Source organism: Telopea speciosissima, chromosome 4 (genome assembly GCF_018873765.1).
Source record: "Telopea speciosissima isolate NSW1024214 ecotype Mountain lineage chromosome 4, Tspe_v1, whole genome shotgun sequence".
Taxonomy (NCBI): domain Eukaryota; kingdom Viridiplantae; phylum Streptophyta; class Magnoliopsida; order Proteales; family Proteaceae; genus Telopea; species Telopea speciosissima.
The window spans coordinates 20,581,129-20,699,972 of NC_057919.1; the positions used below are offsets into that span (position 1 = coordinate 20,581,129).

At 41.1% G+C, this 118,844-nt stretch overlaps 2 protein-coding genes across 3 annotated transcripts; both read right to left on the bottom strand.

Moving 5' to 3' along the window:
• Positions 1 to 5,410: 5,410 nt before the first annotated feature.
• Positions 5,411 to 12,322, bottom strand: LOC122658632 (O-fucosyltransferase 31-like). 2 transcript variants are annotated; one of them, XM_043853673.1, is made up of 11 exons: positions 12,273 to 12,322; positions 11,997 to 12,166; positions 11,003 to 11,065; positions 10,798 to 10,879; positions 10,590 to 10,660; positions 10,383 to 10,471; positions 10,092 to 10,295; positions 8,623 to 8,893; positions 7,055 to 7,282; positions 6,773 to 6,970; positions 5,411 to 5,892 (listed from the first exon to the last, which is right to left on the bottom strand). In XM_043853673.1, the coding sequence occupies exons 1-11, from the start codon at positions 12,295 to 12,297 to the stop codon at positions 5,683 to 5,685; spliced, it is 1,611 nt and encodes a 536-aa protein (XP_043709608.1). In that variant the 5' UTR covers positions 12,298 to 12,322; the 3' UTR covers positions 5,411 to 5,682. The 2 variants fall into 2 exon arrangements, with proteins under 2 accessions (XP_043709608.1, XP_043709607.1); XM_043853672.1 differs by lacking the exon at positions 12,273 to 12,322 and having other exon boundaries at positions 11,997 to 12,243.
• A 7,970-nt stretch (positions 12,323 to 20,292) lies between these two features.
• On the bottom strand, positions 20,293 to 108,326 carry LOC122660185 (probable ubiquitin-like-specific protease 2B). The gene is made up of 17 exons (XM_043855385.1): positions 108,185 to 108,326; positions 108,114 to 108,146; positions 107,617 to 107,835; positions 98,028 to 98,077; positions 97,433 to 97,473; positions 92,530 to 92,724; positions 92,334 to 92,409; positions 84,283 to 84,391; positions 76,505 to 76,564; positions 63,268 to 63,399; positions 56,031 to 56,231; positions 55,874 to 55,929; positions 55,704 to 55,797; positions 32,448 to 32,538; positions 26,506 to 26,625; positions 25,266 to 25,697; positions 20,293 to 21,186 (listed from the first exon to the last, which is right to left on the bottom strand). Exons 3-17 carry the CDS (start codon positions 107,796 to 107,798, stop codon positions 20,455 to 20,457), a joined length of 2,571 nt encoding a protein of 856 aa, XP_043711320.1. The 5' UTR covers positions 107,799 to 107,835; positions 108,114 to 108,146; positions 108,185 to 108,326; the 3' UTR covers positions 20,293 to 20,454.
• Between the last annotated feature and the right edge of the window lie 10,518 nt (positions 108,327 to 118,844).

Here is a 118,844-nt window from a genome sequence, read left to right on the forward strand (position 1 = left end):
GAAGGGAAGAGAACTCTGATCCCCCTTCTCGTTAGATTAAGAAATACCCATCCAGCTTAGGCCTAGTGACTAATGTCAGCCTGTTGTGGTTAGGGATGTAAATGGAATGCATTTGAAGCAGATGACTAGAGTTCGAATTTGTATCTGATTAGCATATTTGCTATTCAAATTCAATTGGATATTGATGGAGATATCATTTGTATGTTCGAGTTTGCATTCACTCACTATTGGTATTGCCGGGGCATTCTTCTCATGGAAGGAAATGGGGTTTTAAGTCTTGAGACGGTTCCTTGCCTTCGATCTTTGCACTTTCTCAAATCATCTTTGCCATGTTGCCGTCTCTCTTTACCTGATACCATTTTCTTTGTGATTTTTGTCGACTTAAGGGAGCTGTCACTTTATCACCAATCCTTCTCTTGGTCGCTTAGTTGGTTTCTCCTTAATCATCTTTAATTTTTCTTCTGTTGATGTTGCTGCCATTTTCTGTGTACAAGTTTTAGGACTTGGGTGCCCTGACCCCGAGTACTGCAACCCTTTTGTGGTATGCTGGTGGTGTTTGTTCCTTCTAGGCTATGGATTGTACTCAACTCTACCTCGGTAGGGTTTTGCACTTGTGATTAGGTGTGACAACAGTTGTTGCTTCGGTCTCTGCATCTTCACCTGAAGGTCGAGGTCGCCACCATAGGCATTTTAGGACTCCAATTCCTTAAACTCATGGCTCTCGTCCGTCAGGTCAGATGGTACAAACTCCACCCACGATGGGTTTGGACTAGGGTCTCTCGATTATTGGAGTGGAGCGTCGAAATGCTTCCCTGTCAACCGGTAGAAGGTGATGGAACTTTGCTGCTAGGAGCTCTGCTAAGTTTAGTCCTGGTTCTCTGAAGTTGTGGGATCCTTTGGAAGCGTTTGGTTCGGTTGTTTTGAAGAATTAGATTCGGATTCTGGATCAGGTTCTCTAAAATCAGGTTCTGTGGATTCGTAACTTGGAAATTTTAACTGACCCTGATTCTGTAACATGATTCTTTCTGAAAGACTGTTTGGTTACCTTGAGTCTGTCAGGTGGATTCTTCTGAATCTATATGAATAACCGTTTGGTTACCCTGAGTTTGTGACTTGGATTTATCCAGAATCTATCTAAATAACTGTTTGGCTACCCTGTGTCTTGTAGTTAGATTCATCCTAAATCAACCATGTGTATGTTGATCATGTGAAAAAAGATATTGGTCACATTATTAATTGTCAAGCAATAAAAAAGACAAATCTCCTTCTCTCGGTGGTCTCAGATGACCAAGTAAAAGAATAATAGTGTTTGCTATAATTTGTTGAATACAAAATAATCTCCATCTCCTGCCGCAGTGCCCTTTCCCCTCTCCTTCTAGATCGAGTTCGTTCGCGAGATCGTGAATTTAGAATTAGGTTTCAAGAATCACCAAAAAAGTCTCCTATTTATATCAGGTACCCCAAATGATAGATTCTTGTTGGAATTCACCTAATGAGGTGAATTCTTGCCCGAGTCAATTTTACGTTGAAATGAAGAATCATTGATTTTCGTAGAATCCAGTTCACATTCAACCAAACGCTATATTTTAGTAAGAATCATGAGTCCGTAGACTCAAATTCTGAAGACTTAGCGAACCAAACGCTTCTGCGGAGAACCTAAGCTTCTAGGGCTCCCTTTGGAAATGTTTTCTCTGAGGATGTTCGGTTGGTGTCGTCTTGTTATTGTGTCGGCTGGCCAAGAAGACCTCCAGCCAAACTTTGGTCTTTTCTTGTGGATGCTTGGTCACCTAAGGAGGCGGCGGTTTTAGTGATTATATCCGCTAGTTCGTCATTTGATGTTTGCTTCACCTGCTTTGAGGCTCGTGATGCAATTATTAATGCATCACCTTGGTGGTGTAATGCTCATCTTCTCCATGTGTTCCCTTTTTCTTCTAAGAAATCGATGCCAATGCATCCCAACACGGATTATGTTACTCTTTGGGTCCAGATTTTGTCCCTTCTAACTATTTATCTGAAGAAACGTATTTTGTAAAGGGTTTTGATCCTCCGTACACCAAATATTCTGTTTTCAGAGGATGTTCCAAGATATTGCATCTAATGATAAAGTTGATGTTGATTTTGAAGCAACTTGCAAGGATTCAAAAGTTCTGCTTGAGGAGACGTCTGCTTCCTCTTCTGGCTTCAATTTAAATTCTAACCCATTATGCAAGAGACTTGTAAATCCTCCCCTACAGAGGAGGTGGCGCTGGAGGCAATTATTTCAACTGCTTTTTGTGCAGATGCCGTTGTTAATGTTCGTTTGCTAGAGGTGATGTTGCCTGAATCACCGGTTTTTGTTAGACAATTCCTTATCCCCGAAGTGCCATTACTTGGTTTCCTTAAGGTGGATCAAGGTTGATGGTCGAGCCATCCCGTTGGACTGGAGGTTGGAGATGGTACCCAAATTGGGGAATTGCAATTTTCTCATGCTAATGTGGCCGGTTCTTATGGGAAAGGTTGTCATTTAATTTAACTTCGACTTTGGTGGTGCATAACTACAATTACCATTACTCTAGATTTCCCTCTTTAGGGTTTCCCCAAAATTTGTCTCATCTATATTCCTTTTTAGCGTCTGCTACCTCACACTCTGCGGTGCATGCGAATATTCCTGTTGTGTTTGCGGGAGGCAAATCCATTTCCATTTCTCCATGTAACATGTCTCCATTTAAAAAAATGGATTGGTAAAAATGATGCCAATTCTAAGTAAGTACGGGCTTTAAGAAGAGGGAACGATCTTCTTGTGATGTCTTTAAATGAGGCAGATGAAATTGAGGCTTTCAAGCATTTTCCATGGAGGAGTTAGCTCAGTCCAAAGACACATCTGAAGTTTCTACCAAAATGAAATTCCCTATTTGTTAATTAGTGTCGGAGAATGATTCTTGCTAGTCTACGTTGAAAAAGAAGACCATTCGTACTTCTAATGGCTTGGGCTATAGTGCAAGGGAGAAGGGGTCCCCTCCTTCCAACACTCGAGTATCTTCTGCCTTTGTTATTCTCTTTCTTTGGAATGGTTTTCTGGTCCTCACTATTGTCTTTCTTGCAATCTCCTCTCAATTAACTACGCTTAACCACAAGGCTTTTCTGCGTTTTTTTAGGTTAATTCATTTTGTTTATTTGTTGCCATCTGGCTGGTTTGTTCTCCTTATGTTAGGAGATTTCTTTTATTTCTTGATTATCTGATGAAGGAGATACATGAAACAATAGCGGTGAGAGGATATCAAAGGAGGATAATGTTTTGGTTACAGGTGGCCAGGGTAGAGACATGAGGATTTTGGTAAGTATAAGGGTCGCTCCAAGTCGAAATGTTATAAAATAGCTCATTATTATTATTATGACAAGGAAGGTCATTTAAAGAGGGCATTGTCCAAAGTGTAAGTAAGATAAAAACTTAAATAGGAGGACAAAAGGATGGATGAAGATAAATCAACCAATGTTATTATCGTGTAGGGGTCTTGGAGTGATGAAGATGTCTATATCTCTTCTTCACCAGATACTAAACTTCATATTAGATTTTAGAATCTGGTTGTTAATTTCATGTGTTCTATCAGCGATCAATTTGTTATATATCATGCATATGATAATGGTATGATCACAATGACAAAACAATACTGAAACCAAGATTGTTGGGATTGCAACTATATGGATTTGCATGTTTGATGGGATTGTGTAACCTTTGATTGGAGTTAGGCATGTACCAGATCATAAGAGAAATCTGATTTCACTGGAAGCACTGGATTCGAGAGGCTTTAGATGCTTATCTGAAAGTAGAGTTCTCAGGGTTTCAAAAGAGGCCATGACTGTGATGCAGAGATAGATGATTGGGAATATGCATTGACTTACAAGGAGTGTTAAAACAGGTAGAGCTACTATTGCAAATCAGGCAAAACATACAGATGAACGAAGAAGACTGTAGATAATTCAAACTATGAATAATGCAAGTCTAGAAACAATGAGTGAAAGCAATTTCTCCAATTGAATTGTAGCAATAGGAGGGGTGGAGTCTCATCACATCATGCAACAACGAGTGTCGGGTGTGGGTGTGGGCCATGTCAGTTTGGGTATTGGAAAATAAGTAGAGACAATGGTGGAGTTTGCAGAATTGACATCAACATCATTCTTTTTCAGGGTGGTTTGCAGAATCCAAGCTAAGGTGGAAATTTGTTGGGTTTTTTGTCTTGTATTATGTAGTGGCACACAAAGTTATTATTGGACTTTGTATATGTTTAAGGTGAATTTTTGGTAAAATTAAACTTGTGGGATAAGGGTTTCTAAGATGCTTATTTTTTCCTCATGTTTGTGTATTTGTCCCAACACCAGATTTTTCACATGGCAAGGCAAAAGGGGTTGAAATTTTATGGACTATGTATAGTCCCCACTCACATGCCAAATTTTAGACCAATCTAAGTTTGCCAAATCCCAAAACTAGCAATCAAAAAATCTGGGAATATTAAGGGGTTGCATGGGACTACAGAAGTGGTGCATAGACATACATAGGAGGAGCATATGACATTAGATGGGAGGACAAATGATTGAATTTAAGGTTAAAATTTGACATAACCTATTCAGACTACCACCCTAGATATCCATCTAACAGTCATCACATCACTTTTTTACGTTGCAAACCACTTTGTACCTTGTACTTGTTAAGAAGTGTTGCATAAAAAAATCACCATGGATTATCTCCTCGCACTGTAGCCTGCATAAGAGAACAGAATGAACACAAGAGAGTCTGTTTATTCCGATAGGGGACTTTTCGATGCTTAAGTCACATCCCTCTTAACAACAGTTATGAATAATCAAGATGATCATGTGAGAGGTTACTAAATCTCCTATTTTGAGATTTAATCGCATAATTGAAAGATGTACTGTCGAATTGGACATTTTTGTTGGTCTGGCTAGGCATAATATTATACACTTCTCACTTTAATGGTGAGTCATGTTAAGTTGGCGGTCGTAGTGTTCACAATGGAGGGAGGGTCTCCATGCGATCAAATAGAGATCTCTTCCTTTATCTTATATTCCTTGTTAGATAGTTTCCTATTTTATCATAGGCAAAAGTTTTCATGAACGGCCAGAGTATATGCACAACCAACATTAACTGCAGGTAAAATGACATAAAAACCCCTACACCTTTTGTTTAATGGAGTTGATGACAGAATCTCTAGTGTACAAGTATCTTCCCCTTTATCTTATATTACTTGTTAGGTAGTTTCCTATTGTGTCCCTTTGTACTTACTAGGCCTTTTGCTGATTGTTGTTGTATATCTAATGGTTTTCAAGCCAAACGCGTCGAAGATTAGGGGTATATTTCAACCCTTTGGTCCGATAAGAACTGCAACACCTGATTCAAGTACATGGTTTTCATGGACACTGAATGAGTACGATATCAGTAAAATTTGATTGACATTCTCATAATTGATTATTAAACCATCAATATGGCCTTATTTGTGAAAATCCAAACAAAACATAAAACCCCCCCAAAACAGATGATGCATACAGTGATGATACGTGTATAAAAAAACAAAGGGAATAATTCTATATAAATGGGAGAAGTAGATTCTTCCTTGTTAGCAGCTGTGCAAGCCACAAACAATGGGAGCGCAAATATTGCACACAGACATGGATCCTTGGGAATAAATTGTGCTAAGCTTGACACATACAGTGAGGAGCAGGGTACGTGTATATGGATTGTTTGTCTTTCTTCAATCTAATCTGCCCTTGTCTATTTTTGTGCCCTTCCAGAACTGCAAGTTGAAACTCCGACCATCCCATACTCTTATTCAGGAAGAGCTGACCCACCAAAGCCATATTAGGCCTTATTGTCTTCAAATTCTCATACGTTCGGTGTCCGACCTGGTCATAGAGAAATAAATCCGATTCAGTTAGCATGGTTGCAATAATTTTAAATCCTCTACTCCATTACTCACCTTTCTTATCCAATTTCTTTATTTTTTTCTCTTCATTCCTCTTACTTTCCTTACACTTTGTGAGGACCTCAGTTTTCTCTACTTTATTTTGAATGGTTTCATGTAGCCAACCTCATTTATTTGGGATAAGGCTTGAGTTGTTACTCCAAATGCCAAACCTATGGCCTACTTTAGATCTTTATATTAAAGGTACATCATGCATATACAACCACAGGGCAGTCCATGAGGCCAGGCCAGGGGGTTCTAAAATCCAGACGGTGTTTCAGTCTAAAATCCCAGAGCTAGATCTGCTTTAAAACATGACTGAGCATTTGCATCATCTTTAAATCGGTGAATAAGGCCGACTGAACCACTTATTCGGAACCAGAATTACATCTATATTTTTGTTTTGTACTTGAGCTTCCACAGATCAACATTGGACTGATCCACTCCTGTATATGTTTCAAATTGGATTCACTGTTTTTTTATTCACTCATTTGACATCATAGTTGTCACGGCGTCTAGGCAATCCAAGGCGTTGAAGGGCGCCTGGACGCAAGACGACACCAACAAATCAACCAGCACGATAAAGGCACCTGCTTAGGTGACCGAGACGACTTAGTTGTCAAGACGCCTGGACACCAAGGCAGCTGCCTAGGCGACGCCTTGACAACTATGTTTGACATACAAATTCATGAAGTAGCACCTAATCAAATAATTGGCCTCCCAAGTCACTTCGCTGATTTTGTTAAATGCTACTGGTGAACCACTACTAAACCCTTTTTAAAACAGGGAGACAAGATCAGAAAGAAAGAAAGAATATTTACCAAGGCATTGTGCATGTTGCCAGGAGATGCAGAGATAAAAATGTCACTGTGCATGCTCACATAATAATCCACTGCAGCTAATAAAGAAGCCTTTCCTTCAATCTTGGCACGTTCCTCAACCGAAGCAAGACTCTTTTTATCTTCCATCAATGGAAACAGCATACGCAAAGCTGCAATCCTAGCTTCCCCACCATAGACCTGGAAACATCAAATGTTGTTCAGGATCAAGCTCTAGAAAACATGCAAAAAAATTTCCATTTACAGGAAAGGTACACAATGAACCTTGTGGGAGGCAAGATAGAGGCGGGTAGTATTGTCAAAGCCCAAAGCTGCCAGCAGCAATCCAATCTCTTCTGGGGTCAGCGGGCAGCGGCCCTGATTTCTTAACTCCTCATCGGTAAACTGAGAGTTTAAGACTCTTCCTTGCCAAATCACTTGTCTGTACTTCGCCAGAGCAAGTTTTTCTGATTTGCCACCACCAAAATCACAGGCTGAATGAGCAGCCATATCCTGGATAATGAATATATTAGTGAAAAGCACATAAACTACTGACTGCTTAACATAACATCCCTCCCTCTCCCAGCCCAGAACACTGTAAAATAAATAAAATGATCTCAAATGATAAAAAAACACAAGGATATCAAATGTAGCCAACCCATTTCATTGGGGAAAAGCTTAGTTGAGCTGAAGAGATAAGAGGTAAAATTAAAGGAGACCTCTTTCGGGCTACCAATTGAGTATTGGCCGGTCCAAGTTGGGAGCATGGTCATCCAGTGAACCAAATAGAGACCAGATTGGATGACTGCAAGGTTACTTATTTTTCAACATTCAGGTATTATCAGAAAAATGGCTGGAAAACAAAGTGCATATGGAATTGTTACAGTCATCTATTGATATGGGATCATTACAAACATCCTGGGTCAATATCTGCATTAGATATCCTAAGCAAAACCACCAGATGGAATGGCCCTCCTCTAGCAGACTGTCCTCGTACCACAGCTAACGATAATTACACTTCAAATTTCTTAATAATAGTAAAGATTACACATCAAAAACAGTTAATTTTAATAGTTTTCATTGTAATGGACTATAATAGAGCCCCAAAATTTACTGCAAGGGGGATACACAAATTTAACTTCTTGAGTTTAAATCTTTCCCTAGTAGCATTAGGAGTTTGAAAGTCTGATTGGTACATCGGTGCTAGTTTCACATGGATTTTGGAGTTTTAATTTTTGTCACTTTAGGAGTTTAGTTATACTCTTTTCAGTCTATTATTGGTCAAATAAATAGTTACGTTGTATTAGAATTAGCCAAGTTCTAGTTATAGTAGGAGTCAGATTTTAAGAGTTTTAGAAAAGCATATACACCCCTGCCTTTGACCATATGAGTTGAATGAAATAGATTTTGGTTTTCTTCAGTGGTTTTGATTGCTTATGCCATGCTAGATGGGGTTAAAAGTATCGATCTGGAATTTATTTTCTTCTACCTATTCTTTCTATCTTTCTCTGAATTCTGCTATTCTTTCTCTCCTTCAATCATTCATATTATGCTCTCTAGTTACAGTTCACAGGTACTGTACACCCATAATGGTATCTTTTTCTTATTCTTTCCCTATTTTCTTCTATTATTATAAGCCCTATTCAATCCTACACAATTCATCACCGTATTCCCTTGTAGTGCAGCATCAAAAAGTGTTATTGCTACAAGACCGCAAGAATCAATCATTGTGCAGGTTATATACCCAACATATATGCCAAAGTTATTAAGTCCTGAATATAGTCCATTAAATCCAAGAAAATCAAAAACCAGTGAATCATATATAAATGACATGGAAGAGGAACAAAAGATACCTTATCAAACCGAAGATGTAGCACAACAAACTTCCCAGCTCCCTCTTTATCTTTCTCACCTGTTGTCTGCCGCAGGAATTCACTTCCTAATTTTGCAGTTTTATTTGGTGAATACCGAAGGCGACTAATAAGGGCATCACCCAATGCTCTGATATGCGAAACATATATCAATGCTTGAAAATTTACTTTACAACGTAGTCGTTGAATGTCCATGTGCAAGTTGTCAAAAGCCAAACGGTGTGAAAATGGGGCGATGGCAGCAATTCCATAGCTGGCACAACCAGAATACAGCTCCAAATTATAACTCTTACCAGGAAATAAATTTACTGACTGGAAATACAAAAGCAAATTAAAGATTATTTGGCATAGAATATCTTTTCATATACCCATAGGAGAAGTTTCAGACAACCCCTAACTGAAAGAAAATATTTCCTGACATGCATTAGGCATAGAAAGTGTACAGCATGATTCCATGAATAAGAAACCAACTAAAAATAAATTGCAAGTTTTAATCTCAGATACCCTCATGGACTCAATGCCAGAAATATCCTTAGATACACCAAGGTTTAATTTTCAGACAGTCATTGCGTCAGTCCCATCAGAATGAAAGCATGTAATGGAATGTATGGCTGCGCAGAATCTTTTACCAAAAATATCATGACTTCAGAAATGCTACAAAAATCATGGACATTTGCATTGACATTTCAGACAATGACAAAATCAGAAAATCAGTACCATGAAATGCTGCAGAATGAAGAAAGATCATTTCATCAGGTGAGGCAGAAGTAGGTGGACTGAAGGAGAAAGCTGATTTGAATACTGGAAAATCCAATGAAAAGTTATATCTATCATCAGGGCCACAGCAATTCATTTTTGGAAATCACAATTGTATCCAACCTTTCCTCCTCAAAAGGCCACTAACATAATGTAATGGGTGTAAAATGGAACTGACATATAATTATTATTAGAGCAGCGGATCTACATTCAGGAAACAGCCTCTCCGCAAAGCAGGGGTAAGGCTGCGTACATTATGACCCTCCCCAGACCCTGCAGTGGCGGCAGCCTTATGCACTGGGTACACCCTTTTTTAGGGCAGGGGATCTACATGCTGCCAGTGTGGGATGAAATCTCCCATGCCAGGCCAATCAATGGGAACACAGGAGGGGCGCCTCACGATTCGTATCTAGGGGGCCCACATGTAATGAAATGCGTTCAGCACTACAGAAGGGTCCCATGACTCCATTGAATTCATAACTATAAGATTGATTAGTGCACTGAGCATACTTCAGGTAATTTTAGTTGCGGTAACTCAGGGGACAGATACATATGATCTCAGTTTTCTTTTTGGCAGGTGGTGGTTGTGTCGGACTGATTCTCAGAGAGCTCTTCTATTTATTTCTTATTTTTCGAGGGGGGACCCCAGATGGAAATTATCCGAAGCAAGAATGGATTCAATAAACAGTACCAACCTCTGCAATACAGGCGAGACATTCTCTAGATACCAATTAGCCGAAGCATGAACTGGTGCTGTTTTGATTCTTGTAGCTCGAATTGCTGTCGCATAGTATTCTCTTGTGCTCCATGAGAAATCTTCAGGTAGCTCTTTAACTATAGAAATTTCATCCTTCAGGACTTCAATAAAGTGATCCACATCAAATATTTCTGTAAATGTACTGCAGAAGTAAAAGCAACATCACCATCTTCAACAAGTTAAAGGTAAGAGAATTGGATTACAAATTAGACTGCAACAAACAAAGTACCTTGAATCTTTCCAAACAGGATTTACTTCAAGGTGTGGAATCACAAGTGTTGCATTCAAAATTTTAGCAACAGCAACTGCATCACAAATCTAGAGAAGGAAAACAATAAGTTAAGATAATAAAATGAATAATTAAATTTTTAAGACAAAAAAGGCTGCCAAATTATTAAAAGACGAGACCACAGGCATTTAAACATAAATTACCTACCCCCATTCTCTGTTGGTTCAATCCTCCATCCAGAAATACTTGGATATATCCCTCAGATCTTCTTGGTAAAGCTACCCAAAAAAATAAAAGGGAAATGAAGAAGTATCAGTCAGGGAACAATATATTACCTTATGCAACCTAGAAGTTGAAATACAAATTTGGGCATTTGGCATATAAACTATAATGTTAATAGCTTTTTTCCACTCACCAGGAGGTTCTATAGATTCAACACAAGGTTTCCATCCTTGATCAGCCAAGGGAGACCAGAGATCGAACTGCTGTACATTTGACTGAATAAGAATGGCAAAAGTTTTTTAGGGCAGGGAATACTAATTTAAAAAAAACAGAACTCTTTATGCAGAATTTGGCATAATAATTCTTGAAAATCAATTAACCATCTAACATGTACTCACAGTTTGCCTTTGTAAAGCGCCTTTTAAAAGTGGCATGTGCCTAGGTTTAGGAGCATTCCATTCCTGCATAGAGGGGCAATCAAACTAAAAATAAATTTATGCTGACATCATCAATCTATTGTTGGTGACAATAGGACATGTGCTGCTTCTATACAGTATACAATTTCAGTAACTAAGCATGCTAGCCAGACATATGGATTGAATGCACTTCTATTAATAATGAGAACTAAAATCTACTAACTGACAAAACATCCAATTTAAAAGCTACTTGAGTGTCTATAAAATTTGGATATGAGTCCAGTAAATAACCATCAAAAGATAGCAACTTCAAGAACCAGGAAACAGAAGTTAAACAAAGAAATATATTTCTTTACATCAATAAAAAAGTTTAACTGTCGAAAAAAAAGTTTAGAATCAAGTAAGACGGGCATCAATATGAAAAAAAAAAAAAAAAAAGGAATCTAGTTTCCAGACAGATAATGGCATAGAAGAACCATATGAATCGTTCCTGTGCTGGTCAGTAAACTAGCTCTACTACATAAACAATGACTGCGCCCAGATCCATTAATTAGGCGAGTCAGAATCAACTAGGTCATCTGTTCCGGATAACACGAAGATAACATAGTCCAAAGTACTGAACTGAACTGCCAAATATTTTTCAGCCAAAAAAAAACAAAAAAGCGAGAAAGGCTCTCTCAGCTAAGACAAGCTGATCTCTAGTTAGCAAATCCTGCATTTCCTTTGGATTCCATGGTTTGAAACTAATTAGTTCTGCAAAAGTGCATCACGATGAGTGCGAGCGTAGCAAAAGCTCGGAAGCTGACCATTTCAGAACTAAAACACAAACCTAAATTTCTGGTAGTTCGTCTCGCCGTAAAAATCATGAACATTAAAGATAAAAAAGAAAGTTCAATCATTCATAAACTTAAATATCACAAAAATTATACAAACAAACTCGAAGCAGAACTAGAATATCGCAGAAAATCTTACGTACCGAGAAGACTGAAGGAGAGGCGTGGCCTAATGGAGTGAAGAGAGAAGGGAAGAAAACCGGGAGCAACAGCACCAAGAGACCAGCAAAGGCACCTCTCTGATACTGATAACTGTAGTAAGATTTCGTCATCTTTGAAGCTTCCACGGATCTGGAAAACGATTTACTGCTTGAAGAAACCCTAGTTCTACCAGAGTAAGCGTTCATCCAGAAGCAGAGTAAGACCCTTAAAGACTTAAGAATGAGTGAGTAGTGAGAGACAAAGAGAAAGCACTTCCACCTCCATTTTCCATTCCTTTCTCATCTCTTACAAAGAAGACATCTGTACGACAACATTGATTGCCTACAACAGCAAGCGCGTCTTTTTCTAGGGCCCAACAGAACCAATAAAATAATAATAAATGCTTTGTGACACCGAGTACGAGCGAATGGTATCACTCATTGTCTCGCCATTTTTTTTGTCCCTTTTGGAGGGACCTTGATGGTAGGAAAGGAAAACGGAAAACCCCAAAAGCAATTACAGAGAATGTAAATAAAGTGGCTGATAAAGGAAAAGGGTGTGGAAGATTGGAGGTGATGAGAGAAAACAAGCATTGAATTGAAGAATCAAAGAGAGTGGAAGTGGTTGCTTTTCTTCTTTCTCTTTCTTTCTTTGTATCCATTGGTATCCTAAGCTTCCTCTCGTGATTCCACTTCCACACAGTTCACCAGCACCACAGTAATGAAGGGAATCGGTGACATCAGATTACTTCGGCACTTTGAGGTACTGTGCTTTGGTTAATGGGGAATCAAATAAAATCTAAAATGAAAATCTGCTTCAAAAAGATTAAAAACAAACCATGGCAAAGCCAGAGATATCTATAAAAGGTGATTACGGAATCGGAATTTTATATCTGGAAGTTTATCACTACGTGCTTCGTAGAAATAGCCAAATATGGGCCACTGGGCCTGACTCCTGAGTCCTTTGTTGAAATCTCTCTCTCTCCTCACTTTATGAAGGTTTTGGAGACCAGCAAGTCTGTTGAGAATCTGCAGCCAAGATTCTCAATGCCAAAGGGACTTTTGGGTAGGAAAACATTTTTTTTTTTCGGGTAGAACACAAAGAAAGATGTTACATGTGGAAGGAAGGTTGATGCGCTGATTTAACTAAGAAATGATCTCCATTGATACACGTCAAATTTCAAACTTAAATTCAATTATTTTTGTAGTAATTGACATTTATGCCTAGACATAAGAAGAGTGAAATGACTGTCCTATCCCATGAAATAAAAAATCATTTAAATGTTGATATAAGGGCCATGCAGCTTGGAAAGGATACCCCTCCTTTATGTTATATATCCTTCCATATAATATCTATCATAAATCCTTTTGGTGTTCTTGAATTTTTTAATGTTAGCTGGGACTAATTTATAATATTAGGGTCTAAATTACGGGGTGATATGAATTTTTAAAAAAAATTAAAAAATAATCTGAATTTCGTTTAAAAATCAGAAGATGACATGTAATTCACCCAAGAAAACATCTTTCCAAAAAATATAAAAAAATCCAGGCCTTTCTATTTGTAGGGCAAAGGAATAGAACAAGGTATGACATTGGTTTGACACTGACGAATGGCGAGGGAATTATATATATATATGATATGAAAGATCTATAATTCATATGGTCTCAATTCATTAACCATCGACATGGTAGGACATAGTCCCATGTGGCCTTGCCACTAAAGCCTGGTTCATTATGCATAATTAGTTTAAATTCATAAAAAATAAAAAGGAAATTATTTGGGCCTAGAAAAAAAAAAAAATCCAGTTTCACGTATATGAGAGCAACGTTTTCATAGACCAGTAGACTCAACTGACTTATTTCTAAGTTATGCCGGTTGACTGTCAAAGAAGTATATATAACTTTGTGCATAAGCACGTCCCATGGGCTCCTCTGTAACGTGATACGGTGTGCAGTGCATAGTTAATGATCCTGTGTGTTTAGGCATGCAACCCAATACATAAGCATTGGATTGCTTACCCGAACACACAGGGCCGTCGGATAATGTGCTACACACTGTATCGTGCTACTGAGGACCCGAATCCATCCCATAAGACTTACCATTGGATGAACGTGGGACTTTTTTGTGAATTGGAGAGCTTTAATTTCCGGGGAGGGGCGGGGATGAACTTGAGATCTATTGTAATTGTACATGAAGAGTGCATCATCTCAAAACATGGACGGAATCGGGATTGAATCTGTTTCTGCCGGTTTCGATCTGGATCGGATTAGAAGCGTAAAATACACAAGGTAGAACACCTGTCCCAAAATCGTGTCGGGTCTCCTGATGCCGCTGTCCAATTCCAATGATCCATTTATTGCTCCGGCAGATTTCTCCATTTATCCGATAAGGGTCAACAAGGAAGGTAATCTGGATTTTGACTACACAGAGTAGATGGGTATCATGTGCATGTACTATGTAGTAATTCAAACCAGAACCCTCTTCCCTATTATCTCTCTCACAGACATCCATTGCCCATCATGGCAGCTACCTGTTTGAATTGAATTGGGTAACAACCACCGTTCAACATTTACCTTCATGCTGATGTGACAATTTGGTCCACATCAGCCGATACTAAAAACTCCGATTCTAGGTTTCTTGGCATGAATCAACCATGTCAAATTGGTTGAAATCGGGATCAAACATGGTCAATTCCAATCCAAATCAACCGATTTATTGATCCAATTTTTGATTTTTTATATTGTGGAGCAATTTGGATTCTCTACTGCTGAGCTGCCCGATAGGACTGTACTATTCGAACACAATGAGATATGCAATGACCACCTTACCCGAATGGGGATTAACACAATCATTGCACATCTCACCGTGTTTAGATAGTACGGTTCTGCCGAACAGCTCGACAGTAGAGGATCTGAATATGTGGATAGTGGTGTCCTCAAAAGCAGAACGCTCAAAAACAAACACACAAGATCCTGACGAGATGGTGGGTCCACACTCATATGCTACCGGTTGTGAGTCCACAGATCATATAGATGGGTGTCAACAGTTGGATTTGATGTAAACTGATTGATTACCGATCATATATAGCAGTATTTGCATTCACATTGATTATTTTTTAAAGGATTCAAATAGTTTCCTCGATTTTTTAATATGGATTTCCCTCAGTGGATGAACATGAATCTGATGTGGATTTTCAACTATCTAGTTACATACTTAACTCTCTGCTTTGAATGGAGGAGAATTGGAGTAGACGAAAACTCAACTAGGATTGATGTTAAAGGGTCGTATATGAAATTACGTAGATATCCTCGTGAATTTATTTTATTTTATTTGATTTATTGTTAATCTAATAAGGGTATTTTAGTGTTATAAATTGTTATTTAATTATATTTTTATAATCAAACCAGATAATATTGCCATCCGAATGGATTCGGATAGTTCCCGAATATCGATTTTTTGAATACATATTCCCCTAAATGGATACAAATACAAATCGAAATCAGATTTTTGACTATCCATTTACATTCTTAATCTAAAGAGCATCTTCGTAGCATGATAAGCTAACTACCATCACCTTTAGGTGAGCTAACTAACTCAATCTAATCATGTAACACAAAAAGGTATCTAAAAGGACTTATGTAAATATATAAATTGATAAGTAGGTCTGCAACAGGGTCAGGTGGGCCGGGCTTTTTAAAATCCTATCCCAACCCTGAGTCCCCTTAGCTGGGCCAAGACCCGGCCCGACCTTGACTCAGGGCCTAGAAATCCAATCCTACCTGTATTCAAGGTCGGGCCGGACTGACCTTGATTGGCCCTGATCATGGAGTTAGGGAAGGGAGAGATGCATGGATTGGACTGAGTTCGACTGGATCGGGGAGAGAATTATCAATTTTACATATGTAACACTAGGAAAAAAGAACTATGTCCGGTAGTGTGGCCTACGCCAGCACTCCCATGAGTCTATCTCTCTCCTCTTTATGTGAAAAGACACATTTGCCCCCTTGTTTTAAGGAGGAGAGAGTTAGACACATGAGAGTGCTGGCGTAGGCCATACTCCCAGATAGAAAACTACCTCCCATAACACTATAATAAAATATAGGGATAAGATTGGGTATGCTAGCGGTATACCATATGCTAACACCCTATGTGTCTATCTCTTTCTTCTATGGGTGTCAATCCAAGCCCGCTCCGGTAGACTCGACTGAGCCCACTTGGTTAAAGACCGGCCTGGCCCACATTGATTATTAAACGTGTTGGGCTTAAGCCCGACACATTTAATAATTGGGCGGTCCCAATGTGGGGTCGTAGCCCATCGGGCGCCCGACTAGACCTACCAATATCAAGCCTGACCAATTCCATGTTAACATGGTTTTCAAACAATTTTCCTGTGAGGGCCTATCTCTTATGAGGAACAAACCATTGATCTTCATCTCTTCTACTCCTCTAGATTATACTATTGCCTCTTCATTTTCTTTAGGGTAAATTACATGTCACCCTTGGTTTTCAAACGAAACTCAAATCACCCCTTGATTTTTGAAAATACTCAAATCAACCCCTGTATTAGACCCCAATATGACAAATTAGTCCCTACCGTTAGTTTTATACTTTTAAGTGATGATGTTAGCCAATTAAATAAATTTAAATTCCTAAACTACCCTTGACATCAAAACATAGATTTTGAAGGTTAGTATTGTAAATTTAATTCTAATGTTTTAGTACAAGGGTAAAATAGTCCTTTCACACCAATAACTAATAGCAAACTAACAATGTTACTGTAGAGGGGGACGGATGAGTATTTTAAACAATCAGGGGGTGATTTGACGTTTGAAAACCAGTGGTGACGTGTAATTTACCATTTTCTTTATCTTAATTTCTTCAAATAGTTACAAATCTACAAATTTAAGTTGATTTTATTCATTTAGAACAGGCCGATGTAATAGGAGTTTAATTGGTTAAAAACGTCAACTAAAGAGAATCAAAGCAGAAAATTTAAAAAAGACACAAAGTTTCTAACTTTTCACCATAAATGGATCCCATCTGAGCCCCTCTTTTTTCTCAAGTTAAACTTTGAAAATGAGCTATTTTCTGCTCAATTTGTTCAAGTAGAAATGATCGAGGAGGAAGGTTGTGGATTTCTAAAAGAGATTCAAACTACCAAAATGCAACCTTTCTTGTCTCTCTTTACTCAATCATATAAGTTGTGTAATATATGATGTAATAGGCTATATAATATGGTTATTGATTATATTATATGAGGATAAAAAAAGAGTGGTTCATAGGCCTGCACCGTTTAGAGCCCGTTTAAATACCGTCCAGAGTTAAAAAGATCCATATCCTGATTAAGGCCCGATTCTAATAGGCTGATTGTAGGCCGAGACCAACAAAGTTCGACTGAGCCCATTCAAGCCTGGCCCGATTAGGTAAACGGGAGGTCACGATGCAAGGCTTTAGATTGGTGAAGCCCGGTTAGGCCTGACCGAGCCCAACCGGTTGACACCCCTACTCTCTTCCTCCCCTTTGAGGGTAAGGAAGTCATTTCAAAGGGGGAAAGGAGAGATAGACACATAGGGTGCTAGCATACGATATACCGCTAGCATACCCATTCCTCTCCCTAAAATATATTATCATTTATTATCTTCATATATAATATATTATAAAATAAAATGTGTAACATTTAAAGTTTATAATATATATAGTATATTTTATAGTCTAACTTAAAACAGGGTTGGGCTAGGTCGGGCCGGGGCTCAACTCGAGGCCTCAACCCTGGCCCGACCCAACCCTGACTCAGGGCCAACCCTGACTCAGGGCCAGATATATCAACCCAGGCCCTATTCTGGCTCAGGGCGGGCCAGGGTGGGTTCGAGCTGACATGGCCAAACTTACACCCCAATTGATAACCATAATTACTAAAAGGGAGAAGGTTGGGCATGCTGTCAGCTTTCAGTAAGTTAGCGGCATACACCTATCACATGGTTGGGCACAGGACGGTAAGGGGTCTTTTCCAAAAGGGGAGGAGAAAGGATAACACATGTTGGGCACCATGGCAGCATGCCCAGCCTTTTTCCTTACTAAAGTATCCCTATATGCCTTATCAGCTCTTTTCGTTGGGTTACCCCTTTTCAGTTTGAAATCAATCAGGCAAATATGCAAGGTATTACCATGGGGGGTAAAAGAAAAGAATAAGGTATCTTATACTAGCAGGACAAGTAAAAAAAAGTTGACATATCTGGAACCTGAAGTCATCAGCAAAGTGCGAAGTCTCGAACATGCGAATCAGTTGTGATTGATGGTGAAAGAAGTTTGGTGTACCAACACGGGATTCCAGGCTTTCTTCGCGCTCCAACTCAAATAGCATGGCTGTGTCCTCTTGTCTCTCGGATCTTGGTGCAAGGATTTCTTTCTGTGTAAACTAGGACTCGTTTTTATTGGGTTTAGTTACTAACATTGCTAATCTGGCCTTGGAGAAAAAGTTTCTTTTGGTTTTTAGGAGAACAATGTAAATATATTTTCCAAAAAAAATCTGTAATCTATAGTTCTATACACTTATTTATGCCTCATGGAAAGATAATGCGGTAATTTGATGATTGAATTTTTAGGAAATGGTTTAAATTCACTTGTAAAATTACAGTCTCAAATCCATAACATACCTTTTGATAAATTAGCATTTTCGATTGTGTTTTTTTGCTTTCATTTCTTTTCAATAAGTTTGATTTCTCCTTTGAATTTTATCACTTGGCTTAAGTCTATTTGGGTTGAAACTTTATATGAGCATCAGACTGCATCCAACTTTAAAATTACAGCTGCATCCAAACATGTCACATGGCAAATATCTCAAAAAATAGAAAAAATAACCTCAAAAAGGAACGTGAATCCTACGTCCAAACATAGAGGACCGTGAAATGACCAACCCATTCCCCATGAAAAGCGAAAATCCCAGCCCACTTGATGTTTTTGCGTAAGCTCTTGACTACCGTGTTGACATAGGACCACGCTGCTTTTCAGGTAACTCTTTCCCCTAAAGATAATAATAAGTGGTCAAATCCAAAAGTGTTTGTCGATCACAACCCTACCCATCGCAAAAGGGAAAATTATCTCCTCTAGTTCCATGCCTGGCCCAATTCCCCAGTTCCTCTAATAGGGATGTAGTTGACCCCTTCAGGCAGAGGTAGGGTGGTCATTCCAAACCCCCTTGTTAGAGGAACTGAGAAATTGGGAAAAACAGGGACTGGAGGAGATAAAGATCCAAAAGGCACAAAGGGAATCCCAACCGTTCACGGTTGTTGGTTCAGTTCAATTGACATTCAAAGACTCAAAGGTAAGCTACATGATTGGACAGTATAAAAAAAGGTATTCTTAATTGATTTTAGGGAATACCTACGTTTCCCCTCAGCCACGGTGAATGGGATGTGCATGTCCAGCATGGTAGAGAACATACTAAAACCCTACAAGGGTTTGTGAACCCTAAAATAGTATGGTGAACTTCACCTCGTGTAGAAAAAAGCTCTCCAAAAACTATTTATCGATTTGAATACTAATATTTAAAAGGAGAGCCGTTTATTGCAGCCAGGCAAGTCAATTTTGCCGATTATGTGTGTGTGGGGCCCAAATGGTTCCATCTCCCCCCCCCCCCCGGCGAGCAAGGGTCCCTGCCTAAAATGGGGTAATAAACGAGCGTGCTGCAGCGCCAAAGTTCAATAGGTTCCGAACTTGGAGCTGATTATCCTAACAATGACATAGGATTCGACCAGAAACCTTGGACCTGCTGATATCCAGACCGTTAAATTGGAACCTTTGGTCTTGGGAACTAGAAATCTGACAATAATACAAATATAAGAAAGTGCCATAATAGGAATCTGCATCTCACAATGTGGGTTTAGAAATCTACAATACTCGGCATCCACTTCAACCTATGTCTGATCCAACAACTGGTCCATCTCAAATCTTGACCTGTGTTTGGTGTGCATCTAAGAATAGATTCTAGATCTAAAGCGCATTCTGGGGCTCAAGAGGCCCAAGGTGTCAATTAAACTAAACAATAAAGTGCAATCAGGAATATGAAAAAATATGGGAAAAAGAACCCTTAAAGGCCGAGTGGCCCTTGCATCCAGATGCTGAGGGCTGTGAAATGATCATCTCCCCCATGAAAGGCACAAATCCCACCCCTGTTGATGTTACCACGCATGCTCCCATTGGCCTCGCGCTGGTGCAGCCTGCAGGGGCCATGCTGCCTAACCCTCTCCCATGAAATATTTACAGAAACTTTCAGGAGCACTACATGTGACAACTTTTTACAAGAAACGGTACCAGGAAAGGACCTGGTGAATCCATCACCCATCTTTCAATCTATTGGTTCCTTGATCAACTCCCCAACCCAGGTAAGATGAAAAATCCCTATGATAAGCTAGGGAACAAAACTTGAATCAAATTCCTATCCTCCAATAAGATTCTGGATTCTCAAATTCCTTCTTTGAGAGAAGACATAAGCCTTGGGCGTTTTGCAGCTGGCTGTTTCAATGGTTCTGGGACAACATCATTGCTAAATTGTAAATCATTGATTTCAACTTCCATGTCTTTTCTGAAGTCAGCATCTTGATGGGAAGAGGTAGTAACATTTTCTGGGCAGCAGGAAAGAGGATCACCATGCTCATTGCCATCAACCAGTATATCCACCTCCAGTGAATCTTCAACAATATGACTTTCTAAATTCCCACCATCCACCTCTTGTGAATCTTCAACAACATGGCTATCTAAATTCCCACCATCCACCTCTTGTGAATCTTCAACAACATGGCTATCTAAATTCCCATCATCCACCTCTTCTGAATCTTCAATAACATGGCTTTGTAAATTTCCACTGGCAAGCAAAGCAGGGCATTCACATCCAATTTTTTGTGGTGATACTGGCCTCAGCTTCAGGGAATTGTGTTGATTTGGGCCCTTCACATCCTCATCGGCCCCTCTTTCTGATGAACTGGGTGAACCACAGCTTGATGGGTTAGTTGATGAGTACCCCACCCTGTGTTCCTCCTGTCGCATGGAGATTCTTAGGTTCAGAAGTGTCTCAAAAGGTTCACAATCTTTGGAGGAAGATGAAGAAGTTCTACAAGCTTCCTTTGTTAATCTAGCCAGTTGCTGACAATCTGCTGATGGAGAATATATATACTGCTCGCCAGTTTCTGAATCCTCCTGTTACCAAACCATAAGGGAAGAAAAAGCAACAATTCAGACAAGATAGTATCCCATGAATTCATCAAAATATTGTACAAATATTCTGGGCTACCTTCACATTTTTTAATGAAAGAAGATCCCCTTCATAATGTAAAAAATTATGTACAAGTAACCCAGTACTCTAATTTACCAGAGAAATAGAACCTTAACAAGCTTGTGCAAAGAACAAGACAAGATATACGAGTGATCTGAAACCCAACTGAATTAGTAAAACCTCCAAGAGATTCAGTCTAGATATACTCGGTCATTGTCAATGGGTATTCTGACTTGTGAACTTCTTTTACATGGTTTTCATTCCAATTCAAAATTTATTACAGGCTCCCTCGTAAAAAATTCGCAAAGTTAATTATCTCTTTCAATAAGCAGTGTACAACATACATCTGACATGGTACTGTCCATATCCATGGCTGTTAAAATATTTGAACATCGAATTAGATATCGTATATTTTATTAAAAATAAAAAAGGGTAGGAAAATTTTAAATTCATACTTATGTTAGGGTATTGCTCAACTTATGATAACTAAACATATATACATATTTTATATAAATTATATAGTTTCCACATAAAATTTTATAATTTTTACATATTAAACATGATGGATACTCCACATATGTAATCTATACAGAGTAGAGAATGGTATATATATGTTTTTAAAGCATATCATGGCCTACTGTAGTATGGTGTAGGGTGTACCGTGAACAAGGTTCTAAATCTCGGTTTTGAGGCCGGTTTCAACCCTGGCCGAAACCGAGATTCCCCAGGTTTTGGTCAAAACCTGGCATTTTTTGCGCAAAACTTGACATGTCATGGGCTGGACAAAACTGGTCGAAACTGGGCTGGTTGAAATTGGTGAAAATTGGTCAAAACTTAGTATTTTTTGGTCGAAACTGGTCGAAATTTCCAAAATATTGTTAAAATATGTCAAAACTTGGTCCATAGAGCACATATGGGTTTCGTCTCGGAAACTTGGGAAACCAAGATCTTGAATCATGCAGTGGGATAGTATTTGAGTTCTAACTAGAATAGGTCGTAGTTAGTTGTTATTTCCCTTTCTAGTTCTATTTCATTATTGTAATTAGACTTAGCATCTTAGTAGGATTCCTACCTAGCATCTTAGTATTAGAGTTGTAATTACACTCTTCAGGTAAATTAGAGATGTTCTGTCCCTCTTAAATGGGTGCTTACGAAGAAGTGTGGTGCGATGTCATCCGTATAAAGTTGACAGATACACTGCTTGGGCGACCGTAAATGTATATGACAATGATGTTCTGGTTGGAGGAAAGAAAAACCATGCACCTTCACTTTTAAAGGGACACAGATTGGCATTAACCCTATAAATATTCCAGCAGAGAAGGTGCAACAAAACAAACATACCAACAAGAAGCCGGTGGGAAAACAAACAAAGAAGTTAGAAAAAGGAGAATTGAGTGGAACCAAACTGCTAATGCTTCCTTAATGAGAGTTTATCAATACTAGCAGAGAGTGACCCCAAGTCACTACAGAACTCACTCCCCCCACCCGAGACTAATATTCCCAAACCTATTCGGCACTTACTTTCTGATTTTGCAGATCTTGTGCCAAAGGAGCTTCTAGACAAAGTGCCCCCGATACAGGATATCCAGCACGTCATCAACTTAGTGCTTGGGTTGGTGCTTCCTAATAATCTACCCGCTTATCGTCTCAGCCCTACTGAACATGCCAAGTTGAAACACCAAGTAGATAAGTTGCTGAAAAAGGATGTCCTTCAGGAGAGCATGAGTCTGTGCGCAGTGCCAGCCTTGTTGACACCAAAGAAGGATGGGTTGTGGAGTATTGCATCGGCAGTCGAGCAATTAACAAAATCATTGTGAAGTACAGATTCCCAATTACTTGACTTGATGATACGCTTGACATATTGACTGGTGCTATGATATTTGCAAAGATTGATCTCGGAGGCGGGTACCACCAAATCAGTATCCATAAAAAACGAGTGGAAGATGGCTTGTACGAGTGAAACTTCTTGCCATTCGGACTCCCCAATGTCCCTAGCACATTCATGCGAGTCATAACACAAGTATTAAGCCCTTTCATTGGTAAATTCTTGGTCATTTATTTTGATGATATATTAATATATAGTCACAAAGACCTGTGATCCTGTTATGTGAGTGAGGATTGGTAACCAGCCGAAAGGGTAGTCCTACTCCATTAGATAGTCGGGGTAATTCAGTTCACTATTCTGTCAGGTCAGTCAGAGTCAATACAACAACTACTAAATCAAATAACTAATTTCCAAGATAAATCATTAATATAATAATCTGAATAATTGAGATTGATGAGGTGGAATAGAGGAGAGGGAAAAGGTGGTTGCTGGTAGCAAAAATTGAGAGGAATAGAGAATATTGAGTTGAAATTTGGGAGAGAGAAAATAGGAGAGAAGTTGCAATGAGATCTGTTATGAACAGTAATTTAATGTTGTCCTAGGTTTGAATGATCAAACTAGGAGCCAAATAAGCAGGATATGCTATAAACAGTAATTCGGGTAGGCCAAAAGTAGGTGTTTTGGTCAAATTAGGGTTAGGTTTAATGGAACCTAGGATTTGATGGTAGGGTTAGGGCAAGTTGGTGTTGGGGAGTCTTCCAGTGAAGGTTACTTTAAGTTCTAATGAAGGGAAGTGTACTGGAATGAATTGGAAGCAAGGTGTAGGAGACCAACTAGGAGCTAGTAAAAAAGGATCTGCTATGAACTGGTAAGCCGATTGGGGCAGAAAATGGTTTTAGGTCAAAATTAGGATTAGGGTTTGAAGTGTTGGTTATGCTAGGCAGGTGTGGGGGAGTCCGTCAGTGAAGGTCCTGAGATGGTTGAAGAGCGGAAGTGTGTAAACTAGAATGGCAGCAGGTTAGGGTTTTGGGTTTTTGAGAAGTGTAAAGTGAGGGGATCTAGGGTTTAGAGGGGGAATTTGGGCAGAACTTCAGGTCGAGTTCTCCAAGTGTATAGAGGGTCACTCAGCTAGGGTTTGATGGTGCTGGAAGATGCTGGACAGATTAATGGAGGTTTTGGTTTTTGAAGGGAGAGGTGGATATTAGGACTTGGATGATAGGTTAGGGCTGCAAAGAGGATCGAGTGTACCAATGGGGCAGAGGAGCACTCGATCAAAATTTGGGCAGTAATGGATGGGTGGATTGGTCTGTGAGTGATTTAGGTTATGGGAATTTGAAAGAAAACAAAGGGGAAAATTAGGGTTGGGCTGTAGAGGGTTTAGAAGAAGAATTATGGGGATGGAGATGCTGTCACACTTACTTGCAGTGGCAGAGATCAATCGGCAGTATCAGAAACTTGAATAAAAATTGCAGCTTGGAAAGAAAACTTGAAAGAGTGCTTGTACGAACCACCCGGGCTTCACACCGCAAGGTGTCCATTGGATCACACACCAATCCCACCTGCTTTGATCAGACACAAAACAACCTTCACAGTGGAAGAGAAGCAACAGCAGCTTGCACAAGCAGTTTAATTTCAAAAGTGGAGGATAATGAGCTACACGATTCTATTGGGTTAAATAGTGGCTTATAGCCTTACACCTATTCAGCCTAGGAGTCTAAATTACCCCTAGCCGACTTAAACTAATCCACACTCCTCTCTAAATCGTGGGAGTGTGATGTGGACCCAAAAAAAAGAAAATTACATAATAAAAAAAGGGAGTGACTCAAGTCACTTAAATTGAACCATTGGTTCACCCAGGTTGGGACGGTTCAATTAAAAAACATAAAAACTCTTAAAAAAAAAACTAAGTATAGAACCACTACTACTATCACCAATACTTCTACTTGGGCAGCAGCTGTTCTTCTTCTTGTGGATGTAGTGCTTCAGCTCTGCATCACTTTCAGCAAGACAAAACTGAGCCAAAGTAGCAAGCTAACTCAAACTACAAAGTTGGAGCCTTTTTCATGCCATAACATCAAATAATAACCATGCTTACATTCCAAAATACCACATGTGATATTTCACAACTATATAGGTAATATCTGCTTATTACTGGAAACATGATGAAACAGTATATACCTCTATTGGTGACACAGCAGACTTGAATTTTTGAAAAGATTCCATCCTATCAAAAGGTCTGGAGTGTCCTTCCGAAGACAATCCTGCAGAGGTTCCAGGAGTGAGCAACTCCCTATAAACCAATCCTGAATCCCTGCTGCATTGGAAAGGCCCTCGAGGTGACATAGGCAAAAGTTTGATTTCTATTCCTTGTTCAGCAGTAGAAGAAGAGTTATTCTGAAAAATCTTTTTGGGGCAACACTCCTTTGAAAAAAATTCTACTCCATTTTTGTGCTCATTATTATCTTCTTGAAAATCAAAGGAACATTGTTTGTCACCAGAAGCAGGTTGAGGAACTTTCTCAGAATATTCATCGAGGATTTTATAAATTAACTTCTTGATAAGTGAACGCTTGGAAGATGCCTCAGCAGGTGGAAACCAATCCATGGTAAGCTGAATAGAAAGAGCAACAGATCAATTGAAATTTTACATTTAAAAAATGGAAAAAAAATAAAGAAAATAAAGAAAATCCACAAAGAAATAAAACTTTCAATAAACTTAAAATGAAAGCAATAAATTGGTCTGTACCAAGCATTGAATTGCATGCAGGAATTCCTGTCCAGTCTCTATCTTTGTTGGCAAATATCAAACATGAATATAATTCTTCTAGGAGAGTAATCCACTTTTATGCAAAAATACATAAAAGCCAACACCGAGATATTTCTTTTGATAAAATGATAACTATGGACAAGTCAGGAAGGTTTTATTGAAGGCCCATTATGCCTTACAAGGTCCCAAATCAGAGGCTATGCAAAAAAGTCAACCGACTGGGAAAACTCTCAACAGACAGATTCCCAAAGGATAATCTTCTCTTCACCCTTGTAGCAACTACATGCTAGTTCAGTGTGATTTTGAAATGCATAATGCATTAGTGGTCCAAAGTCCAGAATATTGACTTACATCAGGCAGTTACCTGGATGCAAAGGTTTCACATCTTGCCAAATTCTTTCAACATGAAATACAGTTTGCATAAAGATAAAAAAAAAAAAATCATAAAGTCAAGCACATACCATAGGCAAAGATGTTCCTCAATTTTAGAAATAGATAAAAGAAAATAAAAGACATGAAACACAATCAATTTAAAGTGTCAATAGGAAATAGTTATCACACCCTACAATTTCTGCATGCAATCGCTACTATCATACAATGATGATAAAAATTTGGGAAGTTAATGAGCACAGTATAAAAAGAGGAAACTTACGAAATAGGAGAACTTTGTGATCTTGAAAGGGCTAAAGCTAACCGGAGCATCTTCCAAAAACAAATCCACATAATGTAGCAAGAACAGGCCACAATCAAATGAATTTTCCTGCTGTGGCAGCTGAAGAACATGAAGAAATTTTTTTTTGAGAAAGGTAAAAAGATATGCTCCTCATTAAAAAAAAAAAAAAAAAAAAAAGAAAAAGAAGAAGAGAAATAATGTTCCCACAACTAGAACTAGTTTTAACTTTTAACCAATATCAACAAGAATCAGTTGGAACATTATGCACCATAAATTAAGACTAAAATATAGAAAACATAAGAATAGTGGAGCACCCACTTCATTTGACGCTGTGGTACACCCAACTGATTCAACCAAATAATGGTGCACAAGCTGATATGCTTTGATCAAGAACAGGGCGCAGCCAGACTCCTTAATGGACATGGCAATTGATCTATAGATCAATTTTCACCTTTTCCGGCTTCCTCTCCACATCTCTATGCGTCCAAAGCACATCCATATAGAGTGGTTTAACATTTTCATCAATAGCACCTAACCTGTGATATTATTGGTAGACAGTTCTCAACTCCACTGAATTCATGTGGTTAGGTTCCAGAGTGGCCAGAGGCTAGAGCAAATTCCGTATACAATATTTAGGACAACCACTCTACTAACCTCAACTAAGCCTTATCCCAACTACTAGGGTCGGATAGTCTTTTGGGTTTGAAATCATAGCTGCTGTTAACCAGGAATAATTTGTTCCTTCTCACCTCTTCAACTTCGGTCATATATGGCCCTCCCCTTGTCCTTCGACCACCTGCAAATTTTACAATCTCACTCCTTACAGGTGCATTCACTGATCTTCCATGTTCCATCCCACACATTTGAACTATCTCAATCAATCATCCCTCATTTTCTCACCGGTTTATAAAACTCCGAGAATCCCATAATTATCCATCCCACCTTTAGCCTTCCTAGTCTCGCCAATCATATATCTTAAACACCCTCATTGCAGCTATGCTTATTTTCTGTTTTTGTTGTTTCTTCCAGCATTTAGCAACATACAGCATTGCTGGTTCTATAGCCATCATACAAAATTTACTTCCGTTCCAACGAGATGCATCAAATTACGTAAAATTTTCTTCACTGCATCCACCCCATTCTAGTTCTCCCGACATTATTTTCTTTAATCTCTCCTTTATGATTGCAAAATGATTCTATTTCTAAAGCATTTGCTTTTATGTTTATTCCTATAATCCAGCTACCATTGTAATATTTCATTTGTTTTCTATTTAAGCATTCACATTTCTTTCTTCATAGTTGTCAAGGTGTCGCCTAGGTGACACCTAGGCATTCAGGTGCCTTGTTGGTGTCACCTTGCGTCCAAGCCCCCTCCAATGTCTTGGGTCGCCTAGATGCTGTGAGTCAGTGACAACTATACTCTACAATAACATCTGTGCATAAAGGCTGTTTATTTTTCCATTTATTTTACCATTCATACTTCCAATGGATAAAAAAGCTAGAGGGATGGCCGTGGTAATCTTAAGGGGGAGGAAGAGTCAGGAAAAAATGATTCTGTTAATTATCAAATCAAAACATGTAAGCTATCAACAGATTTCAGATTTAAAAAAAAGGATTAATAATTCTATGAGGAAACAATAGAAATGTAGTGACAAGCTTAATACCTCAGAAGGATTACATCAACATTTGAAAATTTTAGTTATTAAAATAGAATTAAATGTAATGTATCAAGTATCAATATGTATCAGCCAATCGAACTGAAACATATTGGCAATCAGCCTTACAGATATGGCACTTCACGAAACAATACAAGAAAATTATTTTAAAAAAAATGTCTTGGGTTGTATTGACACATATCAGTCAAAACAGGCTGGTACGCTCAGCAGCAGCAGCATCTGTCACCCCCACCGCCCAACAGCAGCAGTCACAGCCAGCAGTGACTGCCACCACTCAGCTGTAGCAGCAGCAGAGGAAGGAAGAGGAAACAAGTAAGAAGAAGAACTCACCGATCACAAATGGAGCTGATAGACGGACCATGAACAGTGTACAACGGAAGGAGGGAGGAAGGAACCCTTGCCAAGGCCCATGAAGATGAAGAGATAAATTGGGGTTTGGGGAATTAATGAATCACCGACCACAAATGGGATGGGATAATTGTTTGACGGCTTTACTCCATAGTTGGCAAGGCAGCGCAAAGCGTAGGCACCGCCTAGGTGGAATTTTAGGCCAATGAGACAAAATGCCTTACTTGAAGAAGGAAAGGCGACCGCCTTGGTCACCTGAGCATTGTCTTGGAAGCCTTGGCCTGCTCTCTGTCCTGGGTATGCACCTTAGTGTATAGTTGGTATGAACAATGGTGGTTTACGATATGCCCAATATTGTTCAACTGCATCACATAGAATTCTTGAGTATATAGATAGTTAACTCTATTATTGTTCAACTGCCCATTTCCTGGTGTTATTGTGTATGCCAATTCACAGAGGAACATATAATGAATATGCCTAAATTATGAGCTTGTTGACGCTTCATGTTGATTAATGTTTATTGGCTTGTTTTTTTTGTGAATATGCTTATATTGTATCCTATGCTTGGTTTATTATATGTTATTTATCTCATATTAGGTCTTATTAGCATAATTATATCATATTACATTGATATGGCTTCCATGCTAATACTAGCATAATATATATAATTACGGTAATCTTTCATGTCACTATAGCCAGTGAAGCAATTCACTTCACTGTGACATTTTTACCCTAAAAAATACTTTAGTTGAGTTAGAAGGAAAGGGTTGCTACTTGTAAATTCACTCTTGACGAAATATGGTGTATTTGCTACTTTTCTGCATTTCTGTCCATGACGTGCATGATGCAGATAAATCACTTAGAGGCCTTATTTTAGTGGAAATAAGCCTTGGGATGGGTTATGTATGTATTGGGCCTTTGATTCTATGTGTTACTTTGTAATTGGCCAATTTAATAAGCCTAAAATATGGGTAGAAAGTAGGAAAACGGAATTTACTTCATTTGTTTAGTTAGAGTCCTATTTTGAGTCTTTTCTTTATTATTTCAATTTCATAGTCAATTAATACCTAATTAGTTAAGGATTGGGTAGGCCTTTCCTTTTTAGTGTCGTAAGTCTATTTTTTAGTCTTCTATATAAGTTTGTAAGGGAGGCCAGCATTGTACACAAATTTGAATAATAGAAAAGTTTGCTTATGCAATGTTGAAATCCTGAGATAGGATAGGTGAGAAGCCTAGGGTGAGATGCCCATTCCATTCCCCCATCCCCTTCCATCGGTTCTTGATTCCAAACCCTAGTTCAATCAAATCGAGTTCAAGAGTGCTACAAGCTGCTGGGATTTCTTTTCAACAGATTGTTCTCATCGATTTCTGAAGATTCCAGCTTCACATTCATGGCGGCCAGAGCACATCTTCAACAGCCGAACCTGCAAGAACAGACCCATCATCGATCCAAAAAAATCTACGATTTCCAAAACCCTAAGGACTGATCGATCTCCTCTTTCTTCTTGTTCTGATCGTGTCTTCTATTTGGGATTCATCTACATGCAAGAAGAGTATCCAATCCATTGGCAAGAGAAGTATTCAACCCATTTGCTACTTCAGCAGGCAATTGTTCCCTCTTTTGAGTTCCCATTGTTCTCTTTCTTTGGCGGTTACCAATTTGAGATCATCTCATTCTCCTCCAACCAATTTGTGATCCCATTGTTCTCTGGAGGTTTTCTATTTGATCCTGCCTGGGATTAGACCTATTCTAGTTCTAGTCTTGCATTAGTCTCCCCTCTGTCTACTCCTGCTGGTGCAACCTTCCCTCTTCCCTTGTCCGGACACCACCCACCCACCTCAACAGGATTGAAAGGTCAGCGCTCACCACCATTCCTTCAGCTGCAGTGGAATCCTAGAGACATGTTTTGATCAGAAGCAGGTCGATTCCCAAGCATGTACATAGTAGCGGCAGGGAACCGTTGACGCTGAGCCTCAGCATGTGCATCCCAGGAAAGGTTCTCAATTTCCTCAACAAATCCTCCATCACAATTGGGGCAAACAATGGTATCTTGAACCCAAACCCTGACTAAACAACTGCATCTGTGGCACCAGTAAGAAGACCTACTGAGGCCATCTGTGATTTTGTCTACAAAGCCCCACAGTTCTAGTGGAACCTCAAGAACGCTACCTTTCGTTAGAAACCTCACTGATGGATCTGATAAAAGACACCAAGTAATCCCTGACTTGGCTCAACAACCTCACCCAACAAATAATGATATGAAACTGAAAGTTCAAAATCAACATCTCCTGTTCAAGAAGAGAAACCTTAGTTCCTTCTTACCGATCTAGTAGACAACTCCCTGAATTGAATCCAATTTCTTCAAGGCCATGAAATGGATCATTCTGATTCCTAAGTAAGGAGAGAGAACAGAAAACCATGAGTCGCCAATAGATTTACAGATCCGAGAGTAAAGAGAGCAGGGGAGGGAGAGGAGACAGATAAGGGCAGATAGCCAGAGAGAGGCTGGTGAGTTGGAGACAGCGGGGTCGACAGAGAGAAAGGGGGCAGAGGCTACCGGGAGAAAGCAGGGGAGAGAGAGCTAGAGGGAAGTGTAGAGTTCTTCCTACAATATTCTTTTAGGGGTGAATTTACAAATTCTGCCGTTCATCTTAATTCACCAGAATGATTCAAGAGGGTAGAGAAATTTAATGAAGTGAAGTACTTCACTCTTCATAGTGACATGTAGGAGGACCCATATATATATATATGAAAAACATATATATAATACCCTCCAGCGGGCGCCTTGTCACTTAGGTGCCCCTTCACTGCCTTGGGTCGCCTAGGCGCCTTGACAACTATGCTTTACTCTTTAACCATTTTGTCCTTTGTTTCTTTTTGTTTTCCATCATCCTATATGTAATATTTGAGATGAGGACAAAATAGGAATAGCACAATCTGTAAAAATTATTAAAAAACCTCTGAAAATCGACTCATTGTATTCAACACAGAGCCACATAGAAATATGATTTGGAAAATCCAACTGTCGAATAGGATGGGCATGGTCTAGATTGAACACATGTCAATTTGCACAGCAAAACTCAAATCATTTTACCACCCATGTATTGGCATCATTCCATTGTGTTTTTAGCCATCCCCTTGTTTTTCAAAACGTAATGAATCTTCAAAGATTTATACTGCCACATGGCCAACTCAGATTGAGCAAAATTGACAGGTAATCAGGGTATCATAGGACATACTAATAAACAAGGCCCTAACTGATCAGCCAGGTGGAGGATATTGGGTCTGACCATCTAACGTCCTATGGTTGGACCAAATTTCTGCTTTATTTATGGTGTAATATGCTCCAAAACAGTATTTATGGTTGGACCTACAAAGATGTATTGGTGTAACTACTAAATATTTTTTGGGAAGGGGTTTGCTGCCACGCTGCAAGGCCCCTGGCGCCAGTGCAGAGCCAGTGGGAGCGCACACACGGGGATCCAAGGGGAGGGGCAGGGTGGTTATTTCACTGCCCCATGTGAGAGGGCGCAGGGGGCGCTGCCAGGCAGCGTTCTTTCTCCAAAATTTTTCACCTTTCGAATGCTCTCCCCTACTAGGGTCCCATTACCAATTTTGAATTGGATGCTACAACAAACAAAATGCAAGCGAAATAATACTAAAATATTCAACAGAACTCGATCTTTCACTACAATTTACCCAGACCAGCCATTTGCATTATTCTCCTGTTCCCAAAAGAAAGGGGGCGCGAGGAGGAAGATTGGGTGCTATCAATGAAGAGTAAAAGCTAAAGGAAAGAAAAAGGAACAGATTTTTTCAGTTGTATGCATATGATTGTCTCTACAAAAAGCCAAAAGAAATTATGACAAAAGGAGTATAAAGAAGTAATTAGATACCGCAAGGGGTACAAAGCGCAAATTAAAGAATTTTGCTGAAACATCTTCGGGTGTCTCTTTCTGCCTTTCTTTCCACTCTTCCCATAGGTAACTGTCCTTCCAAGGTAAAAAAGTGATGAGTCGTCAGAAAATAAAAATCTTAAACACATAGAATGGTGCATCTTATTTTAATATATTTGGATCCTCTTTCTTTTGGCCAGTTTACATGAAAAAATAAAGGTACGCTCTTTTATAAGATGTAATCACTAAAACAAGCTAGAATCCATAATTAACACAACATATCAGGGCCCAAAAATGGAAACCCCTAAAAGCTTGACACAGACATGTCCATATGGATATGCAATTAGTAGAGAGAGAGAGAGAGAGAGAGAGAGAGAGACCACTCTTATTGTGTCTCAGAAACTCCAAAAAAAATGAAATGCCTAATAATATGGACACAAGTATAAGTGACCAATACATGGGTACAGCCAGAAAATGAAAATGGGCGAGTCATTGTTACACTGTCCAAAACCAGAACACAATAAGAACAGAGTTAGTGAATTGTGATAATCGACAAACAGTTTTCGAACCAAACCAGCCATTAAACCATCAAAGCAAGCCTTCTTGTCAACTTGCTCAGAGGCTGGACAGAAGTAAATAGATCTTATACCAATCTATGTTAAAATCCATCAAAGAACAAGCTGTGACCAATGGAAAACGTAAAATTTTATCACCAAGTAAGCTGTGATCAATGGTAAAGCACAGTTAGTTTATACTTTAAATCCTTAACTAGAGGTAAGGGGTTCACATGTTGAGCAGACCCTCAGGGAAGGGGTCATTAGAGGAAGAGGAGGGGGGCTGGAAAATCTCTGTAGATTAGGCAACTGCCTCAGACTTATAGCTCCAACACTGTGGAGAAGAAAGCCATCTCTTGCAATAAGCATGGGGATGCAATTGACATTAGAACGAGCCTTCAAAGACCAGTGGAAGTAGGCATTATTAGAGTTGCCTAGCTCTAACCATTTGATTCTAGAATTTTGCCTCAAAAAATTCTCCTCTTGGGCATAGTTGTCATGGCGTCCTGGCGCTGGAGAGGGCTGCATGGCGACCTACGCCATGGCGACCCTCTTTGATTTCTTCTTCCTGACTCTCTTTCCCTCTTCGATTTCTTCTTCCCTCTTCGATTTCTTCTTTCCCTCTTCAATTTCTTTCGATTTCTTCTTCGATTTCTTCTTCCTGTCTTCTTTCCCTCTTCGATTTCTTCTTCCTGTCTTCTTTCCCTCTTCGATTTCTTTCGATTTCTTCTTTCCCTCTTCGATTTCTTCTTCGATTTCTGAATTTTCTTCTTAAAACTTGAGAAACAATAGAGAAAAAATAAAACATGGCTTGAGTATACATCTATTAACACATTAAAAATAGAGAAAATAAAAAATAAAACATGGTCGACATGCTCGCCATGGCAACGCCATGGCGGGCGACATGTCGATATATCGACGTGACACCCCTCCACCGACTTGGATCGCCGTGACGCCGTGACAACTATGCTCTTGGGGAACCAGGGAGATGAGCTCCAAAGAGGTCACTTTTCCTCATCAGCGAGGGAAGTGTTATGGATGTCAGATTGAAGCCTTAACTAGACTGCCTACTTGTCTCTGCAAATAGTGACCAAAGAGGAGATGTTCCCAAAGGAGGATTAGTTCCAACTTTTGAGGGCACTTTTGATATTCTGAAGTGTTGAATAATGTAAACCAGAATACCGTGGGGGTATTCTGGTCTTTTTGGGGTTTTGCTGTAGGTTTTGTGTATTGCTTAGCTAAGTCGGCTAAGCTAGGGGTTTTTTGGTCATTAGGATGTACTTCTTAACGCTATTAATATATGGCTTGCTTGATCACATAGATCATTCAAGTATTCTCCCAATTTTCTATTTTGTTAACATGGCATCAGAGCCAACTTCTCTGATCTAGGTTTTCAAAACCCCATCCGCTCCATTGTTTTTTTCTTTTCCACCCTCTTCCACTTGATCTTCTCCTTTTCTCTTCCTTTTTCTTTTTCTTTGGTTCTCTTCCATCACCAGGGCAGCACTAATGAGGTGATCATACGATCTAGATGCTGCCCTCAATCTCACCTCTTCAACAGTTGATTTAATCACATATCAAGTTCGATAGCTGCTGCCTGTGTCTCTGCGATTTTTTGGAATTCTCTCCTTCTTGAAGATCAAGCTCTTTTTCCTATTGGAAGCTGATTTTCCCTATTGGAGATCCACCATAGCAGTATTGGACAGCAACTATCACAGATTTTTCAAGTTATTTGAAGCCCATACCAATTATCGATCTCTCTTCAGGGTTTTGAAAAACCCTGACTCTTATCGATTTTTGGTTTTTCTCTTCTCTGCTTGGCTGATCTTTGGAGATCTTATTCACACTACTTCAAGGATCAATCGACACTGTTGGTGCTCCCTTCTACTTAAGTTTTTTCAGATTTCCAGCCTTCCACAACCTTGGATCGAATTCTGCCTAGATTGATCAGGTTTTGCTGGTTTTTTTGGGTCTCGGCTGGTGCATTGTTTATGATATATGGCTGCTATGCATGGGTCTGATATTACATCTGCTACTTCTGATGTTGAAGGACATAATAAGCCTGAATATCTTCCTTATGCTTCAGCTATTAAGCTTTATGGGACAAATTATCTGATGTGGTCACATTCTACTTACTTAACTATTGCTGGCCGTGGCCTTAATGGGCATCTCCTTGGCACTTCTGCTGCACCCTCTGAACCTGGTCCTCTTCTTGCTCGATGGATGTCTAATGATGCTATGATTATAGCATATTTGATACACTCTATGCAGCCTGACCTCTCCAACAATTATCTGTTATTGGACACTGCCCATCATATATGGAATCTGCCAAAGAGACCTATGGACAGGTAGGGAACGATGCTCAAGTGTATGAAATTCAAAAGAAAATTCATGACACTACACAGAAGGAGCTACCTGTCTCTAAATACTATGCTGCCCTTAAAGGTCTTTGGTAGCAACTGGATCACTATTCTGCTTTTCAGCCTTCCATTCCTATAGATATTGCAGCCTATAAGAAACATGAGGACAAAATTCGGGTCTATGACTTTCTGGCGGGTCTGAACATTGAGTATGATCCCATTCGTCAGCAAGTTCTTAGTAGGGTTCCCTTCCCTACCCTGGAGCAATCTTTCGCCTTGGTTCATACTGAGGAATCTCGTAGAGCTGCCATGCTTCATCGGTCTCCTGTTGATAGGTCTGCCCTACAGGCTGGTTCTGCCCCTGCTACTCCTAATGATGCTTCCCCCACTGCTACTACTTCCACCAAGGAACCTGTTAAGTGCGAGCATTGCAATAAACTTTATCACACTAAGGCTACTTGCTGGAAATTACATGGGAAGCCGGCTGATTTTGAGGTCAAACGTGGTTGTGCTAAAACTAAAAATAAAGCTAATCACACTGAAAGTGTAGCTCCAGCCCCCACTGCTGACAATGGTCTTTCCAGGAGGAATTACAGACTTTCAGGCGTATGTTACAGACTTACAGTCTTCCGCTGCCTCTACTACATCTCTTCCTGCCAGTTACTCTTCTCCATCAGGTTCCCACTTTGCCCGTTCAGGTATTTTCTTTGTTGGTCATTGTGCATCGGTTGTCTCTACTCCATGGATCATAGACTCCGGTGCCACTGACCACATGACAGGTTCCTCTAGCCTTTTCCATACTTATTCCCCTACTTCTGCCAAGGATAAGGTGAAAGTGGCTGATGGTTCCCTCTCATCTGTTTATGGGAAAGGATCCATTAGTTGCTCCCCTTCTCTTACCTTGTCTTCCGTTTTGCATATACCAAATTTCACTACTAATCTTCTTTCTATTAGTAGTCTTACCAAATATTTGAATTGCAAAGTGATTTTTTTTCCCACTCATTGTGTTTTTCAGGAACTGGACTCGGGGAAGACGATTGGATCGGGTAAAGTACATGATGGATTGTACCTGCTTGATGATGGCCAGCTTCCTCCACGGGCATTGTCTTCCAAGTTATGTCAGCCTTCATCTTTCTCTTCTGAACTCCACCAGTGGCATTCTAGATTAGGACACCCCCCTTTAAGAACTTTATCCCATTTATTTCCAACTTTGGTCAACAGTTGTAATAAGGTAGATTTTTTTTTGTGAGGCTTCAGGCTTGTGTCTTGGCCAAATAGACACATTCAAACTATCCTATTACTAATAAAAGATGTTTTTCCCAATTTCAATTGGTTCATTCTGATGTGTGGGGTCCTAGTCGTAAAGTGTCTCTTTCTGGTCATCGGTGGTTTGTTACATTCATTAATTGTTATTCTCGATCCACTTGGGTCTACCTGATGCATACAAAGAATGAAGTATTTTCCTGTTTTCAGCATTTTCAAAAAATGGTTCAGACTCAATTTAATGCCACTCTCAAAATCTTGAGAAGTGACAATGGGAGAGAGTTTACGGAAGGTCAGTTCCAAAAATACCTAGTTGCCCATGGAATCTTACATCAGACCAGCTGTGTTGATACTCCAGCCCAGAATGGTGTGGCTGAGAGAAAAAATCGCCATCTCTTGGAGGTGGCTAGAGCATTTATGTTTGCTCGCAATGTTCCCTCATTTTATTGGAGTGATGCTGTCCTTAGTGCAGCCTATTTAATTAATAGGCTGCCTTCCCGGGTTCTTGACTCCAAGTCTCGTATTGAGCTCTTACACGGCTCTACTACTTACATTGTTCCCCTTAAGGTTTTTGGCTTTGTTTGTTATGCTAGGGATACTAGATCCCCTAGTAAACTTGAGCCCCGTGGTCTGTGCTGCATTTTTTTTGGATACTTTGACACCCAAAAGGGGTACAAGTGTTGTTATCCTCTTGCCCGTCGTACCCTGGTCAGTATGAATGTTGTCTTTCATGAGAATCTCTCATATTATTCGTCCCCACCTCTTCAGGGGGAGAGTATTAGTGAAGATGTGTTGACCATAGAACCTTCCCTTTCATATAATCACAATGAGTCTGTTCCTATCCTGTTCCTCCTACTCCTAACTCTACCTCAGGGGGAGAGGTTCTTATACAGGGGGAGACCATTACAGATAATGTTGACATTCCTATTCAGGGGGAGGTAACTCCAGTCCAGAAAACCATTAGTGAATTTCATAAGAGGATTAATGATTCTAATGTGCAAACTTATACAAGGAAACATAAGCAGCTTCAATCCACTACAATACCAGTACCTATCCAGTTGCCGAACCTGGATCCAGAACCTACTTCTCCACCTAGTAATACTTCTTCTCTTGATCTACCTATTGCTGTTCGCAAAAGTGTCAGGGCTTGCACTAAGCACCCTATATCCCATGTTGTTTCCTATGACTCCCTTTCTCCATCTTTTGTTTCTTCCCTTTCTTTTGTCTGTATTCTTAACAATTGGCAGGAAGCTTTATCAAATGGAAAGTGGAAGGCAGCAATGATGGAAGAAATGGAAGCCCTGAAAAAAATTGACACTTGGGATCTTGTGATTCTTCCACCAGGGAAAAAGACTGTTGGATGCAAGTGGGTGTTTGTGGTGAAACAGAAGGTGGACGGCACTGTGGATAGATATAAGGCACGACTCGTGGCAAAAGGAGTTACTCAGACATATGGGATTGATTACCAAGAGACCTTTGCCCCTGTTACAAAGCTGAATACTGTCTGAGTTTTGCTATCTTGTGTAGTCAATCTTGGATGGGATTTACAACAGTTGGATGTGAAGAATGCTTTTCTCAATAGAGAACTTGATGAGGAGGTATACATGGATATTCCACCAAGGTTCTCTTATGACAAAAACCAAGGCAAAGTGTGTAAGTTGAAGCGTGTACTTTATGGGCTGAAGCAGTCACCTAGAGCATGGTTTGGCCGGTTTCACAAGGCCATGATGTCTGTGGGCTACAAGCCTACAAGCAGAGTAATGCTGATCACACTCTTTTTATAAAGAGGGTTGGTGGAAAACTTACTATTCTTATAGTCTACGTTGATGATATTGTTGTCACAGGCAATGATGGTGATGAGATCAGCCGTTTGAAGACTTTTCTTGGACAGGAGTTTGAGATTAAGGATCTAGGAAAGCTAAGGTACTTTCTTGGGATTGAAGTTGCCAGATCTTCTAAGGGCATTTTCTCTCCCAAAGGAAGTATGTCCTAGACTTATTGGCTGAAACTGGTTTGTTGGGGTGTCACCCTTTAGATACTCCTATGGATGCTAGTGTTCGTCTCAAGGAAAAAGAGGGTGAACCTGTTGATAAAGGCCGGTACCAAAGATTAGTGGGGAAGTTGATTTATCTTTCACACACACGTCCGGACATTGCTGTTGTTGTGAGTACTGTGAGTCAGTTTATGCATGACCCCTACTCTTCCCATATGGAGGCGATTCTTCGTATTCTTCACTACTCGAAGTCATCTCCAGGGAAAGGAATTCTCCTGTCTCCACATGATCACCTACGGATAGAAGCATACACTGATGCAAATTGGGCTGGCTCTCCTGATCGCAAATCTATTTCTGGGTATTGTTCTTTTGTAGGTGGCAATCTTGTCACTTGATGTAGCAAGAAGCAGAATGTGGTGGCTCATTCTAGTGCCAAAGCAGAGTTTCGTGCTATGGCACAAGGCAATTGTGAGTTGCTTTGGTTGAAGGGTTTGCTATAAGATCTTGGTGTTCCTATTCGTCTTCTGATGATGTTGTACTATGACAAAAAGGCTGCAATCAGCATTGCACATAATCCAGTACAGCATGATCGTACCAAGCATTTTGAAGTGGATAGGCATTTCATCAGGGAAAAATTAGAAGGGGTGATTTGTGTTCCTTTTGTGAAGTCTACGGATCAGCTTGCTGATATTTTCACCAAGGGACTGCCTGGAAAGATGTTTCATCCTAACTTAGTCAAGTTGGGCATGTTTGATATTTTTGCTCCAACTTGAGGGGGAGTGTTGAATAATGTAAACCAGAATACCGTGGGGGTATTCTAGTCTTTTTGGGGTTTTGTTATATATTTTGTGTATTGCTTACCTAAGTCAGCTAAGCTAGGGGTTTTTTGGTCATTAGGATGTAATTCTTAATGCTATTAATATATGGCTTGCTTGATCACATAGATCAGTCAAACATTCTTCCAATTTTCTGTTTTGTTAACATGTAGCTTTCTGGCAAAGGAAATAAGGAGGGTAGAGTAGGCATGGACAAGTTTATCCCAAGCATCTTTAACAATGGAAAGGAAATCTGGCTTAGAGGACCACATGTCACAAAGTTTGAAAGGTTTGGGACTGAAAGGAGATGGGGATGTGGTCAGAGATGCCAAGAGGAGCAAAGGAGGTATGGGAAGAGGTAAATGTTGATAACCAGGCTTCATTAACAAGGAATCTGTGAAGCTTGCAAACTATCCTTGCATCACCACTCCTATTGTGCCAAGCAAATTTAAGGCCGGACCATCTCAAATCATTCAAACCAATGTCATCTAAACAATCATTGAAGGATTCAACTAAGGTAGACTCAATGATATCTCCACCCTGCTTTTCATGGCCAAATCTGGCATACATTGAAATCCCCACCAACATCCCAGGGAGAGGGCCTAACCTGCAGGGCAAATATTACGAAGATCCTCCCATAGGGAAGCTCTCTCATAGGAAAGCTTAAAAACATAGATAGTTGTGAAGTAAAGCTGTTAGAACCATGGAGATCAAAGATTTTGAGGGGTAGAAATTTGGGGAGAAAGAGGACGTAGAAATCTGGATTTTTAAAGGGTCCCAGAAGAGCCATAACCGCCCGTTGGGATTCTGGGAATAGTTAGATAGAAAGGAATTGGACTCTAGTTCAAGCAGGCAACAAACAGCATTAAGAGATTTTAACTAGGAACGAATTTCAGCATGTTTGGGTGAGGAACTCGGACATTCTAGAGTACTCCTTGCATCATCAAGCAAGAGGGGGAGGGTGCCGCAAGAGCCTGGGGGGCTGGGGTGAGGGAAGGTAGGGCGGGAGGAGGAGGGATGTCTCTTATGCCTCCAATGGTTTTCCCAAGAGAGAAGGGGGGGGGGGAGGGCCTAACTGGAGAGGAGGAAGGGAGGGTAATCCCAACAGGAGATGAGGGGCCAACAGAGGAATTGCAGAGCCCAAAGCAGAGGTAGCATTAAGGTCAGACGGAGAAGAAAGGATGTTCGATGGGCTACCTGGGTCGAGCTTTTCACCCAACAGATCCAAAAGAGTAAGCTGTTTGATGGGTGAACCGGTTGGGGAGGGTAGGCCGGGGAGTTAAAAGAAGTGCAGTTCTGTGTTGGACGGTCCAAAACACTAGGGTGAACCAAAGGCCCATTATCGAGCAAGCGACAAGCCCTCTAAAGGAGAGAGGGGGCACAGGTGCGTTAGAGGAAGGTTAAGGGTGGGGCCCATCTTACCCGATGGAAGAAGTAAAAGGGGAGGGAGGGTAGAAGGGGGAAAGGAACTCGACTAAAAGGCAGGGATTGACGCTGAAGAGAAGCAGGTTGCGACGAAGGAGGAGCAGAGGAGGTAAGAGAGGTGATTGGAAGGGAGTTCGAGGAAACAGAGCATACCCTCGGATGAGTGTGACCATAGGACCAACCAAAAGGGAGTTTGCTGATGGAAATTTGGAACCAGACGCTGACCACAACTCTGCAAGAGGTTCAAAGCAAAAGGCGACATCACCATAGGCTTCATGGGTTTGTAGAGCACTAAAGCAATTAAGACTGTTGATGCAGATTCATCACCGAGATAGGCTTGTTTTATTAGGAATAAGGCTAGGGTTGGGTTCTATACACGTTGGGCCTTTGATCCCATGGGTTTTCTATGTAACAGGTCATCTTTATGGACCTAAAGTATGGGTAATAGGGTTGCATACGGGATTAGCTTCTATGTAACAGGTCATCTTTATGGACCTAAAGTTAGGGGTGTCAATAATACCCGGCTGGCCCGAACCGCCCGAACCGCGCCCGAGCGGCCCGAACCCGACTGACCGTCGCCCGAAGGGCGGGTCAGGGTTGAGATTTTGGCCGACCCTGGCGGTCGGGTCGGGTCGGGCTCAAGGTGGCGGGCCTAGCCGGCCCGGCCCCCGACCCGACCACGAATTCTTTATAAGCCTTTATATGGCTGAAAATACCAAATTTTCGTGGTCGGGGCTTGTTTTGGTTTCTCGAAGCCATTTTGAAGCAAAAAGATTGTAAATGGAGCTACTAGCAGGAGATCACGGTCGTTGCTTTCGAACTGGAAAAACATATGCCAAGCGCCGGAGACGAGGAACGATCGAGAATGAGAGCGAGGAACTGAACAATTCAGATTGAAATCTAAAAGGAGAACAAAAAAGTTTTAAAATTCACGCAGTCTTCTCGCTTTCTCTCGCTCTCTCGCTCTCTCGTCTTCTCGTTGCACTCGTTGTCCGGCTTTACTTTTCTTTCTTGAGGATCGAGGTTAACACTTTAACTGCGGTTAGGGATTGCGGGAAACCAAGGATTGGAGTATAGAGGGTCGGGAGACGGGACTCGGAGTCGAGAGGGGAGTTCGGGACTGGGGAGAGGAGGATCAAGAGCGTGAGATTTGAACTTTTTGAATTGGGATCTGGCGCTCTGGAGGAGATAATTTTCGTGGTCGGGTCGGGTCGGGCCGGGCAGAAAAACCCTGGCGTGGTCGGGTCGGGGTTGAGGGTTTCTTGCCCCGCAGTGGTTGGGTCGTGGTCGGGGTCGGGGTTTAGACCTCTAGGGTCAGGGTCAGGGTTTTGGCAGGCCCGGCCCAACCCGACCCATTGACACCCCTACCTAAAGTATGTTTATTTTCATGCTTTAGTGTTTTAAATTGAACCGGTCCAAAGCTGGTTTGAACTAGTGGTTCAATTTAAGTGATTTTAGTAGTTTTTCTTTTAAGTGTTTAATAGGACTGGATTAGGACTCTATTTTGAGTCTATTTCAATTTCCTAGTCAGTTTAGGTTACCTAATAGGTTAAGGATTGGATTAGGCCCTTCCTTTTTAGTGTAGTCGTCTATTTTTGAGTCTTTTATATAAGGTTGTAGGGGGGGGAACAATGAACACGAATTATGATATTAATGAAAAGCTTTTGCTGCTCTTCTTCTCCATTGAAGATTTTTGTCTTGTGTTTGTTCAAGGCTGGTGGGATTGGAGTTTGATCCGATTGACACCTTGCGATGGGAAGCCCAGGTGGTTCGTTGGTGGGATTGGTGTTTGATCCAATCGACACCTTGCGGTGTGAAGCCCGGGTGGTTCTTTTGAAGCTCTACATTCAAGTTCTAGTTCAAGATTGGATTTTTATTCAAGAATCTCATTCAAACAAGCTGCTGTCCAGGAAATTCTGCAACTATAGTAAGTTTAAATCATCCCCAACCCCTACCCTTCTTCTAACCTTCCATACATCCAAACCCTAACTTTTCCCCTTTTTGTTTTCACTTTTCCCAATACCTAATTTCTGCCCAGACCAAACCAAGCAAGAAAATCCATCCTTTTTTTTTGATCGAACTCTCCTCTCACAATAAGGGAGATTCGATTCAGGTATCAGCCCTAGGTGACCATCCTAAACCCTAGAAATCCATCTTTTCCTCTTTTCAGAAACTCAGAAAACCTAACCCTAACCTGCTGCCCATTCAAGTTTACATACTTCTCCCATCAAAACATCTCAAGACCTTCACTGATAGACTCCCCTACATCAACTTGACATAACCCAAACATCAAACCCTAACCCTAACCCTAACTTCGACCAAAACACCTATTTTGATCTAGCTCACTCACCTGTTCATAACAGGTCCTGGTTTACTGGCTTCTAGTTGGTCTCCTACCAATCTAGGACTACATTAAATGTCCGTCTCAGAATAACAGACCGAAGGATGGAGGGTGTTACTGGTATTGCGGCCTGGAGAGGATCTTGACGATGGTTTTTTACGCCGCCTAGGCTTGTGCACCCTGCATCTTCTTCGGCCACAGCTGAGGCTGCTCAAACCAGAGGCAGATGGACCGGTAGGGATGGAGGGGGGAGGTAGGTAGATGGTAGAACTAGGAAGGAAGTTAGCAAGGTCAGGTGCATCAGATGGACGTGGGTGGACCTCAAGGGCAAAGATAGCTTTGAAGGGCATGGGTGTGCAAGACTTGGACTTGTGGTCAAAGAGCTTATAGATCACGCATTGAGGGGGCAACCATACGTAATGAACATTTTGATTGAAGGAGAAACCGTCATCGTCCGTGACAGTAATGGAAGGAGGAAGCAATCCGCAGATACCCCCACACAAATCCTCTCATATCCTTTTTTTTTTATGGATAATAAATTCAATAACAAGAAGAATACATCAGCCCTTAAAGAGGGGATAACAACAAGAAGAAACCCAAAATAGGACCAAATCCTCAAGAATCAGAGGAGGGGTCCTGAAGCAAAGAGAGGGAAAGGCCCCAGGAAACAACAATATGCCTATTCCTTGGGATGTCAATACAAGTAGAAGAAACAACAGAAAGCTTGGCTTTGATGTCAAAGGAAATGGAGTCCCAAATCTGCCAAAGAAGACGAGAGTTGGAGGTCCATTTCCTGATATTTCGCTCTATCCAAATCTGATTGATGGACGCACTAAAGGTGAGCTTACCCACTGCATCACAGACAGTAGAGCCTGCAAAAAACATGTCCACTAAATTCATTCCTCTGTGTTCGAGAATGGGAAAAATCAAACTTGTGTCTAATATGACATAGTCTCTCTTTATTTATAATGTAAAGGAGAACATTCTAGATTAAAAATAAGACCAAAATAACCCTATGAACAAATAAGACAATTCTACCCTTATACCCATTACAACACTCCCCCTCGAGTTGGTGCATAGATATCACACATGCCCAACTTGGAAACAATAGAATAAAAAATCTTACTACTAAGTCCCTTGGTAAAAACATCAGCTAACTGATCATGAGAAGGTATAAATGGAACATAAATAAGACCAAACTCAAGCTTTTCCTGGATTGTGGGCAATGCTGATGGCAAATTTACTATCTCAGTAGAGCATCATAGGAAGTGTAACAGGAATAGCCAAGCCTAGTAGAAGACCGTGGAGCCATAAGAGCTCACAAATACCATGTGCCATAGCACGAAACTCTGCTTCAGCACTAGAACGGGCTACAACAGCTTGTTTCTTGCTTCTCCAAGTAACAAGATTACCTCCCACAAAAGTTCCATAACCAGTTGTAGACTGACGATCATCAGGTGAACCAATCCAATCAGCATCAGTAAAGGCTTTGACTGGAAGACGATTGTGAAGTGAGAAAAGAATCCCGCGGCCTGGAGCAAACTTCAAATAGAGGAGAATACGATAAACAGCCTCCATATGTGTAGAGTATGGGTAATGCATGTACTAACTTACTAAGCTAACAGCATAGCCTATGTCTGGACAGGTGTGAGCAAGATAAATCAGCCAGCCAACCAATCACTGATATCTTCCTTTATCTACAGGTTCACCTTCTTTGCTTAGAAAACGAACATTTGCATCAATAGGAGTATCAGCCGGTTTCTAGCCCAAAAGCCATGTCTCTGACAGAAGATCAAGAGTGTACTTCCGCTAGGACAGAAATATTCCACGGGAAGATCTTGCCACCTCAATGCAAAGAAAATAACGAAGCTGTCCCAGGTCTTTAATTTCAAACTCAGTGCCCAAGTACTTCTTCAGGCGAGTGATCTCATCAACATCATGACCAGTGACAAAAATGTCATCTACATAAACAATCAGAACAACAATCTAACAACCAGATCGCTTGATAAAAAGAGTGTGGTCAGCATTACTCTGAGTGTAACCAATTGACACCATAGCTCTGTGAAATCTCCTAAACCAGGCGCGTGATGACTGCTTTAACCCATACAATGCATGTTTCAACTTGCACATATTTCCCTGGGTTTTAGGAGAATCAAATCCTGGAGGAACATCCATATATAACTCTTCTTCAATCTCCCCATGAAGAAAGGTATTTTTTACATCTAACTGTTGTAGGTTCCATCCCATGTTCACAACTATGGAAAGAAGTACACGAACGGTGTTAAGTTTAGCAACTAGAGCGAACGTCTCTTGTTAATCTATTCCATATGTCTGTGTGAAGCCCTTGGCAACAAGCCGTGCCATATATCTATCAACTGTCCCATCAACCTTCTGTTTGACGGTAAAAACCCACTTACAGTCCCAACGGTCTTCTTGTGAGGAGGAAGACTAACAAGGTCCCATGAATCATTATTCTACAAAGCCTGCATCTCTTCTACCATAGTTGTCTTCCATTGTGGCTCCTGAAGAGCATCCGGCCACTTCTTGGGAATAGAGACAGATGAAAGAGAAGAAACAAAAGTGAAGTAGGATGGAGAAAGAGAATTCTAAGAAACAACTTTAGCAATAGGATGAATAGTGTAGGATCGAGTACCTTTACGGACAGCAATAGGTAAGTCAAGTGTGGGATCAAGTATGGGATCAGCCAAAGAATTAACAACAGGAGAGGGAGAATTATTACCTTCTAACATGGGACCCGGATCAGTTTCAAGGGTTGTAGGTTGACTCGGTAGGGGTGATGTAATGGGCTGCTTCTGCTGCTTCCAAACATAAACCTGTCGTAATTCTGGTCTAGGCAAAGTAGTGTCCTGTGACACAATCTCCCCCTGCATATAAGGAACTGAAGTGTCTAGAAAACAAGGAGAAGACAAAAGAGGCGACTCATCTTCCTGAGAAGTAGTAGTAGTAGAAGGCTACCCCTGAAGAGGAGTCGTAGAATAATAAGCCACAAACTCATGAAATATCACTACCATTGTCACAAACCAACGACGACTAGGAGGGTGATAACATTTGTATCCCTTCTGGGTGGCAGAGTAGCCCAAAAAAGTGTAGCAGAGACTACAAGGTTCAAGTTTCCAAGGGGAATGATGATTACGAGCGTAACAAACACAGCCAAAAACTTTAGCAAGGACGGGAAAGGTAGAGGACCCTTGAAGAACATCAAGAGGAGAACGAAAATAAAGCATGCGGGAGGGCATGCGATTGATGAGGAATGTCGTGGTCAAACTGCATCACCCCAATAGTGTCGAGGAACATGCATTTCAAAAGGGAACGGGCAACCTCTAAAAGATGCCGATTTTTCCTTTTAGCAATTCCATTCTAGGCAAGTGTGTCAACACAACTAGTTTGATGTAAAATGCCATGGGCAGCAAGATAGGACTGACATAAACTCTCCAGGTATTCACGCCCATTATCAATGCGAAGTATTTTAATTGTGGCAGAGAACTGAGTCTGAACCATACGATGGAAGTGTTGGAAACAAGGAAAAATTTCACCCTTAGTTTTCATTAAATACAGCCAAGTTGTCCTAGAGTGACAATCAATAAAAGTAATAAACCAGCGGAAGCCATTAATAAATGTAACACGAGAAAAAGTAGTGCCACTTTTATTATTTGAACTAGAAAAAACAGATCAAGTTTGTTTGGCCAAAACACAAGCCTCACAGAAAAAATCACTCAATTTACAATGCTGAAAAGAAGGAAATAAATGAGCTAAAGTCCTTAAGGGGTGATGTCCTAAATGCCTATGCCACTGTAGCAAATCCGAAACAGCAGGAGAAAGTGTTTGAAGAGCCTGACCAGAAACCCAAAGGAGTCTTCATCAAGCAGATACAGACTGTTGTGCACCCTACCAGAGCCAATCGTTGCCCTTGTCACCAAATCCTGAAAACACAGTGAGAAGGCAAAAATGTGACTTTGCAATTGAGATTGGAAGTAAGACTAATAATGGATAATAGGTTAGTTGAAAAATTAGGAACATGTAGAACAAAGGAAAGAGATAAGGAGGGAGAGCATTTGATGGAGCCTTTCCCATAAATTGGAGAGAGAGACCCATCAACAACTCGAACCTTTTCTTTTCCAGAACATGGAGAATATTGAAAAAATAGATGAGGGGAATCAGTCATGTGATCAAAGGCACCGGAATCAAAAATTCAAGGAGTGGTGGGAATAGACATACCATGACCAGCAAAATAAATACCTGAATTGGCACTGTGAGGAGCAACAGGGGAAGCAATAGTAGCAGAAGAAGCTGGGGCTGGCTGATCCATGCAAGAAAGGAAGTGACGGAAAGCAGTATGCACATCAGGGAACAAAGTAGGAGCTGGGTGCAGCAGGAACAGGAGGAGCAGGTCCGGTTGTTTCGGTGTGGTTGGCCTAGTTTGAGTTCCCACGACTGGATGCATCAGATGGCTTGCCATGTAATTTCCAGCAATATTTCTTGGTGTGGTGTTCCTTCCCACAATAGTCACACTTCACAAGTGGCTTCTCAGATGAGGAGCCGCTAGTCCGGGAGGCTTCACCATGGGGCTGATTACCAGAAAAAAGGGCTGATCGTTCTGGGGTTGTCGATGTAGGTTGCGATAGCATGACAGAATGACGGCTATCCTCCAATTGGATCATAGAATAAGCCTATTCAACGGTAGGAAATGGTTCACGGCTTAGCACCTGTTCACAGAGCTGATCATATACAACATTGAGACCGGCTAAGAAATCATAAACATGCAACTTGTCTTCCCGCTTTTTGAAATTGGTTGCATCAACCGTTGTGGTAGCCTGAAACTCTTCATAAAAATCCAGCTCTTGCCACAGATTGCGTAATTCAGCATAATACAATGACAAAGTGTGGTCCTCTTGTTTCAGTTCATGTACCTTTTTGCGGAGGTCATAGACTTGAGCATCATTCCCAACTTGGGAATATGTATCTTGAGCAGCTTTCCAAATCTTGGCAGACAAATCAAGGAGAAGATAGCCACGGGCAATTTGTGGATGCATGGAATTGATAAGAAAAGCCAAAACTGAATTATTCTCACACTCCCATTTGTCAAAAGTTGCCCCGGCAGAAGTGGGCATCGCAGCATCACCAGTGAGATAAATTCACGAAAGCGAATGGAAATACAGCACAAGTATGTGCCATCAAACTTAACTGAACAAGTTGGGAAAGAGAAATAATTTCCCTGAGGAGAAGCATCCATCCTAGTGGATGCAGAAGAGATCTCAGAAGTCCCAGGCATACTAGAGCGTGTTACTTTTAATCACAATGGAGAGAAAATATGGTAGAAGTCTCCCCAAAAAAAAAAATCAAAACAAGCAAGGAGTGGCCCTGGGAATCACCAACATAAGAAAAACAGGCATCAATGCCTAAATCGATTCCAGGTGCAACTCCGAAAAGAAGATCACAAAGAAAAAATCACAGGCTCTCTTTACTTCATCACAGTATGGCGAAAGAACCAATCGAACAAAACAGAGAACAAAAGGGGCCCTTGATTGTCTAAAAAGGAGTCACTGAGGGTTGCGGTGGTGATGGAGGTTCTCCCGCTGGCTCTCAATGTCGCTAGAAGTGGGGGAGAGCCATCATGAGTGTATGAAGGAGAGGGAGGCGGCAGGGTATAGGGGCGGTAGGCTTAGATGGTGGCGGTAGGGTTTAGATGTGTTGGGGTTGTGAAAACAACCTTCTCTTTGCAATGTGAGCAACGCACGAAACCGGTATGCGCAAGATCAACAAGAACAAACTAAAGAAAAGAAAAAGAAAACAATCACACAAGAGACAAGAGATTTACGTGGTTCGGCAACACCGCCTACATCCACAGAGTAATCGATCTTCCACTAAGAACAAGAGAAGAAAAACAATAGTACAACCCTTGAAATTTGATACCCAAATCCAAGTCCCTTGTACACCCTTTCTCTCTTCCCTCTTCTCACTTGGACACTCACTCACCTCCTCTATCTTGCTTCACACTTGTTCCCTTGGTGTCTCCACCTCTATCTCTTCACTTTATTCTTCTTGGCATTTTTTCTCTCCTTAGAGAAAACCCACTAATTCTCTCTCCTCTTAACTTGTTGGAGGAGATTTGGCTTTCTCTCTCCTTAGAGAAAGCCTACTCACACTTCTTCCAAAGAGACTCTTGGAAGACTCCACCAAAACCACTTCCATTTTCTTGGAAGTTCCAACATTGTTGAAGACTCAACTCCTCCATTTACAAGAAGACTCCACCTCTTGAAGACTTCACCTTCTTGAAAACTCCAACACTTGAAGATTCTTCACCTCACATTCAAATGGATGACCAAAACTAGACCACTGAACCAACCCATCAACCAGTCTAGATAAAAGCCAATCAAAAAACCAAACAATCTGCACCTTGGCTTTTATCATCGCCACCTGGAGACTTGTTGAACATGAACTCACTTCTTAATATTATCAACCAAAGAAACCTTGCACATGTTCCTTCCAACTTGTGCACTCCGTTTCCAATCACTCATTGGGGTCATAGGAGTACCATCAATAAAACCCTTTACATTCTTCACCTTCATCATGACTAGACCTCCACATGAGACCTTCATTGCTCCACCTACAAATGAAGTCTTAAAACCTTTGGAGTCCAATCGACTAATTAAAATTAGATTTCTATGCATTTTTGGAACATACTTAACATCACCAAGAGTGTGAATTATTCCATCAAACATTTTTATTTTCACCATTCCCACACCCTTGATATCACAAGTAGAACCATCACCAAGTGACACACTTCCTTTGGTCTCTTGGAATTTTTCAAATAATTCCCTCTTGGAGCAAACATGAAAAGAACTTCCAGAATCTAAAATCCACTCATCACAAGAAACAATATTCATACCTTTGGAAGAATGTGCATTCTTCTTTCCTTGTTTTAGGCACTCCCTCTTCATGTGCCCAAATTTCCTGCACTTGTAGCAACGCATATGCATCATGTTCACCTTCGTTCTCGAACCGTGCTTGCCACCAATTGTGACAAGGATCTCATCACTATTAAAATAGGAACAAGTTTCAGTCACACTTGTTCGATTCGTATCATCATGAGTCCTCTCCTCCTTTCCTTTCTCTTCCAAATATTTTTCCTCTCCTGACAATCCCTTTTTATGTGTCCTACCTTGTCACACCAAAAACATATAATCTCATCAGTATTTTTACCTCTTGACTTGGACCGCGAGTATCCTTTCCTTGCAAATCTTCTGTCATTTGTCCTTCCCCTCTATTGGTTCCCATCACCATTTATCGCCAATGCTTGTGATTGTGAACCATTATTGGGCCTCTTGAACGTCTCTGTATCCAGAAGAGCTGCAGCAACTTCATCAATCTTTAATGTGTCCTTTCCAACAAGAAGTGTAGTGACAAGAGTATCATACACAATTGGAAGAGAAGACAACAGAAGTAAAGCCTTGTCTTCCTCTTCTATTTTCACATCTAAACTCATCAACTGAGTGACAATCTTGTTAAACTCATTGATATGATCAATAATATTTGATCCATCCTCCATTCTCAGTTGATACAATTTCTTCTTAAGAAACAACTTATTTGTGAGGGACTTCGACATATACCTTTGTTCTAAATTTTTCCACAACTTAGTAGCAGAGGTTTCATTCAAAACACTATACTTTATCTCATTTACAAGACACAAGCGAATGTGTTTACCGTTTGCATCTCCATCTCTTCCTAGTCCTCAACTGAGATCTTTTCTGGCTTCTCTCCAATCAACAGTCTGATTAAGCCTTGTTGCATCAAGATGTCTTTTTACTGTGCTCTGCCACAAGCCAAAATTGTTCTTGCCATCAAATTTCTCCACCTCGAACTTTGTTGATCACGTCATCTTGTTGATCTCAAATCAACCCTCTCGAAATATCATATGTGCTCACCGTCTACCAAGACCGCCGACCTCAAACTTGGTAACCAACCGTTGGCTCTGATACCACTTTTTGGGGTTGTGAAAACAACCTTCTCTTACAATGTGAGCAACGTAGGAAACCAGTATGCGCAAGATCAACAAGAACAAACTAAAGAAAAGAAAAAGATAACAATCACACAAGAGACAAGAGATTTACGTGGTTCGGCAATACCGCCTACATCCACGGAGTAATCGATCTTCCACTAAAAACTAGAGAAAAAAAAACAATAATACAACCCTTGAAATTTGATACCCAAACCCAAGTCCCTTGTACACCCTTTCTCTTTTCCCTCTTCTTACTTGGACACTTACTCACCTCCTCTTTCTTGCTTCACACTTGTTCCCTTGGTGTTTCTACACCTCTATCTCTTCACTTTATTCTTCTTGGCATTTTTCTCTCCTTAGAGAAAACCCACTAATTCTCTCTCCTCTTAACTTGTTGGAGAAGATTTGCCTTTCTCTCTCCTTAGAGAAAGCCCACTCACACTTCTTCCAAAGAGACTCTTGGAAGACTTCACCAAAACCACTTCCACTTTCTTGGAAGTTCCAACATTATTGAAGACTCAACTCCTCCATTTACTAGAAGACTGCACCTCTTGAAGACTTCATCTTCTTGAAAACTCCAACACTTGAAGATTCTTCACCTCACATTCAAATCGATGACCAAAACTAGACCATTGAACCAACCCATCAACCGGTCTAGATAAATCCAACCAAAAAACCCAACAAGATGGTGGTAGAAAGGCTGGGCGATGGTGGTGATGGTGGCGGCAATGAGAAGAAAAGAGAGAAGAGGGAGAGAGAGATGGACCGATTAGGGTTAAGGATCTGTAAGACGATCCCGCTCTGATACCATGTTCGAGAATGGGAAAAATCAGACTTGTGTCTAATATGACACAATCCCTCTTTATTTATAATGTAAAGGAGATCATTCTAGAATAAAAATAAGACCAAAATAACCCTATAAACAAATAAGACAATTCTACCCTTATACCCATTACAACACTTTGGAAAGGAAGAATCCTACGGTCTCTTGGTCAACATTTTGCTAGGACCCCTCTCCAAATAGAAGAGTAGAGTAGGCAAGCAAAGAAGAGGTGGTCAATATCTCTCACTGCATTCCAACAGAAGCAGCCGGAGGGCGAGACCGAGATCCGACGATGGATGAGGAAGGACTGCGTAGGGAGGCAGTTGAAGAGGGCTCGCCAAACAATGAAGTTGTGGCGAGGAATGTGGTATTTGAACCACACAAGCCTGCGCCAAAGAGATAGTGGGGCCCAAGTCCAGATGAAGTCCCTTAGAGCTGAAAAGGCCTGAAAAGGAAGGAGCCCAAATGGTATTATCTCCTCTTCCATGGGATTGTCTGGATATGGATGGCAAGGCATTCCACACAGTAGAAAGCATAGGAGAGGAGGAGGCTGGAGGAGCCTAATCACCCAAGTTGTTGATGTCAGAAACCATAGGCTGCTTAGAAAGACCTCTACTATAGATAGCTCTTGCACTAACAGAGTAAAGAAGAACATCCATGGGGTGCCAATTATCAAGCCATAAGAAGAGGAGGAACAATCATCAGTCTGAGAGTAGATGGCCCCAAGGGAAATAGGCCGAAGAGATAGAATCTTGCGCCAGACCCAAGAAGCATTAGTCAAAGTAGGAGCTGTCCATATTGAATCAAAGTGGAGGAGGCCTAAGTAGAACTAATCAACCCATATACTTTTCTTCTTGGACAAGCTTCCATATTAACTTGATAATACCATCACAGTTAACTTCTTTGATTCGTCTCAGGCAGAGACCTCCCTCTTCCTTGGGAAGACAAACAGCAGCCCAACTGGTGGGATGAAGATTTCTATTGTAATCAGCTCCTTTCAAAAGGAAGGTAGACATAAGAGACTCCAACACTTTGATAGACTGGGGAGATCCAAAAAATGTCAGACCAATAGATGTAGGATTACTGAAGGACAGATATGATGGGCACCAAACGGCCGACATAGGAAAGGAGCTTCCCTTTCCAAAGCTGAAGTTTCTTACGGATGAGGTCTAACATGGGAGTATAGTAGTGAGCAGTCAGTCTGGCCGGGATCAACAGCAAACCCAAGTACTTGACTGGGAGGCGGCCAATGGAGAACCCTGTCATAACAATCAAAGAAGCTTTGTGAAATTCCAAAACTAGTCTGGCCGGCATCAACGGCAAACCCAAGTACTTGACTGGGAGGCAGCCCATGCAGAACCATGTCATAACAATCAAAGAAGCTTTGTCAACTTTAGAAACCCTAGCCAAAAATAGAAGAGATTTTTGGGGGTTGATGGGAAGACCCGATAAATCTTCAAAGAGCTGCAGACAAGACATAATGGTATCCAAAGACACAATAATAGCTTTGGAGAAGATCATAAGATCATCTGAGAAAGCAAGGTGGGAGAACTTAATAGCCTTGCATTTGGAAAACGGGTGAGCTGCTGATCCGTACAAAAGTCGGATGGGAGGAATGGGAAAATGGATGCAAGTCTAGATACTTCTGGAGAGCACTTCAAGAACCAAGGTGAAAATATATGGAGAGAGAGGACACCCTTACTGGATTCCTACAGAGGAGGGGAAATAGCCCGATGGGCTGCCATTCACCAACACTGAGTAGAGATGCAATAGTGAATCCAATTAACAAACACAGGGGGAAAGCCCATTTTATGCAAAACCTTAAAACAAATTCCTACCTTAAGGAGTCAAAGGCTTTATGGATGTCTATCTTCATAAGAGCTGCAGGGGGTGGAATTTCCGGTCAAAACCTCTGATAATCTCACTGCAAAGGAGGATGTTGTCCTAAATACTCCTAATAGGAATGAAAGCCAACTGATTATGACTAACATGTCAACCACCAACTTAAGCCTGTTGGCAAGGACTTTGGCTATGAATTTATATAGAAGACTGCAAAGGGAGATGGGCCTAAAGTCTGACATGACTAAAGCACCTTCCTTCTTAGGAATGCGGCAAAAAAATGTATGATTGATCCCCTTGATTTGGCTAGGATTGAAGAAGAAACTCTTTGTAGCCTTGATGAGATCATCTTTTATAATACCCCAGGAAGCATAGAAGAAGCCCATACTAAAACCATCAGACCCTGAGGCTCTATTAGCCTTGTGAGAGTGGGCCGCAGAAACAATTTCATCATAAGAGGGGATAGTCTGAAGGGCACTGCGAGATGACCAGGGACAAACTTGTTGAGCAGATTCTCAGGGATAGGACCAGAGTACACTGAAGAAGATCTAAACAACTCTTTAAAATAATTTACAGCTACTGCCTTAATATCCTCAAACCAATGAGGGGGGAGCCATCTGGAGATACAAGCATAGGGATGGAGTTGATATTTGATCTAAATTTCAGAGACATACGGAAGTACGATTTGTTAGAATCATCAAGCTCCACCCATTTGATTAGAGACTTCTGTCTTAGAAAGCTTTCCTCTTTGGCAAGAAGGGAGGAAAGGGTAAAGGAGTCATCTTTTTCTTCATCCCCCAAGATAGCATTAAATGGGTCAGTTTGGAGCTTCAACTGGATGTCAGATAACTTGTCCCTGCAGTCAAAAACCTTAGAGGAGATATTGCCAAAGGAGTTGGCATCCCACAATTTGAGAGCACATTTAACATTTCAGAGCTTCCTGGCAAAGGCAATAAGAGGGGATGAATAAGCTTAAACTGACTTGTCCCAGGCATCCTTGACAATGGAGAGGAAGTCCAGGTGGGAGGACCACATGTCAAAAAAATTGAATGGTTTGGGGCCAAAGGAGATGTAAGGCTGGACAAGTAGAGAGATGGGGCAATGGTCAGAGATATCTGGAGTGTTGAAAGAGGCATGGGAGGAGGGAAAAGAGGAGAGCCAAGCCTCATTTGCAAGCACTCTATCAAGCTTGTTGGCAATCCTGGAATCTCCACTTCTTCTGTTGTGCCAAGTAAAGTTTGGGTCTGACCATCTCAGATCATTCACCCCAATGTCTTCAATGCAGTCATTGAAAGCAAATTTTTGGTCATTCCTCAACTTGACTCAACCTTATGGATCTTATCCTAACTAAATGGGGTCGGCTACATTGATCCTTTTTCTCCATTCAGCTCTATTCAAAGCCATACTCATTACTACTCCTAAGCTACGGATGTCTTTCCTCACCACTTCTTCTAGAGTCATTTTAGGCCTACCCTTGGCTCTAGAACACCTACTCAGACTGAAAAGACAAAGCTTTTGAATGATTAGACTAACTGCACAAGCAAAAAGGGAAGGACTTGAGGCAAACACCTTGCTAAAACAGCAAAAAAGAAGAAAGAAGGCAATCATTGTATGTATCGTAGTTCAAGTGAGTGTTAGAGGAGGGGCCAGTCAGCCTCCTAACCAATCCGGACATCTGTTGCTCAATAAATCATCTCAAACTAACTAAAATTGAACCTAACAAAGCATGTTCTACAAAAACTTAATTTGTTGCTTACGATTAAGAACAGATGAACTATGTAATTAGAACATTTTTATTATTACATCCAAACAAAAAAGCTTATGACCTTTGAATAAGATTCTTTAGTCCCTGATGACTTCCTTTGATAGAATCCATGTGCAAAATGCAAGGTACTTTAGGGGACTTGTCAATATCTTCATCTGAAAATAAAAACAGGACATGAGGGAGAGAATCACAGCTGGTTCACAAGCCATAATTCAATTTCACATTAATTACCTTTAAAATTAACCACTTCACCAGCATGACAGATGACAATCAAGCTCCAGTGTAGACTGTCAATTTAACGATGCAAAAGTAAATTACATCACTGACAAACTTAACAGTGGGGAAGATAATTTATTCAGAAGTAAAAATTGGAAAACTGATTACTTACTTGAAGTTAACAGGAATAAAGATGTAATCCTTTCCAAAAAGATCCACTTTCCTTGTCCACTTACGAACACGTAGAAAAGCTGCACTGCCTTCAGAAGCACTTAATGGATCTTTGTCCAGATCAGCCAGCTTGCGAAAGAAAAAACTATTAAAAAAGTGGAACCTATGCTTGTCCTCCGGTGTAATCTTCTTCTTCAAATATCTGCAAATTATTTATGAAACTTTAAATTACACCGTCTTTCAGTAGAAACATAAAGCTAAAAGCAGAAAACAACAAACCCAATTATTAATATGCATATGACCAAGGAAGAAGAAGAAGAGAGAGAGATGGGAAATCATAATTTGGGGAAAAAAATCATGTACACTTAAATCAAGTTTATTCAGTTCATAGTAACGGCTCTTCTTCCATGAAAAGAAATCACAATTAGTCAAGCTCAGAGTAGTTAACCATGAACACAATTTAACCTTTTAGAAGTACAGTAGCCAAAGTTTGAGCTCAAAGACCATAGTGTACTATACAGGCCACCAACAATGTACCCCGTGACTCATTTTACACAAAGTCAGGCCTACACTGCAACGTAGAACAGTTGAAATTGACTCAAAAAGAATTCTCCCACTTCTTGCCTTCGAATTCTTTGAGCACACAATGGACCACTCAACTACAAGCTACCTGCTCCCAAGCAGCTAAACCTGTCTTCACCTCTTCTCAACTCACCATCAACCAGCCTACTTTCCAATTGCTCACAAGAGGCAAGAGTGAGAGCGAAAATAAAAAAGAGAGCTACATGCATACATCGAAGTACTTGGACCTCAGAGAAATTCATCTCCAATGCTGCCACAGTCCATGCAAAAGCCCTTTCAGTTTGCAACAGATGAACTTATATTAAAAATAGCATGAATAAACTTCACAGATGCCCCAGTTTAAACTTACATGCTTCAACATCTTTCTATGTGATACTGCATCATCAAGCCACTGCAGGTCGAGATTTTGCAGTCTTGAAGCTTCTTAATGTCTCCAGAATTGATTCCGTAATAAATTAATGCCAAAGTATGCATGTGTTGGGGAAAATATTAAAAAATCATAAAAGCAAAGCAAAGGATTTCAGGGGAAGTGAGGTCCTACTTATAAACCAACAACTGAATATCTTAACAGATAGTTCTAGTTCTGTTAAATCAAGACGAAATGAAAATGGTCTTGCATTAATCAATCAAAATAGAGAGGAATTCAATCATGAGCAGACCAATGTGAACATGGAAATGAAGAGTGCTGGATAAAAAAAGCCAGAGTATTTCAAGTGGCAACAGCGAATGGACAAGTTGAGCATGTACTCATTCTGGTGCTGTTGGAGCCTTGGCGGTGCGGTTCATAGTGCCTGGCATAACCACCTAGGCAGAGTCATGGAAAGAAAGCATTCTGAACAAGATCACCCGCAACGTACTGGCATCATCAATTCTGGATACATGACAAATTTACAGCGAAGGACTGAGGAGGAGGAAACGTCAACATAGCCACTGGCCCCGCCCTCTTGTTGTTTGCCAGTACTTGCCAAGGTTGTGCTGGAAAAAAGGGATAAGGAGCCCATAATTTAACCCTATGTGATAGAGAAATGAGTAGCAGAAGAGAGTGCAGAAGGGAGCAAATTCCCTATTCTGGGTTCTTAGAGGGAATGAGAAATTTTCAGCAACAGGTGTTCAGTCTCTTTGCTTGTTTGCTTGTCTCCCTGACAACCTGACTACCTGATGCAGAACAAACCCGGTTCGATCCGTCGATCCACGGGTTGGGACACGAACCAGACCCGGACCCATTTTAATTTAGGCAATTATTTAACTGGACCAATTTCTATTGCACTTTTTGGTTCAGTTTACGGTTCTTATGTAATTTTTGGTTTGGTTCAGTTTGGTTCCGTATTTGGTTCAGTTTTTTTTAGTCTTATGTAATTTTAGTCCAGGCCCAGGCCCCCTTGGGGTCAGTCTTTAAGTTGTTTAAGCCATAGTCCAAGCCCAGGCCCAAGCCAACTTGGGGTCAGTCTTTAAGTTGTTTAAGCCATAGTCCAGGCCCAGGCCCACTTGGAACAGATTGTACTTTTTGCTTTTTGGCACTTTCCCCTAGGCTGTTGGACTGTGTGCCCAGTCAACAGCCTAGTTAGGCCTTTTCTTTTATTGTTTTGTTTCTATTTAAAGGTGTAATAGGCCATTCGGCCAGATATGTTGAATGGGAATAATAATAAAAAAATGAGTTTATGAGCTTGTGCTTATGCAACCCCCCCTCCCCTCTTCTTCTTCTCCTTCACGGTTTCTTCTTCCCCCCTTGCTATTCTGAAATACTGATTTCTTTCTATCTTCTCCTCTCTCCTATTCTGTCCTACATTACTACCATTTGCATTGAGCGCGAGGACCGAGATAGGTTTCATCCCCGGTTTCATCTCCCCGAGATGAGGTATGGTTTGACTCTAATGTAGTTCTAGATTGGTAGAAGACCAACTAGGAGCCATAAACCAGGATCTGTTATGAACAGGTGAATTAGCTAGGTCAAAAATAGGTTTGGAGAAATTAGGGTTAGGAATTGATAGGGTTATGTCAAGTCAAGGTACTGGAGTCTATCAGTGAAGATCCTGAGATGTTTTGATGGTGGAAGTGTGTAAATTTGAATGGGCACCAACTTAGGTTTAGGGTTTTGGGTTATGGAAAAGAGGAAAAGAGAAAAAGAGGGGGATCTACGATTTAGGATGGGAATCTGGGGCTAGGGTTTCGATCGATTATTCCTAGTGTAGGGAATGAAATTCGATTCAGGTATGGTGTGCTTATGATGGTTGGATTGGTCTGTGAAGAATTTGGGTAATGGGATGATCTCCAGAAATAGGTGAGATGTTGTGGTTTGAATGGGATAATGGGAAAATAGCTTGGTCCGAGTATTCCAATTAGGCAAGAGCATACTCGATCCAATTATGTGAAGGTGTTGTTCGCTGAATGGTTTGTTAAGAATTTTGGGAGATAGGTGGGAAAATTAGGGTTTAGGGGTGGTCTGAAGGATTAGGAGAAGAATGGGTATTGATGGGATGATTCAAACTTACTGTTGTTGCAAGGGCAGCTCAGTTGGTTAGAGGATCTTGAATAAATCTTGTATCTTGATCTTGAACTTGAAGGAGATCTTCAAAGAATTGAAGAAAGCTTCAAAGAACCATCCGGGCTTCACACCGCAAGGTGTCGATTGGATCAAACACCAATCCCACCAACGAACCACCCGGGCTTCCCACCGCAAGGTGTCAATCGGATCAAACACCTTTTCATGAATAAAAAAATTTGTACAATGCTTGCCCCCCTTACAACCTTATATAAAAGACTCATAAATGGACTCCTACACTAAAAAGGAAAGGCCTAACCCAATCCTTTACCTATTAGGTAACTTAAACTGACTAGGAAAGTAAAATAACAAAGGAAATAGACTCGAAACATGACTGGACTTATAGAGACTAATCCAGCCCAACTTAATTACATTTAAATAGTCACAAGACCACTTAAGTTGCCACATGACCACTTAACCAAGTCACATGATCACTTAATTGATCACATGACCACTAACCAAATAAAAAGAAATCTACCAACTAATCCCGTATGTAACCTTATTACCCATAGTTTTGGCCCATAAAAGTGGTCTATTACATTGAAAACCCATGGGATCAAAGGCCCAACATGTATATAACTAAACCCTAGACTTATTCCCATCAAAATAAGCCTCTTTTGGTGATGTATCTGCATCAGATTCTGTTACTGACTTCTATCTCTTTTTTAAAAAAAAGGTTTAATGTACATCCGTTGGATCCTCAGGTTTTGAAGGAATTGCACGTATAGGGATTCAAAAAAAGAATCAATCATATTAGATTGGATTCCTCAATTTGTTAATAGAGGATCAAGCTCTAGGAATCGAAGAATAAAGATCAATGGAAAAAAATAAAAATTACATGAGATGTCTTTTAGGGATGAAATTGTCTTCAAGAGCATGCTCTTACTTCGTCTTTCTCTTAGTAAGTCATCAAATTTGGTGTTTTTCGTAGTCTTAGAGAAGAAGATAGTTTCACAAGAGAGAGAAAGTCTATTTTTTATTCATTTGATTGAATTTGCAACTTGGAATTATAAACAGCATTCTGCATTTTTCTCAATCCACAAATTTACACTGCTGTCAATCTCAATTCGCCAATCCAAGACCTGAGTGAGCTTGAAATGATCCCACACAAAAAATGTAGGAAGCACACCTCCTTATGCTTAGACATAAAGACAAAGACTAGATATATTATGATTTTTTCCTGGCTGCTACCTCTAATCTATTGTCCTAGTGAATCAGCTCGATATGTTAGCAGGAAATAAGCAAGCAAAGCCATCATAAGCCTCTCTAACCAGTCCCAATTCCCAAAGTTACGAATCCAAGACAGCAACACATATTGACAACCACACGAACTAAGAAGAAGCATATAGATTCAATGCTACATTGCTTAAGAGTAAAACAAGAGACCTGGTGTACATTAGACCCGGCTTTCCCCCTGAAATTCTCTCCCCTCGGTGATGGCCTGAACCCTTTCCTCTATGTCCGACCATCCTGGGGTGGTGCCGCCATCACCCAAGGCCTCCCTTCTCCCTACCCCTGAACCTAGACCTTGGTCCTCTCTCTTCTCATCCCAAAACCCCCCATCCCGTGATGGCTTCCCCTGCACTTTGTCCCTCCCACCTTCATCAGTGACAGCCCATTTCGAAGCTGATCTCCTCCTCCATGAGGCTAAGAAATGGGATAACTGCTTAGTGGGGCACTTTATGGGAACCCAACCCCCCTTCCCCCTTGTGAAAGCTTCTCTTTTGAAGCAATGGAAAACAAAGGGCCGATTTGAAACATACCTGTTTGACAATGGTTTCCTTATCTTCAAGTTTGCTGAAGAAGAAGACAGAGGTAGAGTTATGGCTGGAGGTCCCTGACCGTTGGAAGAAAACCACTCTTTCTCCGGCAATGGAACCAATATCTTCAGCTGCATCGTCTCGATCTCAGTTCTCTTCCACTCTGGATCTCTCTCCCTGGGCTCCCCTTGCATTTCTGGTGTAAGGAAGGTCTTAGCATGGTTGGCTTGGTCCTTGGAAATCCTCTCTATTCAGATGGCAGAACAAAACTCCAGGATCGCCTCGCCTTTGCCAGAATCTATGTAGAAGTTCCGGCGGATTCGCCCCTGCCAGCTTCCATCCTCGTAGTTGATGACGAAGGCTTCTCCTTCAACCAGGCTGTTCACTATGATTAGACCACCCCCCACAGTGCTTATCTTGCTAAGTCTTTGGTCATTTGGCAGGAAAATGCCCTGATGTTGGGAATGAAGCCACCAATGAAGCTTCTCCTTCTCTGCCTTCTTCTACCGAAGGTCCTAACCCTACCTTGGAGCTAAGAAGCCCCCCAATCGAAGATGTTGCCTCTCTCCCAACAGCTTATGAGCAGTGCAACCCTAGCCACGGCCAGAGAAGAAGCCGCCACCGAAATTCTTGTCAGAAGGATGTCTTAGCATCCATCTCTCCCAGGCATCCTTTTCCCTCTGAGCAACTGGTCCCCCATGCTATCGCAGATCCAAATCGCTTCTCTCTCCTCCAGGTTGAGTCCCTATGCGATGATACAACTTTCCCCCCCTCCGATGTGATGAACCCTTGTCTTCTTCCTGAGCCAGTCCCCTCTGTCCCTGCTCCTGTCGAACCTGCTAAGCCTACTGACCTCTTCGAGCCTGCTGTTCCTCTGCAATCTTCCCCTAAGTCGAGCCTGCTGCTCCCCTTTCACCTCGGTCTCACTCACTTTCTAAAAACGTCGTCTAAAGGATTCCTTTCCACTTTGCCTTCTCTCTCCCCGACTCCCCCTTCCATTGTTGTGGTCCCCCCCTTATCGACTCCCTCTGTAGCTCAGCCCAACTACGGTCCCTCCTTAACTAGCCCATCTAGTTCTTATGGCCCAGTTCCCTCTCCTCTATCCTCTTCCTCTCTGGCCCAGCCCACCCCTTGTCCCTCTTTGTCTGGCCCATCTGGTTTAAATGGGCCTGTCCCTTCTTCTCTATCAACCCTTAATTCTTCCTGGATTCCCCTCCCCGCCACCTCCCCTTCTCTTCACGTTTTCCATCACCGTAACCCCAATTCCCCTCCTTTCCCTAATAAGTGTCACTACCTTTCCCACTCCCTGGCTGCCCCGGAGTTGAATTCGCCTTTCCATTTTGATATTAGAAAAAATGCTCTAAGTGGTGAGCCTAGTGACCCGGGTTCGTTGGCCTTATTCGAGCCGGGCTTGGTTCTTTGGATTGCTTGGCATGTTTCTCTTTTTGAGCGCTTTTTGGGTTGGGCTTTGGCACATTGTCTTGTCCTCTTGTCCCTGCTTTTTGGTAGGGCTTAGTGTCAGCTTTTGCTTGTATCCTTCCCCCCCCCCCCTCTTTTTCTCCCTTTGGTAATTGAATTATTTATTCATCCAAAAAAAAAAAAAAAAGATTGGATCTTCTTGCCAAGTCAAGATAATGGAAACTTATGCATGAGGAATTTCTTTCACCAATAGATTCTCCCTTCAACTTCTAATAAAAAGGGCCTTGACATGGTACAAACCCCAATTTAACAGGGTACATGGAGTGGGTCTTAACCTTCATAACCTAGTGCCAACCCTATTGGTGAGACTAGTGACTTATACTGAAAACCCAAGTTTTTAGCATCACACCAAGTGATGCCCCTTCTCCCTATGATTTCTAATAAAATTCTGATATTAACTACCAAAGAAAGAACAAAAAGGGAAAAAAAGGAGAAGTTCTGGATAGCTCCATTAGTTTTGTCAAGTTTGTCTACCAAATTAGAGTAGACAATAACCAAATTACAGATCTAATTAAAACAAACAAAGAGCAGCCCAGTGCATGAGGCTCCTGCTACTGCAGGGTCTGGAAGGAGCAAACATACGCAGCCTTAACCCCTACTTCGCAGGAGAGGCTCTTTCCAAGTTTTGAACACGTAACCAATAGGTTGCAACAGCGCAATTTAACCGTTGCACCAAGGGTCGCCCACTTAATTAAAACAAACAATCCCAAACAAATTACAAATATAAAACCAGTATAAATGAAGGAAGAAAAACAAACAAAATCAAGGAAATTATGATGCTTTCAAGTTTCAAAGCAAACTTCAATATGCCCAAAAACAGGACCGCAATATTGAAAACTCAAATAACAGAGGATACCAATATCTGCACTTGAACTTACTTAATATAGAAGTCAATGATCGTATCATTGATGAATGTCTCCGGTTGTAATAGCTCAACATCTCTCTTACTAATGGAAACAGCATCAGGATCCCCTTTTGGATAGATAACTTCTTCAAAAGCCTCATTAGAACTGAAATATTTCACTCTTATTCAGTACATATTACAAGAAAAACAGAATGAACAGGAAAAAAAAATGGCAGTGAATCAACAAAATAAATTCAGAGGTTAAGGTACAAAACAGATCAACTGGAACATGTAAATGAAAAATATAAATAAATCTCAATCATGAATTAAAAAAACATTTCACACAAAAAAAAATTATAGATCATTGCTTGATGAATTAAAAATATATCAAGGACAAATGAAATTCAACTTGCAACTAAGGGTGTCAATAAGTTCAATTTGGTGTATCAGTTCAGTTCCTAATCAGTTCCGGCAGTAATGGACCCAAACTGAAACCGATTCAATTATTAATCAGTGCCAGACTCCCAGGTTACAACTGGTTTCGGTTAAAACAGTCAAAAGTCAGTTACAGACCGGATCAAAACTGAGTATTTGGTTAATCCATGACCAGACGCTCCACCATCCATCCACACCAGTTCCACCACCTCACCCACTCCCAAGTCCAAACCCTCCACCACCCCCGATGCCAACTCCACCACCACCAATTTCCACAAAAAATCCTCCACCACGACCAAACCTTTACCCCTACCCCCACCACCAGCACAACCACTTCCTCCTCCTCCACCACAAGAATCACATGGCCGAACCCTTAACACCTACCCCCCATCCTCACCCTCACCCTCACCACCACCACTTCCTCCTCCACCTCCTCCACCACCACCACCACCAGCTCCATACCTAACAGATCAACACCCTGAGGCGTAAGCAGAACCTACACCTGCACGGATGCACCTACACCACCACTGTAACCTCCATGGCTCCACCACCTCCTATGCCTCCAATCCCACCCCCAACACCAGCTCCAAATCATTCACTGTGACCAGAAACACCACCTTCTCCACCTCCACCTCCTCCTCTGCCACGACCTCTTCCTGCACTTCCACTAGCACCACCAATTCCAGCACCAAATCCTTCCCCATGACCAGAACCGCAACGTACTTCACCTCCTCCTCCTGCACTTCCACTAGCATCACCAACACCTCCTACACGGCTACACCACCTCCGGCACCAAAACCTTCCACACCCTGAATCTCCACCACCATGACCGCCACTTCCTCACATCCAAAGCCACCACCATGGCCCACTGCACCTGCACCCACACTGAAGCCTTCACCATGCCACCACCTCCCCTGCCAAAGCCTCAAACACCACCATCAGTGATCTCCATTAAGGCTTTATCCATGACCCCTTTGGAACTAAAAACCCCACACATGACCTAAACTCTAGGGTTCCAAAGCCGAAAACCTTCATCCAGTTAAAGCTAATTGCATGGTATATCCGAACCCAACGATCCCCATCAGCCTCTGAAGTGTCCCAAGATCAGCGGTGAGCGCGGAATCAACCTCCTTCACGGAGAGGAATGCATCCTCCGTCCATATCGCAGGTCACGAGATCAATCCATATCCAATACACCATGGATTCTCTCTCTCTCTCTCTCTCTCTCTTGGGCCACAATCAAACCAGTTTCAAATAGTTTTTTGTCCTTTAATGGTTTCATTTTGGTTAGATTCTCTCAGGGCTTCTCGCTCTGGACTTGACAGTCTCAGCTCCAAACCGAACCAAACCAATCATTCCTTTATACCAATCTCAAACCGAAATCGAACCATCTAAGTATGAATTAGCCAGCTCTAGTTACAATTTTTGGTTCCAGTTCAAGTTTGACACCCTTACTTGCAACTCACTCACTAGAAGCATGCAAATTCACACTAGCTAATATCTATATATATATATATATATATATATATGTGTGTGTGTGTGTGTAAATCTATAAAAGAAGGGAAAGGAGAAGGAATAGAGGGAGGAAGAAGAAGAAGGTGTGCTACAAGCCTACAACCCTTGGGAGTCACAACTGTGAGCTTGGGACTCCCCATCGATTCCAATAAATAATAGGGAAAACCCTAAAAACAACAAAAGACAAAAATACCCCCATAGAAGAGAAATCGTGATTAGTAATAGCACTAATCACGATTTTCCTTCCCTCTTAACACATCGATACTTCTAACACTCCCCCTCAAGCTGGAGCATAGATGTTAATCATGCCCAGCTTATTACAAATATACTCAACCATTACATTTCCCAAAGATTTAGTAAACAAATCAGCAAGTTGCTCCCCCGTTCGAACATGACAGAGGAAAAAATGATCCCTTGTTGCAGCTTCTCACGGACAAAATGACAGTCTATCTCAATGTCTTTCGTCGTTTCATGAAACACAGGATTAGTAGAAATATGGATAGCAACCTGATTATCACACCACAAAGTCATAGGAGAATTGTCAACAAACCCAAGTTCAGTCATCAACTGTTTCATCCACATTAGTTCACAAGTAGCATGAGCCATAGCACGATACTCGGACTCTACACTAGATCGCGCTACAACAGTCTGTTTCTTGCTCTTCCATGACACCAGGTTCTCTCCAACAAACATACAATACCCTGAAGTAGATCTTCGATCAACTGGAGACCCTGCCCAGTCAGCATCTAAAAAACCCTCAATCCTCCCATGACCATGATCAGAATATAAGAGACCACGTCCATGAGCCTTCTTGATATATTATAGAACCCGTATAACTGCATCCCAATGAGATGACCGAGGAGCGGACAAAAACTGACTCAGTACACTAATAGGAAAGGAGATGCCAGGGCTAGTCACAGTCAAATAATTAAGTTTCCCTACAAGTCTCCGATACTTCTCAGGATCCTCAAGAACATCACCATCATCTGCCATAAGCTTCAAAGTTGGATCCATAGGAGTATCAAAAAGTTTAACGCCCAACAACCTTGTCTCTAAAAGCCGATCAAGAACATACTTTCGCTGTGAGAGCGAAATTCCTTTCCATGATTGAGAACCTTCAATGCCCAAAAAATATTTCAATCTTCCCAGATCTTTAGTCTGAAATTGTTGTCCCAAATGTACTTTCAATTTCTCAATACCAGGAGAATCATCTCTTGTGATGACAATATCATCCACATAAACTATCAAAAATATCCTCCCTGCATCAGATAGCCAGAAAAACACCGAATGATCACTAGTAAATCGTGTCAGCCCAAACTCCAACACAACATCAGTAAATCGGCCAAACCACGCCCAAGGCGACTGTTTCAGCCCGTACAACGATTTCTTCAGCCTACACACCTTACCAATAGACTCCCCCTGAGCAACAAACCCAGGAGGTTGCTCCATATATACTTCTTCATGGAGATCACCATGTAAGAAGGCATTTTTCACATCCAACTGAAATAAAGGCCAATGACGTGTAGCTGCCAAAGAAATCAATATGCAGACAGATGTAAGCTTTGCAACAGGAGAAAAAGTATCCAGGTAATCTACACCATATACCTGAGCATAGCCCTTAGCAACAAGTTCGGCCTTCAAATGAGCCAAGGAACCATCAGGGTTGATCTTCACCACAAATATCCATCGACAACCAATAGCAAACTTACCAGAGGGTAAGGAAACAAGGTCCCATGTCTGATTCTCCTCCAGTGTAGATAATTCCTCAGTCATAGCAGCTTTCCACCCAGGACTAGACAAGGCTTCTGCAACAGACTTAGGAATAGGATGACTCTCAACAGTAGACAAACAAGCAATAAAACCAGGAGATAAACCAGAATAGGAAACAAAATTAGAGATGGGATGTTGGGTATAACTTCGAACACCTTTACGATGACCAATCGGAACATCTAAATCAAAAATAGCAGGAACTGTAGGAGAAGAGGAAGTACTTAGTGCAAGATCAGGATCTGCCGGCAAAGAAGGCGTGGTCGAAGCATTCAACCGAGTGGTGTATCTCTCGAAAGGTGTAATATGGGGTGCAGCCTCGTCTGGAGTGCGACGCTGAAATACAACAAGAGGTTCTATAGAACTAGGTGGTTGAGCAAAGGACAAAGGAACATACAAACCAGGAGAACTTTCGACAATATATACGGGCAGGTCATCATCCAAATCAGAAGAAACAATGGAATACTCAACATAAGGAGTAGACTCAAAGAAGGTAACATCAGCTGTCACAAAATATTTATTCAAATCAAATGAATAACAACAATAACCCTTTTGAGTTCTAAAATACCCAACAAAAAGATATTTAAGAGCTCTAGAATCCAACTTAGAAAGACCAGGACGATTATCCCGAATAAAACAAACACTCCCAAAAACACGGGGTGGTAACACCATAGTTGTCACGGCAGTTAGGTGACCCAAGGCATTGGAGAGGGTAAAAATTCATGGCGAAACCAAGTAGGTAACCAAGGCGTCCAAGGCGCCCAAGTCGCTAAGACGCCTAGGCGTCGCCTAAGCAGTGCCTAGCATAGTTATCAATGCGTCGCTAAGGCATCGCCATGGTGTCTAGGCTCCTTGGTCGCCTTGGATGGCATGGCGGGCGCCTTGCCGCCATGGCGGTGTCGCCTTGATTTTTTACCCTCTAAAACGCCATAATCGCCTTCCCGCCTTGATAATTATGGTGCCTAGGCGACGCCTTGACAACTATGGGTAACACGAATAATGGTGCAGAAGGGAACAATAAAGAGTGTGGAATGCCACCACCCAAAACTAAAGAAGGCATGCGGTTAATGAGATAGCATGCAATCAAAACAGCATCAGCCCAAAAAGTATTGCCACTTTCATCTCAAACAGAAGAAATCGAGTGACCTCCATTAAATGTCTATTTTTCCTCTCTGCCACACCATTTTGTTGAGGTGTGTCAGCACAAGAGGACTGATGAATAATCCCATGCTGCATTATAAAATTACTAAAAGAAGCTGAAAAATATTCTTTAGCATTATCACTACGAAGGATTTTCAAAGAAGTACTAAATTGATTCTAAATTTCAAGAACCAAGGCACAAAAGATTGAGAACAACTCAGAACGACTTTTCATTAAATTAATTCAAGTAAGTCTGGAGTAATCATCTACGAAAGTGACAAATAACAAAAACCCAACGCAGACATGACCGGACAAGGACCCCACACATCAGAATGAACTAAAGAAAAGAGTTGGTCAGACCAATTATTGACTCTAGGGGGACAACTTACACGGTGAAGTTTCCCAAATTGACAAGACTCACACTGTAAATTGGATAATGACCGAAAACGACTATCTAAAATTTTTAAACTCTCCAAGGATGACCCAAATGACAATGAATTTGGTGAGGAAGTGTCACACTCGAACACGCCACAACCGATGTGTCTTCAAGTAGATACAACCCCCCAAATTTACGACCTCTACCAATCATCTTCTTCGACGTAAGATCCTGAAAGACACAATAGCCAAGAAAAAAGGTAACAGAACAATTATAAGTTTTGGTGAACTTCTAAACAGATAATAAATTGAAAGGAAATTTAGGCAAATAAGAAACAAAAGATAATGGCAAAGAAGGGGTAACATGCATGGTGCCTGTACCCCGGACTTTTGCTAAAGACCCATCAGCTAACACAACATTTGAAGAGGAATCACGAAATGAAGAAAAAATACCTGAAACCCCAATCATATGATCCGAAGCACCTGAATCAATGATCCAGGGACGATAAGTGGACGAAAGACATGCAATAGCATTACCTGTCTGAATAAGTGTAGCAGTGGAGAACTGAGATGACTGGGAATTCTGAAATTCGGTAAAGCGCTCATACTCTTCATCAGACATCTTTAGTGTCTTCCCCTCGGATTGTTGAGATGAAGCAACGACGGAATCACTCCTAGCTGAATTGGCAAACTGAGCTGGTTTACATTTTAGTTTCCAAAAAAACGTTGGATGTGACCAGGCTTGCCGCAATGATGGCAAGTTCTCACAACCCTTGAAGCCTCTAAAGTAGTCTGAGCACCAGACACTGGGTCCGTACCAGCCCCACGACCACGACCAACACCACCACTCCCAACACTGTCCCCACGGTTAGGGGTGAAAGATGCCAATGCAGAAGTTTCCACAGGTGTGGTATCATGTGTATTCTCACGTGAGACATGTAGAACACGAGAAAAAGTCTCTGAAAGAGTGGCCACTTTATCGCCACCAAGAACCTGAGAGCGGACAACATCAAACTCTCTACCCAAGCCACCCAAAAATCCCATGACTGCAAGTTGTTCACGCTGATTTTGCATCTGTTGCACATCAGAAGTAATAGGAAGTAAGGAATTCAGTTCCTCATACATCCTCTTGAAGTCTCCAAAATACTGAGTCAAAGAACGACCCTTACGGTCAACTCGATAGAAGTCCTGAGAAAGCTCATAAATCCGAGAAAGATTGTTCTGTCCAGAATACAGAACATTCAGATAATCCCACAGTTCCTTTACCGTATCGATATGGGTCACCAGATCAACAATATGGTGATCCATGCAATTTAACATCTGTCCTAAAATTCGGGCATCCACCATTGTCCATGAAGCATCAGTATCATCCTTAGTCTGTGTCAAGTGCTTCTCATGTCCACAACCAGTCAAAACCAGCCCAACAATTTTCTTCCATTGTTGAAAATTGTTAGCACCTTCCAACTTCTTTTCCACTAACTTGTTGGAAGAGATTTAAGTAACACCGGATTTATTATCACCCATTGATCCAAACAAACAGTCCAAATACGATGCAGAAAGTATCCAGAAAATTGATCAAAAATTGATATAGAATCTGTCCAGAAAAATTCCCAGAAAATAGATCCAGAAAACTGTCCAGAAATTTGACGCAGAATCTGCCCAGAAAATTAAACCAGAAAGCTGTCCCAAAAACAATGCAGGCTTGTTCCAGAAAAACCGATGCAGAATCTGCCCAGAAAATCGATCCAGAAACTGATCGATATCACTATCTCAAACACTCAACAACACATACCTGAATTGAGATAGAAGCCGCAACCTTCTACCCCATAAATCGATCACCAAAAAAGGAGAGACCTAGTTCTCAATTTCGAAGCATGAACTAGGCTCTAAAAATCTCCAAAATACAGCATAGGGTGCTGCACCCCTTTAAACAAAGAACGAAAGAAGTCTCAAATCACCAACCAGCAATGAACCAATCAATATTGGTTGAAACCGTGAGAAAGAGGAGAACAAGATACAAGGGAATATGTAGCAGCCCTCAGGATCTTGCTCTGATACCCATGTAAATCTATAAAAGAAGGAAAAGGAGAAGGAATAGAAGGAGGAAGAAGAAGGTGTGCTGCAACCCTTGGGAGTCACAACCGTGAGCTTGGGACTCCCCATCGATTCCAATAAGTAATAGGGAAAACCCCAAAAACAACAAAAGACAAAAATACCCCCATAGAAGAGAAATCGTGATTAGTAATAGCGCTAATCACGATTTTCCTTCCCTCTTAACACATCGATATATATATATATCAGAAAACATAAGCAAGATCAACAAAAAAAGAATCAAGTACAAGTACAATCGCATGGAAGTTCAGCCATCAACCCACAAAATGCTAGAAGCTAAGAGTATCCAAACCCTCAAAATAATGCATAGGTAGAGAACGCCCGTGATACAAAGTATCCCAGTGAATAACTGATGCAGATCAAGATAAGAACCAACCAAGGCCGAACAAAGCCATGCAGTTCCTTAAAGAAACAGTTTTCTGGTTCAAACCTGGTTCAACTGACTGGGTTATTTCTAATGTTCAGATTCAACAAATCTGTCCAGAATAGATTCAATCTTCTAATTTTATCAGGAAACTCTATCAGTCTATCATGGGGCCCATTTGGATTCTTCTACACAGCAACGATTATGAAAACTCCAGATTTACTGGTCATTCCAGGAATCTTATCTCCAGCAAGATGTGGGGCCCAGATTAGAAGATTTAAATGGCTCACGGTTCCTAATTTTCAGGGTTCCTGAAAATCAGGAATCTTATTACCAAGTTCCTGTCATGGGGGTTCTTATTTGGATTGTTATTATTTGTTTATTTAACGTTTTAGTTTTTCACACAGGCTAGAACACGTCCAGTCATGGTCAAAGACTGTTTCATTTATTTTATTAAGTTTTCTAGTCAGCAGACTCAGCACATGACTCTCTATTGTATCCTACGATTGGGAGGTTTAGATAGACTTTATTTCTGTTTTTAGTTGAGTTTGTTTAGGACTCTTTTTAAGCTGGTCGACTGGAGTAGTGTTTCGAGTTTCAACAGTGTTTCCCAGTCATATTTTGTTTCTGTTTTGGGTTTTTATTAAATATATGTAAAAGGCATAGCCTACTCCACGATTTGATGATGAATAAAGTTGGCTCTTCTGCCCAGAATTCTGTGGTGATTCAGGATCTTCTATTGTGGTGACTCAACAGATTTCTGCTGTGGTTATTCAGTGGATGTGATTGTTGGTGATTCCAAGTCCTTTACCAAGGTTGGAAACTTCGTTTCATTTTCGTGTTTCGGTCAGGTCGAAATGACCGAAATACCAAAATTTTTGCCGAGATATCGCCGAAACAGTGTAAATTTTGCCAACTTGTTTTGATTGGTTGTTTCGGTGGGCAAATGACCATAGTAGGCTCCGATACTTCAGGGAAACCTTGTTTTAGGCTAAATAAACATATGAAAACCTTCAAATTGCAAACAACAAAAAGTCACACAGTGGTTTTTGGATTTGCACTCTTGTTTGGCAGTAAACGTCCAACACTGTTGTATACCTTATGTGATATTGCCTATTCTACATATTGTTTTAGTACTATAAGACATAATAGCAAGTAAATTATGCAACCATGGATGAAGGAACATAATATTGATTAATTATTTAAGAAAACAGTTAAAGTAGAAACTAGAAACTACAAAGTACAGTGAAAAATGCATCCAAGTCCCAAATCCTTCATGTCCCAACAATACAAAATATTGTGACTAACTAATGATATGAACAATGACGTGTGTTGGATCAAGTCCACTCATGGTCCAGTGGAGCCGGTGTGCATTGTCCTCTGACTGCATGACAAATGCATGCCATGTCATAGTGTGCGAAAAGAAACGAGAGTAGTCCTTCACAACTGCCCTGTAACAACCACTTAGTCACTGACTCCCCAACCATCCCCCTCCTCACAACCCCTTTCAGTTTATGCTGCTTGTTGCCCTTTTTCCTATAGATGCCTGGATGCTACCCTAGTACAAGGTCCCGTTGTGGTGGGACCACTGGAGGAGGTGAAGCTGCCCTAGTACTCTGTATTATCCTAAAGGGCAATACAGGCTGCCTAGACGGATCAGCTCCTCCACTACCACTATCACCTGCTCTAGACAGACCAGCTCAGCTCCTCCCCTAGAGTCTTTGTGTCTACCCTGCTCCTCATGAAAGGTGGCTCTAGTCCTCACCTATGCCAGCCGAAAATCTCTAGCCTCTACCTCTGTCTGCACATCATCAGGCACATACACAGAATCATCACTGTCATCATCACTATCATCATCCCCCTGTACTGAGCGGGTAGCATGAACTGCCTTCTCCTTTTCTGCCTCCTATTCCCTCCCCTTATGTGCTCATCTATGGACCTAGCAATCTCCACAAGCACCATGGGGCATGTAGCCACATCTGTGAGATTCCCAGACAAATGTTATTTAGTCTTGTGGCCCCACCTCCCATAATTCTCTCGTGACAATGGTTACACTCTGTTTTTCTTTTGTCACCATCAATCAGAGTGTCATGCAGGCATGCACTCTTCCCTGTCACCTCCCTCGCCACCTACCCTGCCTCTTCCCCTATAGCCTCCCACGTCACCTTCTCTGTCAGCCATTATCCCACTTCCTTACTGTTGCATAAAGAAAAGAAGCCACTATTAACTGAGAAACATCAAACGGAGACCACTGAAACAACTATGTAGGCACTTATTATTTTCCCCAAACCCTTATGTTTTTCACAATTAAAAATACTTTTCAAAATTTTCTTTCAATAAAATATTGGCCTAATACAAGAAAACCAAATATGGTACAACATAATAAGTCTCATATGTGCTTCAAAACACGTTGAAATCAGCAACATAATTTCCCTTTATTTTTCAAACCAAAACAGAATATGTTTCCTTATTTTTTTCTTTTTTTTTTTAAATTAAAATAATTATTTACCGGAAGAAAATAATTTCCGACGCTGTGAATCCGTAGATCGTTCAACAGTGATTAACATATATATAATTGAGCCCCATCTAATTTATATTAACCCTAATTTTTTTTTCACATTTTTGTTGAAGGAAAATCATTTTTTAAATTATATAAACAGAAAAAAAAAAATCAACACTGTGAGGTCGTAGATCGGCCTCCGGTGTCAGACATATAAAAAATCCTCACAAAGCAACACGTATTTATCATATTTTTTTCAAAAAATAAATTTTGGGAAAAAGTTGTTTACCTAAATCTGTTGAATGTGACCAAATCTTCCCTAGTAAGCGTAACTGATCTCTTTGGAGTGATGTGGCAACCCCCAGCAGTGTATTCCAGTAGTTTGAGGCGGTGATGTGGAAAAAATCCAAGGAAAATCAGTGTTTTCTCCTTCTCCAGGTCGAAACAGACGAAACCTACGAGTTTTGGTCGAAATTTTGATCAGAACTCGCAAAATGGTGCTTTTATAAGGGGTCCAATGTGTTAGTTCACCAAAACGGTACAAACAGTACCGAAATTTCGACAAATTGTCAAAATTTCGGTCGAAACAGTGTCTATTTTATGTTTCGCCTCCTATTTCATTTGCTCTCTTCGAAATCCTTGAAATTTCTGAGACATCGCCAGAATTTCAGCAAGATTTTGAACATTGTCCTTCACATCTCTCCATCTTCTTCTATTTCTTTCAGCATTCAAGTAAGTACTCCATTGTTTTTTGCTATTCCATATCTTATCCAATGATTTTAATAACAGTGTTTCTTGGAGAAAGCCTATGACAGAGTCCCTAGAGATTTAATCCGGCATGTTCTAGAGAAGAGAGGGGTGTCAAGTAAGTATATAGAGGTAATTAAAGATATGTATGATGGTGTGGTGACTAGTGTGAGATCTGTGGGAGGCCAGGGCAAGGAATTCCCAATTACGGTTGGGTTACATCAAGGATCAGCCCTAAACCCTTATTTGTTTGCGCTTATCACGGATGAATTAACCAAGAACATCCAAGACAAGGTACTGTGGTGTATGCTCTTCGCCGATGATATTGTTTTGGTGGATGAGACAAAAGCAGGGATTAACGCTAAGTTAGAGATGTGGAAATCGACCTTGGAAACAAGAGGCTTGAAGATTAGTATATAAAAGACGGAGTATATGAGGTATAACTTCAGTCATCCCATGATGGATGATGACATGGTCAAAATTGAGGAGAGAGAGGTACCACCAAGTGATTATTTCAGATATCTGGGGTCTATCATACACAAAGAAGGTGACATAGATGATGATGTTTCACAAAGAATTAAAGTGGGATGGATGAAGTGGAGAGGTGCGACCAAAGTACTGTGTGACCGACACATTCCTTTAAAGCTTCAAGAAAAGTTCTACAAGACTGTTGTCCGACCTGCTATGATGTATAGGGCGGAATGTTGGGCAGTTAAGAAGTGCCCTATTGCAAAGCTATGTGTTGTAGAGATGAGAATGTTAAGATGGATGTGCGGCAAAACTAGGAAGGATAAAGTGAGGAACAAATGTATTAGAGTTGATGTGGGAATTGCCCCGATCAGCGACAAGCTCCGAGAATGTCGTTTGAGGTGGTTTGGCCATGTGCAAAGGAGGCCTAGGGACGCCCCAGTAAGGAGGAGTGATCTGATGTCAATTGAAGGAGCTAAAAGAGCCAGGGGCAGGCCTAAAATGACCAAAGGTGAGGTTGTGAAGAATGACATGCATAGTTTGGATCTTGTGCCAAGTATGACCTCAGATAGAGCCTATTGGAGGGCAAGGATCCACGTTATCGACACCATGTAACTGAGATTTTCCTGATTTCCTGGGCTATCCTCTTTCCTCTTACTTTCATTTTTCATTTTCCATCATGCACTTTTCTTATCCCTTTTTATTTCTGTGTGTGTGTGTGTGTGAAAGGATCCGTCCGTGTAGCCGACCCCATTTAGTTGGGATAAGGCTGAGTTGTTGTTGTGTCTTGGAGTTAATTTGATTCTGCTACAATCTGATTCTTGTTGCTAATATCTGATTGCCATTCCTATCCACATTCATTACTCCATTAAAATTCTGCATACCAGAGATTGAAACTTTTTATTTTCAGACTTGGTTTGAGGTGTTTTAAGTGAACATGGAATCTGTCCGGTCTCAACATCCAACCGATGGATTAACCGGAGTTAGACTATGTTATCCTCCCCTGTTGGTTCTACCTATGACCTGGATTTAATCTATCTCAGATTCACAGATATTCTCGAATCTGAAATATCAGATTCTGTTAAGACTTGAGGTATTTCAATCTGATGGGACTCTTCTAGAACCATCAATCCACCCATCTGATTCTGTTCCAATTTTGCAGAGCTCTTACTCTGATTAACAGCAACCCTGGACCTTGTTATTACTTGCATCTGAATTACTGATGTATTGATATTTAATTTCCTATGATCTCTGGTATATTTCTTTGGTCTGCGATTCTGGCCTGTTGTTGGTCTTCTGAAACCTGGTGTTAGGTGGATATAAACCCCATCAATAACACTTTGCTGAAGTGTCTTGAAAATCAACACATTTCATAGAATGAGGTGTTCAACCACAAAGCCATAGAGATAAGACCATCTGATGGAAAATTGAGATGTTCAACCACAGCCATACATAAGCATATCTAATGGATAATTACTACACAAACAACATCAAAACAATACCAAGTACCAGCATCCCAAAAACATTAAAGCAAAGGGATCACCCTGATACAAGCACTAATGGAGAACCAAGGGTCCCCAAACAATGATCCATCAATGTCTCCAGGGCTCATCATTTTGGATATTTGGTAGAGTTCATTAATTGAGACCCCACTTCCTGGATCTGTATATTGCTCATTCTTTTTGAGTTTTAATGAATTTAGCTTCCGATTGCAGCAAGCAGTTGGGGGGGGGGGGGGGGAGTAGAATAACAAAACCATCCCATACAACATTCAAGAAATAGGTATTAATTCTAAGAATGACAATGAATTGACATTCAATGAGAGAAAATGGCAGTGATTTCACTTACGCAGAGTAAAGCTTTCGAAGAAAAAGGTAACTTCGCTCCCCAAAGTTCTTTTTTTCATCACTATAAAAAGATAAATAATCAGTAAGAATTGGACTAAAACAAGACAAGAACCAGAGAAACTTAATCTCAGTAACTCGGTAACTCCCAAGATATAGAAAATATTGGCAGTGTTAAGAAACAATTAATACATAACCATTTTAGATTCACTCATAATGAACTAGAATTTTGCTAATGAAGACGAGATTAGGATATGAACTCATGAAATTGATAGAAAACTTAATTGCTAAAAATGAAAATGGAAGGCAAATGCGCACTCATAATACAATTCAAGATTAAAAAGAGGGGGGGGGGAAGAGTTATGTCCAGGAGCGTGGCCCCTGCCCCGGCGCGGGGGCCAATGGGAGCCCGCAAGAAAGCATCAACAGGGGTGAGATTTCTGCCTTCCATGGGGGCGGGGCGGTCATTTCGCGCCATCATGTGTCTGGGACAGGAACTACACTCCCGGACAAAGTCCTTTTTCCTTAAAAAAAACTACAGATGGAACCAATTCAACGTATCCAATTTGACATTTTGATTCAGTTGAACAATATAGGACCAGAGTGGTTGGATTCATCAACACAGCAGCTAACCAAATCAAGAGGTCCTGTTAGACATAAACCGGCAAGTTTTTAGACATTGTTATTAAGAAGCATCCCTACGTCATACAAGGATTGAAATTCTGGTTCTTAAGGCCATTTCATCCCCTATACCAAAACTGAAATGTTTTGCTGAAATGGGGGCAACATTTGATCCATTTCACCGAAATTTACAGAAATGGCCATTTCGAGACCTAAACAATTTTTCGCTGAAACATCAGCGAGTGCCTATTTAAGCATGATTAGATTGGAAAGAAGAAACACCTAAAGTGGTAGTTTGGCCTCAGACCCTATGCTTCTGCCGTATAGCGTAGCCTGCTGTATCATGTCCCTTATATAACTTATTCTACACATAATTTAGGCCTAGAACACACAACTTCAACCCAATTATTGAAGTGAATGCTCCACGATCAACCACCAAGCCTAGATTCAGCAGCAAATCAAAGGATCTCGTCAAAAAAAAAAAAAAAAAAAAAAAATAGGGCTTTCCAAGCAATTATAGAGCTTTAAGTTGAAACATGGCGAAAGAGTCGAAATTTCAATGAAATATCTGAAAAGTACAAATAAGCGGATTGGAGGACTGATCGGATCAGCTTCAATCTCGCCGCGTAGGAAAGGAGCTTGCCCTTCCAAATTTGGAGCCCCTTACGGATGAGATCAAGCATGGGGGTGCAACGGTGAGCAGACAGCCTAGCTGGGATCAAAGGAAGGCCCAAATACTTGACTGGAAGACTGCCAAGAGAAAAACCTGTCAACTGGAGGAGAAAAGCCTTCTCAGAGTCAGAGACCCCAGCAACGAAGAGGTGGGATTGAAGGATGTTGATCCGAAGGCCTGACAGCCCCTCAAACTGTAGCAAGTAAGACATGATGGTCTCAATGGAACTTGAATCGGCCTTAGAAAAAATCATAAGGTCATTGGCAAAAAGCAAGGTGGGTGAGGCTAAGGGACTTGCATTTGGGAATGGGGGAGATGAGGTGGACATCCGTGTTGGATTGGATACTTCGGGAAAGAACCTCAAAGGGCAAAGGAGAAGAGGAAGGGGGATAGAGGACAACCTAGCGAATAACGACAAAGGAGGAGAACCCAGCTGGGATTCCATTGACAAGGACAGAAAAGGAAGGGGAGGAGATACAAGAGAGCATCCAGTGGATGAAAACTAAAGGGAAGGACGTCGAGAGCAAAACCTTGGAAATGAAATCCTAACAAAGAGAGTCGAAGGCTTTGTTAATGTCTATTTTCATGAGGGCTGCTGGAAAATGGGAATTTCAATCGAAACCTCAAACAATTTCATTGCAAAGGAGAATATGTCAAAGATGCTCCTTCCAGAAATGAAGGCAGACTAGTTGGGGCTGACAAGGAGTCAATGACCAGCTGAATCCTGTTAGACAGAATTTTAGCAATGAATTTGCACAAGAGATTACAAAGGGAAATGGACCTGAAATTAGTCATGAGGGAAGCTCCTTCTTTTTGGGGGATGAAGCAAAGGAAGGAATAGTTAATCTCTTTGATCTGGCTGGGGTTAGAGAAAAAACTTTTGAGGGCAGTGATGAGATCAACCTTAATGATGTCCCAACACGAGGAAAAGAAACCCATGTTGAAGCCATTGGGACTAGGAGCTTTGTTAGCTTTGTGGGAAAGGACAGCCGCAAGGATCTTATCGAAGAGGATAGCTTTCCAGGAACAATTAGATGGCGGACGATGAATTTGTTAAGAAGACCCCCAGGGAAAGGGGGGAGGGTGGAAGATCCCAGTGAAGAAGGAAACAGCCTCGGACTTAATAGCATCGACACTGTGGAGGGGGGTACCATTATTGGCAATAAGCAGGCAGATGGAGTTGGCATTTGAGAGAGCTTTCAAAGACCTGTGGAAGTAAGCCGAGTTGGAGTCTCCAAGATCAAGTCATTTGATTATGGACTTTTGCCTGAGAACAAAAACGGGATTTTTGGCGGTGGGTGAAATTTTCAACTTTCTAATGCTGCGGTTTTTCTCAAATCTAAAAATTACGTAAATCTTAATATGGTAAAACATTGTTAAAAACCAAAAGTGCGGTAAAATATTCATGAGTTTTGATATCTAAAAAATTATTTTCATTCAGAGCAATTTTGACAGCATTCGCACACAACACATAAGGTTTAACCGAAACATAACTCCTTCAATATAAATCATATTTTAGCAATCTTGGATTTGTTGGAAAGCTGGTTTTGTACTCTACCTAATACAAAAAGCTTCATGTAAAAATAAAAGCATTTGATCAGTCAAACTTCTTAGAGAACAAGAACATTTCTCTAAATCAAAAGCAGATTAATTCTTTATAAATAAGACCATATTTTCTAACAATAGTATAAACAAAATGTGAGACTAGGTATACCAAAACAATGACCAATTCCAAGAACAGTATAAACCAAATGTATGTTTTGATTTTTGATTGGTTCAAACTTCCAATAGCTTGCTTCTTCAATTCTGTTGTCTTATAGTTCTATGTTTATTTTTTATGACTTGATGTGGCTTAATATTGATTTTTTATGACTTGATGTAACTTAAGGTTGATTTTTCAACTGTCTCCCAACTCAAGCCTTCCTCATTCGCCGACACATTTAGGTCTCCCCCCGCTGCTGCCTTTACTAGAATGGCCAAGAAGACACAGATCACTTGTTTTTCTCTTGCCCTTTCACCTCTTGCATTTGGAAAAGAGTCCTGCGCTCTTGCTGGCCTGGTAGAAGAAGTCCCCACCCCCTTCATCGAGAATAGGTTTGGATAGACATGACATTTGGAAGGATTCGATTTGTGATTCAGTTGGCAAGCTTGTCTTTTGTGCCGCCATCTCCCACATTTGGATGGAACGCAACCTTAGAAGATGGACTTCTAACTCTCGCTCTCTAGACAAGATTTGGAATGCCATCTCCTTTGATGTTTCCTCCAAAATTGGCTCGCTTCCTCTCGCGGTTGTCAAGGATACCCCAAGGAACAGGCTCATTGTTGTATCCTGGGGTCTTCCTCTCTCTATTTTGCAGCCTAGTTAGCTCTAGGCTCTCTTGTCTCTGGTTTGTTTGCCCTCGGGCCTGTATAGTCCTCTTTCTTTCTTCATAACATAATTTTTATTCATCCAAAAAAAAAAAAGGTTTAATGTTGATTTTGATGACTTTATGTAATTTAATGTTGAGTTTTGATGATATAGAGTATAAATTGTAGCATATACTAAATAATGTTAGAAAAGAGGGGAAATAAAAAATAACACTTGGGCGCTTTGGTCGCCTAAGCACTTGGGCACCCCTCCACCACCTTAGGTCGCCTTGCCGCCTTGACAACTATGCTCAGCAAGGGAGGAGCAGTGGGTGTTGGACTGAAGCCAAGATTGGATGGAGGTCAATTTTCCCGACAGATGAGCTCAGTTGAGATTATTTAACCCTGGTCACCGGTGGGCGGTGGTATTCGCGAAGTTCTTGGCCATCCTCGACCAACGGGCCATCTACTCCATCAATTGAGACAGCGTATAGATCCCGTCCTTAGGCGCATGTAGATTCCCTGCTTAAAATATAATATTAAATAGTTCAAGGCTGGTAGTTAGGAGCGTGTCCAATATTCCCCTGCAGACCGTGGTCTATTTTTAGAGCCTTCGACGTTGGCCACAATGGTAATTGGGGTGTGAAGAACCTAACGCTCTCAGAGAGAAGTTTAGTACAACGAAGGTCAGCTCAGTGGAAACTGGGAAGTCGAAGACCGAATCTCAGGAACCCCTCTATGGTTCTCTACTTTACACACAACATTAGTAATTTGTCTGCTCTCTATTGCTCTCCACCCATCCCATCAACATAAGCAAGGCTGCACATCGGGGGTGGGGGGGGTTGCAGAGAAGGGGATGGGCAAGCAGAGAGTGGGGTGTGGGTGGTGGTTGGCAAAGGAGGTGGAGCAATGGAGCAGAGGTGTGGGGGAAACGGCTGCAGGAGGAATGCATTGTCGTGGGGGGGGTCAGTGGCTCCCAGCAAAGGGGGCGGGGCTCTATGTTTCACAGCTTGTCCTCTAGTCAAAATGAGAAGGAGAGAGAGATGAGAGTTTTTGTGTATTGAATTAAATTTATAATTTTGCCCATGCTTTAAGCACGCATTCATTTACAGTTTAGTATGAAATAGGTTGAAATCAACTTGAATAGAAATCTTGAAATAGCTCCCCAAATATTTCAAGATTTCTATTCAAGTTGATTTCAATTTCTCTGAAATTGGTGCAAAAATCATACCAAACAGCCTGAGAAAATGAAATAGCTCCTAGAAATTGAAATTGAAATCCAACCAAAAAGAGGCTAAAGCTGTGAGTGGATTTGGTTGAGTAGGGTGTTTTCAAGAAATACAATCTGTGATACCGCCAGCAAGCTTGTGTTCGGGGCTTTTATTTCGTACATTTGGATGGAGCGGAATCTTAGAAGATGGACCTCCAAGTCTCGCTCTTTGGATATGATTTGGAAAGCCATCTTTTTTTAATGTTAGCTCTAGACTGCACATGCTTCCCCATATTCCTCTTGTTGATTCCCCAAGGAACAGCCATATTGTTGTTTCCTGGGGCCTCGATGTTTCTATTCTTCGCTCTGTCGGCCCGGCTTCCTAGGGCTCGATTCTTCTAAAGCTCCCCCCTCCCTCCCTTTTCCTTTCTTTTTCCCTCTTCCCCTCCTTGGGGCTTTGGTAATGAAATTTTTATCCACCCCCCCCCAAAAAAAGAGGCTAAAGCCTCAGCAATGAGACCAGTGTCTATGAAAAGCACCTACCGCTATGCTCATCAACACTATTACTACCCAAATGACCAATTTAGGCATTCATCAAAATATAACTTGGCACCAATCTTTATTAGGGTAAATTACACATCACCCCCTGGTTTTCAAACGAAACTCAGATCACCCCCTGGTTTTTGAAAAAACTTAAATTATCCCCTCTACAGTAACGGTGTTAGTCTGCTGTTAGCTATTGGTGTGAAAGGACTATTTTACCCTTGGACTAAAACATTAGAATTAAATTTACAATACTACCCTTCCTTCATCTTCAACCTAAAATACCCCACCCCTTTCCTACAACTCCGCTGGTAGCATTGCCACGGTGAAGGAAGGTAAAGACCTGAGGTGGCTGGAGGAGAAAAGCTGAGACTGGCGGCAGAGGCTGGATAGAGTATTCTGAAAGGCGCGATTCACATCGAGCACGCTTCAACAGGGCTCTGGGGATATACTAAAAGCCAAGGCGAGCTCCATAGGGATCAGAGACTGAGATAAGGGTGTGAGATCGTCTGCCCTGGGCAGTCCAGCCTCCCATTCCTGGACCTGGTCTTCGTCATCTCCGCCGCCAAGGCCTCCTTCGTAGTAGTTCATCTGCGATTCTTCCCCCATACTCTTGTGGCCGTCCTTTCTCAATTTTCAGTTTTAATAATAGTTAAAAGTAGCAGAACAAGAAAACCATCTCAACTTTTATGAGTTAGGGATCAACTCAAACTTCGAGTTCGACCATCGACGGGAATTAGGGTTTCAGCAACCAGGGATTTAAAATTGCAAAACCTTATCACCAACATATTGAAGACCTGAATACAGAGACAGAAAGAGATGGATATTATTAGGTATTCCGATCAGGTATGTCGGAGATCAAAACAACAGAATTACTCTGAGGAGGAGAGAAAGAATGAGGAAGGATGCAAAAAAAAGAAAAGATGAAACGGAGAAATCTGTTTCTTTTCTCAGTAGCAGAAATCGAAGAATTTGATTCTTTCCTTTTTGTTTCCGGGTTTTCTTTTTTGGGTTTGGGTTTGTAGATTTTTGTTTGTTTGTTCATGGCGAAAACTGGAGTTGAGGCGGATCCAGAAGTAGCGGCGAAGGCGTTTTCTTTTGATCCTCCGTTTCTTTTGTTCTCGATTTCTTTTTGTTTCTCCTGAAATCTCTCTCTCTCTTCTCTAAGAATGATCCTCTCTCTGATTTTTCTCACTCTCTCCCTGATTTTTCTCTTCTGAAATCCCTCCCCCAAAATCTCTCTTTCTGTTTGGGGTTCTCGGTTAGTGGAAGCGAACTTTCAGAAACTCTTCGACATGTACTGTTCCGATTGCAAGAAAAACACAGAGGTGGTGTTCGACCACTCTGCCGGCAACTCTCTCTAGCCCTAAATCGAATTCGAGTTCATCTTTTCAAAATTTGTGATTATTAATCTGGAAAGTAAATGAATTTTAATCTGGAAAGTAAATGAATTTTTGTAAATGAATTAAGACAAACTAACCGATAGAAGGGACTGGTTTAGAGAGAAGGTGATCTTCTGCTTGAGATTGAGTTGCGGGTGTGAGGAAGAGGATGAATTTGGGGTGTTTAGTCACAAGGGTAAAATCGTAAATCAACACTGGTCAAGGGTAGTTTAGGGATTTAAATTTACTTAGCTGGCTGACATCATCACTTAGCAGCATAAAATTAATGGTAAGGACTAATTTGTCATATTGGGGTCTAAACTAGGGGGTGATTTGAGTTTTTTCAAAAACCAGGGGGTGATGTGTAATTTACCCTTTTTATCAATAAGTAAAAAATTATATATCGGTTGCTACAACTTGTTAAAAATATATGATCATTGATGCAAGAAGAACAAAGGAAACTAGACAGATAATCCAACAAATAGTTGCTACGTATGTATTTGAAGAGCCTGAAACTAAGTTTCCAGTGTCAAGAGTTAGGGTTCCAAGGAATAACAACTAAATTTTGGCGAGGAAATGCCTGCAGAGGGGATTCTACTTTCCTACCAGAAAAGGGTAGAACTTCCCCCCCTACAGACCAGTCCAAAGGAACCTCCTTTACTACAGATAAGCAGTGTTCACTACTATTTCACCTAAAAAAACGCGTACTGTTAGGGAAGGGAAGCGTAAATGTATACATCAACACTCCCCCTCACGTGCAGGCCAAGATCACATGGTCCTTGCACACGGCCAAGATCACATGGCACCTAGGGAGAAGAAATGTCAGGAAAAAACCGTCCGATGCACTTCTCAGGGGTCGAACACATGACCTCCCTACTCTGATACCATGTTCGCTACCATTTCACCTAGAAGCTCAAACTATTAGGGAAGGGCAGCGTAAATGTATACATCAACAAGCAGAAAATGTGATCTTCAACCTGATATAGCTACACATTTAGATAACTTACCCGAGCGCAACATTCCAAATATCCCTGTATCTTGCATGCAATGATGTGATCATTTCCTGTTTCTCAGACCACTGAGGGTCAGAGACCCCAAAAATCAATTCCATAACACCTGGATGAAGTTTATACATAAAATTAATATTTGAGCTCTAGTAACTGAAAAGGTAATATTTTGCATAAGAACATAAATGTTAAGTTGTACAAGGCTCAATTTCATTTTGAAGCATTCACCAGTTAAGTTTTTGACTTTCAGATAAGTATGGATTGTTTTGACTCTTATAGAGAGAAAGAAAATAGGGGCCACCATCAAGATGATGAGAAGAGACAAAGAACTTTATTCAAATGTGTTATAGCTTCTGAAATTAAGTGCTGCACTATCATAAAGTGACTTACTCAATGTGTTCACAAACAAGTTCCACATTTAGGCTTTAGGAGAAAAGAACTACAAGTTTCCAACCACACTTCTGTTTGAAGAAGCAGAAGACATTGAAGGTAGACTTATTAGCTTATTCTGAGGTTAAACTTCAAAATAAGCCGGTGGTAAAAGTGCTATATTTGAGGTTAAAGGAGTTGCAATTGGGTCTTCAATTGGCCTTCATATAGGGGTGTTTAGCCTCGAATTACATGTTCCCCAAGGGGTGCTGATAGTTGTAAGGAGTACAGAAAGGTAGATTATGGTTTGCTCTACCATAGTAATGCATTTAAGTGATCTATTCAGAGATATCCGAGTTGGAAACAATGATCCGGAAGTGTCTTTGATAGTTTTTTTCTTTTTTCTTTTAATAAGTGTCTTCGATACAGTTTGCTGATAATTTAACCCCCTTTGGTGGTTCTTCTCATGAGCAACTCATTTTTTTTATCTACTGAGATGTTATCCTGCTGTTTCCACATAGAGGTAATTTGGGGAAGAGTGAGGTTTCAGCTTTGATCTTTCCATCAGCTTTGTAGAGCAATAGATGTATATTGTTTCAGCTTTGAACTTGTCCATCAGCTTTGGAGAGGAATGGATGTATATTTGATGAAAAAGTTCAAATTGACCACAGGTGATTACCAATTTGGAGAATAAATTGGAAGATGGGTGTTGCGAAGTAAGTATTTCATCATATCTGTGGCCTCCCCATTGTTTCCAAATGGGTTAATAATATCCAAAAATAATTGCAGATATGTTTATTTTTGCTCTTTTTTTTTCTTTTTTTTTTATTTATCCTGAACTTTACCTGGGACCTGGGCCAGCCCCTAGAATATTATTGATAACCAAAAATAATAAAGAATACAAGGGGGGGACATCCCACCTTACCCAACCCAAAGAGCAAGCACACTCACAAAACCTCACTGCACCTCCTTGCCCCTACTAGGGGAAGCCTCACGGGTGCTATTTTCTTAGAATCGGCAGCCCAGCCTTGTCCTCATGAAGGATACCCTGAAGTGTCCTGGAAGGGATAGGGCCCTGGTGGAAGATGTCCGACAATCCAGCTTCGCACGCACGGTTAGCCAAACAATCACCTGCCCTGTTGCTTTCACGAAACACAAAGGTCACGAGAGCCCGTGTAGAAAGAACCAAATTCAGCACCTCCCGGAACCAGTACCAGCCCTTCCACAAAGCACACCTCTGTTGGTTAACCATTCTGATCGTGGACTCGGAGTCCGAGTTAACCAACACGTCAAAAAGACTCAAGTCCTGGCAAAGCGCCAACCCATCCCTCAATGCTCTTAGTTCAGCTATTGAATTAGTGCAGGCGCCATAAAAGTTGGAAAAGGCAGCCAAGACCACACCATTCGAGTTCCTAATGACCCCTCCACCCCCTCCAAGGCCCGGATTTCCCCGACGAGCACCATCCACATTTAGGTTAACCGAGCCGAAGGGAGGACACCGATAGACTGGTAAGGGCCATGTCAGCTTGGGTGTTGGGGCCAAGAGCCCAAAGCACTGAAGAATCAAGGTGTCCCTAACCGACCCCAATCGACCAAACTTGGAGGGTAGCTGAACCTCCTTCACCCAGGCTTTTACACACTCAATTATTGAACCAGCAATGCAGCACCTTTCCCCGTGCCTTCTAGAGTTTTTCTCCTTCCAGAGCTCCCAAACAATCAACGAAGGCAAGATTCCTGTGATATAAGCACTAAGGCATTTGCCACTCACTGACCCCTGCCAAAGGGCCATCCTGCCTCTAACATCCTGAGAGGGAACGGTAGCGATGTCAAAAACACGAGAGAAGTAGCCCCATACCTTGGAAGCTGTACCTCCCGTCACCAGACAGTGATCAGTAGTCTCCCTTCGAGGTCTCCCGCAACAGCTGCATTTCTCTCGTGATCAGTAGTCTCCCTTCGAATTCCCAACAACATCAACGAATCATCTGTGGGGATCCTTCCATTCAGGAGCTGCCAAGAAAAAAATGCTACCTTCAAGGGGACTGATTGGTTCCATAACCACTTCACATAGGGGAGCACAGGTGAAACACTCTTCACTTCGTTCCAAGCCGACCAAGTAGTGAAACAACCATCGCTAGAGGGGGTCCATGCCAAAACATCACATCTATCAGAGAGGGCATAATTAGTGTGAGTAATGCGCTCCTTAACAGCAGCTGAATCAATGAGATCTAAAATGTCCTGCCTCCAAACTCCATCCTCCTCCCAGGCATCCTTGACCCGCAAGTCCAAATCTCCCAGCAGCCCATTGTCGACCTGGTCAATCAAAGGGCCAGCACCAGACCAGTCGTCCAGCCAGAAGGAAATATTGCCAGCTCCGAGCAACCACCTTGACTTCTCCATTAAGAAGCCTTTAAAAGCCAGAGTACAACGCCAAGTTTTTGAACCAACACCATGTGACCCTGCCAGCGTAATATGGACATTTCTGAAAAACTTGGCCCTGAAAAACTCACTCCACAGAGAGTGCTCTGAGAAGACCCTCCAGAGGCCCTTAAGTCTGAGTGAAAGTCCAACATCCTCTAGCTGCCTAACTCCCAGCCCCCCTTCATCAAGAGGCCTACAAATCCTCCTCCAACACACCCAGTGCCTACGCTTTCCCCATTCCGAGCTGCCCCACAAAAATTAGCAAAGATCCTATATAATCTTCGAATGACCGCCTTCGGAGGAAAAAGTGTAGCGAGAATATGGATGGGGATGGATGAGAGGACATGTTTCAACAGGGTAACGCGCCCCCCAGAAGACAGCAGCCTTCCCTGCCATCCTGCCACCCTATTCCTTATCTTTTCAACAAGACTGTCAAAGTAGCAAATCTTCAGCCTTCCCGAGTGGAGTGGTGCCCCTAAATAGGTAATTGGGAGCGCCTTTCTACGAAAACCAGTCACCTTCCCTACCATCTGGGCTCTCGCCAAAGAGGCCTTGTCTCCCAACACGAAACAGCTTTTTTGTCGATTTACTAGCTGTCCCGAAAAACTTTCGTATCTGCCAATAAACCCCATAATTTGCTTAAGGGAACTCTTCAAACCCTTGGTAAAGATAATGGTGTCGTCAGCGAAAAGGGAATACGAAATCCCAGGGCAGCCCCTCGGAAGTCGGAAGTCGGAAGTAGGACGCATGCCCCTCCACGAAAAGACTTTTGATACCCCTGCTCAACACCTCCTCTGCCAAAATAAAGAGTGTCGGTGAGAAGGGGTCTCCCTGCCTCGCCTCCCCGGTGGATTTGAAGAAACCGGACTGGCTGCCACCTAACACAATTGAAAACCAGCAATTTTCCACTGTCTTCACGATTATGGCAATTCAGGTTTCACTGAAACCAAACCTGGACAGCACCAGCCATAGGAATTCCCACTCTAACCGGTCATAGGCTTTTGCCATGTCTAATTTGAGGATCACATTACCCCCTCGAGCCTTCCTATTCAAGTCTTGAGCAACCTCTTGGACAATAGAGATGTTGTCGTGGATACATCTGCCTTGAACAAAAGCACCCTGTTCCTCCTCTACTAGGGATGGGAGCAGTCCCGCTAGCCTGGTAACAAAAATCTTGGCAATAATCCTATAAGAAAAGTTACAAAGACTAATAGGGCAGAAGTCAGCCATTACCTCAGGGTTGTCCTTCTTGGGAATAAGCACCACATTTACCGAGGAAAAGCTTCTAGGAAGCGCCCCACCCTCGAAGAAATCCACCACAACAGCCCATACATCATGGCCCACCACCTCCCAGCAAGCCGTGAAGAAATACCTGGAGAAGCCATCAGGGCCCGACGCACTATCACTCGACAAGGCGAAAACAGCCCCCTTTACCTCCTCCAACGAGGGGGTAATCAGGAGAGAAGCATTCTCAGACTCCGTCACCACCGTGGGAATCAACGACAGTAGGCTTTCATCCACCCGGCATCCCTGAGAGGCAAAAACTCTTGAGAAGTGACGCACTGCCTCAGCCTACACCCCATCAAGGTCGGAGATCCACTCACCATCTTCCCCTTTAATTTATTCACCTTGTCCTGACGTCGCCTGACATTAACCATAGAATGGAAGAACTTCGTATTACGGTCCCCCTCATTTAGCCAAGTAACTCTGGATTTTTGTTTCCAGAAGATTTCCTGCTGAAGAAGCACCCCCTGCAGGACAGTCCTGGTCTCCTCCAGCACCTCCCTAGTCACCTCACTGGCTCCCTGATCAAAGGTTGCCTCAGCCCTGCTCACCGCGTCCTCCGCATCCCTAACCTTCTGTTGCATATTGCCAAATACCTCCCTGTTCCACTTCCGGAGAGCACCACGAAGCCTCTTGAGCTTCAAAAACAAACCAACAAGGGGCGAACCAGTCACCGGATCAGCCCATTGCCCCTTGACAAAGTCAAGAAACCCCGGGTGCACCAACCACACCTACTGGAATTTAAAGGCTGACACGGCTCGGCTGCAAGAAGTAGAGAAGGAAAGCCAAACAGGAGAATGATCCAAACACGTACGATTCAGGTGGTTTGCCTAACACCGGGGGAAAGCCCCAAGCCATGCAGCGTTCACCGAAAACCGGTCCAACCTGGCCAAGACCCTCCCTGCTCCTAAACGATTATTCAACCAGGTGAAAATTTTACCAGTGTACCCTGCATCAATAAGTCCAGCGCCACTCATAAACTCCCAAACTCATCCAGAGACAGCAAACACGTAGGGCTGCCACCTGCTTTCTCCAGCAGGGACCCCACGGCATTAAAATCCCCACCCACCGACCATGGGAAGGGGGTAGACCTGGAAAAGAGATCAAGCCTCCCCCACATTTCCCTCCTTTCTGCCACCGAGCAAAGCCTATGGACAAAGGTGACAACAAAGGTTCCTGCATTGGCATCCACACATTCCAGCGTCACAAACTGACGATGTTCCTCTATCACAGTAACATGGACCGAAGCTCTCCAGAAAACCCAAATCCTCTCCAACGTGTGTACAGAGTCCAACCCTACCCGTCTCATCATCAAGCGCGCCTTAGACACTTGCGCCTTGGGCTCCGCAACAGCAACAATGTCAATCTCATGTAAATGTATTAAAGTTTTCAGCCACCTAGTGGTAGGCTTGTTCCCAATGCCCCGAGCGTTCCAAAATAAGCAACTCATTTAGAACTGTTCGGGGTGGAGTCCAGCGATCTCATCGATCTTGTAACACGTCGCGGGGGGCCCTTCGTTGCTGGCCGCACCTTCTTAGCCTTCTTAATTTTCTTTCTTTTGTATACGTGGGCAGCACTGAGAAAGAGAGACCGGGAGGACTGCCGCTTTCTAGCGCGACTGTGTTCTCCTCATTAAGTCTATTCAACGTGTTGCAAATCCTCCCGTCAATTGCAGCATTAAACTCTTTGAAACTCTGTATTAAGGCCACGCGGCTTAAGGCTAGCGTGTCAGCCAGGCTTGGCATACATGAGTCATCCTTCGCCCTCCTGGGCCTATCAAAGTCTTCAAAAAAAGGCACCCGAGCGTCGCCCTCAAACAGCGCACCAAACTCAGACGAGACATAGCCAGTAGCAGCAGCACAGGCTTCAATCGCCACCGATTCCAGCTCCAAAACACTAGGCGCAACCAGCACATCATCCCTGCTCGCGACGACATCATTCCTCTCAGCCGAGGCCTCTGTAGACCCTTCGAGCGGGAGCTCACCCTCTTCAAAAGGCTGCGGAGCCACCTCGACAGGCCTATCCACGCATGCCACTCCAAGTGGCTGGTCCCCCGCAAGCAAGGAAGCACCGGAATCACTGTCGCAAGGGACCTAGGCCGTAGTGTGGCGAACAGGTGTCCATCGCCCTCCTCGCCTTGCCAAACTCCGTCGCACCGCATGCTGTTTCTGGGCAGGCTATCTCTGGGCAAGCTCCTCAAAAGCCCCAATAGCTCCCCACGATGACCCCTCTCCCCTGGGGATGAAAACCCCCTCGCTGGTTCTGGCTTCAGCGTCAACCCCCACACCCACAGTGACTGGGCCACCAAACTAACGATCACCCAACTCTCCGGCAGCGGCTGACGGCACCACGGCACCCTTACTCCTTTGCAACTTCCTGCAAGTTGCTTTCAAATGCCCCATCTTCGAGCAAGACTCACAATAAGAGGGGAGGCGCTCAAAGACAACCTTTTGGTAAAAGCCCTCGGAGCCACACCCTATCCAGACCTGTGACAGCAGCGCAGCCCTCAGATCCACCTCAACGCAGAACCTCACCTCAACCGTGCGAGTGCAGTTGGCCGTCACCCTATCAACCTTCAAAAGCTTTCCTATCGCACCCGCGATGGACACCAGGAAATTGACCTGATAAAAATTGACCGGTAGCCCTGGCAGGGAGACCCATATAGGAGTGAAAGGAGATTCCCAGCCCGTGACAAACTCTGATGTCCATTTCATGAATCGCAGAAGGAAGCCTTGGATATGAACCTGATTCTTTAGCCACATCTTCACGTAGTCGGACGAAACAGAGAAGCGAAGGAGAAGATGCCTCGGATCCAAAGTCGAAACGATGACGTCCCCTTGGAGGAATAAGTCCTTCAGAAGAAAGTCCTTGATCACAAACAGAGAGGGCCTACCGTAACTGCATTTGGCGATCAAAGAAGTGGGAAAAGCTTCCTCAGACATTGCGATTTTCTCCTTGGTAAAGAAAACCACCGGCTTACCATAAAGAGAAGAAGGCTTCTTCACATCAATCGCAGCATGAGGAATGGCCAGCGACCTCGATACCACGGAAGCGTAGGAAGGAGAAGAGACCCTACCATCAACAGCCTCGAGCTGAGGAGCTTGGAGGCGCTCCTCCCGAGGAGGAGGACCCGCCATGGCCAAGACCCTACAATTGAAAATACCCCCTATTTAAATCCAATAAAAATAGTTAAAAATCAAATTCTAAAAGGATAAAAGTCACACTCCAGTTCAAGAACAAAAACTGGATTTTTTTGTTATTTTTGCTTATTTGCTTAAATTCATTTGTTGATAAATATTGTATATGAGAGGCTGCTATATTTTTACATCCTTCTTCCCTCTCATAAAAATGTGTTATTTTTCGTTACCCAATGAGAAAGAAAAAAAGGGGGGGAAAAAGGACAAAAGACAGCTAAGAGAAAGCTCTTCTTTTTAATGAGTCTTCAATATGTCCAATTTTTGTAATGCTTAACTAGCACCATAATTAAATCGTTAAATATTTACATTCCCCTTCAGAGCTGATCAAGGAGGAAAACCATATGTCGCCAGGGAGAACCCCAAAGCTGGCTGAAATGAGCTGACTCGCCAGCCTGAAAAACAAGCCAGCATTCAAATACAAAAATGAGGATCATGACTAATTGAATCAGACGACATTCTTCCAATGGCTCATAAATTAGAGCTTGAAAACCCTCCTCAGTACCTGCTAGCTAGCCAGCGAAGTCGAGGATATTTTGCACATTGAAACACCTCCACTTACAAAGACACAAATATTAACAGGTAAAAGATTGAATAACAAAATTTCATGAGAGAAACTTGATGTAGACATCAGAGTACCAAAAGAAAAAAAAAAATAGTCATTGAAGAAATCTGAAGAAAAGCTCAATGTAATCGATGCGTTTTAAAGAAGGCATGCCTCACAGTCGTAATCCAATCAATGGAGTAAATAACACCATGAATATAGGTCATTTTGCAAATCCTGACCTGAAGTATCATCTGCATTTTCAGCTCCTACTGCATCTACTTCATTTAAACAGAGTTTAACTAGAGCTGTCTTGGCCTAAAACACCAGCCAACAGCCAAGTAAGAGTGGAAGTGAATTGTCCACAACAGACTCCAAAATTAAGATTATGCAATATAGCAGCGCAATAGACTTCAAAACAAGACCGTTAGAACCCACCATTTCGCAGCATTGTGATTCAATCTCAATGACATCACCAATTGCCCATTCAAAGGTAAAAGATTCCTTGTTTCCACATGCAGTTAAACCTTCAAGCTTGATGGAACTGCAGGAAAAAATTAACAGAGATTCTGTAGAATAGGCATCCCCGTATCTAACAAAATCAGGGGAAATGAAAACCAAGTTTATGTTCACCTGGGAGCCGCAACCAAAAGAAGAAAAAGAATTAAGAAACATTCTAAGCATGTTTAAAGAAGAGGAAAACAAAAATTCATAAAATTAAAATCTGTTACAACAAATTTGATACCAGTCATGAAAAAGGCGACAACAATTCTCATGAACACTTAGAGGACACTTTCAAGTTCATATTGTCATGTCCATTTGCAAACAAGGACAAATTGAAGGGGGAAAAATTAAGGCACCCAGTAACTTTTTCAGTAAATTTTTCATTCAACTATCTTCCGAGGAAGACAACAACAATAACTAAGCCTTATCCCAACTAAACGGGGTCGGCTACATGGATCCGAGCAAAGCCAAAAATAAATACATAATATAAGTACAAAGAAAAGAACACAGCAACATCAACCACGACTCAGCAATAATCCGCCTAAATGGGGTGGTCTACATGAATCCTTTCCCTCCAAACAGCTCTATTCAAGGTCATACTTGATACAAACAACACCAACAACAAAAAAACTCAGTCTTATCCCAACTTAATGGGGTCGGCTACATGGATCCAAACAAAACATGATGGGAAAAACTGAGGTCATACTTGATACAAGACCAAAATTATGCATGTCTTTCCTCACTACTTCTCCTAGGGTCATTTTCGGCCTGCCCCTACCTCTTTTGGCTCCTTCAACCTAAATCAGATCACTCCTCGTAAAATCATTACAGTTGTCTGAAACTTAACTTTGAGGAGTGCAGTAAAGGCAATCAGGGAGGCATTGCTGACATTCATCCATGTTCATGCCAACTATGTTGTAACTTGTAAAGCTGGAATGAGCCAACCAAGGTAGCTGGCATGATAATCACAAGCATCTCATAATTGTGGTTCTCAACTGCTCACAGGCCCAAGAATATAACTAATTACGATGGCTATAAAGGTGGCTTAATGATGATACAAACAGATTTCAGAAGAAAAAAAATAACCAGAATAGAAGATATAGGATAGAGAAACAGATCGTATTTTAATACACCAGATGATACAGATTCATCAGCAAAATAGGCTTGTTTTATTAGGAATAACTCTAGGGTTGGGTTCTATACATGTTGGGCATTTGATCCCATGGGTTTTCTATGTAATAGACCACTTTAATGGGCCTCAAATATGGGTACATAGGTTGCATACGGGATTAGCCCTATACTTAGTTTATTTTCATGTTTTTAATGTTTTAAATTGAACCGGTCCAAAGCTAGTATGAACCAGTGTTCAATTTAAGTGATTTTATTAGTTTTTCTTTTAATTGTTTAGTTGGGCTGGATTAGGACTCTATTTTGAATCTATTTCAGTTTCCTAGTCAGTTTAAGTTACCCAATAGGTTAGGGATAGGATTAGGCCTTTCCTTTTTAGTGTCTAAGTCTATTTTTGAGTCTTCTATATAAGTTTGTAAGGGAGGCCAGCATTGAACACGAATTTGATTAATAAAAATTAGCTTTATGCTTGCTACCATTGCAGCTGCTCCTTGTGAGATTACATCCCTGTGGTTCTATCAAGGTGGAAGGGATTGGTGGATCTCCAATCGACTCCTTACATCGTGAAGATCTGGAGGGCTGCTACTTATCTCCTTGCATCGTGAAGATCGGGAGACCCCATTGTTCATCTTCAAAGCTGCTGCCATTGAAGATCAGTGTTCAAGTAAGTACTTTACAGTTTCAGCAATCACCCTTCTTCTCCTAATCCTCTACAGCCTACCCTACAGCCCCCCTTTTATTTTTATTTGAATTCCCTAAACCCTAGTTCAGTTACAACCCTATCCAACCATCTAAACCCTAATTCCCCCTCTTCTTTGTAGAACCTAAAACAACCTAAAACCTGTTCAGACCTAACTAGCCATTAAAAACCTAAAACCTACAACTATTCTTCTTCCCTTCTAGAAGGTCACATGCAAGGTGATTTTCGCGAGAATTCTGCCCAGCCAAATCTAACCGTTAGAACCTGCTAAAATTTTGATCAAACCTTCCTCAAACCCTAGGAGAGATTCGATCCAAATTTCAGTACCATCCGCCCACCCGATTGTCTAAAATTACAGTTTTACCCCTCTCTCCTACTTCTACTAGGAAACCTCCATAACTCCAGATTTAACCATCTGATTTAGCTATAACTTTCAGCATATATTCTCCTCCACTCTACCCACACTCAACCTAAAGCCCTTGCCCTAACTCCACCTCTAAACCCTAGATTACATCACTTCCCTATTTCCCAAAACCCTAACCCTAGTTGCTGCTGCCCAATTACATCTAAACTACTTCTACTCATCCAAAACCAATAAAACCTAGTTCATTAGACTCACCTACACCTGCCCAGCTTTACCATATAAGATACCTATCCATTACCCTAAATTTGACCTAAAAATCTCAATTCTGCCTCCATCAAACCAGCAGTTCTACAGGTCCTGGTAGTCTGGCTCCTAGTAGGTCTCCTACCTATCTAGGACTACATTACCAGATGACCAGAAACAGGACAGTAAATTACTAGGTTTCAGAAACAGGTCAAATGCTTGATTCCTTATTAACAGAATATAGAATATATGGTTGACCTGATACGGAGGACCAGACAGCAGAATATCCATGTTTCAGTACCTACGGTAGTCCAACAGAGAAGGGAAAACAGAGTGTCGCAGGGAGGGAGAAAGAGAGAAATGAGGGGATGATACAGGGAGCAACTAAGTTCTACCAAGAGAGAAAGTCTCAGATTGATGGAAGAAGAATAGAGAAAACAATCTGCTAGTAGAGAAGAAAAAAAAAGGAAGGAAACGAAAGAAAAGAGGTCGAGAGGAGTAGAGGAGTTCTCACAGCACACACCTATTCACAAAAATAAAAAATGGGAAAAAGAACGGTAACCAGTCACGTAGTTCCTGCTCCTAGACACAGGAGCGCACAAAAAGACCACTCAGGCCCAGTGAAATTGAAAATCCCATCCAAACCAATGCTTCTGTGCGCACTCTCATCGTTCTCTTACCCAAAAAATATATATTATGCAACATATCCAAAATCCCAAACAATTGGGGGTTACATGCCTTAATATAAAACCAGAAACAAGAAGTCTATTTGACTTTTCCTAAACAAGTCTAAGTTAAATAAACAACCTAACATAGCCAACTACTCACACCAAACTAATCCTATGACTAATAATGGGCCCCACAACTCTTAACAGATAGCATTTGATATATTTTAAAAGAATAAAATTACAAGAATAACCCTGAGAAATTAAATAATCCCCAACTAAATTATTAGCAAAATAACTACCAACGATGGCCTTGTTTGGACCCAAATCTAAGCCCATCTTTTGGGCATCAATTTCCAAAGCCTATCATGTTTATCCAGCCATTCTAAAGCCACTGCAACACCACGACTTCTTTCTTTCTCCCTTTCCTTTGAGAATATTGCAGGCTGCCTTAATGACAAGCTAACAGCATATGCTTTCACACCTTTTATTAAAGAGTACTATAGATATGAAATAGGTATGAAATTTGGGTTGGGATGAACGCTCGCATAAGGCATGGTCAACTGAGCCCAAGTTAATGGTCCGATGGGCGGTGGGGTAGGATTTCAGTGGCTGACCCAGCTGTCTTCATACTTAGGTGACAAGTTAAGCAATTGTTGCATTCAGGTAAGCTCTTTTTATGCCCATTAAATAGACGGAATCAAGGAACTATATCCTTTGTATATATCCAGCTAACCTAATTCCCAGTTTCCCACAACAGAAAATTCTGAGGAAACTTTAATTGAGACTCCCCTATCGAGAATATACTCAGTGCCCATGAGGGAAGTGGATTCAAAGGCAGCAGTTCCTCTGGCTCATTTTCAGTCATGATTCACAGAGACAAGGTTTTTCCAAAAAAAAAAAAACTAAAAACTAAAAACATCCCTTTATCGCCCTTATTGTTCACTATAGTTCGGGATGAATTTAGGTAATATGGAGCCCCTGCAATGCAGAAGCTTTAGAGAAACCACGTAGCCCTAAAAGCTTCCAGCCCAAGATATAACCCTTTGAATTAGAGGGTTGCTAATAGGGTCAACAACAGGGATGTAAAAGGTAAAGAATAACAATATGACCAATCAACTAGATTTAAGAGTTGAAAATACGGGTAAGGTTCATTAGCAAGGGGGAGCAATAATAACATTCAGACTGAAGAAATAATCGAGCCCGAATTGCTAGGATATATATAAAGCGAGATGCATAGACTTGGTGCATAGACTTGGAGGGAGAGGATAATATAAACCAAATTTTACCAAGTCCAACATAAACTTGAAAGTTGAAACACAACCCCTATGGACTAGCTGTCTTTGCATTTCTCTTCCTTTCCCCTAAAATTTCACATTTAGAAGAATATAAACTTCCACCACTTCAAGCCTTGTAAATCGTGCTTCTCCTCCAGATTTTGGGCCTCCCTGTGTATCTTCTGCTCTAACTCAATAAAAATTATCACTATCCACAAGAGAGAGAGAGAGAGAGAGCATAACTTTATAGGGCATATATTACCAAAAATAGAGGTTGAATAGTGATCAGAGGTCGTGAGGCAAGACGACATGGAAAATTCTATTTGGATCTCTAGAACTTTCTATTTGGGACCTCATAAATTATCCTCATCTCTTATTCTTTTTTCTTTTCTCACTTTTCATTTTTTTTCAAAATATGCCTCCAATAATTTTTCAAATGAAAAAGCAAGGAAAATCTTACCATTGGGCAACCGCTGTAACAATGATCTGATGCTGGTTCCCCTAAGAAATAGCATTGTTCTGTATAAGCCACAGTTAGAATGATGGAAACAGCCAAGCAGGAAAGAAAAAAAAAAATAATGAACAGGTACAACAACTTTAGTTATAAAGTTAATTTTGGTTTTCCAAAATTTCACGGCTGGTGCCTCAAATATTAACCTCATATAAAAAAATCAAATTTTGTAAAAACATTTTTCGTGCATGTGTAAAATATAATTAGTTCATAACTCTAATGTATTAGACTCCTTGAGGTCATTTTCTATCGTGGTATCTGTTGGATGATATACTATTGTAGATAATATTAAGAATTATCTAAACTTGTCAGCCATTCCAAGCTAAAATCCAAAATACTGCATCGAAGATATTAATGAATTTAGTGTTACTTCACCCAAAAAATTTAGTCCATAGATACCAAAATGCCAAGAAACCTCACTTCTGAAGTTAGATGACCATCAAAACAAAATCTTGAAGCAACAATCTCAAAAGGCACAAAGCGACGAGATATTAAAAAAATTAAGGCAACAATCTCAAATAGCACAAAACGACAAGTTATTAACCTTCATTTTCCACAATATCGTAAGAGGTTGATGGAAAACTCCCCTTCATGCTTTCATCATCATCTGAAATCACTCCAACTACTGCTGAACCAGTGGGGCTGAGAGAGATTCAATCAATCTCCCTCATCCTTCATTCTTTTACTTTCGTACTTTGTATGCTGGTATCCTAGGGGCAGACCTAACTGTGCAATATGGCTTCAAAAGCTTGCTGGATTTGTGAGTTACAGAACCGATTTCAGACCTGGTTTTCCTTCTACCGCCAGGTATGATTTCAGAGACTAAATACTCTTTCTTGGGTAGACAATTTGGCCTGGGATTGGGTGCAATTGTGAAGACCTTACTAAATACTCTTTGTAGGGTAGACAATTTGGCCGGCGATTGGGTGCAATTGTGAGGACCTTGATTTATGAGTTCACCCGAGATTTCAATCCAAACTAGTTTAACTTGGTAGAGTTTCTTCACTAAAAAACCAAATCTAGTCTACCGTGGGTGCTGGGTAATCAATAGGAAGAAGACAATTTTTCATAATTGCAATTAAGACACTATTCTCTTCATATTATTCAAAGCCCCTCCTGATTCTTTAGTTTTGATGTAGAATCTGGCCAGAGAAAGAGACACACGAAGGTCCATCGGACCAGGCCCCTTTATGGGTCCATTTATGGGCCAGAGATGGACCAGGCCAGGCCCCTTCCTGGGCTAGAAGACCCAAGTTGAAGGCTAAAACATCGCGTCACTGTTCACATGAACAATGTTAAAGCCAAATATGCTCCAGGATTTTGTGAAGATTCTCCTTTGACCAGTCAACTAGGATTGGTGCAATTAAGTAGTTTCTAATTTAAAATTTTCCATAATTTTTAGTTTCTAATTTGTGGCTGAAGTATAAAGCCAAATAATTTTATTTTAGCCAACTTCTCTTTAGATAGGATTTAGTAGTTTCTATCTTATTAAGTTTCTATTTTTGTTTAGTTTATTTTTGGAAACTCTATTATAATTCTGCCTATTAAAAGGCATCAATTTTTAATGAAAAGTTAGATTAGAGAAAAGAATATTGAGGCCACTTTAGCCGTTGTGTATAGGAGCTCCTCCTCTGCTGCAACAGCTGAGATAGCTATGGGTGAGAGACCCAGAGTGAGAGGCCCATTCCCCTATACCCCTTCTCTTCTTCTATCCTCTCTTTCCCTTTTCTCCCTACCCTGATCGATCCCTGGTTGTTGTTGTGTTATTGTGACTGTTCCAGCCATTGAGAAGACCATCTAAGTGGACTTAAATGGCTTTAGGTTGAGAAGTATGGGGGTGTACGTGGAATTTTCAAGGGGTGCATGTGGAATTGTTAGAACCTTAGGGGTGCATGAGGAATATTGGGTACATTTTTATTTTTTTTTGGGGGGGGGGGGGGGTATATGCGTATTTAACCCTACTATAAAGCACCAGTTAGTAGCTCTTGTGTGAGAAGCGTTGGTCAAAATCTACAATGTTAATTTCGTGACAAAACGAGGAATGTAACGAGTTTGGATCTTCTGGATGCACGTTCAGAATAGTTACTATGGACGAACACAACCAAAAACCTTCTACCGTTATTTTTTAAGGGAAGGAGAACGCTACCTGCGAAAGCCTAACCCCTCTCAAAAGCCATTGAATCATTCGTTGCAAGCCTGCAACACCCCCTCCTACTCCCCTTCTCACTCTCTCCCACTTCACCCCACCTCACCCCATGTTACGCGTACAGTTAATCTAAAAATAAAGTAAGAAGGAGAGAAATAATATGAAAATAAAATAAGAAAATGAGATAAATAATAGAAAGAGAGGTAGAGAGAATGAGAAAGCAAGGGTGTACAGTAACTCTCAGGCAACTTGACCAAAAAAAAAAAAAAAACTCGCATACATTCACTAATAACTCCTAATAACAAGTCTAACTTCTCTCATTATCGGATAACTTTCTATAATATATCTAACATAAAATATAACTACTTGATATACCTAAATATAGCCACCTAATGGTAGCGCGTCATGACATCATTGTCATGGACAATCTGATGGATAAAGCCCATCAGGTCAAACCCACTTACGCATCAAATAGTCTGGAACAAGAGATTTAGTTACATAAGGATGTTATCCACCTTGTGGGAGAGGGAGACGGCCTATCATCATCCTAATATATTGCAGTCAGTTAGTACTGCAGTCGAACAAGGAAACCATATCCCCATGAGGAGCGGCGATTTGGGAACTCACGATTCCTACTAACTAGGGAAACACTTTCCCAAAGGGATTCTGCCAGAAAATCTCCTACCATGAATAGAAGACTCAATAAACGGGATTCTCCACCACCACCTCTACCTACAGTCCACACTATATCATGTATAGAACACAACGACCATCTTGAATTTTGGTACTTTATCTGCTGCTAAAGAGACCTGATTTAGGTATCGGAGAGTCCCCCGTCGGAGAAGACCAGCTCTCCCTTGCTTACTTTGTTTCTTTGTGCAGGCTACTCCCCAGAGGATCCCCATGACGGTTTCTTGACGAAACACTATCAATAATGGTCCCTCTATGTGTGTGCAAGTAACAACCCATCCCTCATAAATTTGGTCTTGTCCTCAAGACCACTAAATTGCAAATAAAAATTAAAACTAATGCCACATAGATCCCAAATCTTATTGGAGTAAGTCCCAAGTTGCTTCCTCTGATGGCCAATAGATATGAATCGGATGTTACGTCCACAAACTCGGTCCAACCATGCTTGAAAACCCTGATGAAAATCTCATACGGACTTAGGACAGTCAATCTCTTTGTTGAACAAATCTTTTCCATTCACCCTTGTCTTAAGCCGTTAAACAAAAGAGCATATTCTCGTACAAACTGGGGACGATCAATTTCCTTCATCGTGCCTGGCTCTGATACCATTTGGTACGTGCGAAGATATTTTAAAAATTAAATAAGAAAAAGATAAATAATAGGAATGGAGAGAGAGTAGGGATTGCTTTTTGAACGAAGCAATGACGTCTGGCGTATTGGGAGGTAGCCAACCTCTTCTCGGATAAGTCCAAGAGATAATTTAAGATTTTCTAACAAATCAAAGTCTATTCTTCGTTACGTAAGTTGCATTTAAATAGGAATACATCAAATGATAACTACCCACTAATTAAGTATCTCACTTCTAGAGTAATTTCTAGGCATTCACTAATAACTTCTATTAACCAATTTCACAGAGAACAAAGGTAGGTGTTATACCCGCACCCCCGGAGTATAATTAATTATTATTTTATTCCCGTGATGTGTGATTACCGCTGCCATATATGCTGGTGAGCTGTTCTCACTGGTGGTCAAACCTAACTGCAAAATCATTGACCACAGTACGGGCTTACCTGTGGAGGAAAGGTTCCTCAACCTCCGGTGGGGGAAATTCGTTGATGGCAACTTCGTTGATTTTCCTCCAAGTACTAGTCCTGGAAGTGAAGAGTACCTCGGAGCGTCGCCTCACTTGGACACTTCGTTCAGTGATGAGCTTGACACTACTGTGGTAAGACTGTTGGGGTCATGGGGAACAAACCATGATGGCTGAAAAGTAAGTTTTAGCCCTTAATTTTATTTATTTACCCTTTCCTTCGATGTTCTCAAAGTGCGGGTCAAGGTTTGAACCGTCCGAGCTATTTTAATGGTGTAGGGAATATTCTATTTATGGGTCCCACTTATTTAAGGAAGCGTGTGATGGGTTTATAATCCCATAGTGGATGGACCCATCCCCAAGTGGGTTCTTTTCTATTTGAAACCTGTGGGCAGGCCCATTTAGTTAAGAGGCCCATTTAACTTGAGGGCCCATTTGACTCTATTTGACCCAAAGATGGGTTAACCCATTCCTTTACCCTAAATAAGACCATGGGTCGACCCATTACCTCTTGACCCATTTGACTTAAAAGATCCAAGACTCATTTTTACAATTAAGTCTAAAGGGGGAGAGAACACTCATCCCTCATTACTTCTCCATCCAACCTAAATCGTGGAGGAGAGAAAGAGGAGAGAAAGAGGAAGGAGAAAAGGGAGGAAGAAGGGTGGAGCAGCTTGATAGGGAGGCTTGAGGATCTTGCTTCTTGGAGCTTCAACGTGGGTGCTATTTCCTTGAGGTAGGTAAGTCTTTAAGGCCCTCTTCCTTCTTCATTTTGGGTTTTGGGGTTGGGAGATGGTAGAGAAATCGGTCTAGGGTTGTCTTGAGATCCAAGGATCGATGGAAACTCATGGCCTTGATTTTGTGGAGCTATTTGACTCCATTGGCTAACCTCAAAGCTCCCAATCCCATCCCCATCAATAGATATAGGGTTTCTACCTTATTATGCCCTAAATGAGGTTCTCCTTGCTTTTCTTTATTGAATCAATGGGTTGCATAGGCCTAATGGGGTCTTAGGATCCTAATGTGCCCAGAAAGCCTTCTTGATGTTTTCTTTCCTCCAATCTACTTGGAAATGGAAACCTTGGTGAAGAATCCTTTGATTTTAGAGTTTGGAAGCAGGTGGTTTTACCTGTGATTTTAAGACCTACGAGAAACCACCCCTGCAACCACCCTGAGACCATCTCTTAAGAAGCTCTTTGTTAAAGTTGATTTTACATACGGTTTCATGCTCTTTGAGAAATCACCCATAAAACCGCCCGTTCCCAGAACTGCTGATATTTGACCTTGACCCACTGTTTTGACCATAACTTGGTCTACGCATATTACATTGATATGATTAAACTTGCGTTATAAACTAGACTCAAAGGGCTACAATTACTATGAAGAAACCTTGGACCCAATATGAGTGTGTGATCCTCAAAAATAGATTCAAACCTGACTGATGTGTTTAGACAGTAACTTTAGAATTTAAGTTATATGTCGGTGACCTTGCCTACTTCGTGGCTATTGGAGTAGAACTTATTAGAGTTTAATGGGGGTTTAATTACAACCTAAGCTGCCCCTAATCATACTAATTAATTGATTTATTATAGTACCAAGATCTACCTTTAATGCCCTTAAACCCCCTTTCCCTCATTGGTTTTGGGTTGGGAAACTTTGGAAATTAAGGTTGGACCTTGAGGTTCCACTTGGAACCTAAGGGGTGACCTTGGTTCAATGTTGGACCTCATTAGTAAGGCCTTGCCTCTAAGTACAACCCTAAAACCCCTCCTTGCAACCTTATTGCTTAGTTTGGGTTTCATTACTTAAAACCCTAGAATGTGACCTTTGGGAGTTCAATCCCTTGAGTTCTCTAGACCCAATAAATTTAATGATGTAACCAGGCCCTAGTAGATCCTAGGACACCCTTCCCTTGTCCTTGGGACTTAAAGATCAAAGTGGGACAAATTAGGTTAAAGAACACCTTCAAAACTGTATCATGCCTTGATCGAAAGCAAGGGCGGATGCAAGGCCCTGCCTACAACCGTGCTTGCATCCGTGCTACCCTAAAGGCCTGCAGGCTATGTAATTTATGGAGTTTCCCCTAAGGGACTTTCCCCCACCCTTTCTAACACTCTTCTACATTATCCTAGGCTTTATTAATTATGTGAGGAGAAGCATTTAGCGGTCATCGAACGACGAATCAAATCAATGGGACGCAAACTATATTGTGAGTGGGGATTGGATCTTGTTTTATTTTGAGTATTTCTATGATTAAATGTTGTGCTTGATGCATTCATGTTATGTGATGCACTTCATGCATAAATACATGTTTATACTGTTTATCTATGAATGTGTTCATGTGTGTGATAATTGATGACTATGTGTTACAAATATGGTTGGAAGTGTATGAGATGATACTGTGGTTTGTTTAATGTCTTTCTTCATATATTATATTTGGCCTGTCATGTGTCGTGTCGTGCTGGTACCCGGGTACTAGATGGTATGGGATGTTAATGCACCCGAAATACCTCTCGATACGATAGTTTTATATAGCATGTTGCATATTTGATTTGATATTTGTGTTAAAGGGATACGGAAGGTAGATGTGTAAGTTCCTACGCCGTATCACCTTATTGATAATCCAGCCCGGGGATCAAGGGTAAGTTCTGGTACCATGGTTGAGATTATCGGAGGCTTGTTGGGAGACCAATGGTGTGTTCTGGGACCGACAGGCTTCCACTGACGTAGTTAGGGGTATATCATTGGGGATCGTAGGTGTGTTTCGGTACCAGGGATATAGCCTTACTATATCATAGATTAATGGTGTTGTATCGTTGGGGATCGAGGGTGTGTTCTGGTACCAGGGATACAATTCAATTACTCTACACAACATAGCATCTATGCATACATTACATCTCATCATCATAATCAGGGATACGAAAGGTAGATGTGTAAGTTTCTACGCCGTATCACCTTACTGATAATCCAGTCCGGGGATCAAGGGTAAGTTCTGGTACCGTGGTTGAGATTATCGGAGGCTTGCTGGGAGACCAATGGTGTGTTCTGGGATCGGCATGCTTCCACTGACGTAGTTAGGGGTATATCGTTGGGGATCGAGGGTGTGTTCCGGTACCAGGGATATAGCCTTACTATGTCCTAGATTAATAGTATTGTATCGTTGGGGATTGAGGGTGTGTTCCGGTACCAGGGATACAATTCCATTACTCTATACAGCATAGCATCCATACATACATTACATCTCATCATCATAATCATCATCATTATTCATATTACATATCATATTATTGTGTTTGTTGCATGACTGTAAATCGGGTCTGATGTGTGAATCATCATTGGTGGTATGGGACGTCAAGGATGTTTGCTCATCAGGTTCGGTTTGCAGTCTCATATTTATTGTGTGTGTGTGGATTCAATTTCCTGCTCATTGGGATAGTGGAAGCTCACCTTTCGGGGAACCCTTCTTTTAGATTGTGATGCAGGTTGTATGGTACCGGTGGATGATGAAGGACTCGGTAAGAGATGTTGATGCGAAAGTTTATCTACGACCATTGATGCTTATCTATACTCCTTGTGCTTTTGATATTATATTTTTTGATGTATGTTTCATTCCTTTCTCTGTATTTATCAAACAATTTCAATTGTATTAACTTTTAAATTCAAGGATAATCCACCTTATGTATTTATTACCATTGTAGTTATTCCCTAAATGAGGATCAACAATATTTATTATAAGTCTTCCGCTATTCTGATAATTGATCTGATTCTCATTTATATGACTGTGAGGTACGCCCGTCATGATCCTGGAGGCGGTTTAGGATGTTGGTAAGCATCCTAGTCATACCCTTTTTATTATATTTTATCCCTTGTCGGGATGGGGGTGTGACAGTAGGTGTTAAGTAAATAGATTGAACTAAAAACATTTTCATTTTCATTCTATATGTGAAAATTTTCAAAATAGAATTGAAGTAAATTTAGATGGAATAAGAAAACTAATTTCTTATTAATTTTGATTTATTTGGATTTCTAGTTCTAAGTATTTTTTTTAACTGAATCACTGACGTGCCATAGCAATTGCACCTATTAAAGCAACTAAAGGAATTATAGAAATGAGTTCAAATTAAAGAAAAAAATATGTTGATAAATGAATCTCAAAGTGGGATTGATTATTAGGAGTTGTTAGTGAATTCATGGGAGTTACTATAGAAGTGGGATACTTAATTTGTGGGTAGTTATCATTTGATGTATTCCTATTTAAATGCAACTTACGTAATGAATAATAGACTTTGATTTGTTGAATCCTAAATTATCTCTTTGACTTATCTAAGAAGAGGTCGGTTGCCTCCCAATAAGCCATACGCCCTTGCTTCGTCCGTAAAGCAATCCCTACTCTCTCTCTCTCCCTTCATATTATTTTTTTATTTTTTTATTATTTTCTCCTTAGATTATCTGTGCACATAACAACTTGGTATTAAAGCTAGAGATGGATCAAAGGATCGAAAAAATGGAAGAGTAAGTTCACTTCACAAAGGGCAACAATAAATCATTGAGAAGCTTACTCAAATTACGCAAAAGCTTACCAAGATCTTTGATAACCTGGAATCCCGTATGTTAGCTAACGATCCAGATATGAATAAACCACGGGAAGAGATGGTAGCCAATGCAAGTGAGCTACTACAAATTGAAGTAGCACCAACAAAGAAGAAAAGAAATTCCAAGGAATGTCGATCATGTGTTGCGACTTTCAAAAAGCCTATGAAGAAGATATTACAAAAGAAGGTGTTGTCATTCCGTACAATAATGTCTATATGTCGTGAGATAGTCATTGATCAAGACAATCCTGTTCTTTTTGCTTCAATATTTGGGGAGATAATCATCACTCAAGACAATCATGTTCTTTTTGTTTCATTATTTGGGTTTTGCCTTATTAAGATATGGGATTCTGATGGACTCTTATTTTCTTTATTTTATTGTCCTTGAGGACAATGATGATTTCAGGGGGGAGGGAATGTTATGGTTATGGGGTGTAATTCGGTTATGGGGTATGAGGTGTAATTCAGTTATTCTTGGAGAATATTACGTAGAGTGTTTTAGGAGGTTAAGGAGTTATGCACGAGTAAGTGTAATGGAAAGAAGTTGTAGGACTGTGAAGTGGGTAATTATTAGTAGTTCTCTGAATTATATCATTTAAATAGTTTTATGTATGATGAATGGAGGTATCTTGAATTAAATCCCAAATTTATCTCTAGATGCTATCTCTTAAGAGAAGATGTCGGCTACCTCCCAATAAGCCAGATTGCCTTGCTTTTTGTCCATGAAGCAATCCCTATTCTCTCTCTCTCTCTCATTATGTGTCTCTCTATTATTTCTCTATTTTTCTTATTTTATTTTAGATTAGCTTTGCACATAACTAATGGTATTAGAGCCAGGTATAACGAAGGAAATCGACCGTCTCGGATCTATACGAAAATATCCTCCTCTGTTTTACAACTTAAAACAAGGGTGGATAGAAAAAGATTTATTCAACATAGATTGACTGTCCCGGGTCTATACGGGATTTTCATCAGGTTTTTCAAGCATTGTTGGACTAACGAGCTTGTAGGCATAACATTCGATTCATATCCATTGGCCATCAATGGAAGCAACTTCGGACTTACTCCAACAAGATTTGGGATTCAGGTGGAATTATTTTTAATTTTTATTTGCAATTTAGTAGCCTACCTTTAGGTTTGTACGATAATGTCTCTCAATCACTCCTTTTTTTTTTTAGGGTACTAACTACTAAGGCTAACCTACTGGATGAAATCATGAAATGATATTTCCACCCTACCAAGCAGGACTCTTAACTCTATCGGCTAGAACGACTTACTTCGAAGTCTGCGAACTAAGTAGTTGCGATTTATCAGGAAAACAAAAAAAAAGCAGCAAAAAAAAGGAAAGAGTCTTAAGTGATAGACTCCAGATATTTCTATATACGAGCCAACATAGAAGAGAGAGTAGATAACGTAGATTTCGGTGCACTGATGTTCCATACCATTTGTTTTTTTTCTGATTTGCTTTCTTTTCCTCAAGATCTTCACCTAAACCTCCGATGGAGAGAAACTCAAGTTTCTCGTGAACTTAAAAGCTCTCCTTAACCTCTAATGGCGACATACCATGACACAACACATGCATTTGACAGAAAGAGAGAGAGAGAAAGAGTGGAACCTTGAGCTAGCGTATTCGAAGAGCTTTCCAGTGGAGGAGAAGATGATGAGAGCGACCTCAGCATCACAGAGGATGGAGAGTTCCTCAGCCTTCTTAAAAAGCCCTCTTCTTCTCTTCGAGAAAGTTACCTGTCTCGCCGTGGCGTTATCGATCTTCTTGATCTGAATTTTCTCTCTCGCCATTTTTTTTTTTTTTTTTCTTCACCAATCACACTAATCTCTGCATAAAATGAAACAAATCAAACCTAAACATGTTGATTCACAAAAGCAGAAAAAAATTTGGAATGAGATCTTCGATATGATATAGGTATAGAAGGAAAGGAAAAAAAAGTTTAAAAAGATGGGTTCAGATAAAAAAAGAACGGTATTTTTCCTAATTAAGCGAAGAATCTGGAAGAAATCAGAAACCCTACCTTTGAAAAAGCGAAAGAAAACGAAAAGAAAGGGGGAAAAAAAAAACATTTTTGATTTAAGTGAAGGGAACCCTGAAATACCCACCAATACGAGTTCATCGAAAGTGTAAAACAAGCACTGCACAGATTCTTATAGAAAAAAAAAAAATTTAAAACACTGCACAGAGAAAGACGGAGTTTGGCCCGTTTACCTCGTTTACCACTTTACCTGTCTGGTTTTGTTCTGTGTTCCGGCGGTATTGCCGATTACACCACCAGCAAAAACCCACCAACCAACGAATAGAGAAGAGAGAGAGAGACTGGCTGTGTGGGTGTGTGTGATGTGTGTGTGTGTGTGAGAGTGAGGAAGACTTACCAAGAAAAGAAAATTCCTTTTTATAGCAAATAGCAAGAAAAAATAAAAGTCTCTCTCTCTCTCTCTCTCTTCCTTTATTTCCAGTCCATTCACATCCGGTGGAAAAAGAGTGTAGCTGAGAAAATATAAAAAAACAAATCCGAGACTCCAAGTCAAGTAAACAACCCAAAAAATGTGGCATCGTGAACGTGTCGTCCTCGTCACTTGTCATGCTTCGCGTGGCCCCAGCACCATCACGATCCAATGAGCAACAATATTAGGCAAAGTTTTTTTACACTCGGTATATGAATGAATCAGTTTAGGAATCGGGAATCTAAGTTATTTTATGGTCAAAATTGAATTGATTTAGGAATTGAAAATTGATTCAAGATGGTTTATAAAGAAAATGACTAAAAATCAGATTGATTCAGAAAGCAACGACTGGGAATCTAAGCTATTTTATGGTGAAATTTTGAATTGGGAATCGGTCCATGAATTGATTCAATTCAAGATGATTTATAAAGAAAATGACTAAGAATCGATCAATCCGATTCAGAAAGGAACGATTAGGAACGATGAGAATAGGGACCGGTGTCATTCCCAATTCTTAAAACCATGATATTAGGGAAAAGAATGCAACCTGATCGCGTGCGGTGCACAGTCCCTTCGTCTAGACACATGATTATGTAAAATTACTTCTGCTCCCTCAATGACCACACCGTACTTTTCAATTTTTTTATTTCACAAGGTGGATTGTAATTTCACACGCTTCTATGTCTCGAGAAAGGAGCCACATTGTCTGTGAAAAATCTCCCATGCCGCATCAATAGTGATATGATAATTGGTATATTTGACATTATACCATAGGATTAAAATATAAAAACTAACAATAAAAACCCATGTGAAAGAGCAACAATAAACTGAGATCATGGGAACTTTTATGTCTTTTTCCTTCTTTTTTTTTGGGTCGAAGTTATCATAGTAAAAAAAACAAGTGTATGAAGAATGAGACCAAACCGATTTAATCATCCAACATTGATTAGATTAAACCGGAATCGATCAAACTCTTTATTGATTCAGCATTGGTTTGACTTTTATAAACCGGTAGAACATATATCCAAACGGATTGGATCAAATTGATAAGACCGATCAAGACTGACCGTTTGGAGTCTTTGGACCGAGACGGAGAAGACAACAACAACAACAACAACAAAAAATACCCAATAAAATATATGGTGACAATACGTTAATCGGTCTCATGCCTAGAGTGGCTCCCACGTCTAGACACAAACACCATCGTACCTCCTGGAAATGACTACCATGCCCCCATGGAAAGATAGAAATTCCATGAGGGCAAGGCGATCATTTTTAGGCGGCATGAATAGAGACCGCACACTTTAGGGATCATAAAAAAAAATGGATAATAGATCAAAATTGATCAGACCAATGGCTATCAGTATCAAGTTGGTTGTTTTACACCGAACTCTTTTTGGATTCAATTTTATTACGAGTAGAAGGAAATCAATGAGTAATCAGTGGGATTCTACTTGAACCTTAGAAATGTCGCATGGATTGCGATTCAAAGCGGCAAGAATGGATTTGACTCAAACCCTATTCCAAATCTTAAAACCCTGGCCCATAAGAAATGTGGTTTGAAGAACTGAAGTCTGATCGATCTATTTATATCACTATCAATGGAGACCGATTCCTGATCGATATGGATAAAAGTACGAATGTACTAAAATTTTAACTTTTATTTTTTTAAAAGAGGGATAAACATGACCGATACGAACCGATACGGATACCTCGATGGCTGGATTACTAAAACCCTGACAAGAAATGAATACTATGAATATTCAAATTACAAAAATATTTTTTTGTAAACAGTTTATTTTCCGTACGTAGCCAAGCAGCCACCAATGCGGGAGCAATTATTGTTTATTTTCCTGGCAACTTCTCGTGCGAGAAATAAGACCTAATTATCTTGATATGGTAATTACCTCATACGGGGTCGATAACATGATAAATCGTCCTACCAAAAGAAATAAAATAAAAGGATGAATCGATTAGAGTAGGGCCTATCGTACGGATCTGAATGCAAAGCGTGACATCTCAACAAATCTCTGAACATTATAAGGAATACGCGGCAGCATTGGATTATTCCTGTGGGCTATCTATTAGCCTATGACAGTCTCCCTAAGCCAAACAAAGGAGCAAGGAGAGCGAGGTTTATGACTTCACTGCTGTTACCAACTATGTCTGTGGAATAAGGGCAACCTCTGTACGATGATTTTGTAGGTTGCCGTGTTCCCTTTGTCTAAAATGGGGAAGTCAAGTGGGGACCGTAAGGCGTAAGCAGATGAAGTCTCCATGGGAAATAATTTATAATTTAAGATATCGCCACACTTTTCCAACCAAGGAATGGCCCAGCATTTCTTGCTCGTAACATGGGCAAAGTTCAAAATCCAGGTATTGGACTTAGGATCGGTCATGGTCGAAATCTTTTTGGATCCGAAGTGGATTGGTTCAAATCGATCAGAATCAGTCAAAAAACCTCTCAAAATCATTTTTTATGGATTGGATCATGTATTAGCCAGAGTTGGTGGGTGTTGTGATCTTGGGATCAGATCAGTCGATATTATTGGAACGGATCGGTCAAAATCGGTTGGTATCTGTCAGTATCGGTCGGTATCGGTCAAGATAATATAAAAAACTAAAAAAAAACTTAAAAACTTTGAAAAATAAAAAAATATTCAGTTGGATCGGTCAAGGATTGGATCAGAATGACCGATCCAACCGAGTTGGGCGATCCAATCAATGATCCAATCAAACCTTGTTGTATCGACCAAATCTCGGGATCGGCCTTAATCGATACCGATCCGATCCAGCCAATATTGGTAGATCCGATCCGACCAATATCTGCTGATCCGATCCGATACCTCAAACCATGAACGTGGGTGACCCATAGCCCATCAATATCTCCATATTCAATCAATACAGGGTAGAGAAGTCATTTCATAGGGAGGAGAGAGAGAAATGAAACTAAGAGATGCTAATTCTTGGGCCAAAAATATTATCAAAAAAAGATCGAGTTTTCCTTCACCTATGGTGAAACGGATCCGGATCCTCTACTTCCGCCCGCCCCTACTGTCGTGTGCGCCCCATACACAGTAAGGCGTGTAAAGATCGCCTTACCCCCGCTCGGGCAAGGCTCTCGAGTAGGGGTAAGGCGGTCTTTGCGCACCTTATTGTGTATGAAACGCACACGGCAATAGGGGCAGGCGAAAGTAGAGGATTTGGATTGATGATGAAACTGAACCATTCTTACAAAAAAAATGATGAAAACAAACCTTTAATCATGGAAAAAAGATCTTGTGCAACCGTAGCGGGAGCTGCACATGTGCAACACCGACAACAAAGGTAAATTAATCATTTCAAAAGTGGGCCCCACAGGTGAAATGACCACCTCCACCAATATTTGGGGTGGTTTTCACGGCTGCACAAGAGCCAAGTCCTTACTCATGGCCATTGATCCATTAGATGTGTTGGATATATATATTGATGTATGCTTGTTGGGTAATTGTATTACAATTCCTTACAAATAATTGAAACAACACGAATTGCAATACAATAGATTAAGCAGTAGAAACTAGGCTTGACCTTTGGCTGAAATGAGAAGACCAAAGCTTGAATTTGATGTAGAACCACACCCGCAACAACTTGAACAAGCTTGAGGTTGAGTCACACTTGTGGTGCTGCCTTTAAGGTAATTGATGCCTCCTACTGCCAAGGAGTGTTCTGCACCACTACCCCAAGATAAAACAACCTCCAACTAGAAGATGAAGCAGTCCTTCTAGTCCCTTGAAGGAACCAAGAGCTTCAACACAGCAACCCTCTAACACACTTAGAAGAAAAGAGAGAGAGAGAGAATAATACTCCTAGTGATTGCTAAGTATGAGCATGAACATGTATCCAAAGATATCTCTTACAAAGCAATTGGTTGGGTTTATATAGGCCCAAGACCAATCATTGCATTCCCTTGGAATTCTCAAGAATAACCATCCACTTATGACCAAATTGAAGAATAAGATTTATGGGCATGAATATAGACATGAATTGGAGGTTAATTCTAAATTCATGGTCATTCCCCACTAAAGGTCATGAATGACCTTAAAATTCATTCATTCTCCACTAAGACCATAAAGGCCTTAAAACCCCATAAAATGGTCATTCTCCACTAAGGACCATAAAGGCCTTAATACCCATAAAGGGAGAGACATCACCTATGGCCATGAATTGAGAAATCAATCTCATTCAATATCCTTGACCCACCTTTCCACTCATGATAGTGACCATGAATAGACTTTAGGGTACCCATAGAATGTTACAACCTTTAGAATTACTTCTTTGATCACATGGGTCCCACACCATAACAAAGCAATCAAAAAATTTTGAAACTTAAAATAAAATAAAATATATTTTAAATCTAACATGTGTGTCCATTAAATCCATCCAAATAGAAATTCAATCCATTTTAGTATTAGATACTTTTCGTGGTTCTCGTTTTATTGATATCTTACTAGAGGATCCTAAGTTTCTACCCAAAAAAACAAAGGGCTAGAGGATCCTAAGTTGAATAAGCCTTTCACTGTTATTGGCATTTATTCCCCTCCTTTCCATGTTGAGTGTTGACCGGGCTTCCTTTTGGGAGGAACTCCTTTCTTTTTTATCTCGCTTACATTATCTCTGCATGGGTAAGAATCTATACTGCAGTGCAGGAGTTGTGTCACCTTGGGGCTTCAGCTTGTATCACGTATGCTCATGGAGTCATGGCTTCGCAGTTGGACGTACTCCCTACTGTGGCGTTGCGGGTATATTCGGGACAATTTTTATTGTCTAAGATTTCTTGTTCGGTACAGTTCCTACAGTCCTCTAATAAGAGGGGGGTGGACCTCATTCGAACAGAGTGTTCGATCAGAAGTTGGAATGATGATTTTATCCCCCGTGTTAGAAAACTGTAAGAATTGTGCTGGGTAGGGATCTGTAGGCGATAAAGATCCTATTCGGGAAAGACATCCCAAGGCACCACGAAAACCCATATGATAGTGAATGGAGCCAATGAGTCCCAAGAAGACATGTTCGAGGTTTTCAATGATGTTACACACTTTCATTGGCCAATTTTATGTGTCTTACAAGGATGGTAGGGAGACGGACCCTTGGTAAGAGAGTTGTTGATATCTATCCGCGTCCAATTATCGTCAACGTTGAAAAATAGGCTTTCCACTTTAATAAGGCTACAGTGGAGAGAGCATCAACTATTCCTTCCTCTTCTCCAATTTAATGTATTTATAATACCTCTCTATCCCACCTTCCCCCCCCCCCCCCCCCGCCCCCCACCCCATTTTCCCCTAGCTTCTAACAACAATAAAATTACTAACGACTGCCCAAGGAACATTCATACTAGCTGAAATCCCTTAAAGAGACTGTCACCGAAACTCTCTTCCCACAATTTCCATCTGTGATAGAATTTTTATGGGCATCAAAATTGGTCCCAACAAATCCTGAACCTCCTCCCTTCCCTGGTCTACCCGTTGGTTTCTTACGTTTTTTCTTCCTCTTTTCCGGTTCATATTGCGATCGAAATGAACCCACTAAATACATTCTCTTTCCATGCTTAGAAATCAATTTTCAAATATTTATTATTATTTTTTTTATTTTAACAGGCAGGAGAAATTAGAAAATATAAATCCACACACACATATTCATACAAAAAACCCCTAAAAATAATACACGTGTTGCCCATTAAGCCACTGAAGCTTGAGATCTGACTCTTGGCCCTATTTCTACTAAAAATCAAGATCCTGTTGGGAAAATAAAATAAAGAAGAAAAAAAAATCGGATATGAAATTATCTAATCTCTATACCACACAAAGATCCTTATTTTGGTCTTTGCAATGTGCCCAAGTTAAGGGGTTTGGCTCCTCTACGTACAGCTGGGCAGCCGACCTGTCATTGTGCAGTCCACACCTAGACGGGCGAAATGATCGTCTTATCCACTGTCCGAATATCTTGCTTGGGTGGGTTCCACACCCCTGTCTGGATGTAGGCAACACAATGGCTGCTACCTACTCGATCGGATCCTGATCAGCTACTCACATGGGGACGGGTGGGGACAGATCTGACCCCTCCATGGGGTGTGGGTCCCACACTCCCATGGAGGGTTCAGATCTGTTCCCACCCGTCCCCGTGTGGGTAGCAGATCTGAACTCCCCGACCATAGAGAATCCAAATCCCAAGTTAAGTAGGGAAGCTTGTGATGACAAGTGGAGTCACGTGATGTTGGGGTCTTGGGGAGGATAGAGAAGTATTATCGAAACTTTAATTGGAAAAGTGGAAGGAACAGATGATACTCTCTCTCTCTCCTAGGATAAAGTCTAAGGGTGTTAAACGGTTCGATTTCGATGTAATCAATTCAGTTTGGTTCGGTGCAAGGATTTTTAGGTGAAACCATAACAGAATCGTTTATTAAACGGTTTCAATTACTGAAACCAAAACCCTTTTTGTAAACAGTTTCGGCTTATTGACACTAAATGGATTCGATCACGGTCTTAGATACTTGGTTTATAAACGGTTTGCCTATTTTACATCAAATTTAATGTTTGTTGAATGTACTCAACAGGCCACATTAAAAAGGACATGATTTTAACTCACAGAGAAGCCAAAATATTCATAGAAACATTAAATACTATTACACTAATGTATTTGGCTCTCATTGTTTAAAAATTTAGCAACAAACGGTTTATCAACTGTTTAAATGGTTCATTTCGATTTAAACTTAAGTCGTTGTACGTACGAGAGAATAATTTTCGCAGACCGTTCTTCATAGATAGTCGTGGATATAACCATATATAATCTGAATCGTTGAAACACTTTTCTCATTTTAACCGAGACCGACTTGGACGGTGACAACCCAGCTTTGACGTTGATAGGAGGTCATCTCCGTGAATCACATCCCAATTTCGATGAATTTTTATCCTCTCAATTACACTGCCCGTATTTGACCTCAAGCTCAAGTACATTTAACAGTAGAGTCCACCTCCCTCTATGAGATGTACTTGAGGTCAAGTACGGACAGTATAATTGAGAGGGATAAGGATCCCTCGACTCTTTTTTTTTTTTTTTTCTTTTTGATAAACATCCATAATGACTCATCCCCTGGGTTTCTGACGGGTTTAGGGATTTGTTGATCACAATATGCGGATTCAAATTATGAATCCTTTAATAACAAACAGAGGGTTCTCGTCATCTTCTGAAACTTAATTCAGAAGCGGAAACTGTTTAAGAAGATTTATAGTGGAGAATTCCACTGACCGTAGACCAACGGAAACATAGCCTGAAACTGTGACTCAAGACTAGCTCTCTAGAAAGGAACATTCAGTTGGTTCTAAAGTTCATTTCTAGAGTAAGGAAAATGCATGTCGGTACATAAGCTAAGTTCCTGGATGAAAAAGATTTATTTTCTTTAGATTCAGACGCAGAATCAATCGGTTCATGTGATGATTTTCTCATTAGAATCTTTTGCTCGATCCAGTGGATGGGATTTTATCAGTTAGAAATTTTGAGAAACCGTCTCAAACTGAAATTGTACTGGACTTTGATGAAGATAACGTAGAAATGATTGCAGATATCCAAAGAGCCGAAGAGACCTTTTTGCAGATTTCAAAATATGGTGAGCACCAAAACCATGGACATCAGTGACTAGTATTTTTCGTTTATTAACCCAATTAGATTTAGGGACGAGACTGAAGTTTTCTAAATAGAGGAAAGGGAAACAGGAGGGAAAAAAAAAAAAAAAAAAGGAACATTGAGGTTGTTCTCTACAGGGCAATTAGGCAAACACGTCCTCAGTTCACAATTCCAGGTAAGGTGCTCAACCATGACGACCTTAGTTACCCCTTGATACTAGTTAACCTCCTCAATCATTACCTCTGAATCTTCCATTTGGCGGTCCTAATCCCACTTCTACCAGTGCCAACAACACTGGTCAGGCCAACAAGGATCGTAAAAATGTCGTCCAAGCAATTTGTACTCGAGCTCAGTAAACCTGCTCTCGGAGAAAATGCCTTCTTCCTCTCTCCAAAATAAGCATTAACGGGTAACAATGAACTTAGCTTTTGATTTTCTTTTCTCGATCGGTCTCCTGAAGCACATTGTTGATGGAGATGGTCATCTAGGTTCATCATTCAGCGGTTGAGATTAATTTCACTTCAAATGTGCGGTTACTATCAAACCATTTAGTAAACGGTTTCACAGTTTCGATGTAATTTTGATGCCCCTTAACATTAACCGGATCTTTATTGCCCCCAGTACTGGGGGCGGTCAAATGCCATCACACGGTTAGACACCACCCATGTGTGCACGCATGGACGGTGTCCCAACCGCATGATGCGCACTTGACCGTTCCCCAGTAGTGGGGGCGATAATTTTCCACTGCTCACATCGAACGAAAAATAGTAATTAAAGCAAGTCACTACTCCGCTCATCCACTCCATTAATTTATGAATTACACGTACGGGTTCATCAGTCACCTGTTGATTGATGGAATAAGAACAGGTCGATTGCTTATCTGTAGATCCTATTAGATTACAAGTTCACAACATTGCAGATTCATATGCTGCAACGTAACTAGTAGTCACATACTCACATGCCAATGTTTCTCGATCGTAGAATTGATATTTTTGAGAACTGGCCATGGTCGGGCATTTCAAAACAGAAACCAAAGTGTGTCAAGATTTTAAACAAGAAGAGACATGTTTGTGGACATGTTTGTGCCTGCTGATTGTTTCTATGGTGTGAGTAAATCCTTGGAGATTCGTCTGGACTCGTTGAGTATGGGGCTTCCAACCTTCACTACTCGTGTCAAGGTTTTATATAAGCAGAAGAGACATGTTTGTGTCTCAACAAAAATATGTGTTTTACTAAATATGTATTTGGGTCCCACATGTAAAATGACCAAAACCCCCCTTATTTTGTAGGGTTGGACCGTTCATTCCCGTCACGGTTTGAAGAGAGCCAAATTGGTGATAGGATCTATCATACAAGCGAAACTTTTAACTTAGCTCTTATTGGAGGAAAGAAATTCTCACCAACGTGGATCCTACGACTAGAGGAACTCGGAGTGCGTGCCCAAATGCTCCAAGCTGTTGGATGCGCGTTGGGGAGGATCTAGGTTTCTTATTGGACCTCTTATTGTTTATGTTTTGTAGAAAGAAACGAGAATCTAAAACAATGTAAGAAAAAAAAATGAAGATCACAAACAAATAATCACAATGCAAACATGAAGATTAATTACGTGGTTCGGCAAGATTGCCTATGTCCACGGTGTGATGAGATTTGCTTCGCTATCAATGGAGAATTGGGTTATAGTCTCTCGTTCTCACACCTCTCTCACATCAATTATAGAGAAAGAAACTTCGCTACAAATTTATAGTGAAAACCCTATACAGTGGTTTACCAAAATACCCATATATCATAAAAAAAATTCCTCCAGAACTGCCTATTTCCCCGAACCACCACCATGAAGTCATGAACCCACTAGCTTGCTTAGGCGCTACTAACGAAGATAAAGATAAACGTTAACATGTAAGGTGGGTCAATTCCTCCAGGCCTTGAGGCCTCAAGGGCCCTACGATCTCTTAATGACCCTTCATAGTCAGCCCACTAAAACAAGTGACGGAATACAAGACTTCGCACCCCTAACATGTTTATGACGAGACGCAGTTGGATTCTCAACCCCTGAATGTTTCTCCTCTAAATCCCAATGGTGTTTTGGGACTGCTGTCCCTGATTTTTCTTTTGGTTAATCTTTAGACCCATTGACTATTGTTTGTTGAGGTTTCCGTTGCTTGCACCCCACAGGCGGTTTCATCTATGTGCCGTCTAAGACAGAGATAGACTCTGAGTATTCACTAAACCATCTGGGTAAGGGGAGGGAGGGTTCTGCCATGGAGGAATCTACTCAAAATACTGATCCCCCCTCCCCTCCGCCAACCTGTACTTCATGGTAAAAAGGGAAAGAGATCCTCTAGTTCTCAGTCATCGAACCAGTTCATCATTTTTCTATTGTGTTTTTTGGCTGTTTGTTTTTCGATTACTCTGCAGTTGTTTTTGTTTAGTAATGAGGCTCGATCATGGGGGTGAGGCAGTCATTTTGCCTCCTCTGTGGTAGAACATGAGTGGTACACTCTCCCACACTAAACGTTTCTCAAATAAAAAATAAGAAAGCAATCACAAATTGGGCTTTGAAGCAGACTTAGAAAACTTTATTTTTCCACAATTGACTCTGTTTATTGGCTTTGGCCGCTTGCTGGTTGTCAGGTCAAATTGCATAAATGTCTATTTAGATGTTGATTTCTTGCTTTCCGCTTCAGGTGCAATTTCAATGTTAGGTATATATGATCTATTAGATATTCACATTCGAAG

Bases quoted from the DNA above. Each gene is read 5' to 3' on its own strand.
- LOC122658632 (XM_043853672.1), bottom strand. From the start codon at position 12,200: ATGAACGCTTACTCTGGTAGAACTAGGGTTTCTTCAAGCAGTAAATCG. The intron at 11,066-11,996 runs GTACGTAAGATT...CCCTCTATGCAG, and splicing joins CCTCTCCTTCAGTCTTCTCG to GAATGGAATGCTCCTAAACC. The intron at 10,880-11,002 runs GTGAGTACATGT...ATTCTTATTCAG, and splicing joins GCGCTTTACAAAGGCAAACT to TCAAATGTACAGCAGTTCGA.
- LOC122660185 (XM_043855385.1), bottom strand. From the start codon at position 107,798: ATGGCGAGAGAGAAAATTCAGATCAAGAAGATCGATAACGCCACGGCG. The intron at 98,078-107,616 runs GTTCCACTCTTT...TGATGATGAAAG, and splicing joins TTCGAATACGCTAGCTCAAG to CATGAAGGGGAGTTTTCCAT. The intron at 97,474-98,027 runs GTTAATAACTTG...GCTATTTCTTAG, and splicing joins CGATATTGTGGAAAATGAAG to GGGAACCAGCATCAGATCAT.